We start from the raw sequence: 143,748 nt of genomic DNA, 5'->3' as shown, positions 1-143,748 counted from the left end.
TAGGGATAAGAGGGTCGGAGGGTGTGTCCTCGGTCGTGGGGATTCCAGTGGCCACCGCCACGTGCCGAACCTGGCCGAGGAGGCTTAATTGAGTCTCCAGGTCAGTCCCGACGAGGATGGCTCCCGAAAAGAATTTTGCGCTATAATTGGGGTGAATTCGAATTTTGGGGCCATGATTTTCACTCGCATCTCACACGGGGCAAGGATGGCCTCCGCCCCGCACCAGAGACGTTGACTGGCATATCTGGTTGGCCATATGGCACGTCACAGCCCCAGATGTGGATGGGTGTCTGTCTGCATTTTTATGCGAAGCATATTAACGTAGGTTTCGGGCCTTCGCGCGACGCCCGGCGGTGGCCACCATTGACCCTGAAGTGGGGTCACGTGACATGACGTCACGTGATGACGTCACACAGGCTGCAGATGGGGCCTCATATTGCGCCGTCGGTCGCCTCCCGGCGGTGGCCACCATTGACCTTCAAGTGACCTTCAAATAGGTCACGTGACATGACGTCACGTGATGACGTCACACCGGCTGCAGATGGGGCCTCATATCGCGCCGTCGGTCGCCTCCCGGCGGTGGCCACCATTGACACTGAAGTGAGATCACATAATGTGACGTCACGTGATGACGTCACACCGGCTGCAGATGGGGCCTCATATCGCGCCGTCGGACGTCGCCCGGCGGAGGCCTCCACGCTTCGGTTCGCGCCGTAGCGCGCGACGCGGCGGCGGCGCCACCATCGCTGCATCACGTGATATGTGACGTCACGCCAGGGATGAAGCGGCGCGCGCCCGCCGTCGCGTCAGTCTCTGTGCCCACAACCGCGCCAGCGTCTTTGCGCCGGGCGTGTATGCGGTCAAGATGCCTCCAAACGCTAAGGATACGCTAAGGTTAAGCCCAGTGGATGCTTCGCATCCACTGGGCTTAACCTTGATAAGCCTCCAATTTTTATGTATAGCCGAACCTCCTCCGATGTTATTTGCGGCTTTGGCACGGCGAGTTCTTGGCGTGAACGATCTTGATGTTGTGAGACGTCTCACGCTAGTGCTTGAATGATCTTTTTTCGATCGGCGGGGGGGGGGGCAGGGGTGTCTTCCCTTCTTCAGATTGACGTCTGGCGAGCAAGAGCTTCTGCCCTTGTGTTGCCAGTGACACCAACATGGCCCGGACACGATACGACATGATGTTCTTATCTTAGTTGATCACCCAAGATGTTAAGGGCGATCCTGGGATTTCTTCTGTGGAAGAGAAGTCGGCAGGCTGCCTGGGAGTTCGTGACGGCGTAGGCGGGCCTGTCTGCTCCCTCCCATGTCGGTTAAGAGCGAACTGCAGCCAGGATACTAGGGATAGCGGAGGTATGCTACGGAGCTTTAACTGGAGTGAAGCGATTACAATATGTACTGCGTCGTGGTATCATGCGGAATAGTGGGTGGCAACGAGATTTCCCCTTCGTGTGTCTACTGACGTGCCAACAAGACCTCGTGATCCACAGACGACATGCGGATACGATGATTATCATAATAGTCAAGGTGACAAGTAAAACGTACCCACAATTATGCAGCCACACACCCATAATAGTATATTTTCTTTTTCAAGTTCAGTGTGGGGTGCGTTCCTACACAAGTGCTACCCTTATCCGAGAGTATACAGTATAAAAATAAGCGTCAGTTTTTTATCGGCTACCTCAGAAGCGAGTTTCGAGTCAAGGAGTTCATGTTGTGCTGGACGAAACCACAGCTGCCGTGGCAGTCTCATTTCATTACACACAATTGGCTAATAGACGCTTCCTCAATTACGGCAGCAACAAAGCAGTTGGCGTAATTCCAATTTTTTTTTTAACCGGAGAACATCTTTTTCTGCATGGGCTCCCTTCACCCCACTCGCTTTACCCCTACCTTTACTCGCGGAATTTGTTCATACCGAGTGGTGCCTTGCAGCCCTAACGAAGATGTGTCAAGGGCAGAACATTTCACGATGATGCTGATGATAGTTGTTTTTGATCACGAGGAGGAGGTGCGAATGACCTTCTTTTTTTTTTTTTAAGGCTTCGCGTCGACTTTCATTAAACGAGCAGAAACAAAATGGCGAGTGTGTGTGCGTGTGTGTGTGAGTATGTGAAGCATACCATAAACGCTAAAGAAAGCACGAGCAAACATTCTTGTCGTGCTATCATATGCGAAAAAAGAAAAAATCCGAAAATACAAGGCATTCCGAAAAAAACGGGTAAAGAAAGCAAAATGGCGAGTATGTGTGTGTGTGTATGAGAAGCATACCATAAACGCAAAAGAAAGCACGAGCAAACATTCTTGTCGTGCTATCATATGCGAAAAAAGAAAATCCGAAAATACAAGGCATTCCGAAAAAAACGGGTAAAGTAAGGAACGCTGCCACGCGCATCGTCGAAGAGGCGACGCGGGCGGCGGCTTGCTACGTGGTCCCGTTGACGAGCAGGCGCTGCAGCCTGCGCAGCACGGGCGCTGGGCCGTTGCCGCAAGACTGCCGGCGATCGTCCAGCTCGACGTGGTACACGGCCACGCACATGCGCGGACCCTGCCGCTGCCGGGCGAGCAAGGCCTGCACGCGGCAACGTTTGCTCAACGGTTCGTCGATCGACCGAGGGGCTCCGTTATGGCGCAAACGAAACATTCTTTACCCGCCGTGGTTGCGTGGTGGCTATACGGTGTTGCGCTGCCAAGCGCGAGGTCGAGGCATCGAATCCCGGCCACGGCGGCCGCATTTCGACGGTAGGCGAAATGCGAAAACGCCCGTGTACTTAGATTTAGGTGCACGTTAAAGAACCCCGGGTGGTCCGAACTTCCGGAGCGCCCCCCCCTTACGGCGTGCCTCGTAATCAGATCGGGGTTTTGGCACGTAAAACCCCCATAATGTAATTTTTTTCAAACATTCTTTTTTTATGTGTTGTCATGAAACCGAAGGATGCGGCATTGGCGACTTATTCCGTCAACACCGTTTAGCCAGTCCTCTCACGCGCGGTATCGTCCGACTGTGGCTCAGTTATAAGGCAGCCGACAAGTACAGAGCATTAGTACTTTGTTGTCACAACACTTAAAGGGACACTAAAGGTTACCAGAAACTCAAGTTAAAGTGGTAGAGCAATGTTCTAGAACGTCTAAGGCGTCAATATAATCGCGAACAGAGCTTTAGTAACCGAGAAATTGAGGTAAATGCATGACACGATTTGAGACCCCCCAGCGACATTCCGGTACTAGCCCGATGACGAAAGGTCTCCTCATAATTTGTGTTACTAATACTCAACTACTCGTATTACAAATATCATTTCATTCGATTATAAGACGGAAAAAATGCTACTTGGCTACGTCTATTCGATTCTAGGAAAAAATAACATTTTGACGTTACCCTTCAGTAATATGGGTGTTCGAAAGGTTTCGTTTTCGCTCGACTCTGCGCCGCGCACGCTTTGGAGTTTCAGTAGTTTCGTTATCGCGTCGTGCTGTGAGGGTTCTGCTCGCGAAACTTTCATTTGGAACAAGCAGCGAGAATGCCACGTCCATGTGATGTCGTGGGAAGCCCTCGTTGCTTTCCCGCTCCGGAGAGCCGGTGTCGAGGCCGCCGTCGTAGTACGCAACGACGCCGGCAGTGCGAGCCCTCAGAAGCAGGTCGCGCTCGTCGGTGCTCAAATCGCTGAAGTTGAGCCCACCATCGCGAGCCAATCTGTCGGTGTCAGGGTCCATTGCGACGAGCGTCGAAGTTAGCGTCATAGAATGAAGCACCAGCTTATGGGCGTCTTGCGCTGGAGTGTGAGGTATAGTAGCGGCGCCTGGTGGCGGTGCGGGAAACGACATCTGGGTCGTGCCAGCTTGGGTCGTATTGAGCCCTGGCTGTGGCGAAGCACGTTTCTAGGCCGAGTTTTGCGTCGATTCGCACATTTTTATGCCCTGTTGCGAGTGCGAAAAGGCTCGTCGCTTCTCATAGACCACGCCGACCACGCTGCGAGCTCGCTGCAGCCTATAGTTTAACGAAAACGGACTCTCCGTGTGCCGTGGGACGTAACGTGGGACGTAATTCGTTTCTCCTTCCGCTAGCCACCATACTCCCGCTTTCGCTCTGCTGTCGGCTCTGTCTTGGCTCTGTTTCTGGCCGCGCGTTCGCGTTTTGCGCAGAAAAGCCGTAGCGCCGTCTGCGGACGCCGTTCTACTCACCGATGGCGCAACGTCACTATGAGACCATGATGTCAGTTCTCCTCGATCGGAGGGCGGGCGATTTGAACTGCGCTAGAGGTACGCGGACGCTTCAGAACGCATTTTCTCTTAAAATAAGTCTCTCCTTGGCACGAAACAAGCGTTTCAAGGTTTCTGGGATGGTATTTCAACAGTCCACGTTGACTTAATAGTAACCTTTAGTGTCCCTTTAACCTTTCTGGCCCCCATCCCGTGCTTCAGACAAAGAAGGGTGGGCCCGAAGTGGCGCCGATTAAAAAATTAATTTGAAAAAACGTTCTTTACTCCATCGTCCCCCGCCCCCCCGAAAAAATAAAGAAATAGAAGAAGAAAAAAAATATAGTACAGCCTCGCCACGTCATTACCGTGCCAACACTTATGCTACATTCGATTGGTCGCCTTATAGCGCTCCAGAGCGCTCTCATAGTGCTGAGCGGAACACATTCGGCTGGTTCGTTTAGCGCACCGTACTCCAGCTCGAAGCGCTCAGAGGTGCTTTCACATTCGAGCTGGGAGGGCGAACGAAACCTGTCAAGATCTGGATCACGTGGCTAGTCCGATTGCCCTAGGAGCAGCTGAGAACGCTCAACTGGGGTAGGCTTTCTACGGCCCCAATCTCGAGAAGGCTTTGCATCGCTGCAAACCGATTTGGAGCGCGGTAGGAACCAGTCGAATGTACCATTAGTATGTTATGCGCCAGTCGCTAAAAGTGTTCGAAGTCGCAGGTTGGTCTCAAGTCGGACCGCGCTTGGTCCCGAAGCCGAAGCGAACAATAAATGCTCCCAAATTATTCTTTTTTAACGCGTATACACACAGTGTATACGCGCCGTGATCGTGTAGGCACAACCTTCGAATGGGTAAACAGATGACATATTTTATTTATGTATTCAATGGACTCTAAGTAAAATTGCTTTGTTAATTTCTATCACACGCTGGACTTCACTTTCAGCGCATGCGAACAGCACGACACCGGCCCACGCCCACGGAGTTTAGTTTTTGTGGTGTGTAGTATAAAACGCGGTATGACCAAGCGCATGCATGACCGAGAAATCGTATAAGCTCAGCCAAGCTCACGAAAATTCCAAGTGATCACCGTCGTCAGGCTCAGACAGGAAGCATTTTCTACATTGATACCCCGCAGGAAAGTAGTGGCGTCATCGTCTATGCGAGTTTCGTAAAGGGCGCTGCTGTACCGCGAAAATTAGCGAGCCTTCACGCAGGGTGAGGGTGTCTGACGGCTATGCGATGAGAGTGGCCAGGTTATGTAGAGTTCAGCCTGCATGCCTTGAGCACGGCATTGGCCGAAAAACTGCGATGGCTGCGAAAACAAAAGCTTTCGTGGAATGGCGCCAGGAGCTACCGTCCGCCCGCCCGCCGCGCCACCTGCTGTCGTACGTTCTGGCTTGCTAGGGGCGCGTGATGCACCCGCTGAAGAGGTATTCTGCGAGAGCCCACCAAGGGGACATGGACATTTCGTCTGCTGTTGAAGTTTTGATTTGCTTGGCTGGGCTGCGTACCAGCAGCAGCCAGGCGCCACAGCCAATCAGCACTTCAGCAGCAGACGAAACGGACATGTCCGCTAGGTGGACTCCTAGGGAATACCTCCTCTGGAGTGTTCCAGCTCATACCGGCGCGCAGTGTGTGGGGGGGAATGCCTGCCGAGCGCACTCGCCTTGCGCGTCAGGGACCAGTCGTCGTCGAAGGCGACCCAGGTGTGCTTCGTGTGTTCCATGGCGTAGAACGACAGCGTGCGGAGGTCCTCGAAGCGCCGCACCGAGAAGCGCTCGCACACCTGCGCGGAGGCGAAATTCGTAGACTGCTTTAGAATGACGTCACGTGCGGTTGCGTGGACTTAAAAAGTGAAACCAGTGTTAAAATACAAGAGACCAGAGGGAGGGGAATTTTGCGAAGCGAGGAACAACGGAATGTTTATCAAGGAAATCATGTCACACGTGCGTGTCAGAAGAACTCCCGGAAAATGACAAGCGCTACACGACACCCTCAATATTGATGCACGCCGCCGCCTTCTAACATGTCATCCCAGGAATACAGTTTGGCTATACAGACTGCTGCACGGAAACGTGGATTATGATAAAAACTCCCAGCGGCCTTCGCCGATGGACCATTCGCTGTTCTTGACACACTCGCAGAAGTCCAGTGGCGAAGACAGAAATCTTTTTTTTCTGGGGTATGTGGGGTAGGGGGAGGAACACACTAGACCGGGGGCGCGAAGCAGAAGTGGGGAGGAGGGGCTGGGCAGGCCTGCAGATTACTTTTGCAGTCTACGCCATGACAAAAGTCATCAGTATTATCGATCGTCTCACAACAAGTGGTGGGCGATCTGTCAAGACCCAAGCGGTGTACGTCGCCCAGTTGAATCCGTTCACTCCAGGACATACCGGTAAACTCACCCGGTGGGCTTCCGTCCGGGACGGGAGGAGTGTTGCGATCTATGAGCCAGAAATACAACCACTAAAGGCCGTGCTGCAGTGTACTAGACGATGTCCTAGTACACAGTAGAACACTGTAGTACAGTGTACTACAGTACTCTAGTACACTGTAGTCATGCGAGAAGTAAAATACAAGACGCCAACATCAACCACTTGGCTTACCGCTCTCGAGCTCGACTTCGTGACCAAAATAATAGGCGTCTCTCGTGCTAGCAAGAAAAATAACAGTCATCTACAGTCAGGCACGTATCACTAGAATACACGGACGTGCACTTTTCTATCGTGTCGTTGCCTCCTCTTGGCGCTCTGTACGTTCAGTATTAACGGAAACCAACTCGCCCGACTTGCTGCACCACTGCAATCGAGGCTGCCAACAAGGTCGATGACCCCTTACCTCGGAGAGGGAGATCTCCTGCGGCCCCGTCTGGGCGTCGTCTCCGAAGCTGAGCCCCAGGTGGTAGCGGAAGAGGAGGCCGCCCAGCGCGAAGCTCAGGCACCACTCCTGACCGTCCAGGGGCTTGCGCAGCAGGGAGATCTTGTCCAGCTCCTGTTGCTGCGTTTTAGTGGAACGTGACACCTCAGTCTTTGAGAGCTGCGTGCGTACCAGCGACCATACCTTCGTATCGAGTCTTATTTTCCCGCTGTTCGCCTCGAGAATGGAATATATACCAACTTTACCGGCAAACCGTCTTTCTGAAGCAAGTGCAGCAAACCGCAACGCTGTATGCGAAGGCGTCATCGCTTTTGAGCACCTTTATTGATGCGGTACTTGTCGCGTGCGAAAACATTTCCCGCTGGCACGTGACAAGACGCAGAGAGAAAAGGACAAAGCGCTGTCCGTGCTTTTTGCGGTCATTTTTTTTTTTTTGCGCATTGTTCTCTTCGCGAAACCACATTTGGGCAAAGGACTCGCGCGGCTGCATTTTTTTTTTACTTGCAGGAAAGTGTGGGCCAATGTTTCGGCTTAATTGACCCACGCGTAGCATTCTGTGATGGACCACTCTCGCATAAAGGGCACTGGAAGTATATGCAGGGGTGATTTTCCTCTCAGTACCACTGCCGGTATTGCTTCATTAAGGGAACACAAAATAAAAGCACTATACACTGATAAAGTATACTACGAAAACTGTATTTTCGTTAATTAGGCAGTACTTCGTTGATTATTAGGAGATAAAATAAGTGGTCAAAGTCTCGCCTTTATAACTTGGCGCCAAAATCCAAGTGCTGGTACGTCAGTGTGACGTCACGAATTCGAAGGTGTGCCTGTGCGTATGTGTGCGTGCGTGTATGTGTATGTGCTCGAGCCGTTCTTGAGTCGGCAAATGTTATTAAAATTTGTTATGTTCTGTCTTCCGCTCTTTTATAACACAATGTAGTCCATCACCTACTCAAAGAATGTACTATGGGCCCGAGCAGACGCTTTCAATATTTATGACGTCACAGTGGATAGCGCGCGAAGACAGCGTCGCCACCTGTTCTTCTGTTATTGAATTTTTTTCTGACTTACCAAAAAGCCTCTTCCCATGGCAAAACTAGCTCCTATTGTATTCTACAAGGGTTAATTTACTAATAAATCAAATAATTTTTGCTGTAGTGTCCCTTAATATCTTTTCTTACTACGAAGAATCTATCATAACATGCGATAAAACGAAGATGTTCGCAATTATTTAAAGTATGTTGTGAAACGAGTACTTTTTAAGGCGAAAACCTTAGATCTCTATTTCAAGGTCGAGTTGTGAGGTACAGAAAATATCATGTGACCGAAGGAAGGCCAGAAGCGAACCAAAGAATGTCCAGTCGTGTAAAGAGACGATTATGATGAGCAAAGTTAATTAATGAACGATGAGGGATTGGATCAAGGTCTATTAAGGTGGATTAAGGTCAATTAAGATGGATGAAGGAGGATTAAGGTGGCTTAGGGTGAATTAAGGTGGGTTAAGGTGTGCTAAGGAGGATTAAGATGAATTAGGGTGAATTTAGGTGGATTATTGTCTATTAAGGTGGATGAAGTATGATTATGGTGAATTAGAACTGGCTAAGAGAGATTATAGTGGATTAACAAGTACTAAGCTTGATTGAGGTGAATTACAGCAGGCTTTCAAAGGCTTTCGCGTTCGCGTCTCTTAGGCGACAGCCAAGGACACCTTTGACCTTTCTTTTTCCGCAGCCAGAGTGGCCGCTCCCTACCAGAAACAGTTCGGCCATGTCGGCGCCGATGTAGCGCCGGTACGGGTTGGGCGCCCGCAGCACCCTGGTGCTCAGCTCGTGGTTCTCGGTGCGGAACACCACCAGGTCTGGGCAGCTGCGCAAGTCGGACGAGACTCACACTCTGTGTTTCAAGCGTGATTTATTCACGCCGCAGTTTGAATCTAAACATAGTATGCACGTGACGTCACATCCGCTGTTGTCGTCTGCTTCCGCTACATTCCGCCATCTTGGGGAATCTTATCAACAGGCGCGCGCATAGGCCTATAGGTTCCCCAAGATGGCGCCGCCGTAAACCGGAAGTCGCGGAGTATCCTTGAATGACGTACGTGCATACTATGTATACGAGCCGAGCTCTCTCTCGAGACTAAGCAGACGACGCTCTGTTGGCTTCGTCTCTGCTTCGGCGCGAACGGACGAATATACGGAGTCGGTGTGACACCCACAGAGCAGCGCACTTAACCCAGTTTCCATCGTAACGTAAGAGCAGGCGCGTTCGTCTGATGACATACGCAGAAATTCAAAGCAATCTGTAAAAATCCGCTGCGTCTGCCACGCCACGAAATTGAGGTACAGCATACGAGGACTTATGGGCCAGTTGCCTTCCCGTGCTGCGTAACATCTGCGGTTTAATAACTCGCAGCCATGAATGAATGTTTTACAGTCGCTACCACATGCGCTGGCTAAACACTCCCGTGAACTCTCCCAGACGCGGACGCGCTGGAAGAGAGGATGGTGTTTGGCTGAGCTCATACGTTGAACATAATAAAGGTTTCGAGCAGAAAGCACTGACGTGCACCGATCACATGGCTACTCACGTGGATCACGTGGGACAAACGGGCAGGTGTCCCAATGACAGGACAACACGCAGCGTCTTTGCAAGCAGCGTGTCGCTTTTTGTCGACGTCACTTCCATTGCTCCGCACTGTTTCACGACACGAAGTTTATAGAAAAGAAGAAAAATTCAAGAGAAATTGACGCAGGTCATCTTTTATTCTGTGTACGCCACTGCTTTCTGTTATAAACCTATGTCTTGATAGAAGGACGGGTGACCGGTAGTGTTGCGTCCGCAAAAGAGCTGCAAGTTCGACTCCATCGAATATTTCACACTGAATGCACTTGTTTGTCGGGAGCGTACGTATTACTCACTACCCTGTTTCCATTTCACCACTAGCTAAAACGGCTCTCGGTAAACGAATAAGCGCAAGAGCGGGCACGTATACGCACTCGACTAGCTTCTCCATGTTGTTGTTTGTGGCCAACAAGGCGTCGTAGCGGAGCCGCAGGAACATTATAGCATCCGGGTCGCTCGTCTTGAATTCCTAGAGAAAAAGGAAAAAAAATAAAGGAGAGTGAGAGACGGTGCTTGCTAATCACAGATGGTAGGCGGAACTCAGTGCCACGGTAATGCTCATTCATGTATCGGTGCTGCTCACGCGCTCGGCAGTGCCCGCCTCCCCTTTACTCGACGCCACGCGTTCTCCTCTCCCCGTGACTTAATTTCTTTCCTTTCGTCTCTCTCCACGCTATTTTCTACAGCAACCGCACAACGTCTCATATGATACCTGTGTGAACCCATGGAAAACACCGGGGGAAGGCGGGAGATGGAAATTCGAAACGACGAGCAAAACGAGAACAAGTTGAAAGCCGTAGGCAACTCGTTTCGACAAGTGGACTTGTAGTTCTTTCAAGGCAAGTCGTCACTTGACGAAAAAAAAAAGACAAGTCCTCTTGTCGAGACGGTGGCTCCGGCTTTCATCTTGTTCTCGCTTTGCTCATGATACGTATGAGGCACATAAAGACAGCGGCAGTAAAATCTCCACAACTGGCCGGCCATCTGTAATGCGAGCTTCGCAGACAGGGTCGCTATAACGTCGTCGTCGTCGTCGTCGTCGTCCTCATGTTTTACGTCCACTGCAGGACGAAGGCCTCTCCCTGCGATCTCCAATTACCCCTGTAACGCTATTGCGCTATAGTTACCGCTATAACGTAACACTATTCTAAGATGTTTCTATTCCATTTCCGTCGTTAGCCCTCCCCCATTGGTCAAAGATTTGGGGGCCAAGCGCCGAATTAGTTTGTCTCGTGACGCCACTTACGAAATCCGTGAGAACCCCCCATCTCAATATGACGTGTGCACGCCGAGTACGCGCGATGAGGCTGAACAGGAGAAAAAAAAAATATTTATTTCCGAATCTGCGTCTTTCTAATCATTAGCCCTACTTTATCAGGTAAACGTTTCCATGCCGCGTCCACTTCGCTCGCCTGTCATGCGACATCAGAAAAACGCGAAAAATCACCACGTCAAAATGACGCGTACGCACCAAAGATGCATTAATAATAATCATTAGCAGCAAGGTATTTTCACGTTTGCTGCATGACGACGGCCTCTCCCTGCGATCTCCAATTACCGCTGTCTTGCGCCAGCTGATTCAAACTTGCGCCTGCAAAGTTACTAATTTCATCACCCCGTCCAACTTTCTGCCGTCCTCCAGTGCGCTTCCATTCCCTTGGCACCATTTCTGTAGCACCCGCCGTGGTTGCGCAGTGGCCATGGTGTTCGGCTGCTGAGCACGAGGTCGCGGGATCGAATCCTGGCCACGGCGGCCGCATTTCGATGGGGGCGAAATGCGAAAACACCCGTGCACTTAGATTTAGGCGCACGTTAAAGAACCCCAGATGGTGGAAATTTCCGGAGTCCTTCACTACGGCGTGCCTCATAATCAGAAAGTGGTTTCGGCACGTAAAACCCCATAATTTAATTTTAATTTCTGTAACTCTAATGGTCCGCATGTTATCTGACCTACGCATTACATGGCCCCCCCCAGATCCATTTTTTTTCTCTTTATGTCAACTAGAATATCGGCTCTCTCCGTTTGGTATCGTATCCACAAGGTGCATTAATACGTCGAACCAAACAGAATGTTTTTTTAATAGCTGGAGACTGCCCCGTTCCGAAAGGAATAAGATGGCTGCCCGCCGATTGCTATGCCACTGGCTGCTCGGAGCTGCCAGTGAGCATTTATATTTTAGCTTATAATAAAAAATTTTGCGAGGCCGTATATCGTTGTAGAGCCATTTCGGCGCGTATGTGACATCGCTCTGCCAACTGTAATTTACTAATGCCTCGTTTTGGCAGCATCTTTAACGCCCCGTTGCATGTCGTCGCGATTGTCGACGTACCAGCGCAAGCTAAGCAAGGGGAAGCGGACCAATCGGAGATGCCACCACTATACCCCCTCTCCCTTTTAACTACTTTCACTGCGGTAGCTCGGCCCCTCGAAAGCCCTCTCGCCTTCTGCATGCTCCGCTCATCTCGTCAGTCAGTTAGATAAGAAAAAACCCATCACTGTAGGCAACGCTATTCCCTTTCAAACCAAACAATAGTCACCGCCTAGAAACAATGAAGAGCTTTCGATTGGGCTGTTCAAACAACGTTGCGCGTCGACACCCACGCTTTCGTCGGCGATTATGTAAATGCGACGTCAGGAGATTGGAATGACATCAGAACAGACTATAGGGCTTTGCGTTATAGCTCCACAGATGCATACGGATGGCGCCATTTGTCGGCAAAGGCCAGCTCTGCCTTTATTCAAGTTGCTCGTTTTGCTTATCTGACGTCCACAGACTTTGCCACAAAAAATACTCGAGGAAGCCTTGGCGCTAGTCTCTACGCGAGCTTCAAGTATATATCGCGGTTCAACTAGCGCGGGAGAGTTATGGCCAGTGCGTGGATTCGCTTGAACTGCGCCCTTCTTGCTTCAAACGGCTTTGAGACTTCGCGAAATGATCATTTTCTGCGTAACATTGCGATACGAATGCAACAATTTGTAGCGATAACGACTGCGCAGAGACTAATTGCCCTGCTGCGTTTAGCAAACAATGAGTACTTTGACATCTTGTAAAATGAAGCGTAGCAAATAACGCCGGAACAGCCTATCAAGCCACATGCATGAACGCTACGTATCTCCATGGTGGTGAAACGATCGCAGCGCCAGAGTTGCCTATAGCGATTTTATAGGAAACTCTACTTTTAGGCTCGCTCCAATATTTAGCCTATTTAGACACATTTGTCATCATATCCCGCCGCCACTTGAGCCTTTACAAATTAAAGTGTCTCTTACACTCTTAGAACTTGTACTCTGTGTTCTCGGCGTAGGACCGAGCATTTATAGCAATCGCTTCTACGGCAACTAGGAGCAACCGGTGTTCCTCCAGGCCGCTGTCCTGAATTGCAACGTTGGATATATAGGCCGGTTCACGGGTGCTTGTTAAGCCTTAATGCCCGAAACAAACGTGTTCGTGCACGTGTGACACGCTTTTCGTGTTTGTGTTGCAACGCGTTATGCCTGAGGACAACTTTTCGAATAATAACGAGAAACGCTCACGAGTGTCATATTGCCCCCCTCTCTACTTAACTCTACAATGGTAGAGTTTAGAAGCAGCTTTATACTTTTATTCAAGAGGACGCCTAACTTGACTCTGGGAAGGTCCTCGCTACTTGACTCTACAATCGTAGAGTTTGGAATCGGTGGTATATTTTTATTTAAGAGGACGCCTTACTTGACTTTGGCAAGGTTCTCGGACAGGCAAGCTTAAACACTGCTGACGGGCAGGCTACAGATGAGCTAGAGAACAACGTATAGCCTAGTCTAAGCGGAAGCACGCTGCCATTATATTCAGCTAAGAAAGAAAATTAGAAGGGACATATTTACAAGCTCTACTGGTCTTAACTTTCTTGAAGGCAGCGGCAAAACTAATTTTGCGGTTCGTGTAAATAAAATTTACTGGGTTTTGCGTGACGAAACAAAGGTACGATTACGAGGTGCGCCGTGGTGGGGAACTCCTGTTTAATTTTGGCCACCTGAGGTTCTTTAAATTGCGCCCACTGCACGGTACACGGGCGTTTTTTTTTTTTTTTTTTAATTTCGCCTCCGACGAAACGCGGCCGCCGCGGCAGGGATTCGATCCCGTGCCCTCGGGGTTAGCATCGCAACGCCATAGCCACTATACACCATCATGGTGTGTCGGTTGAGTGCAAGTTCCGTATTGTCAGGCAGCTTGAGCTTTCTTCACGTAGAGTAGGAGCGCTCTGCGCTTCGTGCAAAAAAAAAAAAAAAAAGAGAAGGTGAATCTTTTGGACGGTATACACTACCGCTAATAACGTCAATTTAATCGGCGCGCTTCATTATCAGAAAATCCGCACTATCCACGCTAATGCAGAGATTCGGCTACTTGTATGTTGATCTCGCTCTGAATATCATCCGTAAGACGAAGAGACTTGGATCGCATGCAACGCGAAGCGAGTGCAACGGCAGGCTCTTTCGCAACACTTATCTTAGTGCGGAGAAGCCAGCTTTGAAGGCGCTTTTGAAAGGGCTTTGTCAACACCACCGACATTCCGCAATTATTGTGGCACTGGTATGTAAGCTATAAAGCTTACATACCAGCTATGAGGCAATCTTGACCGTACGATCACGCAAGTGCGCGTTTTCATGTGCCACGTGTGCCTGCGGGTCAGAGCGTCGTCTGCCCATTCTCGAAATTATTCAAGGGTTCACGCCCAACTCAGGTCACGTCCGTCCAGGTCAAGTCACGCCAGTTCAGATACCAGAACAAGATTCGTGTGAAACTGGGTATGCACTCGAATAAGACAATGGCTTCACAGAAAACTAAGTGATCAAACGGCGGTCAAAACAGGGAAGTCACAATAGAACACGCTGATGGGCTTCTTGGTTCATAAGTCCAGGTTTAACAAGCGCTCACCTTAGACGGGACACAAATATTGACAGTCACTTTAGCACACGCCATTGAGGGTGAAGGCGAAAGCCTGCACGCTCAAGAAACATTCATTAAATTACTTGACATTCTCATTCGAATACGTTGTTACTTCTTACTTCTCTTCTCCCATGAAAGGTCGTGGGTTGGAGTGCCTCAATTGACGCTAACTTAACTGTGCCTTAATTAACTTCACCCTGATCAACGCCAAAGGCCGAGGGTTCGACTCCTACCGAAGGTCGTGGGTTCGAGTGCCTGAATTACCTCTATCTTAATTCACTTTGTCTTTTTTTTTTCATGATGAGTGACGATAGAGCCACCTGTGGAAGACGACCACGACGAACGCGCGAGCAGTGGGACGAGCGCGCGTCTGCACGAGGCGAGGTCACGTGACTTTTCTGTACCTCACGCCGCGTTCTCCAGACTATCGGGGGTACGAGCCACTCAGGGCCTTCGCCTTCACAAAAAAAAAAGGAGGCACTTCCTTCATTTGTCCAGACTAATATGAGCTCTTGTTATAAGCCTGCAGGGATGCCCGAGATCGGACGTAACGTTTCGACACGGGGAACGTTCCGACACGGGGACTAGTCTTCGACGCGGCGAGGCACACTCGCCTGGCAGGACACTTGCAGCCTGTATAGGATGTCCTCGTTGAGCGCGAGGGAGGGCGACAGGCGCACCTCGATGCCGTGTAAGCTGGCGTTGTTAATCAAGCGCGCCATGCTGCGACCGAAGCGGTGCCAGCGCACGTGGTCCGGCAGCCGCTCCCACAGGGGTGCCAGCGGAACGGAGGCCAGCAGCTGAGGCACCAGCGAACCGGGGCTGCCCAGCTTGCGGAAGGCCTCGAAATTCGCCGCGTCTGCGTCGTCGAAAAGAGTGGCACATTGGTTAGCGGAGATTAGCGTCCCAAAGCGACCCTGCGGCTGTAAATATGCTATAATGGAGGGGCTCCGGATTAATTTTAACCACCTGGACTTATTTAACCTGCACCTAAATCTAAGCACGCGTACAATACGTGTCGCCGGCATCGAAACGCGGCCGACGCGATCGGGCATCGAGCTCGTGCTATGCAGAACAGCACCGCAGCCACTGAGTCACGTGTGAGCGGGTGGCTTTAAAGCAGCAGTAACGTCTGTGAAAATTTTGTGTCTGCATTTTTATTCCATTACATGGACACTCCAGGCACATTTTTGCCGTCGGCGTCACTAGGAGTTTCGTATGTTGTATGTGCAACTGAAAGCGTGCGAAGGGAGCCAACGATCGCGGCTCAATCTTGCGCGTGTAAGGGAGGAAAGCGGGAAGGAAGCGCGCCGTCTTCCGTCGCGCGCTCGGTTCCGGGGGGAGGGGAGGGAGGGGGCGGCGTTTTACTGCGTATTCCATGGCTGCGCGTGTCATATTGAAGGCGATCTGCGTTGAGGGCAGTTTCTAGGCGCTTCGATGGCTCATACATGCGTTTAGGTCGCTAAGTTTACGTTGAAGCGATAGGCAGCACGAAGGTCACTTAGCTCGCTGCTGCGTAGCAGAGACTAGGTGCGCCGACGACTCATACCTTTGTGCATGCTTGGTTCTCGCCACTCATTTAGTGTTGGAGCGTTGACGCGATAGACAGCCAGAAGGTCATTTCGGTCCATGGTGTGCGGCAGAGTCTAGGTGCGCCGACGACTCATACATTCGCATGCGCTGTGTTCTCGCCGCTCAGTTGCGTTTGAAGCGATAGAGAGCACGAAGGCCACATCTTAGACATGCAGGGGGATCCTTTCACCCCCGTTATCCCGTCGAAAGCTGAATCTCATTTAACATTTGACTCTGCGTGATTGACCTGTCCCTGACAAGAGTGACCGCGTGCAGCACAGCGAGATAACTTTAAGCGTTGGCAGCCCAGAACGTTCATTCAAGATGGCCACATCTAGACAACAAAGAGTGAAACGAAGGAAAGCTTAGGGGAGGTTATTCGCCACTTTTAATTGAAATGGAGAAATGATAAGCTAAATGATAATGAAAGTAGACGAAAAAGAAACTTGCCGTTGGTTGGAACCGAACCCTCATTTCGTATGCACTTCAATTAAAAACTACAAATAAGTTCTTCTCCTATGCGTTCCTTTGTTTCGTTATCCGCTGGCTTCGTATAGTCTTGATTAACCCAAAATCGGGCCCCTCGGTTTCCACTCTCCTCGCTCAATTCAAGATGGCCGGCTTATATATTCATCGCCTTCTTCCATGCGCGCGTACCGGCAGGCAGGAGCGTGTACTCGACGCCGTCGCTGAATATGTCCATGTCGCCCGTGTAGATGATGTGCGAGCAGATACCGGACAGCTCCGCCATGCCGGACAGGCGGGACACGCCGCACACCAAGGTCGGGGGAGCGACTGCGTGTCGCGAAATGCTTCTATTTCTCGTCGCAATGTCACTGAAATATCAGCGAGGTGGTTAACTCAAATCGTTAAACGCCTAAATATGAAACTGGAGAGCAATAAATGGTAAACATTGTACACTCATGGATATTGCAACAGGCAAATATTTTAGAAATAAATAGAGAGGTAAATTATTGCTCGAACCGCGTTGTGTTGCCATTGTATTGGCGCCAAATTATCCTCTTCTTTGTTATAATTGCGCGCCAATACTGCGGCGCAAGCGTGTAAGTGCGACGTCACGGACGTCAAAGTAATATTTCTCGTGTATTCGCACCGTTTTGGCGGATAAAGAAACCTGTCAAAAGTTGCTACGTGGAGTCTTTGGCTCCTTTAGAATGCAGTGTCGTTCTTCACCGAAAAAGCATTAACTAGGCCCGAATATAGGCTTCATCGAAATCTGATGACGTCACGACCAGATAGTGCGGGGACTTGAAGGCGGCGTCACCATTGGTCTTTCGGTCGTGCGCTATTTTCGGCTTACCAGACCTCCCACCGCAATGTGAGTGGACGTTTTTCGATTGTAGAAACCTAATTCAACGATATATGCAGGTTAGCTTAATGACCCTCCGCAGTGCCCTTTTAACAGCGCACAGAACAGGTGCTGGACGTCAAGTTGCTTTAGCTCATATTACACGATTACATTACTTGATTCCTTCAAGCAGGCAGTCATTCTTATTGTGAAGTCAGTGGATGTCCTCCGCCCGTCCTGGGCGGCTCAGGTTACCTGTACAGCCTTCCTGGCATTATTTTCTGTCGTTCGTAATGTTGTTGCTGTTATCCTTGCTGTTATAGCTGTTGTCGTCGTCGTCACCGCCACCATTGTTGTTGTTGTTGTTGTTTATCCCAGCCCAGGTAAATTACATGCACGCTTATGCTGAGTCACGCTACTGGTCGTATCGCTCTGATGTTCAAGCGCATACTTACAGCTGTCAGCATTGAGCCTCCCTGAAATCGAGAAAGAGTTTGTTGAGGAAAGAAACGACCTATCGATAATTATTGCAAGAAATAAGAAAGCTCGGCGTACTTGATAAGAGCCGAACTATAGGTTAGTTGGAACGCCTTCTTTTTTTTTTTTCTTTCGCCTTCCGTTTATTAAGTCGACATCCGCTAACCCGTCTTGGGGCCTAAGTCCGAATCATCTGGCATTTGAGAGATTACGTCTCGCAGTAACAAGTACTTCCTTTTTTCTGTATTGAAAGATTGGTAATGGATGTTATAGTTTGCTTACGGTGCCAGTATAGTTCGCTCTCGCTTATTAGAATTTTCGTAATTGGAATACATTCGGGAGCAAAGAGAACACTCACCCTGTTGGTTGATTCTATGGAGGTGAACGACTAACTGGCCTGAAAAGAAAGGGGAGGAAATATATTGTGATGTCGCGAGAACAGGGCGCTGCGTGAAAAAAAAAATCATGCAGCTCACTGCCATAACCTTGAGGTTTTCGCTGGCAAGGAGGAGGAGGAGGAAAAACATTAAAAAATAAGAAAGGACAAGCAGGTTTCTTTCTGCTTGTGCGGGAGGGGCCCTTAGTCCTCGTAAGTGCTCGGCTGTCCGTCGCAGCAGCTTTCGCGGAGCTATAGTACAGCCAAAATAACAGGGCTTGTTCACGAACATACTTCACTAAGTACAAAGGCTTTTGAACCCCGTCTGGGAGGTATGCGCACTGACGTCCTTCCGGCTTTCATTACGTTACGTAGTTAGTATATGTTGTCAATTTGTGATGTTACCCTCATTTGGCTATCTGCAGCCATGTGTAGCAGTACTGCGGTAGAAGCACTAAACATGACAACATGGAGTCCGGGACGCTACTAGAACGCTCCCTGTAAGAGATGTGCATTGACGTCATCGCACCTGCCATTGTATTGTGCAGCTAACTCGGTGAAGCAGTACGCGCTATCTCGACCGATCTCCAGCAGCATTCTGGAAGCTGCAAATAAAACTGGGGGGAGGGGGTGAGGTCACGTGACCGCTCCCTTTATCGCACGCCATCTGGAGGCAAGCGCACTCACTCTTCTGCTTGAACAGGTGCCGCGTCGAGGCGGCCAGTCCGGTGAGCACGACGAGCGTGATGACGAACCCGCACAGGACGACCAGCACGTCGGCGACCGACGGTGCCGGAGGCCGTCCGCGACGGCGGGTACGCCGCCTGCGGCAACGGTCAGTTGTCCGTTGACCTGAGTGGACAGTGACCTGAGCCGATAGTGACCTGAGCGGACAGTGACCTGAGCGGACAGTGGCCCTCTTTGTGACAATAACACGTTGTCCGCGTCCTACAATTATACTTGCCGTTTTTAAGCCGATAAACGGACTGATCCGCCTGGGCCTCAATCAGTGGTACTCTGCTGGCATGTAAGCACTGTTTCTCGTTTAAAGAAAAAGAATAGAACAAAATGGGAAAACGCATGCAACTTGCGTAACAGCAAGTTTTCTTTTTTTTTTCACTCAGCGTATCAGCGTAGCACTTGGTTTGAACGAACCTCAGTTATTCGCAAATACAGGGACGATCGTATCCGCATTTTACTTGACGCAGCACGTATGGCGCGGGAACAATGCGCATGCGTCAGCAAGCCATCCGTGGCCCACCGGAAGAACTTAATTTCTTAGAGCGCAGCTCTTAGGCGCCTGTTCCTGGGTCGGTGTAAGGTCGGTGTGCTGGGCCTAACCGAGCGAACGAGCACAGCGAAGGATGGAAGAGTGGGCGCGGAGCACAAGGGGGGATGAAAGACGGCAATACGGAAGAGAGCGCGAGAAGGAAAGCGGAGAGGGAGTGGGTATCGGAACCGTGAGGCGAGGTTACTGTAGCGTCCCCGACCGCCTTCGCGTCCTTTCCGTTTGTGCTTCGACGCCGCAGTGCTCGCTGTGCATGTTCGCGGCCTCTCTCTCTCGCTCTCTCTCTTTGCTATAATAAGGTGCTATAATGTTGCGGTGAATGTTGTGGTGACCATCATGCTGCGGCGAATTGTTATGTCTCTAATAGTTTACTTGTTTTTTGTAGGTGTTTCATGCAAGTTACGCTTGATGTTGCGAACTCGACCCCATAGCATACTTAGGTTGAAGTCGCTTCAACATTATGTTACTTATTATGGCACTTTTGCTTATATGCGATCTGCATTCTCTTCGCGTGTAACTGTGTTGATGTACACCCCATGTCCCCATATAGGGGGGGGGGCGGAGTGGGGGGTGCTGTGGAATCATCAAGCTGCCGAACCACAGGTTTAATCCGTCGCTCCTGTGCTCGTCTGCCTGTAGAAATATAGAAAAGTAAATTGACTCATAATGCCTTTATTTCGCTGCTCTTCCTCGTCCACCCTTACTATACGGACTACCTCTAAAGGGTGCGGTATACTCCCCGAAGGGCGCAATAGACGCTTCGAATGATGTAAGAGACGCCTCACATGGTGTAATATACGTCCCGAAGGGTGTAATATACGGCTCAAAGGGTGTAAAATTTTTCTACTGTTATTTAGATACGCGACTTCGACATGGCGGCCACCACAGACCTTTGCTTCGCGCTGCCCTTGCCCTTTTCGTGTCCCACGGCTGCTTCGTCGATCAACACGCGCTTGTGGGGGCCGTCGCCGGCGGCCTGGCCCGCCCTCTGGCGGTGGTGGTGGTGCCTGTGGTGGCCGTGCTTCCTGGCGTGTGGCCTGCCGCCGACGGTGATGATGCTGCTGTTGCTGGTGCTGCCGCCGGACGAGGCGTAGCCCGGCGCTGGAGACGCGACCAAGGACGCGGACGCCGTTGCGGCCACGGCGGCAACGTCGACCTCAGCCGGCGACTCATCCACCGGAGGCGGAGAAGGCAACGCTGGTTCCGGGCTCGACTCGGCCGGGGACTCGACCGTCGGCGCCGCGGGGGACGACGGTGCCTCCGACGGCGAAGGCAGCTCCGACGCTGGGATCGACTCGGGTCTTTCGTCGGCTTGCAGGTCGTGCGCTGCGTTAGCCAGTCCAATTGCACAGTTGGAGCCAAATCCGCAAAGCCTTTCTTTTGGCGAGACACGTTTACCACTGGCCCTACATGCCGCTTTCGCCGATAAAATTGTCGCGATGCACCAACTGTAGGAACTGCGAAAACAGAACGGGTCGCTTTAATAAGGTAAACTGGAATGATTGAGGGTGGACCCCGTCTTCTCTGCTATAGCCGCGCGAGATCTTCGTCTATCTATGCATGCCGCATATATTGTGCGGTGATGTGTCCAATTTCTCGATTGGCTCGCACCTCCTCTCACGAATACTTCTATAGAATTTTATTGCAAATATGGGCTCTGTGGCCGAATGCGCAAATCGTTTCGTTTGCTGTGGCAACGCTGTCGCAGCTAATAATACGTCCGTCATCATACCCGGCTGACATATGCGCCGAAATTACAGACAGTTCTAGCGTGCGAACTTTTCGTGGACATGCAGGCACATCCATTTGAATGCAGTCCACCAGATGGCGCCGCAGAATATATCGCGTTGATAAAACGGGACGCTCTGCTATACCGCAGGCCCCTTACCCGACGTCATCGTCTGTCGCGGGTCGTAAAGGTTCAGAAGTGCGAGAACGCTATGAACATGTCCTGCATGGTTTATCCCAGTGTAGTTGTAACGAACGACGCAACTGTGGCGCCGCCTATACTGTGTAGCGCAGGACTCCTCTACAAGCTGGTACGTTCGTCCTACGCCAAGGACAGGCTCCGGAGCGTGACGTCACGAAGATGAGGCAGCGCTGCCGTCTCATTTCGTCGGATACAACAAAAAGAAGAGGAAGGAAAAATAATAAAAAGAAAACTATCGAGCTTCTACTGGCGTTTACTGGCGTCCGAGTTTACCGGAATCACTTCCATAGTGTCAACTGTGTATTTTCTTTTGCTCGTACTATGCTTGTTTGCTTACAGACTTGCAACTCGTTTAAATTAGCGACAATTCGAACGGCATTGCGTTCGATGGCAGCAGTTAGGCCCCGCAGGTCTTCTCTGTTTCAGCGAACGCGCACCTCCTACAACAACGGCCCAGAGGGGTGACGATTGGTACAGATCAAGTGCAAACGCAGCCCTCGTAATGTGCGTACCGCAACCTAAAAGGTCATAAATAGGCGCTCTGAAAAGTAAAGTAATCCATCGGTGGGGATTCGTACCGACGAGCGGTGTAACGGCGGCTGCAGGCGTCTCATCGGGCTGCTGCTGCTGCTGCTGCTGCTGCTGCTGCGGATGCGGCTGCTGCTGCGGATGCGGCTGCGGCTGCGGCTGCAGGGTGTGCTTGACTGTTTCGCCTGTGTCCGGACTCGTCTCCACGACTTCCGCCGAGTATTCCTGTCCGTCGTGGTGGAAGGGTCCTTCCCTCGCGCGGCGTAGCGCTTCCTCCCGTTCGGCCTCCGACACCACCGCCACCATGTGGCCAACTTCTGCGGCTTTTTTAAGATAGCGAGCTCTATAGGCTGGGCGGTAACGTGTTTGTATATATATATATATACGTGGATTAACGTCCGCGGTGCAATTGAATAGTACAGTCGCAGCATTAATTGCTTCGCGGTTTTGACCGAGTTTTTGGTTTCGAGGTCCCAGTTGTGAACCCATCCCCCTAGCGGTAACGGTCGGGTGACGTAAGTTCCCCTACGACATGTGACCATTACCGCTTGTCGTGGTTTTTAACTCGGGGTGCTTTCCTGGTCATTTACTAAATTCGTCACATCGTTGAAATTTCTTGCCACTCGTCGCTGGGCGCCAGCACCATTTCCTTGCCGGTTGGTTTCACCGCCGGCCGCGTCTGCGACACTACATTTTAGTTACAGGGTTACTGCAACATTTTTTTTACATTGGTAAGAAAACTTGCGCAATCTGTACACAATACTCCCATGAAAGTACAAGCCAAAGGTTACTCCTCTGCGAGGAACAGAGATCGCACAATCTCGTATTGCAGATTGCTTGCTCTCTCTCTCCTGCCGCTTTTGAGGTGTCACTCTCTTTTCCAGCCGTTCATAACGTCATAGCCAACGCGACAGCCCATAGATGCCTGCCATTGCGCAACTGTTCATGACCACGTGTTACCTGCCAGCACGCTCACGCGCGCGCCTCCGACATTCTAGCAAACTGCATCGCACTTATTTCAGCTTGACCGCAGGCTTGAAGAAAAGGTTTTCGCAGGGCCCCTTGAATATAGTAACTGTGCTTGATGCTATGTTAACTACGCTGAGTACATGTTGAGCAAGCAGAATAAATTGCACTCTCCGGCAATGTTCTCTCCATACTTCGCTGCTATAGTGCAAACGCGTCGGCAGCTGCGTGTACATAATGCCGTATGAAAATATCTTGGCATTTTCTTCTTTAAATCCCAGCACCGTGGCGATTCTAAGACCTTACCGTTGAACATTTCCCCTCAAGATGCCGCCACCATCGCCATTGTTCCCAACTACGTCATTAGTGAGCCGGTATTGCGTTAATGGTAAATCGCATAGTCAACTACGACGTACGAGATCTCCACACAATGGAGTTAGGGTATGATGCCAATAGCGTTAGTGCGACCAAAATAGTTTCCACGTACTTCCTTTCATCTCCGGTTGTACGCTTCTCTATTAAATAACAGGGTATGTAAAGAACTGTCACCATAACGGGGTGATCAGTGGCGACCGTGCCCCTAATAAGCTTCGGCCATGTATGTAGCGAGGGCAATCGCTGAAGATGGCAATCCAGACAATATCTGCGCCCTTCGTGAAAAGGATCGGTATCACCTAACGATTCCTTTCGCTAGATTCTTTTCCTTTGTTATCCACCGTTCGGCGACCGGCCTATCCTGGCGATGACGTAGGTGGAACGCCGCTTGTTAATAAAAAATAGAAATCCTGACGAATGTCTAAAACGTGGGGGTCGGGGCTTGTTTCTGGGGTCACGATGCCTTCCAGGTGCATGCGGAGCCCGCAAAACCGCAGCCTTCGACGTCGGGCTCTGTTATTCAGAGGCAACCGTTGGTGGGACGTGTCGATTTGGACACGCCACCTCTGTAAGAACCGAATCGCTGCGTTCTCCCGGCCCATCGTCGCCCGTTAACTTGCCGGGGCCTACGCAGACGTCGCTCACCCATAGCCGCCGATTCCGGGGGCGTCGGGATGCCGTCCTGCTCCATGGCGTACGTCGTCAAAAAACCGATCGAGCTCCGCAATGAAGCGGCCGGCACGGACACGAAAAAAAATAAAACAGTGCGTGAGCTCGTGAGCGCTCTTCTTTCCTTCTTCAGTTGTCCGGGCCCACGCCCACTAGTGTTAAATTGGACGAAACCTGTCCAGACCTTTTCGCATCATCGTCAGCGCCGTTAACGTACTCAAGTTGCTGCGTAAAGTCCACTGTAGGACGACGACCTCCCCAAATATGTCTTTAGCAAGAACTGTCCTCCGTGACTTTGGAACAGGTTCCTACGTAGATGGTTCTCCTCTGAGGAAAGCCTCCTGAAGGGTCGGAAAACGCCTATTTTAAAACGAATATTCTTTTTTTTTTGCCTCTTCTTTCCACTATGCCCGCACCGCACTACCGAATAGGAAACAACCTGGACCACTTCGTATGTTCGACTGCACATGTGACTATGCATACATGTGCCATACCGGACAAGTATAACGAAAGGCAAATAGAGAAGTCGGCAACAGAAAATTCGGCTGCGGAGAGAGAGAGAGAGAAAATAACGGCTTATTGTTAGTCCCAGATGTCCTGAACTTGAGTTCGTCGTCTCCTTCTTTTTTAACTTTAAGAATTTCCCAGGATGAACCCTACCACGAAATTGAAGAGCCTTAGCTCGGAACCGCTTCGAAGGGCCATCCACTTTTCCAATAAAGTTGATCGGACGGGTGCAGGTTATCTTGTTCATATATTGACCCATAAAGGAGTGAAGAGGGAGTCGGTAGCAGAAGCAGCCGAGTGCAGAGGGAAAAAGTGGGCATGTTGTTGTCGCTGTTTACTCGTGAAATGGGGTGCAACCCACCCTAAGAGATCGGCCGTGAATCGGGCGCTGCAAATATCGTCATCGTTATCAATTTTAGGAGAAAAAAATGACTTCGAACGAAATTCATAAATGGTTACGCAATACCCCATACCTGGCTTTTCTTCACAAACGGAAGAATGAGTCGCTGTCGCGGTCTGCCTTTCTATAGGCGCGCAAAGTGGTCTTCCAGAATACCATTTAGGTATTGATTGGGCAAGTGTTTCGCCAATCTTTGCAAAAAAAAAAAAAGTCCTTCAATTCAATTTTCCCGATTGGAACAGCGGAGTTTAATACGACCACCTCGCTTAGGTGGCCTTTAAATAGAACCAAGGGCTTTTGTACAAAAACGACAAAGAAGCCTTAAAGGCAACGTGAGCGCGCGACCACTCCTGGTTAGAAAAAAAAAAAACGAGGCCGATGCAATAATTAATCAAAACACGTTGCGACTTCTAAAGTCCCTTCGTCAGCTTACGCGGTATGCTAGTAGTAGGGCGTGGCTTTAGTCACCTGCTTTGCGGGGATATGCATAGATATCTGGAAAAATTTGTACTCTTAGGACATGAAATCGCGCGAGAAGAAAAGGCAGGCGCTTCTTGGTGTAACATACGGCTCCCGACAACTTTCGGAAGCCCAAAACATAAGCGTAATGCCTGTCGCTTTAGTAGTGCCAGGGGTCGAGTTCTGTAAGGAGGTCAGCTGTAGAGGCAAACGCCGCTGAACTCTAATAATGGGCGATCGTGCATACAAGTAATTATGGCGAGGGAATGCCGGCGCAGTGCAGCTCGACTTTTTGCGAAGTCGCATGACGAATGTCACGTGTTTAAATGTCGCAGACCTAAACTTAGAGTATCTCCTATATTACTAAGGTGCTGGTTTTAAAGTAACTATTCTTCCAACGCCGCTTGACCTGTAATCAGGCGAGCACTCCGCATTCTACCAATGGCTAGAAGACCCACTCTTGGAGTGCGCACAATGAATTAAGATTTATTTACAGAGTTTTTAAAACAGAAAATAAATGTATGGTCCTTTGTTCATTATTATTCTCTATCTGATTATATAAAGCCATGTGTAATATCTTTTTTAACGTACTGTAATTAACAAAAGTATACGAATGCGTATTAACTGAAGTCCACTGGCTCAAGAAATATAGGAGTGTGATCATTACTTGGGCCCGAGTTTAGAGCAGACCACGAGGAGATAAAACTAAAGAAAGTAAAGTTTATCATGGAAACTGACTGGCTACAGATAAAAGTGGTTATTTATTTATTTATTTATTTATTTATTTATTTATTTATTTATTTATTTATTTATTTATTGGTCTTACCTACAGCGCAAGGAAGGCATTACTGTGGGGAGGTTACATTGCTTGCCAAATTGAAAGAAAGTGACAAACAGTTCAATATATATGAAATAGTCGATACTATAAACAAATAACACTGCTGCAGGAGGTAAGGAAAGCAGCAGTAAACAAGCACTGCTAAAACATGGAATACAACGAATTATCAAGGGACATAAGAAAAATACATGTTGTCAAAGCATATTTTGAACTCTGGTCAGAAAATTGAATTGGGGGCATCAACATATTCCCGAGGTAAAACATTCCATTCGTCAATCGTGTGTGGAAATATATATATATATATATATATATATATATATATATATATATATATATATATATATATATATATATATATATATATATATATGTGTGTGTGTGTGTGTGTGTGTGTGTGTGTGTGTGTGTGTGTGTGTGTGTGTGTGTGTGTGTGTGTGTGTGTGTGGCACTTTATCACACATGAGTGAGGGGGAAAAATGCGCCTGGAGTGTCCACATAACTGATATCGCAATAAAATGGCGTCTGGTGCCAACGCGCCCAAGACGCTCATTGCGTTTCCTTCGGTGCGCTACCGACAGGCGTCATTTAAATCAAGTCAAACGTGGGCTTCCAGCTAAGAGCCATTCCTGAATACGGGGTATAGTGGCGTGCGCACAACCCCCGTGTCAGTAGCGGAACATTGCCCTATAGATCGAGTAACCAAGGCGATTTAACATATGGCGTTGGCGGTGCGTCGACTTCGCTTCGTCGTTTTCACAGCGGAGCTGTATGTATACGTCTACCCTCCCACAGATTTTTCGACGTCCGTGCCTCAAAACGTCCTCTATGAGGAGGCAAAACAAACTAGTAATGCATGTGCTGACACCCGGCGTAGCAAGATGGAAGCTAAGAAACCAAGAGAAACGCTGAGGAACCGTCTAACCTAACGGTCTTAGGGATGTGTAAGATCGTTGGTTTGAGCCTCCACGCACGAACTGTGCATGTGCCGGGAGTAGGACAGCACGGCAAAGACTGCAAAGTTTTTTTTTTTTTTGTGCCTCGAGCGTCCGCATAAACGATATTGCAGTGAAATTGCGGACGAGTCCTTCTCGCGATCACTGTCAACCTTAACGCGATTAGCATTTAAGCGATGTAGGGACACGTCGCATTGCTAAATACAACTTTGTTTACTATCTGTAGCGTGGAAAGAGGGCTAGAATTCGAATCGCACTTGGTCCGCCGGTGGCGCCAACGGGCCAAAAGTTACTGAACATAGCGTTTAGGGCGCCGGCGTAAATTTTGAAGACAGTTTGACCACGGTTACCGTGTTGCAGGTCAGATTGATAGTCTCTTTACCTTCGGGCAAGCCAGTTTACACAAAATGTTTGCCTGCAGGCTTCACCGCAAAACTCAAAGCGTAACCAGGGGCAAAATAATGCTTCGACTCTTGGACACTTCCTCGGGGCAGTGGTATGCAGTTGATGAGTTATAATTTTAGCACGTCTTACAAAGCTTGCGCACCTGCCCGTATACATGCGAGGCGTATATTAACAGATGTGATGCTTTTTTTGAGCGTACCTCTTTGAACTTGGCTACACCGACGAGAATTGACGAGTATTGGGCTACACTGACGAGCGCACAACATACTTTTCTAAACAACATACTCTAGACCACAGGCTGGCAGAATAAGTAGGTTTCCCATTCAACACTTTCAACTGTAACATTCCTGAACCTTGGACACTCGTCTACCTTGGGGGGTGTTCCCGCTGCAGCTCAAAGCGACGAGTGGCAGCAATACATTCCCTCTCGGTAGACATGTGCGGTGTGCGGAGGAAATATTGGGAGATGAAATTTGCGAAATGTGTTCGTTCTTACGTTTCCTTCTAGAGCGGAAGGTGAGAAGCCAGAGACATGGAGTGGGAGGAGGGAGGTCACATAGGACAAAACTTAGAGGGTATAGCCGTACAGCTTGTGCACGAGACTCGTTGAAAAACTACATTCTTGCAAGATAGCCGACTTGCACGTTTCTGCAAACATATTTTGCCGAATACGCGCCTCCGTGAGAAGCAAGTCATGTGCACTAAGCCCCGTATCAAGAAAATCCCTCCGCTCAACACTCCACCTCGAAAACAACAGAAGTGATCACTGCGCTTCAGTGATATTCTGCGTCAGCTTTCTTTGTTTTTTTCCTTTTTTTTAAAGAAGTTTTGGGTAATCTTGAGTTAAGGGTGGCGCTGTGCTTAACTCGGTGGTGCGGAGGAAGAACTTCCAGTCGATCATGGTTTGAGAATACGGGGGTAAATCTTCGTCAGTCACCGACGGGCCGAAGCCGCGTAACTGAGGCAAGCGAGCGTACGCTCGAACGACGCTTTGAACGCACGATTTGTCTCGGCACCGCTTAGCGCTTCTACTGCAGGGAACCCACGGCGACCCCGAATGCGACCCCTCCAGTGGCAGCGTCTGTCACGGCGGTGCTTAGGGGAAAACGAATGCGCTGAACAGACTTCATATCTCGTCGAAAACGCCTCTTTTCGGGCCGCACTAAGAATATTTTCAAGCAGTAACCGTAGGTCATAATGTGTGATTAGGGTATTTGTTTGATTCTAACGGGCACCTTAAAAAAAATCCGCTGACTCTTATTATAAGCTTTAATGCGAAAGCATTAATGTCCAATTGAACGCCGATGGGCGGGCCTTCGAGTTTAGCACTACGAGTAATGTACCATAGCGGTACGTGCTGCCCAAGCCAGTAAGCAGCAGCAAGCAGCAGCCGCAGCAGCAGCCTTTGGTGCCAACGTCGCATGCCACCGACGTCCGGCGCGACGAGAGAGCGAGGAACCAGCGGCTGCCACCGAGGCCAGCAGGCGCGCACAGCAGTTAAGCCCAGTGGGGGTGAGAGAGAGATACGGACTGCGAGCCAGCTTCTGACAGCGGAATCGAGGGTGACGTGGCGTCGCGGCGACGCCCACTCCCCTCACGTAACACTTGGCACGCTAGGGCGGCGCAGCAGGTGTTGCCTTCCGCCCGCTCTGCTCTGTCGAGGTGCGCTTGTGACATTGCGCCGTAGCTAGTGGAAATTTAGGTGCTGTTTCGCTGTTTCAGACGACAGGCGCTGGCTTCCTCGCTCAATGGGCGATTTGCTACATTCGCATCAAAAGAAAATTGCGCCATAAGATTGACTACGCAGTGCGATCGGGCGCAAAATTAAAACCACCTTCGCAACGGTTGTATGTTTTACCCCACAACCAAGATGTAGTGCGACGGAGCTGACAAAAACACCTTGTGGCGAAGCTGACAACAACGTCTAGATTTCTACTTCGGTTTGCAGCTTTAATGTCATTCCTAGATTAATGTAGGAATGACATTAATCTTAATCTTAATGTAATGTCGTGTTCATTAGGTATTTTATATCACATGTGCTTTCATTTGTTTTTTTTTCTTTTTCTTGTTTGGTTTCTTGTTTACTCAGATTCTTCCTTGTTATAGTATATTGTACCCAAATATTGCATTTGTGACGAACTACTTAATTCTTTTGTTTAGTGAAACCAAAACCTTTGCAATACCACACTTATGATTATATAATCTGTTTATATTCTTTGTTCTCAAATACTATACCATATGTACTTGCCCTTCCTGTTATAATCCCATGAGGGATTGACAGTATGTGAAAATAAATAAGAACGTGGGCGCGCGTTTGACTCGAGGGCTTGTTAGAATAGGCCAAATAGTGCCAAATTAGCTGCGTGAACTGTTTTTTTTTTATCATCTTGGTCAATCCGACCCACCTGATAATTCGATCAACTTCTACTGTCCCCTCAGAGTCTAACGGAAGTGGACTGTAATAACTTCTCATGAATGACGAGCAACGCGAACTCTCGGTTGCCATTTATTATAGTGTAACTGTTTCGCCTTCTTTGTGTTACTGGCTACAAACAGCGTTCTCTTTGCTAAAGTCATAGTACGGAATCTCTAACGAAATATTTGTTGGCTGACACTTTCAGCTTCCGGGGCTGCATGCTTCCCTTACATCAGCGTCCATTCCTCAGTCTATGGTTGCGGATAAAATGGTAAAAAGCAAAACATAGGAGCAAGGTGATTGGCATGCGGTAAGCGCTTGCGGAAGACGAAGCACGCGCAAGTGGGTGCTGAAAGCGGCCCACAACACGTGACCAGATTTAGCTATAGAAGAGGGTAGCTCACGATGCTCACATTACCCGAGAAGCGAAATGCTTGGCTTAGGGCGCGTCTGACACACTTCCTGGCCGTGGATTTGTGTCTACGGCTGGATGTGCTTGGCTGAGTTTCTACGCATAAACTAGAAGAATTAAAAAGAAACGTATGTGCGATGTTTAGTGCATACATGGAGTGTACACCCAGCGACAACTTTCTGTGGCAGCGCAGCCAATCCTGCGGAACCGAAGCCAACATATTTAATTTGCTTAGTCGCAGCCAAGGTCAAACGCGAGGCCGTCCGAGGTCGCAGAGTTTGTCGTCGACGCACGCGGACCCCCATGGCGTCCGTTCGCTGGCCCGCTAGTGGCTCGCCTCTTGCTCCACGCGCATGCGCGCTCTTGCGTTATGACATTGGTGAAAAGCATTTCACATGTTTGGACACGCAGTACAGGAGCGCGCGGCTTAGCGTAATGTAAGAAGCCACCTCGAGGTAATGTGTTTTCGAAAACGGCTCAGCCACGTGTTCCCCGAGTGTGGCATTCATAAATTATAGCATGTACGCTCTTGGAAAACGATACACACATCCCATTTACCTTGTCACTATTTCACGGACAGTAATTATACACCACGCAAACTTACATGAACACACCTAAATAAAAAGAAAGTCGCAGTTTCTCCCGACAGGCGAAGCATCGATTGCGATAGTAAATTAGTGGCAGCTATGCGAAGATACTATTTTTATCGGATACTAGCTTAAGGATACTATTTTTATGCTAGTATATTCGATACTCGTTTGACTTGTAAACATATGCGCACTCACTAAATTAGCAAGTATGGTGTAACGTGCGCACGAGCAAACATGAACAGCTCTCGCTCGATGACCGCGAAACTCGCTGTCAGAACGCTGGAGCGAGGAAGCGCGGCAGCTGCAGCGAGCGAATCGACCTTCGTGCTGCGTCTCGCACCAACGCGAACTAAGCCGCATAAACAAAGTGCGCGGCGGACTCAGTCCCCGTCGCAGATGGCTTTCAAGATACAAAGGTTCGGGTGGGAACGCGCAGCCGCCCGCCATGGCCAACGTTGTCATGCCATCGTCATCACGACGTCATCTTCAGACAGTCGTTATAATGCATCCGTTGTCAAAGCGTCGTGCCACCCTCGCCATGCCATTGTTGTCGCTCCAGCTTCGTCATCCCACTGTCGCAATACCGTCGTCGTCAAGCCACATGCGTCAAACACTAGTCAATTAATTGTCCTCATGTCGGCATCCTCACGCTGCCGTCGTTATACCAACGTAACTATTTTAGGTCATCTCTGTCATCATGCCGTTGTCGTCATACCTACTTTGTCATTCTATATGGTTAGTGCGTCGGCGTCGTAAAGCCTTCGTCATGCAGTCAAGCTCAAGCGTTACTGTGGCAAGCGAGTGCCTTAGCAACATGGGAGGATACCGGGTTCTGCTAGAGATAACCAAAGAAACGGAAATCTCAGAATGACAAGTACAGATGTTAAGCAAACTTGGCTTGAGAAATATGCTGTGTCGCTAAGTTTCTTGAACGCTAATCGCGTTAACATCAACGTTCTTCGTGAGATCAGTCCTGGGGTAATTTTTTTATTACGAACTCCCTCTGCATGGCCTCCGAGATCTGGCAGCGCGCGCAATGAAAATGTCGGCGGCCAGTGTCTCGGATGAGCGACGAACTTCAGCACGTTTGAGATTGCGGCTGATATAAACAGTATAGCGGCGGAAATTCTTCATAATAACTCGTTTCGAAACATCAAAAAATATAATGCTACAAGAATCAGTGATATACAGCAAGAGCAGCGATATACAAAAGAAACAAAGAAAAAGGAAAGAGGGAGGTGGCAGCAAAAGAAGCAGCGCAAAAATATATACAGCGTTCGTACGCCTGCGATTGGCGCTGTGCCCGGCATCTCCGGTTCTGATCGTCCTTCTTCACTTGGACGCCGCTTTGACGCCGTCGAAAACGTTCCAGTGAAGCGGCGCAAACGTTCTGGGGAAACCGGTTCAGCGCATTGCGAAAAATAACAGGATGAGCGGGCGCTTTAAACAGCACGCTCGGTCGGTGCGCGTGTCACGGTGGCGTTCTTGTCCGTTGCCGCCCCCACGGGCAAGCTGCGCAGACCGAACACCAGGGGGCCCAGCGTGTGTATGGCCACCAGCTCGACGACGACGCACACAATGTTCATCACGAACCCGGGAGCCGCCTGAAAGCACAGCAGCCGATTGAAGAAGAAGATGATGTTTATTTGCAAGAACAATAAAGTTTTTTTTTCTTGCGGGAGGCAAAGACTAAAGGCGAAAATGCCTGACGAGGTCTTGGCCCCCTGATTAAGAATAGTCTGCAACAGCTAACACGATATAATATATTTCATCAGGCGCATAGCGTATGTATCTTTCTTTTTCTTCTTTCATGTGATTGCATGCGTTTTTTATGCATGTGCATTGAACATGCTATACATAAATTATGCATCGAAAAAAACACATTGGAATGGAATTTCACAGTAAAGCGCGCAGGCAACCACGAAAGTAAAAAAGCTGTCATCCGCTTGACTGTAGCGCGAAGCTGAACGCGAAGCTACGACGAGGACAATTTCTTTTTTTTCTTCAACCGCGACGCATTTCTTTGAGAAACCCGTACGGGATTCTTTCTTTGTAGCTTCGTGGCTACAGTCGGATGGATGAGAACTTTCCTTTCGTGAACTCTTGCTCAGATTTGCGGGCTTCCGCAAAACTGACTTACCAAATTTTGTGTCACCCTGCTTAGAGCTGTCGATTAATTCGGCCTCGTTGGACCATCTGCTAGCCTCCTGGTTTGCTCAGATGGCAGAGCAACCATCGCAAAAAAGGCGCTGGTCCCGGCTTCGATAATGGGTCTAGGCTGGATATTTGTTCAACGGCGAGACTTCCTTTATGAGCAACTTGCACGGGGTTTCCGTTTGTAGCTTCGTGCTATACAGTTAGGCGGACGACAAGTTTTCCTTTCGTGAACCTTACTTACACTTTGCTAGCTTTCGCAGAAACGATTCGACAAATTACTTTGCGAACGAAAAGGGGAAACCGAATGACTCGATTGTGCTGCTATAGACACAATATCCCTTTATCCATGGCTTATAGGCGCTGACACCATCCGACAATACCGTTAACCAAGCCGAGAGATAAAACTGCAACCGGCAATGACACCGTCAAGAGCTCTAACTCTTCGTCAAGACGAGGCTTTGTGTATACACACCATGTCGGCGATGCGGAAGTTGGCCATCTGGTAGACGATGGCGTTGGGTGGCGTCGCCGCGGGCAGCATGAAGGAGAACGAGCAGGCCACCACCACGGGGATGGCGAAGTACAGCGGGTGCACCTCCAGAGCCACGGCCTGCATGCGGCCGGCGTATCCACGGTGTATGTACGTGCGTGGCCTCCGCGATCAGCTCCGTTGCTCGCCACCGGAGCTGATCGCGGAGCCCACGGTACTCGGCTCTCCTTACTGCATAGCTGCACCACATTATCGAAATTTGCACGTTTCAGATAGCACAGTTCCAATCCTTGAGAGAGAGAGAAAACATTTATTTGGACCGTCGAGGTCGCTATTCTTGAGGTCGAGTGGGTGGTGTCTTCATTCCAGGACTCCACTGGCCACGGCTGCTCGACGTACTTGCTGGACGAGAGCTTCTTGTCCCGCCAGGGTATCGCCGGTCAGCTGTACCTCCCACCGCACAAATGACGTGCCGGGCGTCTTTAAGTGTTGAGGTTTGCCCCCCCTCCCCCCCGAGATGTGAAAGAGTGTAGGGCCTGCGTCGCCGCACCAGGGGCAGATGCCGCGGTATGTTTGTGGGTGCATAATACTTGAGCTAATTACTCGATTAGGTGGCTATTACTTCCAACGAGAAATCCAATTGCATAATTGAATAACCAACGCGAATTCGCTTTCTTAATTGATTGCTTGACAGCCAATTATTTCGATCTATGAATTGTAACCGGCGAGTTTCGGAGGCATATGTCGACTTGCGACGAATTCTGAGGATGGCACCGCTTTGTAGATGTGCGCCATCAAACTTGCGGTGAAAATGCACTGTTGTTCCACTTATTTTTTTTTTTTTAAGAAAAGCGCCGTTTTATGCCCCGAAGCACAAAAGTAACGAACACCGTCGCATTTCAACGGACACATTGAAGATGAATAGCTTGAAAATGGTGTAGCCCTCAGAATTCGTTCAATATCTACACGCCTATAGTGAACTTACCGGCTGCAATTCGTAGATTGAAATATGCCCCATAAAGTAATTAACTAAAAAGTTCATTAGCGTAATTGCGTTATTTACTCAATTAAGCATATTGATTTCTCGTAGAAGTAATGGCCGCCTCATCGCGTAATTTAGCTTAAAGGTTAGATTGTACTGTCTACCGCAGACAATTTTTTTTAATTTGGTGCAGCTAAAAAAATAAAGAAAAGAACACCTGCTTTACGCTACACACTAGATCGGCCCACTAGAACAAGCACTTCATGATGTCCGGGCCTAAACCTCCCATTAGGGGACATCGAGCAGGGCGGTGATTATTTTTTTCTACTCTATCTCGTTGCTCGTTAGCGCGCATAACACAATATTTGTCACTCTAAATGGTAGCCAAGAGGCATTAGAATGTTTAAGGATAACGAATGAATAATCAAAATCCACTTCGCAGATTCATGTAATCTTTAGAAAGACGAGCTTTACGTTACGGTTTTGTTTCCTTCCCCCGTTTCAACGTACACACCGATGTTGCGTTACCCGTCAACAGTGGTGGCTGTCCAGTTGGCACTGTTCGTATATACCGGTACGATCCACGCGTGCGCAATTAGCAACGATAAACGTTGGCTGCGCATAGCTCCAAGCGAAGAGGGCCCACAACAGCTCTGGCCGCAGATCGCCTTTGTGCCTAAAAAAAATTGGAGGCTTATCAAGCGGCTTAGCGTATCCTAGCGGCTTGGAGGCTTAGCGTATCCTCAGCGTTTGGAGGCATCTTGACCGCATACACGCCCGGCGCAAAGACGCTGGCGCGGTTGCGGGCACAGAGACTGACGCGACGGCGGACGCGCGCCGCTTCATCCCTGGCGTGACGTCACATATCACGTGATGCAGCGATGGTGGCGACGGCGCGAACCGAAGCGTGGAGGCCTCCGCCGGGCGACGTCCGACGGCGCGATATGAGGCCCCATGTGCAGCCGGTGTGACGTCATCACGTGACGTCACATAATGTGATCTCACTTCAGGGTCAATGGTGGCCACCGCCGGGAGGCGACCGACGGCGCGATATGAAGCCCCATCTGCAGCCCGTGTGACGTCATCACGTGACGTCATGTCACGTGACCTACTTGAAGGTCACTTGAAGGTCAATGGTGGCCACCGCCGGGAGGCGACCGACGGCGCGATATGAGGCCCCATCTGCAGCCTGTGTGACGTCATCACGTGACGTCATGTCACGTGACCGCACTTCAGGGTCAATGGTGGCCACCGCCGGGCGTCGCGCGAAGGCCCGAAACCTACGTTAATATGCTTCGCATAAAAAACTGCCACAATACGTAAGGCTGTCGGCACGTTTCTGGATATCGCGTCCAGAAAACGGCGGCGGGGCTACCACAGAACGGGCACACAAAGAAGAGGCGCGTGTACAAGTGAAGGCGCTCGACGCGGGCGTTCGACTGACCATCTCGAAGATGATGGGCAGCATGATGGCCGCGATGGCCGTGTTGCTGGTCACCTTGGTCAGCATGGAGGCGAAGAAGCAGAGCACGCCGACCACCAGGTAGCTGGGCATCACGTTCAGGCCGCGCGTATGGAGCACCAGCATGGCCGACAGGCCCGAATCCTGAAAAAACGGTAAAGATAATTAGGCCGGGAATGGAACGCGATTGCCGTTTCGAGCATCGCGCGCGGAACGAAGGCTCTCATTCTCGTCACCTCGTTCGATAAGGGCGTGGGAACAGCGTTGCAGTTCTTGAGCTTGGCCGATACAGCGTACGGAAATTCCTGAACGCTGTAGACGACTGTAGCTAAAGGCAAAGCAGACATATGTGTGAAGGAAAGTATAGGGAAGGGTTGTGGCAGATTGAAGAACTAAAAAATAAAGAAGGAAGTTGAGTCATAAAAACTATATTCAAAATAAACTCTATTTCCGGTTAATTCCGTGGTAATAGGTTACTACAAGAGAAAAGTGAAGTCGACGTTCCAGTTTATGAATTTCGCGTCAAAACTTGAGAGCCATTATTGTCGATGTGACGTCACGGTTTTCGAACTTTATTTATTTATTTATTTATTTATTTAGGCAGTTGTGAACCAGTAATGTTCTTGAAACTTATTAAGTTCCGTTTTTGGCTCTTTCAAAATACAATGCAGTCCATCTTTGCCATTAAAAAATTAACTAGGCCCGCGCAGCCGTTGTAGAAATTCGTGACATCAAGGGTTCGGTGAAAATGGCGTCGCCACTTGCTCTTCGTTTTCGCGTCTTTTCAAAGTTATGAACCCTATGCATTCACAGTAAGAGCGGCCTTTTCTTTAACTATTTAATAGAAGGATAATTTACAAACACAGCCCTTTAAAAGCGATATAACTGTTATTGGCTCGGCGATAGATGTTATACTTGCTGACTATACCGTCGCCTATATCGCCAAATGCTTGCAGCTTAGGTAGTGTGGAGATGCAGTTCACCGTTGTCGCAGGGCTTGCAGACATTAATCGCGAGACAAGCCACAAACTCATCACAAGGTCATCACAGGCTCACCACTGACTCCGGCTATTCTCCGTGACGTCACCTAACATCAAGCTCTAACGCCTCGACAGTACGGTTTTGACTGTTTCGACGGACCACCTTCAAGAAAACATCGCAAAACAAGAAATGTACCTTCTTTCGTGATTGAAATCAAATCTGAACACCACGGTTAAACGAACGAAAGTGCAATGCGCTTGCGGTTTACTAGCGCCACCAAGCGGAGCGTGCAGGAGAGAAACAGCCAATTGTGTGGCCTCCAAGATGCACGGCGGTGCGCTCCAAGCAAGGTGCGTCGTCGCGGGCGTGCCGCCGACGATGCCGCGTAGACTTAAGCATACTATAAGGAACACAGACAGTGCGCCTCCGTTCAAGTCGAAGTTCCCAGACGAAGGGCCGGGACAGGCGCTACATTTGTTCCACGTTGCGTTATCGACGCCCACGTTATCGTCGCCCGCGAGGTGTGCGACACAACGGCTGCGCCAAGAGCTCCGATGACTCGAGCCTACGCGGAGTCTGTGCGTGGAGTCTTCGAGCTATCTTTAAAGCGAAGCTGCCTCTGCCAACTGTCCCCGACTTTGCTGACCGTGGCTGCTGCTCTGTTGCTGAATAGCTCTCGCACGCAAATAAGGTAATTGCGTGGCCAGCGGTGCGTAAGATCAATCCTGCAGGGATCGAGCTGACCGCGCCACAGACCAATGCTCTAACCGTTAGGCCGCAATCGCACGCACGCTTTTCTCGCGTGGTAACTCTTCGAGACGGTTAGCACGTGCTTCAGGTCAAGCAGCACACGCGTGTTCACGCGTGTTCACGCGTGCTCGAGAGCACGGACACAAAAGAGCACGTGCGCACCGTATTAAGATTTTATTTTTGCAGCATTCATGAAAGCATTACTTCACTTGCGTTCCAACATGCAAAATTTTAAAAATATATATATATTTCTTCCAGTTACCAAGCAGCACATGCTAGCGGATGCACGCGTGCTCGAGAGCACGTGCACACAAGAGCACGTGCGCCCCTCGCATTTATTTTGTATCGGCATTTAATCAACCGTTGCGTGAAAGCATTACGCCACTTACGTTCCAACATGCGCGTTTTTCTTTTTTCTGCTACCCTTCAAATTTTAAAGAAGGTGGAAGGTAACATACGCGTCCAGTGTGCACCAAACCCAAGACGGAAATCATGCAGCTTGCCTTGGAGGCCTCGGCCAGCGTCATTCCGCCGCGGATGATGAAGATGGTGCCCCAGTGGATCTTGACGCTGGCCTCTTCCCAGGCGAGCAGCCCTTTGCTGCGCAGGCCCTGGTGGGGATCCTTGGGAACCACGAACAGCAGAATGCTGACCAGCACCGCCGGTACGGATGACAGGATTTGCCTGTAATGCGCGGCCGCTTGGGAACGCTGTGCGAACGTTTATGCTTACGGCGAGCTGGCGAGAGCTGCTATGTCACTTGCTGCATTCAATTTTATCCTCCTGGCTATTTATTTTGTTATTTGCTCTTTCTCTCCTTACCCGCCGTAGTTGCTCAGTGGTTATGGCGTTGGGCTGCTAAGCACGAGGTCGCCGGATCGAATCCCGGCCACGGCGGCCGCATTTCGATGGGGGGTGAAATGTGAAAACACCCGTGTACTTAGATTTAGGTGCACGTTAAAGAACCCCAGGTAGTACAAATTTCTGGAGTTGCCCGCTACGGAGTGCCTTGTAATCAGATCATGGTTTTAGCACGTAAAAGATCTTTTTGTTTCTCTTTACTATTGTTTTATGTGCGTATTCCTTTTTTCCTGTTATATTTCATCGACATGTAGTTCGTAAATCCTCATTCATTCATTCATTCATTCATGGATGCATGCATGCATATAGCTAGCTGGTTAGCTGGCTTGACGGGGCCTCCACTCATACGCTAGAAATACTGGTCAAGCCACACGCGCAGATGCAACGTAGCACAAATACGGGTCAATGATGGCGTGACCTTCTCGCGTCGTGAACATATAGGGCACATTCGCCGAACGTGCATAGTGAAAAAAAAAATTATGAGGAGCCAGTTCGGGTCGCTATGTAAGAATGTCTGTATAGCATGCTTCGCGGGTGTGCTTTTTTGTGGCACTATACTACGCTATGTGCAGAGGTTGACCCAGCGCACGTTCGTCGCACTTACTTGCCGTAGGGAAACAGGTTGGACCAGCCGGGGATCACGCGCGGGTTTTGCGTGAGCCAGAGGAATATCATGAACGTCATCAACGCCAGCACGGCTGCTTGGTGGAACCTGCGGCGCACCGCGCGTTCGTCGTGACCACCGAGAGAGAGAGAGAGAGATTCTAGTTGATGGGAAGGAAAGGTTGGGGTAAAGTGCAGCGCAGTAACTGTTTCTCAGCAGAGGACACCTCAACCGCGCAATGCAGTGCACAGAGCGCAAGTGCGGGGGAAGGGGGGGGGGCGCTCGTTCAGGCGTTCACCGTCGACGTTGGACCAGTCGGTGTTAATATGGAGCACTTTAGCGCAAAATTACCCGTGGCGTCGTCACTTATGTCGCCTGTCGGCTACAGCGCATGTGTAGCACGTATGCGCAGTTAAACAATTCAGTACATCGAAATGGAATGCCCAGATATTGACCCGGCGAAGAGGTTAGGTTAGATTAAATTAGGGTAGGTTAGGTAAGGTTAGGTTAGGTGAACAGCGATAACGCCAAGCTAAATTATCTATAGTGTTTCAATTGGGCGTAGCGACGTGTGCCGAAGATGACGGGTGCGAAAAGTCAAACCGTGAGCGACAGCCCCATGTGACGTGAATATATGCGCGTACTGAAGAATACACTACCCTCAGGAGAACTCCGTGAGAGTGGACCAATCAGGACTGTTACGTTTCGCCTACGACGCGCGGTTTAGCCGGCGCGACTGCAACAAAGCGGCAGACATTTTGGCCCGTTCGGCGTCGCCGCTACGCCTCCCCGCCAAGCGCGTCCAGGCATGTTCCGATGCCACGTGTCTTCATGTGCGTGTGTGAGTGTATGTGCATATTTGTGCCCGACCGGCGGCGACACGACAGTGTGAGCCACCTGCTCCTCCCCATTGTACCCGACCGGCGGCGACACGACAGTAGGAGTCACCTTCTCCTCCCCATTGTGCCCGACCGGCGGCGACACGACAGTAGGAGTCACCTGCTCCTCGCCATTGTGCCCGACCAGCGGCGACACGACAGTGTGAGCCACCTTCTCCTCCCCATTGTGCCCGACCGGCGGCGACACGACAGTATGCGTCACCTTATCCCATTGTACAGTCACGTGCTCGTCTATAGAGGGGTTCCTTCTTGCCCTCAACTGCGAGAGTATAAAAACAGCTGCCCCCGGACGCCAAAAGGAGGGCTCCGATTTCTTCTGTTGAGTAACGTGCACTCGCGTCTCTCTACTTCGGTCAACCTGACCGCCAACTCTTTGCGATGTTAGAATAAACAAGTTGTTTTGTTGTTACCAGTCGACTCATGCTTTGCCGGGACCTTCGGATGCTTCCAGTTGTACCCCAGGCCGCCAGGCCAACGCTACCCTTGGGGCTTGCGACCCAGGTGCAACAACGGGCGTCAGCGCCGAGTTCCCAACAAATCGTACCAGCGGTGCGATTACAACAGGACAGTGGGGGAAAACGCCTGCTATCGCCGGAGTTTCATATCGAACTGAACTCGCTCCAGACATTTGCTGAAGTCAATGCAATGACGAAAATCTTAGGGAGAGAACGTGGCAACACTGCTCAACATGCTCAAGTTTGTGTACACAATTTCGGCGACAGGCTTTTATTGAAAGGTGTACGTAAGAACACGTGAATGAAACGGCCACATTTATGCATTCTTACAGAGCTTCCATAGCTGGGAGCGACGTACGGATGCCAAGTGCTTGCACGGAGTCCGTAGAATTTTTTTTTTCGTTTCTTTAGAACGTTCCAACGTTTAAAGAAAAAAATGGCAAGATCGCACAAACAGATTTTTACTACAAATGTTCGGTTTAAAATGAAGGAATATTGGCACATGCTAACGTCATCGGCCCGAGCTGATGGTATCGGCGCAGGAGCTCCAACTTGACTCGCTCGCGGATCGCCTCTTCAGCGCCCATCGGTCTGCATGGAAGAACGGTGTCGTTTAGTGTAAGCACCGCTGTATAATTCCTACCTCGAATCTGCACAATTATGTTCCTAGCCGAGGCTTACGGCCCTTAATGCGTAAAATTCCAGCCTATAAGAACTAAGTCCGGCAAACCAAAAGCTTTCTGAAGAAGGCCGTGTCTTCGCCGAAACTAAGCCCCCATCCGGCCGTCCGGCCGTGTTCGTTCCGTCTTCGCCCGCACTATGTGAATACTGGCTGACGCCGTCCTTGCTGCGTTTAGTTCCCAAGAATGTCTCAGTGAATAGAGGCATCGCTTTTTTTTTTTTTGCAAGCAAACAGCGCTGATTGATGTGTGTTGTGATACAATAGGCTATCTATTGATTAAACGACACTGGTGAGATGCGGCACAAAAGATGAAGAGATGTGTGCGTGTTTACTTGCGTGCGATTGCTTCTGGCGCGCACTTGCCTATGTGCCTGTGTGCGCGTATGCGTAAGAATGACAGAAAAGTACAATTACCCGCGATTTGTGACTGCTTTTTTACAGGGAGCATGTCGCAACGAGTACTGCGCGTAAGTGAAAAGTGAAATCAAGGGCTGCAACGTGTGCGAGTCAACGCTTCTGCATTACGGTTCTTCCTTTTCCTTCCATCCATCCATCCATCTATCCATCCATCCATCCATCCATCCATCCATCCATCCATCCATCCATCCATCCATCCATCCACCCATCTATCTATCTATCTATCTATCTATCTATCTATCTATCTATCTATCTATCTATCTATCTATCTATCTATCTATCTATCTATCTATCTATCTATCTATCTATCTATCTATCTATCTATCTATCTATCTATCTATCTATCTATCTATCTATCTATCTATCTATCTATCTATCTATCTAATCTCGTTTATTTGCCTCTTTTTCTGCTCCTTTGTTAGTACGGGCCCATATGTGTTACTAAGGAAGCGCCCTGTGCATCGGACTTCCGGTTGTTCGACCTTTGTTACTCTCGCGGAGGTGGCAATTAACAGTGGCACACTCACGTTAGCCTGGCCACTTTCCACTGCACGTACAGCCACGCCAGCACGGTGCACAGCAGCATCGGCGGAACGTTGTACGCCATCCACGAGAGGAAGGTGACGTCGTCCTGGCCAAAGAGCCTGCGCGACCACAACGTAAGCGTTTGCTGCAATCTTCGAGGGCGTCGCTCGTTTGACGTCAACACTCGCGTGGCCGCACCTCCGTGATCCCCGACATAACCAGTCTGCCCATATATAGCCAGCCTGCACAATGTAACCAGTCCGCCTCGTAGGCAGCGTGCCACAAAAGGAAATCTCTGGTATTCGCAACTAAGGCTACTTTCATAAACAGCATCGATATAACAGCAACACTACAGCGACATATTCTGCTGCATGAGGGCGGCGGTAGTTACGCGGTGACACCGGTTTCTGAGCGAGCGCAGAAGGCAGATGATTTCCGCTCAATAATCTTTAGTCGCCGAAAAACAATGGCGTATCACGAATCTGCTGTCTCGATTTTTTGTTTGGCCAGTCTCAACGTGCTTGCATGCATCCCTTTAAAACAACGCGAGTTGATGTGTTCTCTCCTTCAACGAAGGCAACATTGTACGTAGATCTAGTGACGTGCTGTCTTCTTCTTTCGTTGGTGTCGTTGCCATGGTGCACCAGATTAACGAAATCAGGTGTTAATTGCTTACAAGCTCCTAATTTGTCTGGACGACCATCCGAGTTCTTTTCGGAAATGGTCATTACATGCGTGCATCAATGCATGGAAATTGTCTAATTACGTACACGCATAAATTAATGTTTACATAGGTATCGCGTGAGGTGGCGGTCGCAGCTTCTCGTAGCGCTACTACCAAAACATGGCGGCCGAGATGACGTCACTGCACCTCATCATCACGCGTACATCGTTGTGCTTGTTTTTTGTTTGTTTGTTTGTTTGTTTGTTACATCTAACTTTTTCAACGGTTCACATCACGGTTTTCGATGTCTCGCTCAATGCGAAACGGGCCTTTCGTGCTATCGTGCTGTCACGTTTCTCGTTTACGCAGCTCCTCGACGTGCTAGTACCCCGAGATGGCGGCTTCGATGACGTCGATGAAAACACTGCACGCGCATAAGCCTCGCGTTTAATTACCAAACGGACTCGTCGCAAACCCCCTATTTCACATTGTTTGCAGGCACGAGAAAAATTCGACCCGACATTCGGAGCTTCTTTGTCCTCGAATGTTTGAATATTCAAACTCGATTCGGAAACCTCATTAACTATTCGAGGAACAACCTAGTTGCCGGCCATTTATCTCATTAACTATTCGAGGAACAACGCTATTTTCCGGCCATTTGACGCGCCGACGCGCTCACTTGGCATACTCCGCCTGTAGGATGAGGTTGGGCGGCGTTCCGATGAGCGAACCCGTGCCTCCGATGTTTGCGGCGTAGGCAACGGCCAGCAGCATCGCTCGTCGCATCTTTCCGGCGCGCACGTCGTTCGGTGGCCTGCGCACCGCAACCCGTATAATTAATGCGTCGAAGTGCTTCCGTAATGAGATAGCATTAGTTATGAGTGAATAAATCAGCCGTAATACCCTCAAAGGTAAAGAAAGACATCAAGTCGAGGCACATTGAAAGATTGGAACCCGCCGTAGTTGCTCAGTGGCTATGGTGTTGGGCTGCTGAGCACGAGGTCGCGGGATCGAATCCAGGCCACGGTGGCCGCATTTCGGTGGGGGCGAAAACACCCGTGTACTTAGATTTAGGTGCACGTTAAGGAACCCCAGGTGGTCAAAGTTTCCGGAGTCCCCCGCTACGGCGTGCCTCATAATCAGAAAGTGATTTTGGCACGTAAAACCCCATAATTTAATTAAGGATTGGACTTCTGTAATGACGAATTTGCCATTCGTAGCGAGAACAGAACTTCTGTAAGCGAGAAAAGGAAAGAAAATAGAAAATCGGAGTCGCGCCACCTATTGTAGACTGCGGCACCTCTCGTGTGACGTCAGCGCTGGTCGGCGGTCATTTTCGACGCGGTAACGTGAGACATTGGCAAACAGAAATCGATGATAGACTTCTAGACGAATAAGCAATTGATGCGTCGTGACATCATACTTCCCTTTAGTTTCCATGTAATGTACGAGCTTATGGTTGATTCGTGTGTGCGAGGACATTTGCAATAAACGCGTTTCACTAGTGCTTTAGATCGGCATCGTTGCACGGTGATCGGAGGAAAAAAAATTATCGAGTACGTTACAGCCGAGGAGCTGAAAACATAGGTCCATCGGAGCAGTGCGCGAAGGAATCGATTGGTGGGGTTAGTCATTCCAAAGTAAGAAACCGGCCGTATGATTCGGCACGGCGAAGCGAGTGAGTGCCTTAGGGCCTTCATCGACGACGAAGGCAATGCGGCAGCGTACGTCTTGGTGCCACGTTCCACAGGTGATCCGCGAAAACAAGGCTAGGGGAAATGTCGGGGGAAACTGAGGATTGGTTACATAAATGAACCATTGAGGTCAAATCTCGTTTTGACGAAGGAACATGTAGCGGTACGGCGAAGCTTTCAAACAAAAAGGTGGGCTTGGCGGCTTTGCCACTGCGCAGGCCACTAATCCTTTCGTCTTCGTAATGCAGGTGCTCGGACCATTCATCGCGTGTCTTTTCCTTCCTGGACTGGCGACTACGCCACTGACTGCACCTTCATCTTTACCAACCCATCTCAGCGTGGATGTAACAGGCGCCCGTCAACGAACCACTGCCATCGCTTCACCCGTCTTTGGAACGACACACTCGTCCTTGGATTACCTGTCCCTCGCAGCAGAATGGGAAGCGCCATCGCATCCAGCATCACTACTAGGACCAGCTATAAAACAGGAGCAGCCACCAGTGGCACTTTGTGGGCTTGGCGGCTTTGCCACTGCGCAGGCCACTAATCCTTTCGTCTTCGTAATGCAGGTTGGTGAATGTTTCAGCCTCTTTGCCAAAAAGTCTAACAACTACTTCTTATTACAGCTGCCAAGCCCACAGTGCCTTAACGCTGTTCTTGCTGATTGTTTTCATCTCGTTCTTTCGCTGTTACTCCTACTTTCCGGTGATATAGAAACTAACCCCGGTCCGGATAATGCAGCTATCCTCGCAGAGCTAAAGAAGATATCTACTGGCCAGTCCAAGCTTATTTCTTAAGTTCAAGATCTAAAATCTCAGTTATTAGCGACAGACAGAAATGTATCTGACCTCGGCAAACGTATGGCCGAACTTGAGAGCCATTACGAAAGCCTTGTAACACTTACACAGAAGTTCTGCGCGCCGACACAACTAAAGCTACTCGCTTAATTTCAAAACTAGAGGCACGTTTTGATGAGGCGGAAAACCGAACGCGACGGAACAACTTAGTATTCTACGGACTCCCTGAAACTACACCTGAATCGTACGCACAATCAGAACAACTTATCATTAAACATTGCCGCGAGCATTTAGATATACACATCGACACAAAAGAGATAGAGCGCGCCCATCGTCTCGGACGTCATTCGAACGACAAACCCCGTCCAATAATAACAAAATTCACATTTTTCAAAACAAAAGAAACTGTCCTGTCGAGCGCCCGGAAACTAAAAGGTACCAATTATAGTATTGGCGAAGATTTTTCTCGTGCAGTTCGAATTGCTCGCAGCCAGCTCGTTGCATTTGCCACAAAAGCAATCTGCCCCATTTAATCTGCGCTACAAGACCCTGCACATCGGACCGAAGCGCTATGTGTTTGATAGCGTATCTGAAACTGTAAGAGAAGTGTTATAGCAATCGTCCGCCCGAAAAAATGTGATTACCCGCCCCCAAACCATGCCAAGAAATAATCTTTCATTGTCTGTCATATTCACAAATATTCGCAGTTTCCTACCTAAGCGTGAGCTCGTGTCTAACATCATGATTTCTTCAAACAGCAGCATACTTATACTAACCGAAACATGGCTTACCCCTGATGTCACTGATACAGAAGTACTTGCCGACTTGGCAGGTTTCGAAGTTTTTAGAAATGACCGCAGATGCACTCGAGGGGGCGGTGTCTTGATTGCTGTGGGCCCTAATTTATCGTGCACACCATTAGACATCGTCTCTGATCTGGAAATGTTATGGTTAATTTTTCGCTCACCGGCGCAATCCGTTTTGCTTGGTGTTTGCTACAGGGCACCGCATACTTCACCTAACTTTGCAAGTGAGCTGAACAGTATTCTGAGTGATCTCGGTACTGCACATCCAAATTCACATATATTGCTATTCGGAGATTTCAATTATCCCGGTATCGACTGGCAGAAACTAGCTCCCTCAGGTGCGAACCACAGAGAATTAAAGGATTTTTTAGAAGTATGTTTGAATGCTAATCTCACTCAGTTAGTAAGGGAACCAACGCGTGTTGCTGGCGTCAGTGCTAATATCTTGGATCTTATACTAACTACGAATCCTGAGAGCTTATCACATATAACTTACCTGCAAGAAATTAGTGATCACAAAGTTATCCACGCCGAGTTTTCGTTCTGCCTTGAACGGCGCGAAAAATGTAAGAAAACAATCCTTCTATATGAGAAAGGTAACTATGACGCAATTAACTACGAGCTTAGAAATTTTTTCCCGTTATTTGAAGCCCAATTTTACAGCATGCCTCTCCAGGAGAGCTGGGAGGTATTCAAATACAAAATACAGGACTTGGCCAACAAATTCATTCCTAAAATTACTTTCCGTGAAAATCGCCAAAAGCCATGGTACACTAAGGCACTTAAAACATTAGAAGGCAGAAAAAAGCGCTTCTTTCGTGCTGCTAAGACAAGAGCCTCGTCTAATGCGTGGCAGCGGTACTATACTGCCGAGAATGCCTACCTGATTGCTGTGAGAAATGCTAAGTTCAAATTTTTCAACAACGATTTGACAAAATTGTTAAATGATAACCCGAGAAAATTTTGGAAGGTCATCAACCCTATCGAATCGCGCGCTATCACTCTGACCAATGAATTGGGAGAAACCGTCGGGGACCTAGAATGCGCTAACACCAACATTGCTTTTAGCACAGTTTTCACAAAAGAACCCAGCACACCTCTGCTTACGACACCAGCTAAAACTCTGTCTACTATGCCTGCTATCACAATAACTCATGATGGAATTTTATCTTTGTTAGATAACATTAAGCTTTCTTCATCGACAGGCGTCGACGAAATCAATTCCAAGCTGTTAAGGAACACCAGACATACCATTACTGCGTATCTGTGTATTTTGTTTTCTCATTCACTCTCTGTAGGTCACTTGCCAAATGATTGGAAAGTGGGGAAGGTTGTTCCTGTCTACAAATCTGGTAAAAAAGATTCCCCGCTAAATTACCGCCCCATATCATTAACAAGCGTCCCGTGCAAAATCATGGAGCATGTCATTTATTCTAATATCATGGCATTTCTCGATAAAAATAACTTTTTTCATCCATCTCAGCATGGCTTTCGAAAGGGCTTCTCATGCGAGACCCAACTGGCCATTTTCATTCATGACTTGCATGTTAACCTCGACACCAACATACTAACTGATGCCATTTTCTTAGATTACGCAAAAGCGTTTGATAAAGTGCCGCATCAACGATTACTTTAAAACTAAACCAGTTAAACCTGGACCACAACATTCTGATTTGGATCAAGGAATTCTTGTCTAACCGGTCCCAACACGTCCTTGTTAATAATCATACCTCTGACCCTGTTCCTGTAACATCTGGTGTACCCCAAGGTTCTGTTCTCGGTCCTCTCCTATTTCTAATATATATTAACGACTTGCCTCAACACTTATCTTGCCAAATCCGTATGTTTGCTGACGACTGTGTAATTTACCGATCAGTTTCTAATCATTGCGACGCAGCAAAACTTCAGCATGATCTAGACCGTGTCCAGGAATGGTGCGACCGCTGGCTAATGACCCTTAATCCGACTAAATGTAAACTTCTTTCCATTACTCGCCAAAAGCACCCCGTTACATTCCCGTACATAATTGCTAACGAACCTATACAAGAAGTAACATCGTTCAAATACTTAGGCGTTACTTTGTCCAATGATCTCTCATGGCATGCACATACTACATACATCATATCATCGGCAAATAGAACTCTCGGTTTTCTGAAACGTCACCTTCGTAACGCTCCCCAACAAGTTAAATTACTAGCCTATAAGTCGCTTATCCGTTCAAAACTTGAGTATGCGTCAGCCATATGGTCCCCACATCAAGCATGCCTCGTAGATGACCTTGAAGCGGTACAAAATCGTGCCGCCAGATTCATTCACTCATCTTATTCTCACGAAATCAGTGTTACCGCCCTCAAAGCGGAATCTGGGCTGCAAGCTTTATCCCTCCGCCGACGCATAGCAACACTTTGTCTATTCTATAAGCTTTACCATTCATCACTTAACAGTGCCCCTTACATAACACCACCCACATACATATCTCCTCGCACTGGTCACCAACTGCAAGTTTCCCGTACACGTATGAGAACTGTTAATTTTTCAGCATCTTTTTTTCCTCGTGCAGCCAAAGACTGGAACAGCCTTCCTCGCAATATCGTCGTTCTCACCTGTCCATCATCTTTTTCTGCCAATGTGACTGAGTACCTGTCGTCACAAATTTGAGTGTTTTATTTTTTATGTACACCCACCCCTTATGTAATACCCCCTAGTGGGGTCCTTAAGGTAAATAAATGAAATGAAATGAAGGAATGTAACGCGGGCGGATTGTTTAGCACCTGTAGGGTAAATGATTCATAGCCTCATCCGCGCGTCGTGTGCGATCTATAGGCAACTCCGTAGCAGTATGTGAAAGGAGTATCTAGTGCTACGAGAAATCGCACTCACTGCAGAGCGGCCGCATCCTCGCCAGAAACCTTTCGGTGTTCCGCGGGTCCCGTGTCTGGATCAAAGAGGGTATCTGAAAGGGTCGCGCGGGAATGAGACACGTCGCATCAAAGCTTTCTAAACAACCCCCAGACTATTATTTTTAATCTTTATTCGAGAATGACTCCGCATTAACGTGAACGCACCGACCAGTCGGTTATTCATTTTGAGGCGAGAAGAGCGCAAGGACATGAACGAGGCGTGTGGTAATGTTGTGCATCCTCACTTCGCCCTCGCGTTTAACGCTCTTCGCGCCTAAAAAAACGCGTGCAGACTCAATCGATGCCGCCGTTCGAATGACACGCGGCTCCTTCGCGCGATATCTAACAGCCTCCACAGACTTCACGAACCTCCGAAAACGTTGGAGGTTTGTGCAGTCCGTCAATTTCGGAAGTTCGTGCAGTTGTGTCACTTGCAGTTGCATTTGCGTCATCTTTGACAACCACTGCGTTTCATCCCACATATACAAATTTGGTTTTACGGTTCAGACAAACTTCACACACATGGCAATGATATTAATTCATATGTTTCTTTCGCTTGTGATGCCTTCAATAAGCCCAGTTTGTCGTGTCGCTACCTCGCCTACAGAATGCTACAATCGCCAGCTTTCAGTACCTTGTCCTGAGTTCGTATAGCAGCGCTTCTATTTGTTCGTTACTCCTAATGACTCTTACAGCTCCCACGATAGTTTACTCGGTTACAAGCAGGCATAAACACTTTCGAGTTGTAGTAGACAGAAGCGTGCTTCACCACAAACTGTATCGTATGCGAAGAAGCCAGCTCTGGCGACGCTTTCTTGACGAGCTCGGCTATAACTCCCTTTTCTCAGATTCGCAATAATGTCGCTCTGGAGCGGAGGCTAAAGCTAACGTCAACACCAACGGGAGAGAGACCACGCGAACGTACGTGTCTCTGCGTTGCGTATACTTCCGCGTCAAAACCTCGTCCGCCCAGTTTCGAGCAATCTCAAACGCGATCTCCAGTGCGGTCTCAAGTGCGGTCTCAAGTGCGGTCTCAAGTGCGGTCTCAAGTGCAGTATCGAGGGCCACAGCTTGCCTCGTAGCTTCCGCTTCCTCCAGGGCCTGTGTTCACAAAGAACTTCGTAGGCCGTCACTTCGCAAGAACAAGCGCCCAATCGTGGTGTCGGACATATCTTTAGCGAAGGTGATCGCTCTATAGCAAACGGTTCTTACCAGCGAAAAATCTGCGAATTCGGCCTCTGATGTCTTGTAAAACTAGAGTGAAGTGATACGACTCATGCACAGGATCTCCCCCTCCCCCCCTTCTCTCCTCCACTGCGCATTTTCTTGATTCTCCGAAACGTCGCCCTATGCACAGCTCCACGTGCAGTGACGAACCTTCGGACGGGCTTCTCCTGTTTCCGTGAATTTGGTTGAGAGTGGCCACGACTATGGGCGCCATGATGGAGGCGGACGCGGTGTTTGGAATCCACATCGACATGAACATGGTCACAAGCATGAAACCCAGCAGGATTCTGAAAAGGTGAGCAAGCAGGTCGCAATCAAGAGAAGGGCTCCCTTAAACATCCGCATAAACGACCTTCGACAACAGCAACAGCGCAAGTCTATGGATGATGGCGATGAGCGTTGCATGTGCTGACTACGAGGCACAGTGAATATAAAATGCGCTGCTTTACATTAGCGGTCACAGAAAACGACACTGCGAACCGAAAAGGTGGCGTGACTTCTACAATCAAGCAATCTCCGCTGGCTCGAGTTCGCGTGATCAACAGAGCAGTAAAAAAAAAAAATGCTGGCTCTCCCGTAATCGAGAGTAGATGTAGGCATGAAATGGCTACTGGGGAAGCAGATTGATTGGACATGATACTAACCACAATCTTTAAAATGGGTGCAGTGCATGTTTGCAATGGCACACTACACCAGACAACAGCACGCCGCACCGCACCGCACCGCGCCATACTGTGATCTGGTCCACGTGTACGCAACCGTTTCCTGTCACCGTGACAGGAGACAATTGCGTCCATTTGGCGTCTTTTGCTTCCCGTGGTGCCGCCGCCTTCAAACCGCTTATCCTCTTCCAACAGTGCAGCGTGCTCAGCTTCTGTAGCTATACTTGTTTCTTCTTGTCGCGTCGTAGTGGTCGGCTGCAAATGGTAGCGTCTGGTCGCGGCGCGCCAGACGCTACCGGCTTGGTCGTGGAGCATATGGCGCCATCTCTCGAAGGAGGTGGCGCAAAACCGGTGCCGCGGAACTCACGGACCGCTGGCGTTCAAAAAGAGCACAGGCAACCCTGTCTCAGGGCCAAAAGATGACAATGAAGTGCAGGGTGCCCTGTATCTGCCTTTTGAACGTAGCTATGGGAAATGACAAGTTGAACTTCAGCGTACTAGAAGTTACAGCTCGAGTGGTATTGTGAATAAACATTAGGAAGAACTCGGAAGCAACATTTATTTTTAACTTGTTTGGGTAGTAACTAGCGTATGTAATGCGGTCTTGTAGAAAGAGGTCGGGGGCCAGAGACAGCGCATGTTAAGATTTGACTGGTTGCCCCGGAAGATCTCGTTTTCTTCTCGCAACGATGCCAGGATGTTCTCGCTCCGTTCTTGAGTGGCCGGATAACGGCTTTGGCTTTTGGCTCAAGGTTCCTTGAACGTCGCCGACAACGGGAGCTAAAAGCACTGCATGCTTAAAAAACAAAGAGAAAGGCGCACAGCGCTCACTCGAAACCTGTGTGCGCCTGCCCGAACTATTCGTTGCGTACTCTGCGAATTTGGGAAACTACAAGGTGCAAATTAAGTGCTTTGTATCGAGAAATAACTCACACTCGGTCAGTGCGGATATTTTTTTAAGAGGTATGTCCTGGGCGGCAAGATATTTATCCTGCAAGCAACGTGTGCCCATAGCACTCGTCAAGCTCGCGGGGATCACCTTCGATTGCTCGTCCCGATCCCCAGCAGCGAATTGAGGGCCAGTCGCTGATGCAGGCGACTCGTCTCCACGGCAGCCGCCACCGCCAGCGATCCGAACAGGACGAAGCCGATGTTCTGGAACGGGAGGCACTTCGATGACACCTCGTGACATGGGCTTAATAATCCGCACGTGTAATGTCGCAGAAGATTGATTGTTGAGTAATGTGGTGGAAAAGGGATGAGAAATATCTGTAGCAGAGGTGGAAAAGTGAAAAATTGTGTGGCCACTTGGGTACCGCAACGACCTCACTGTCTTGCGAGCACCTGAAATATATATATATATATATATATATATATATATATATATATATATATATATATATATATATATATATATATATATATATGTGTGTGTGTGTGTGTGTGTGTGTGTGTGTGTGTGTGTGTGTGTGTGTGTGTGTGTGGTTGTGGAGGTTATTAGGTACGGCAGAAAGAAAGGAGCTTTTTAGGCAAGCAGGAAAAGGAAGGAGGAAAGAAATCAGATTTTAGAGGTTCTTTGAATTTCTGAGCTCAATTACCGAACAAAAAAAAAAGATTATTCTGAAATTCGTAAGTAACGGAGTATTTATATATCTTTATATCCTTTCTCGTGGCAATATATATGGCCGTAGTCACCCGCTCTTATCCGAAACTTACACACTGTGAAAATTCATGCCGCCAAATGGCGCTGGTGCAGAAACATACAAGGTGGCTTCGGGGGCCATCCGTATTTCATGCTTACGTCTTTTCTGGCTTAACCGACGGCCCCTCATGATGGCAATGAGATATTACACAATCGTATAATTTACTAAAACAGGCTTAACTTAAAGGGACACGAAAGAGAAAATTTTGATTTGTACATAGCAGTAAATTGGCCTACTACAATAATAAATATGGCACTGTTCCCGTGAGAAGAGGCCCTATAAGAAAAAAAAAAAGACGCAAAAAGCGATAGGCGTGTGGTGACGTCATCGTGAGGCTCCCGCACCAGCCCGGCGTGACTGTCGTGGACATCGAAACCATCTTCTCGGGGCCTCGTCAGTTTTTATCGGTAAAGATTAACTACACTGGATTCTAACAGAGCCAAACACCGAATTTGGCATGTTTCAAAGGCTCTTACTTATAACCACTATGGTCCAACAACTGAAAAAAAAAATAGATGCAGAATCTCCGTGGGGAGTTTTCTTAATGATACGTAAGCATTTGCTACTAATCAACTGCTGTTTCGTCGTCGTACGCAGCTTTGCTTGGTATACAATTGCGAAAAACGCCGCGAAGGAATCGTGGAACGGAGAAGTGCGATGGGAACACCGAAATGTTAACCGAGAGCAACCAGCTTAAGACGACGAACAAGAGGCGAGCAGTAACAATGTTCGCTCGCATCATGCATCACGTGCGTTTGCAAACGCACGTGATGCAAACGCACGTGATGCAAACGCACGTGCGTTTGGATGATGCCGTTGCTTCGTGAAAGACGAGCACTGGCCGATGCGTGCTGTGAACGCAGTGTCACGTTTGCTAGACCTCACGTGTAGGCGTGGTCGATGACGTTGCCTCCTCTCCATGCAGACCACTACTATGTGTGATCAACGGCAATCCGGCGGCGGCTGCCTATGGCGCGGCCGCCATCTTGAAAGCGATCTGCGGTTGGGGGGCTGAGTGCGCCGGGTGCTGATAGCTTCGTGTGCGCTGTGTTCTCGCCGCTTAGTTCGCGTCGAAGCGAGAGGCAGCACGAAGGTCGATTCGCTCGCTGCTGCGGGCTTCATCTTGAAAGCGATCTTGTCTTACGTGAAGGACGGACGGACAGATGGGTTATTCCTCGTTGGGTAGGCATAGAAATGCTTACGCGTTTAACAAGAAATTTTAAAAAAGGACGCTTTGAAATTTGTGGCGTCCGAATGGCGTATCGGCGCTGGGGTTCCGGTGCAAAATTAAAGAAAGAAACAATATGGAAAGGTGGCCTTCATTTTCACTTCCCATAATCAACTTATTACAGCAACATAGAAAAATAGGGTTCTCAAAGAATATCAGTCTAAACTGATTTGGCGTTTGTCGTTATTGTCCCACTAAATTCCTCTTTAGTGTCCGTCCAGTAACGAAGGAATGGGCCTTCACCCGTTGCGGTATAGCCCAGTGGCCATGGCATGACGTTGCTGAGCTGGTGGTCGGGGGTTCGACACCGTCGCGCGGCGGTTACATTCCGATGGAGGCGGAACGCAAGGACGCGCGCATATTTAAGAATTATGTGCATCTATTTAAAAAATAAGAAGGTCCCGTTTGGTCAAAATTAATCCGCAATTCACTACGGCGTGCCTCATATTCAAATCGCGATTTCACGCGCACGTGAAACCCCCGCAATTTAATTTTCGGATTAGGAGCGGGCCTTAATTATCGCAAGCGCGCCGAGCGCTCACATTGAAGTACAGGGTGGTCGTCTTGGCGCTGCTCAGGACGCCGAACATCGGGAACAGCACCAGGGGCATGAGCGCCGTGACCGCCAGCGGGATCGGCTCGAGCGTCCAGTAAGCGGCCATCCAGATCATGGCGTAAGCGCTGAGACCAGCCTGCACGTGCGTGGTGTAATCGTAGGATGGCTATGCATCGCTCAACGAGAAAAGAAAACGTGACGGTGTTCGAAACCACCACACCCAGCACCTCTTATAAAAACAGAAAAAAGCCCGCGCCGTTTGCGCTCTTGAACTGCTCCCGGACGGTATAGCTTCGCCCGAAAGGCGAAGCATCGATTGCGATTGCAAATTAGTAGACAGCTATACGAAGTAAGGATATTAGCTTTATCGGCCGTATGAACTCGTAAACATTCGCTTGCTAACTAAATTCACAAGAATGCTGTCACGCACGCGCAAGCAAACATGAGCGCATCTCACTCGATGACCGCGCACACTCGCTGTCAGAACGCTGGCGTGAGGAATAGCGGCAGCAGCAGCGAGCGAATTGACCTTCGTGCTGCCTCTCGATTCAACGCGAACTAAGCGGCGAGAGCACAGCGCGCACGAAGATATCAGCACTTGGCGCACTCTGCTCCCATCGCAGGTCGCTTTCAAGATATATGGCCTGCGCGGCCCCGCCATACGCAGCAGCCGCCGAAGTAGAACGCCACCCAACCCCCAATCCCGCCCCCGCCCCTCTAGATTGAGTCGCCATCAACGGCTCACCAGCACACGCTTTCACTCGCACATACAGTATACGGAGCGCGGCGCCAGTGTTATCGCACTCTTCATACCGAATATCACGGCGACGACGGGAATTAACGCGCCTAGAGTGTCCATATAATTGCTACCGCAATATACGCGGGTGCGAATACAGGCGGACTCGACATATGCGCTAAAAGTTCTGGCACCCTTAAAAGCTAGGCTAAGAAAGGAAGCACTCGCTGCTTTTAAACTAAAAACTTAAAAGCAACGGATATTCTTTTCTGAGCACTAAGAAACGGGAAGCTTTAGGATTGGTGCGGCTTGCGAAGCAGTCGTTGAGACTGCTTTTTCTATTGCCAGTCTGTCCTTTTACCTAAGAGAACTGAAATAGATTCATTCATTCATTCATTCATTCATTCATTGGTTGATTGAGTTAGTGATGTTGCTCCCGATAGGAGTGTTTCCTGCATTTAAGAGAAGGGCCTCCTTCGCATACCGCTTTGCGGAACGATAGTTCCCCTCACAGTCTCTCACCTTGTTTCCCATGTATATAGGCAGCGGTAGAAGCAGCAAGGGCACCGCGAATATGTACCACAGCTTCCAGCCCATGAACGCCTTGTGAAACCTCGGACATAAAGGCATGCCGGTTCCTCACGGGGAAGCAAATCCTACGTGAGACATAAAACAAGGAAATTCGCTCTGCTGTCAAAACCCTACGCACCAAATGCGCATTTGTAAACAAAGGGTGCGCTGTCACGCGTAGTGTTCAGAAGCGCCGAGTTGCGGATGGGCACGAATAAAAAGTTTCATAGCTTGGTATTAAATTGGGTGGCAGCAGAAGTACGCAGCAAGAAAAGAGCAGACGACAATGTTGGTTTTACAAAGACATTGACTCGCCGCCAAAAGTTCTGCATCAGTGAAGTTTTGCGCAACAGCTCAGGGACGTCAGGCAAGGCTCAGGTGCAGTTCCCATTGGTACGTTCAGCTGGTTCCTACCGGCCTCCGACTAGGTATGCAGCGATCACGTGATCGATTTTCCGTGGGATTTCGGTAGTGCTCCCATAGGTTGGAGGGGTAGTGCCTACGAGAGCTCTGAATCGGAGCGCGGCACTTTAAATGAACGAGGCGAATGTGCCCAGAGTGTTGGATTTCGACCAGCCGAATGCAAGTCGCGCCGCGAGAGGGTTCTACATCGCTCGAAGACGACTTGTCGAACGTGCCATATCATTTTGTCGCTCACCCGGAAGCTTTAGCGCGGGGCTGACTCTTAGTTTCCCATATAAATTCAGGCCAAGTTTCCAGAAGAGACAAGGGTAAGTTCATCGCGTACGCGACGAATAGAGCCATTAATACGCTGTAGCTGCAGAGATTATAGGCGTACGTACGTTTGCTGGCCATTACAGCGTAATCGAAACTCCGCGTGGCAATCCAAGCGCAAAGTCATTCTCGCTAGCTGCTACTTGGATGAGAGAATGGAACATGGCTCAGGCATTACCGAATCCGCTGGCAAAAAGTTCCGACGCCGACCTGCACGGCTGAACTTGGAGAATGCCCGTACAGCGAGCTTCGCATCATCGGAGCACGATCTTCTTCTACGTTTCGCCTCGTTCACCACGCGCTTGCGGGGAACGCTTCTTCTACCTCGGCCCCCGCCCATAACTTTCGCCCAATAAATTTTTTTTAAGACAATGTCTTTGTTGGCGAGTTACCACCCGTTTTCCGTATCGGGTATGTCTCTTTCTAGCCTCTTTCGTGCAACCATCGAAAAAATAATGGCGTCTAAAAATGTGACAAACCTCATGATGATTACGACGAGGATGATGGTGATTAACCCTATGATAATGATGAAAACATTCTTTATCGGTCTTGAGAATTGGAGGTTGATCCCCTTCTTTCGGAAGTCCGTTATTGGAATCACATAATTTGTTCTGCAAAAGCCGCGTTGATGATGACTAGGTTACTAGGTTGTGGTGGTGGTGGTGGCGGTGTTGATGATGATGATGATGATGATGATGACGCCGACTACGACGACGACGACAAAAGTTGGAAGGCGATTCAACCTCTGGTTGACGCCGATCAAACGTCGCTTCAGCGCGGCTCTCACCAATAATCATGCGGTACAAAAACACGTTCTAGCTATCTGCCAACTCGCCCAGAAATACACCAACTTTCATCGGCTTCTACTAGACGTTGAATCGCCGGATAACTCTGATTTCTTTATTTATGAAAGTTGCCACAAGACCGCATGAAACACAACATTAAAAAAAGTCGAATGAAATCTTGCAACCTTATATTTATTTATATGTTTATTTATTTTGAAGTACTGCTATAACCAAAATGGTACTTTCACAAAACGAGGTTACAAAAGAAGGAAAAGAAGAAAGTGCAGGTTGTACCCCTTGCGACACAAAAAAGGAGTCTATCTAGCGCCCGTCATCGAGAGAACAAAGATACCGTGCCCCAGCTAACGCGGGTCAAACTGGTAAGAAAAAAAAAAACTTCGGGGACGCTAAATCATCGCCTTTAAGAGTGTAACGCGATAGCACTCAAAGACCTCTGACTGCTTCTTAAGCTTCCTGGCAACTGCAGCTTATGTAACGGTAACGTTTACCGGGAAGCGCTGTCGGCGAACGCTATGCACGAAGGCGGGCTTTCTGGTAGAAAGGCGGCCTCTTGCGTGGGCCGATTGTTGTGTCGGCAGCGGCAGGCAAGCGGGGGCCCGGCGCCCAGCGAACGCGCGGCGAGCGCCGACGCAGAGACGGAGACGCTATAGAGGCTAGAAGGTTATCTTCTAGCCTCTATAGAGACGCGGAGCCAACTGACCGGCTTCATGGACGTCTAGTATCGGAGCCAACTGCTCCTGATGAAAACCGGACAAGGATTGAGCCGCCTAGCGGCCGTTTATTACCAAAAAAGACTCCGCACGCCACATGGCACCTCCTGAGTGGTCCAAGCTCGTCACATGACAGAAGGGGGGTGCGCCATCTGGCCAGACTACTACGAAACATAAATGTATGATAACACGGAGATCTCGTAGGGGGAGACACTATACCACACCGATCACATGATTTTCAGGTTTCTGTTAGTGTTTCGCACTTTTAATATTTAAGCCTTACAAGATTTAACATAATATGCATGCGCCGTCCATGTTTTGTTTCGTGACATTTGTTTGTGGGCTGTCGGTCTCAAGATTCTGAGGAATAACTTCGCCACGAATGTAAGACAAGGTATGAGCAACTTTAGTGATAGAATGGTGGAGTAACATAACCCGCATTTACCGCAAGGCATATACAGCAAGGTGTGGCACATACATACACCTAAATATTTATGGATGGTTTTCTAACAGACGCTGACGCCGGATTTTCTGCTACACGATGCCCTTAATGCTATCGCGATGAATAGGCTGTAAGATGTGACAGTGTAACCAACGGTGTTTTATTAGCAGTCGCCTTGCGCACACTGGTGAACTTATAATTGATCGCATATTTGCGTAAGCTTGCACGTCAAATTTTGCATATCACGTTCAAGAGGTTCCAGCTCGCTACACTTCCCCGAGCTATATTCTCCGAGTTCCAAAGTAGCAACGCGAAATGCGAAATCAAAATGTGAGCGGCGGTTGAAAGGTAAATGCGAGAGTAATGCGTGAGCATTAGGTCGAACCTCATTGAAGTCGCGGGTCCATGATTAAAAACCGCGCTCACCGTGTTGCAAAGTGTTCTTCGGGAGCACACTCGACACACGTCCCGCCTGGGTCTTCGAGGAGCGATGTGCAATTGACGGTGGCTTAGATGGTGTGCGTGCACGTGTTTGTGCGTGTATACATACATACATACATACATACATACATACATACATACATACATACATACATACATACATACATACATACATACATACATACATACATACATACATACATACATACATACATACATACATACATACATACATACATACATACGCACGCACACTTATACATGCTCTTTTAAGCTCTCCCATTCCTTATTTACCTCTACCACCACGTGACCAGCTTCCCACGCTTCACACACAACACCTTTTTCAACTAAACCATTAAAAATATCGTGAGCCTTTCCACTCTGCGAAGGTGGATCACCAGCAAGGCTGTGTAGTACACGACAAGGAGGTGACACAAAATTTTGAACAAAGGTACTAACACAGTTATTGTCTTGATCAGTGGTCGTTGTGACGAAAGGTATCCACGCACATTTATTTTTCTACGTTCCCGTTCATTCGTGTTATCTCTTCGTTATGCACATTCGTGTTTTCGTTTCGCGATATATTGAGGCAAAGAACTTGAGACCGAAATCATCGCACCGACTGGCAGTGGGCCAGTGCCGTCAGCGCCTTCACAGCGGCAGTGTGGGAACGCTAGCATGACGAGGGGCAACGGAGCCAGCAGTGGAAGAAGAAGACGACGACGAAGGCGCGAGAAGTGGCACGAGCCGTTGTTGATGATGATAGTTTTTGATCGCACACATGATAATTTCATGAAACCCTAGTCGTAAACAGTTTCGCTCTAAAAAGAAAAAAAGAGGCAAGCCTCGGCTGTTTGCTAGCTGTAAGTCATAATATGCCGCACGGAAAACCGTGTGATCAAAAAAGATTTGCGCAGGTCTGACAACTGGCGCTGAAACCGTGAGAAAGCGAAGGCGAAGGTTTTTTGCCGTTTGCGCGGACGTGGTTGCCTGACGCTGATACCTGATGTTGTTTGCTGACGTTCCCTTCATGCTTTCCGATTCTTACTTTTTTTTCCGAGACCTTCCTATAGTGATCTCTGGTTGTTTCGTCTCACGGCCTCTAGGATTAATACCACGAGACTGCCTGTAAGCACTTGCACGTGAGCGCGTTGTTTGTCGTGGTCAGTGCGCTGACGCTCGAGTCTATTGCGTTTGACTTCGCGTTTTGTGCAATGTCAGCGCGTTGTGCGCGCCGTGCTCGAGAGACAGCAGACTTTGACGCCAGAGGCGAGACTTCCACATGAGCGCGTTTAATCACAGCACGTAATAAAAGACATTTCGACGCACTGACGCAGTGCAGTGTTTGTACAATCACACGAACTTGCATCACCGCGAACAATTGGGATAAAGCAAGAGTCAGACAGCGTAAACGAAAGCTCGCGCAAAACGAAATGTAAAAAGAGATACTAAATTTTCACGGCAATTACTGAATCATCATCATCCTAAAGGTAAACGAACGATCGGAGAACGGACATCAGATGAAAACGAACAAAACCAACAAAACCACCTTGAATCGAAGAACGCATACCGCGTACAATATTTCATCCTCCTCCGCATTCTTCCTCGGTGTTGTCCGTTTCCTGTTTTTCTATAATTAATGCTTCCTTCGTTTGCGACTTTCGCACTATCGTTTCGATGCTCTACTTCCTGGTTACACTCTTTCCCTTGCTGCGGTTAGGCTACCGTGTGACCGGTTTCTCTCATTCGTGTCTGTGACGCTGACCGCCGGTCTTTCGCCACCCGTGGCTAGCACAGATCCCATCGGCGGTTTAAACCAGGCCGACTTCTTTCTCACTCTGCCTCTCCACAATTGTTTTTTTGCTTTCCTCTCTCCGTGTAGTCGGCACGCTAAGGCTAATACCTGCGTCGCGTGTTCACAGTCCATGCCCTCCACGTGGTCGATTGACGCGCCCTTAAGAAACACAGTGAACGTATAAACCACGCCTCCTGGCTATTACCAGAGTCCTTCTGCTATTAGGATATACCAAGGACTCTGCTATTACTAACTTCTTCGACATTATTAGGTCAACCATCTTACATGTCCCACCGTCCGAACACCCCCCCCTCCGCCCATTCATATCCGCATCTTTCTTTCTTTTTCAACACCTTCCTTCCTGCACTTAGTTTCATTGTCGTACGTACGAGTGCAAGCCATGCACTCCACCTTCGGCCTGAGCAGACACCGATCTCTTCTCAAACTTGATGTCGCCCGAGTACATGTTCGTTCTGAGCACGTCCAGGCTTCGAGCGCCAATGTCTTGGCAGCCCAGCCTGATACCCGCGATGAGGTACGGCACGTAGCGATGGACCGATCCTCTGTCCTGAACGTTGCCCGTCACTCCCTGGGCCACGCGCACCACGGCCCGTTCGCTCTGGTGGTAGCGGCTGAGGCTGCCGCTGTCCTCGATGCTGGCCATCGCGTCGAGGGATCCCATGCCGCGGTACTTCTTGAGGCGCGCCCCGTTGGCGAAGAAGTACTCGCCGGGCGCCTCGGTCGTGCCCGCCAACATGGCGCCCATCATGACGGTGGAGGCACCCAGGGCCAGGGCCTTGACGAGGTGGCCCGGGCAGGAGGCGCCGCCGTCCGCCACCACGGGCACCCCGAACCTCCTCGCGTACTCGGCCACCGTGTACACCGCCGTCGCTTGCGACCTTCCGCACGCGAGCACCTCCTGGGTGATGCAGATGGAGCCGGAACCCATGCCGACGCGAAGTCCATCCACACCGGCGTCGATGAGGTTCTTCGCCTGAGCAGACGTGACAACGTTTCCGCCGATGACCTGCAGGCTCGGGTGTTTGTTCTTGATGTACTTCACCATGGTAACCTGGTAGACGGAGTTGCCCTGAGAGGAGTCCAACACGACGACGTCCACGCCAGCCTGGACCAGGAGCTCGAGGCGCTGCTTGTCGGCTTCCCGCGTGCCCAGGGCTGCCCCCACCAGCAACTGCTTGTTCTCGTCATCGGAGGCCAGCGGGTAGCTGCGACGCTTCTTCAAGTCCTCGCGAGAAATGAGCGACACCAACTCGCCCTGCGGGTTCACCAGAGGAAGCTTGCCTTTCTTGCTCTTTTGTAGCAGCGAGTTGGCCTCGGTCAGCGTGATCTCAGAGGGCGCCACGACCAGGTCCTCTAGCGGCGTCATCACCTCGGACAGGCGCTTGTTGTGGTCTTCCGGAGGAAGGAAGTCGATGTCCCTGGAGGCGACCAAGCCGAGCAGCTTGCCACCGAGCTTGCCGGTGTCGGTGATGGGAATGCCGGCGAAACCGCGCGTCCTCTTCACGTCGACCACGTCCGACACGCAGTTGTCGGGGCTTAGAACAACAGGGTCGTTGATGAAGCCGTTCTTGTATCTCTTCACTTTGTTCACCTCGCTGGCTTGGCACTCTGCAGTGCAGTTGTGGTGAATGATGCCGATGCCCCCGCAGAGAGCCATCGCGATGGCCATCTCTGACTCTGTGACCGTGTCCATGGGCGACGACACCAAGGGTACCTCGAGGGTGATCCTCTTGGTGAGCTTGGACGTGAGGTCGACACATTCCGCGGCGAAGTCGATGTAACCGGGAAGGATGAGGAAATCGTCGTAGGTGAGCCCGTCACCGGATCCGAGTAGCTGCTGGGCGGTGAGGCCATCCTCCTGAAACGTCGCCTTCTCCGACATGGTCTTGTTCTTACTCACCAGACAATGGCACTTACCCACTACGAGGCCTCGGCCAAGAAACGGGTGGTGTAAGGATTATTAAAAAATTTGTAGCTGCAATTTCGCAGTAAAGTACATTTTTTTTAGATCGTCAGAGCAAGGTGGTTCGTAGTTGAAAACATTTTCAGGCATTGAAAAAAATTATTATCAATAAATAATTTTGCGAAGTGATAATTTAAAAGATACAATAATGACTTTCGCGAACTTAACAAGGCAGGTATTTTGTGTAATGATGAAATGCCAGCAAAAGAAGCGTTCGTGTGGCTGTAGCCCAACGATGAGGCGTCAAAGTAATTGACAAAGTCGATGCTTGAACTTCTCACGTAATGGCGATGACCTTTCAATAGATTTCTTGTAGTTCGGTTTATAACGTTTATAACAACAGTGGGGAAACTTGTGCGAGATGCTGGAAGTTCATGTTTGACAAGCAGCAGCCCTAAAAGGATGAAGAGGTATCCTTGACGGGAAAATCAACGGAAAAAAAAATAAAACTTAACAGTAGGCGAGACAAGGTGGTACGCGGCGATGCGGTGGAGCGAGCCAGCATGACACGTAAAATTTATAATTTCTCTGTATGCGTAATTGATGCTCTAACAAACCCAAAGAACATAAGAAAGACATATTCGCGCGTTCACGTTCACCTCTGCTTGTGATATCGGCATACGAAGCCATACAGGCCTGAACAGAGTTTTCATGTCCACGTTTGCACGAGCTAGGAATGATGTTTACAACTAAAGCTCGTATAATGAACCCGCGCTGTAAGGATTCTCGTAAAAAAAAAAAAGATATACATTCATTCTTGGAACGGTTTTGACAATTTACCAACGCTCGTTCTTTTCCTCCGCGAAGCTGGAACTGATCATTGTCTCCTTTCCGACCACCCGCTTCTCCGCTATCTGCAAATCTTCTCATAATTTTCTTTAAGGCAGCTTAGTCAGCCTCTGTCAATCCTCGACGTCTTGCTGCCATTGCATGTTGTTTGTTCTCTTCAGATAATATCCTGAAGGAGTATATTTGACGTTTTACGTATACCGCTGACGCGGACGTGTCATTACTACTTCTCCTTACAACTACTTAAGGGGCAGCATCATATATAAATGAAAAATAATAATAATAATAATAGTCTGCCCTAAAAATTGCCTAACAGAAACATCAGAAACGCGCATGCGAGGTTGCTGGGGATTGCCCCGCTTCAACATGGCTCACGTGCCAGAGCGTCGCTAGTGAGTTATTTTTACGAAGGCCTGCGCTTGTCTGTGATACGATTTATATTTATTCGAGATCAATTGCTTAGGAATCTAACATTTTCCTCTGACTCTCTTTTGCCAGCGGGATTTCAATTTTCTTTCTATTTTGAACAGAACGGAAAGTAACATTATCCACATTAACAAATCTTGGCACATCCCTCAGCACGGCGTTGCGTCATGTAGAAAAAGAAGAATAATTAAGGTCGACTGGCGGACAGCCATATTTTTTACTTCTGTGGCACTTGTCGGCTTCAAACGTAATGTACGTTGTTCAACGACCCGAGTGGCCTGGGCAAGTCGATCAAATCCGCCTTTAGTACTCGCACGATACCCTCGATCACGGTACCGATATGATTAGAACACAAATGACGTGCAGAGCGTTCAAGAAGCGAGGCGCGTTAGGCAGCGCAAATGCTTATTCTGGTGTCGGTCCAGCGGTGATTTTTCTAGATTATCTAGTGCTAATCTGAAGAATACCGTGTGTATGCCGTCTTACTTTTTTTTTTCTGCTCATCTATCGTAGAGAGGAGTCGCAAAAATTTCCGAGTACTAGCAGCTGCTCCAACACTTGAAATCGTAGCAGGCTGTCGTTTCACGACGTCTCTCTCTTGCTTTTCTTCCTTGCTCCTATATAGGGCGGCTGTGTTGGAAGAAGGCGTACCGGAATACCAGCTTCGTCAGTCGGCAAGGGCTGGGTGAGTACGACTTCGCAAGTCAGTTAATCTAAATATTCTATCTTCTATAAATAAAAGAAAAGTATGCCGGTACTTCGTTCTTAGGCAATTGATTGATTGACTGTTTGATTCAGTCATTGATTGGTTGATTGATTGATTGATTGATTGATTGACTGTTTGATTCAGTCTTTGATTGATTGATTGATTGATTGATTTGTTCAAAGAAAGTGTTCCAGGTTATCTAGAATAACCAAATCTTCACATATTCCACCGTTGCGGCCGGCAGGTTTTGCATAAAGGAAGGGAGTAGGGCAAACAAGATGTCGTAAGGAAACAAAACTGGGTAAAACATCAGTAATAATACATAATACGTACATCGGTAGTAATGCAGATAGAACACACAGAGGCAAAAGTAACTTCGATGTAGATGCAATGAAAGTACAGGAGGCTCCCTTTAAGACGAACTCGAATGGGTCATGAAAATTTGTTCGTCTTGTCATCTTATCAGAAGAATAATTGGCAACATGACCAGAGGGGGGGGGGGGCGTATTCTGTAAGAGTCCACCTAGTTGACTGTTCATTTCAGCCGCTGCTGATTGGATGCAGCTGTACGAGAGAGGAGGAGACGAGCGGCCCTAGCCAATTAACAGCGGCCGAAATGGACAGTCCACTAGGTGGACTCTTGCAGAATACCCCCCAGGTGCATCGAAATATCTTACTTTAAAACGGTAAATGAAGTAAACTTAAAACGCGTCGGGCGGGGACGACATAAAAAGCATTTATTTAGCTGAACTTAATAAAAAAAAACTGTTTTCAAGTGGTACTCTTGCTTGGTTTCATCCAATCCGTTATGGATGTATGGTGCTTCTGCGCAAATCCGCGAGCAGCCACAAATGTCATCTCACCTAATGACCTTAAAAATCCTTCTGTATACCTCCGCGCTTCTGGAAAAAAGTTCGCTGGGGAGTTAAAGCAGGCATCTGCCGCCTCACTGGTCATCGGTGCAGGCTCCGAGCCAGTGAAAGTACGAAGGTGTGCGCTGAGGGCGCGACACAGCAACGCAACCTATAGAGGAAAGCCTAGGAGATGTTGAGCGAAGTGGGGAAGGAGAAACGTGGCGAATCGTTGCGGAGGAGGAAAGTAGACGGAGGCGCGCTGGGTTGAACTCGTCTGGCAGTTGCTACAGGTCTCGTTTGCGATATGGCCGTACCGGGTTCGTCTCGTTATAACATCGTACTCGCGCGCCGTGCGCTATGTGTGCGAGTGAAAGGGTGCGACGGTGAGCCGACGATGGCGACTGAATCTCGCGTGCGAAAAGAAGGTCGAAGCGCGCCGTCTTCCGTCGCGGGCATGGCACCGGGAAGGGGAGGGAGGGGGCTGTTGTACTGTGCCCGCGCTCGCTCGCGCGGGCTTTACCTTGAACGCTATCTGCTTTGGGGGCACACTCTAGGTAGACCGACGGCTCGTAGTTTTGCGTGCGCTGTGTTCTGGCCGCTCAGTGTGCGTTGAAGACATAGACAGCGCGAAGGTCACTTCGCTCGCTGCTGCTGCCGCGATTCCTCACGCCAGCGTTTTGACAGTGAGCATCCGCGGTCATCGAGTGTGATGTACTCATGTTTGGCTGTGCGTGCTGACACCGTACTTGTTAATTTAGTTAGTAAGCAAATGTTTACAAGGGGGCGTTCTACTCCGGCGGCTGCTGCGTATGGCACAGCCGCGCGAGCGGAGCCCTGTCTTTGAATACGATCTGTGATCCGGACAGTCTAGGCGCACCGAGGGCCGATAGCTTCGTATGCTCTATAGCACCCATACGCTTGCGCGTCACCCGCATTCACGAAGTGAAACGTTATTGTCGCTTTTTGTTTCCTCCTCTCGTTTTCACCTCTGTCAACACCGGGTGCGGCGCATCGAGGCACCCTAGCCTCCAGGATCGGTAGCGATGGCGGTCACTCTAAATGTTCGTTTTAACTGAAAAGCATGTCTGAGGCTTAAGCGGATTTTTTTATTGAGTCTATGGAGCATCGAACAAGCGTTCCCATGTTGTTCGTTATATGCGAGAATTCGGCTTAACCGAGTTCGTCTTAACGAGAGTTTACTGTACCTTTTTTTTGTTCCTGCAAACTAACTCGTGAGCATACCGGGTAACTTCTTTGTGGTCACGGCAAGACTATACTACGATGGAGCGAATCCCACTATGGGGGCTACTGCTTGAGGAAATAGATGGCTTTGAGCAGCTGGTGTCCGGCCGAGAGGGCGAGCTGTGAAATTCCTATGAAAATCCTATGAAAATCCTATGAAATAGTCGGGAGATTGTTCTTAGGGGACGGTTTAGGGATTGCGTATTGTAATTCTTGATAGATTTAATGCTAACGTGAACCGAAACCATTCGCTCTAGACGACTGAGAACAGCTCGCCTTCGCTGTGCAACAAATTGAGAACCGAAAAAACCCGCGTTCTTCAGAGTCTGGCCTTTCTTCTTTTTTTCTTTTCGCACATTGCAGCGCTGGCGGCAGCGTTGTCGACGGCGCCGGGAACTTCCGTCAGATGCCGACCGCCGCAAGCGCCAGCGGGCGCACCAGTTGGTCCGTGCTCTACTCGCTGGTCGTGGCCGGTGTGGTCGAGCTGAGCCTCATAGTAGCCGTGGTGTACGTGCGGCGGATGGCAAGCGGCGGCGAAGGCGACGACCTCGTGTTCCGCCTCTCGGACAGCGACCTGCGCGTTGTGATGCCCTACACCAACCACACCACCGTGGCCGACGTGCCCGCGCTGTGCGGAGCGATACCCAGGTGGAGCTCGCCTTACAGTATTTCGCATTACAGCGCCATCAGCGACGTAGCCACATATTATTTTTTTCTGAGGGGGGGGGGAGGCATCCGCTTCACCGGAGACCGGAGGGGGGAGGGGGAACTGCGTAGGCCGCATTATGCCACCGTAGCCGCGTACTAACAGGGAAACGGAGCTTTTCCACAACCATGGTGAAGTGGAAACCCTCGAACACATGATAGTGCGGTGCAGCGCTTTCAGGCACCGCGGGAGGGACTCCTGAGCCGCTACAGCTCACACGGGCTGCCGGCCGCACAGCGCCGAGGGGCTTTATTATGGTCACGTGGCCCCCCTCACGCACGGGAGGCAGCTCGCAAAACGCAGTGCTTACTTATTCCTCGAGCAGTCGGACCTCGCCACCCGGCTGCTCTACGTGACCCAACAGTGCCGGTGTTCCCTGGGCCGGCTGGCAAACTCTCTCGGGGAGGGCACTCCTGCAAACGAACTACGGATATTTTTTTTACCTAGTCATTATATTGCACATATGTAAATAGTTCTATCTTTTACTCTATCCACTTTGCCTGCTAGCTTATTAACCCTCCCCCCCTCGCCTCCCTCCTTTACTGCTGAGCGCAGTTCGGATGCCAGCAGACTGCCCTAGACGGTTACTGCAGTCAGTGCCAACATTCCTGCCCTTCCTTTATTTGTCTAGTTATTTCAATGAAGAATCAATTACTAATACTACTACCTAACAGTACAGACACGCGACCGACCAACCGTGTCACTCCGCAGGAAGGTGTACAGTCGTGGAGGCACGGTCGCCGACTGCGCAGTGGCCTTCGCGCTCTGCATGGCCGTAGTGGCTCCGCACCGGGTCGGCCTGGCCGGAGGATTCTTCGCAACTGTCTACGAAAGGTACGAAGCGTACGCGTCACACGAAGGGGACGACTCCGGACCACCCGGGGTTATTTAATGTACACCCAATGCACGACAGACGAGCATTTTAGGGCGCAGCTCTTTAGGCGCCCATTCCGGCGGCGAGCGCCGGCGTCCCTCGGCGTAACCGAGCGCAACGAAGGACGAAAGAGCGAACGAGGAACGCAGCGCGGGATGAAAGACAGCGGGGGCGAAGAGAATCGCGAGGAGGAATGCGGAGGAGGAGGGTGCAACGGGAATGTGAGGCGGAAAGCGGAGGAGGAGGGTATGGCGAAAGCATGAAAAGCGTAGTGCCGCGCAGGACGGGCGCTGCGGCGACGAGATCGCGCCAGAGTATAGCGCGTGTCGTCTATTCACCAATGACGTCACCGATACCATAGATGGAAACAAAGCGCTGCATGAGCGGAGGTCTGTCTGCGCCGGCTGCTGTGAATCGCGCCCACGCGTCGCCCACGCGCTGTCTCTCGCGATCCCCCGATTAGCGAGGCGGTCACGCCGCACTTCTCTCCGTTTGCAACGTGCCGCACGAGATTGTCCGCGCCAACCAATATATTGCGAAATAAAAACGCGTATAGAACTGCGCACAAATTTCGCATTAGGGAGTGTCGTAATCATTGGCAATTTTTTTTTTTGCATTGCGGCTTTGCTGGAATGCCGTCGCGGCGGCCCGAATCAAACTCGCGACCTCAGCAGCACGAGGCCACAACCGCAGGGCTACCGCGGCGGATCTCCGCGCTATTATGAATGACTATCGAGAGCCAAGTTTTCTACACTACTGCTGCTCTAGGCAACGTTTTTGTAGGTCGGCCCGAATGTCTGAAACATTTCGCGTTGTTTATCACGACTCGCATATCATAAATAATTATAAATTTATGTTATAAATAACGTTATAAAAATCTTTTTCTTGACAAAGGCTCTACGTCTCTTACACAGTACCTTTAAATGAACGTGGTCAACGACTTATTTGAAAAACGCGTGAAAATATAGCTGTAACTTAACTCGGGTACGACTCCCAGCAGTGTAGAGGCTCTATGCGCCTGCTGAAGGGTTGTGAAAAAAAAATACCCCTGTAATTTCTAGGCACGTTTCACAACCCGTACGAGAAATCCAAGACCCAGCATACAATACGGACCCTCAATATAAAGCTGCACTGTTAAAAGACAATGTCGTTGTAGTTACTACCTAGTCGTCACACCGTTTACTACCTTGGCACAATTGCGCTTGGTAACGATAGAGTTAGTAACGTTACTGACGCAGTTAAGTAGTATCCAGTAGGTACTACTTAATCTGGAGTCCACCACTGCAGAGTACCTCATGACAGCCCACTTGCGAATGCAGGGCGCTAAAGACGGTGTCCAAATTCACGCCTCAGCGACGGCTCTCTCCGAATACCAGAAACAGCTCTCGAAGGTCATGCTTCTCGTTACTGCATGCACCGGAAGCCACACCAGAGCCGGAAACACGTCATGGACGCCATGTTTCGAACATACTATTGACCAATCACAGCACCGTTTTCTTCGACGCAGGAAATCCAAGCAGGTGATCGTACTCGACGCGCACGCGATGGCTCCGAGGAACATGAGCGAGGCGGAGGACGTCAACGCTTCGAACCGTAAGCATCACGGCGACATATTGGGAGCTGGAAGAAAAAAAAGAAGTTCAAAAGCGAGCGGGTATACGCGTGCGAGTGCGAGAAATACAAGAGTCAGCATATAATACGGACCCTCAATATAATATAGCAATCTTAAAAGACAATGTCGTTGTAGTTACTACCTAGTCGTCATACCATTTACTACACTTGCACAAATGCGCTTGGTAACGATAGAGTTAGCAACATTACTGACTAAACAAGGTAGTCGCTGTTACTAACAGGTATCATTCACCAATTCCAAACGCAGATAGCACCACCGTATACAAATTTTCTTACCGCACTTATCGAACCTACTGGAATATGCGTTATAAGCTGGAAACTTTGTATCTCGTGGTGCTAACTGCGTTTTGAATTTGTAGATGATACCGATTAGCAACAGCGACTACCTTGCTTAGTGAGTAATGCTGCTAGCTCTACCGTCACCAAGTGCAGTTACACCAACAGTGCGTCGACTATACTCCGTTCCATACATAGCAGTCAACGCTGTGGAATCTAGAAAGACTTCTTGCAATGGCTTCGTTCGCACTTGGAAATAGTTCCACGTATGTTTTTTTTTTTTTTGTTTACCGCAATTGTGCACAACTGTTGTTCATATAGGCTCAGTATTGAATGAAACAAGCTTTAATCCTCCGAAACAAACACACTTTGGTGTGTGGCTGTTAATGCGTTGTTTTAGATCATTCATTTTTATTTTTATTTCCGGGTTTCTTTTTTTTTTTCGAAACCTGTCGCGAGGAGCCTCACGTGCATGCTCGCGCGAGCGAACGCTGTTGGCGCGCAGCGAAGCATGGACGGAACGCGCGGAGTGATATCTTTTCTTGGCCGAACTTCTTGCGTAGCTTCCACAGCGTTGACTACTATGTGTGGAACAGAGTACAGGTAGTAACTACAACGACATTTTTTTTTTTCAAGAGTGTGCGACGGATATGAAGGGGTAGGCGAAGACACATTTATCTATTATTTACATATTTCGGGGCAAGGCAAGATCGTTAAGGCCACGTGACCTCGAAGAGACGTGCACGCGCTAGCAAAATAGTCTTCGTCGCTGCTTCGAGCATCCTCTTAATCTTCGCTCTTCAAATTCTGGGGTTTTTGGAGCCATAACCAATAACCTGATTAGGACGCACGCTGTAGTGAGGGAGACTGCTGATTAATTTAACTAGACGCAAGTTTAAATACGCGAGCACTTTTGTATTTCGTCCCAATCAAATTACGACCGCCGGGATCGAATCCGCAACCACGAACTCAGCAGAGACATACGCTGCTGAGTAATATTTGCGCTCCGCCGTCCAGTAACAACACCATGGTCAATTAGGCAAGATGAATTTCAAGAGACTAACCAATTATATTTTTGAAGGAAGTAATTTTAATCATAAATGGTTACTTTTTTTTGCTGTAGCGTCTACAAACCTCAAGAGGTTAGAGAACACGTTTAAAGTTTGCGCGCTGTGCGTCTTTTTTAGTCGATGCACGCGTGTTGCTACACATGTCCAGAGTAAACGCTAAGCATCCCTACAGGCAGAACAGCAGCCCACGTGGTTTATTACTTCGCGCCAAACTGCGGCGTCATCTCGGGGACATCAGAGAGTATGCTGTGCGCACGTGCTACGTTGTACAGCCTTTCACAAGCCCGCTATATTGAACGTACGTTTTTGTGGCACAGTACTTATTCAAGGAAAGTAGAAATACGCAGATTCATAGACGACGTCAGTCTCAAAAGCTGCGCGAGCTGTCACTGTCGCAGCTTCGAACCTTTGAGAGAAAAAACGGAACGTTATGTTTTTTGTTCAGTTGCTTACCCGGACGCATTTTACGCGCCCGTTGCAGCTGCGTCGAGTGCTGGAGGTAAGTTTGTGGCCACTCCGGGTTACCTGCCGGGACTCGAGGCCCTGCATTCGCGGTTCGGTCGGCTCCCGTGGTCATCGCTGTTCGAGAGCGCCATCTCGCTGGCGCACTTCGGCTTCCCCGTCTACCCGGAGTTGGCGGCCATCTTGGCTCGCTTCCGAAACGCCATCTCGCGGAGGCGCTCTCTGAGGTAAGCCGAACCGCCGGCTGTGTTCACAATCCGCAGTAGGGTTAGTGATCTGCATTCTAAGAGCGAGAGAACGCGATGAGGGTTGAGAGCGTACGGAGGTTGGCAGCGAGGAGACCGCAACCACATTTGTCTATGAAGATCCCTCTGAGGCAAGGGCGGCAACGGACGACGTCGGCTCAGCCTCGGAGCCGGGAACGTTTCGAACTCGCGCTCTTTGTCATCGTTCTTGTCTTCCGACAGGGAGACACTGCTGCAGACGGCAACCTCACTACAAGCAGAAGGAGGATCCACTCCCGCGAATCCATTTTTACCACCTATATAGCGTTACTTAACGTGTACCTAGAGGCACGGTACGCGAATGATTTTGCAAGCTGGCCCCCATTTGAATGCCGTCGCCGCGACCCGCGACCTCGTGGTCAGGAGCAGAATAACAAGCAGAATGGCTTCAGCACGGCGGGTGCATCTTTCCTGGGATTGCGCAGCGCTCGATTTTTCATCTTACCCTTATCAAAGCGAAGCCTCCTTTCTTTTCGAGCCCTCCCCGGAGTTTCCTGACATTGGCTTCTGGGGTGCCGCTGCTGTCCTGCCGATAGACCGCACTTTCTTTTTTTTTTAACAAAAAAGAAAGTTGAATTACGTGTCCGATGCTGTAACCATTAGGCCACAATCGCACGCGTGCTTCTACCGTGGCAACGCGAACTAGCCCGTTTGAGGTGACCGCTGCGTGTGTCACACTGCATGGCACGGGTGCGCGACAGCGCATGCGCACGCACCCGGGCAGATGCCAAGGAGCTGCGTTCAGTCAGCCTGTAACGTGCACGATGAGGTTTGGGCGGAGGGTCTTCGGTACAACCTTGCACTGACATTTGCGGTGACGCGAAAAACTGACAAAGGTTTCAGCTCTCTCTATGCATTGGAACACAGCTGCATTTGTATGTCCATTCCAACAAGGTGCGTTGGATATGCCGCGATTTTTTTACAGCGAAGCTGTTTATGGCTAGAGTTTCGTGCACCCTTTTTTTTTTCTGCTTGTGCATAAATGTGACTCCATCCCAGAGGTGGTGCGATACCGGGCCGACCTGCGGCGGAAGTGAAGCAGGCTTCAAGGAATCCGGCAATAATAATAATAATAATAATAATAATAATAATAATAATAATAATAATAATAATAATAATAATAATAATAATAATAATAATGAAGTAAATCATGATGCATTGTTTGAAGTCGATGGGTATACTGGAATCGTTTGTGAACAGCAAATGGACTCACGAGCCGGAGACATTGACATATACGCAAAGGAAAAAAAAAATGTGCGTACAACACCCTTGACTCGCAAGAGGACAATGCCACCGAATGTGGCGATGCCTGTGCCGTACAAACGAAACATGGAATTGTGATATCCACTGTGTATATGTGTCCAGGAAGACCAAAGTGTGATATCGAGAAGTTTGTGACCACGTACTTTGCACGGGTTAGCCGTGATGACACTGCCCCTGCGATCACTGTTGGAGACATCAATGTGGTCATTTCACTCATTTTGCGGTAAAAGAGTTTGGTTTGAAGTGCCACAGCAATTCAAGTAACTCAACAACGGTCGCGTACGGATTTAACTTTGGCCAAGCATCTATCCAAAGTTGTAAGCGAACCAATCAGCGTATGTCACAGTAATCACAAAGCTATCGTCACTACCATTACCAAATGATGAAAATAAATGCGTGTATCCTTGTCTAACATTGGGAGATGCGCTAAAGCTTCGCTGATCATCCAGCTTGACAAGTGGCATGGCTCCCCATTTATTTATTTATTTTATTTATTTATTTATTCATTCATTTTCTTTCTTTCTTTCTTTCTTTCTTTCTTTCTTTCTTTCTTTCTTTCTTTCTTTCTATTTCTTCTTGAAGGGAACATAATTCTTCTTCCACCCAATGAAGAAAGACAAAGTTAAAAAAAAAAACGGCACCGCTTTGTAAACGCTGCTTACCCGCAATAACGATGTCAATGCAGTGAAGCACGCTTGGAAGAGATTAAGTGCTTCCGAGTTTCGGGCTAAGGAGGGCCCCTTTCGGGGCTGCGCGTGGGCTCGTGCAGGCACATCTTCTGGAACCGGCAAACCGACACGGTGTACGGCGTGAACGAGACGCTGCTGCAGCCGGAGCTCGCTGTCACGCTCCTCCGAGTGGCGCGCGAGGGCTCGAATGCGCTCAGCCAAGGAACGCTGGCGAGGCAGTTCGTCGGCGACCTCGAAGAGCTCGGTGCGTGCGTGTGCGCATGCGCTGACAGAAACACGAGGAAGACGCGTCGATCCAGCCGTCCATATAGTTTCTCACATAGAGTTTCTCACTACATTGAGAAACTCTATGGTTTCTCACTACAACACCTAGAGGGAAATCTGGCGCCACCGTCTATGGGAGCTTCTTAAGGGGTGCCGTGCCGTCATGGGAATGAGGGTATACGTGTCTGCGAGGCTCGTATTGGCTGGTGTTGTAAGAGGCTTCGTCTAAAACGCGGATATGGCTACACAAATAGCGCGTTCTTAAAGTGAAACCTTCATAAAATGTTTCCATTCACGCATGTTACATCTTCACTCACCTACAATGCATGACCAAGAGAAGAAAAGTAAGAACAGACGACAAACAGTTTCAAAGCGAACGCGAATCTTATCGTCTGTCCTGCAACTTTAGCGGCCCGCTGATACTTTTTACGTATCACATAATTGCACATGCGATAACAAGTTCTCATAGTTAAACAAAAAAAATATTTTTGTGTAATAATAAAGCTAAAGCGGCTTCTTACGTGCTGTTTTAGTAGAAAATGAATCATTGCGACAGACGCAACGGTGCTTACCAGGCGAGTCTTCAAGCAGTCCTGGCTCTCTGAGAACGATGCCAATCCGAAGTCCCAATACAACGGCATTCCCATGCATACCACAGCGCAGCAGCGCCAGATTTCCCTCTAGGTAATATAGTGAGAAACTCTATGTAGCCGTCAGAGTGACCAGTAAATCGGTCCAAAAAGTAAAAAATAGCCGGGAGGGAGGGTCGTACGAATAGCTGACGCTCCCCAGTGTGTGGCGCAACATTTATCCTCTTGACCGGACAGTTCGCCCCTCCGCCGCAGGATCTCTGGTGTCCCAGGAGGACCTGGTGCTCTACCGGCCCGCGTGGAAAGCTCCCGTGCGCAGCGCGCCCCTGGCCGGCGTCCGGTTGCACGCCCCGCCACCTCCGGGCGGAGGCGCCCTGCTGGCATTCGTGCTGACCACGATGGACATGTTCCGGCCCAGCAGGAAGGACGTGCTGAGCGACGGGCCACTCACCTACCACCGGCTGATCGAGGCGATCAAGTTCGCGCACCCGTTCCGGGAGGACCTCGGCGACGACGCGGTCGAGAACGTCGTCGACGTGAGCGTTAATTGTCTACTAAAGAAACCATCTACAACACTTTGAGCACATCTTAAACAGACGAGCGCATCGTGCGTAGAATACTGCGACGATACATCTTTGGTGAATGTGGCAGGCCGCAGATTCAAAAGACAACCCCGTGTTCCTCTCGGGTATTTTTTTTTTCGGACCCTTCTTCGCACGTCGTGACGTCAACAGGCGCATGACGTCGCCAGTGTAAAAGCTCTCGATTGGTCGGCCAACGAGGGACGACAGCGCCAACGTAGGGACAGTATGAACTGTATATTCCATAGAGTATATAAGGGGGCTGCTTGTCTCTTTTGCTCACGACTATTGTCAAATCAGTACTGCGGAGGCCTGCAAGAAGGAGAAAATTTCATTACAGGGAAAAGTTGGCATCCACCTGCCCGATGGCATGAAGCTACAGAGAAAACATTTGCAGGTTTCCTTTGTAGTTTTGTGCTGCAGTCCAATTGCTTGCTCATTTCTCCCTGTCACAGCTGCCTCTATTAACGCAAACTTTCGAGATCAAAGTATTTTAGGGGCCCTTTAGGCAGCACACGCTTGGTATGTACGACGCGGCTTCCGGTCTGAAATATGGCTGACGAAACCCAGATTGATAAATTTTAGCGTAAAACATGACTGAACTCGTTGAAGCTTCCTAGATGCAATCGTCGGTGCAAAGGTTCCTAGATGGGATCACACACGGAGTCGTACCACGCGTCTTCTTCCGCACGTATTCCTCGTTGGTATGCAAATGTTCTGGGGACAGCAAGGTGAAAGAACAAGATAATGGCACCCTGTCAGAATGATACTGTCCCTCGTCATCCTGGCAATGACACCCATACGTGGACCAAATATTCCCAACAACTACATTCGATCCTGCACGAGAGCATGAGCACATTCGATCGACAAGAAGGAAGGGTCGGGAGAGGATGATGCTTCCCGCTTATTTCAGTTCATGTTTGCGGGCAGCGATAAACAGCTTCAGGTGGGACACAGAAACAGCCTTGGAATTGAAGCCACACCTCGGAAATACTCTGGCATTTAAACGATCAAAGAGGTATCTAAATACGCCGACCTCGCAAGAAGATGGAGCTCTGAACAATAATGTGGCCGACAGAGCAGCACGAAGAGGCACGAAGTAGCACGAAGAACGAGTCGGCGACAGTCGAGTGAGTACATACTGTGTAGTGGGCAAAGCAACCGAAGTTTATTTAACGTCTCCAAGACGGAGCTGTCCAAAGGTTAGGCTGGTTAGGCTTCGACTAAGGACGACCCTGCGTTCTCTTATAATCAGACCTACGAAAGCAGCCCAGCTTTCCTCCGTCGTCCTTTTACCAACGGGCGAGGACACATCTAGCACCCCTTTCACACGGACAGTTCTCATCCAGTTTCGTTGAGAACGAGGCGTGTTGCGAGTGCGCGCTATCAAAGTCAAGCGTGATTGAGAACGACGCATGTGGCAGCGCTCGATATGCATTAAGTTCAATTCACGCTGACTCAAGTACACTCAATACCCGTGTGACAGTGTCACACGAGTGCATCTTAGCGTGCTTGGGTCGATGCAGATTGAGCTCGATGCGCATCGATTGCTGCTACGAGTCGTTTACAAGCTCAGCTTCAATTCTGCTTTACTCCTTCACGCTTCGCAATACGATCATGTGCGAAAACTTTCTATGCAGGTCGACCTAACGATCGCAAGTGCTCAAGTAACAGTGGTACAATACCAGTGTTATGTGGGCACTTTCCCGTCAGCGCCAGCAGCCGTCAGTCTCTACGTGTAACAAAGTTGAAAAAATATTTCTGTCCTACCGTGTCGATATTTACAACCAAAAAGGCGCCGTATATAGTTGTCTGACTCACATGGCTAGCGATACAAATAGAGGTACTGTGAACGATTAGGGGCTACAACAGAACTCGAATCACGACAAAAATGAAACCGCCATTTATGTTTATGATAATCCAACAGAACACATACGAAAACATACTGTTCAAACTAACTGTCAAGACATAAAATTAAACCTGATCTATTTACTGCTATCCACCAGAGAAGAAAACAACAAAAGTGGAGACATTTGGCCGTCCGCACTGGGTCAAGTCGGGGCGCGGCACATTTTCTCAAAAGTCGCGACTGTGCCGCTAAATTCAGGAACGTTGGTAACCCTGCTGGGGACCCAGCTGGGCTCCGAACGATGATTCCACTCTCTCGATCAGCAATGGAACTTTTCGAGCGCGATCGAAGGCACGAAACGCGTGGGAGTACACAGCAAGATAAAAGTCTAGTGTTCTTTGAAATGGACGTCTCTCGGGGCTCGCGACCTGCGTCGAACTCGGCTGGCATCGATACGCAAATACGCCCAAAAGTACTTACACTCTCCACCTGTACACCACACCGCCGTAAGAAATTTCTTTGCTGCGTCACCCTCGCCATTCCAGCACGACCTTGAATTGAATTCTGAGGTTTTACGTACGTGCCGAAGCCGCGACTTGATTATCGAGGCACTCCGTAGTGGGGGACTATACGGATTAAATTTGACCACCAGCTGCAGGGGATCTTTAACGTGTCCCCAATGCACTAGACGCGGGCGTTCTCTTTTTTTTTTTTTTTTTTTCATTTCGCCCTTTGCATTTCGCCTTTCGCATTTTGAAATGCGGTCGCGGCGGCCAAGATTTGGTCCCGCGATCTCTCGAGCTTAGCAGTGCAACACCGTATAGCCGCTAAGCCACAGCGATGGGTATAGCGTCACCTGGAGCTGTCCGGAGGCCAAGTGCGTTCGGTCGGACGAATTCCGCAGACGGTGGCCAACCTGGTGTCCCGTGGCCTAGCGCTCAAGACGAACGGGCTCATTAGCGACAGGTCCACCTTCTCGGACGCCATCTTCTACGTGTTCGACATGCAGCTGGTGCGCGAGGCCATTCGCGGCGTCTCCGAGAAGATGGCGCTCGAGCACTACTCCGACCTGCCGCGGGTCCCCGGCCACGACGGCAGCCGAGGCAGGCGCGACGGGGGCGTCCGATACGACCGTGCCACTAGGAAGGGCAGGCCACGGTAAGCATATATATCGCGCGTGCGCGGTAATCCACAGCCGTCGCGATTGAGGCCGCCTCGCTTCTCTTTATTGCCGGTCAACGAAAATAACCCGATATAGACCTGCGAATGAATAATCTGCCAGTTCAAACTGATGTAGAGTTCCTGCAAGACATAAAGAAGACTGCAGTGTGAAGTAGGGAGCAGTATTCTGGTTGGAGCTACACGGTGGAGCTGGGCAGGCCGTGTAACGCGTAGGGCAGACATCCTGTGGGCCATTAGAGGTACGGTATGAGTGCCGAGGGAAGGGAAGCGCAGTCGAGGACGGCAGGAAATCAGGTGGGCTGCTGAAATCGGGAAATTTGCAGGCGGAAGACAGGGACAGTTGGAGATCGCTTGGAGAGGCCTTCGTCATGCAATAGACATTTAAAAAACATAGGCTGATGATGGTTATAACAACGATGACGATTCTGGTTGGTTGCGCGTAGAGGATGTTGGCGGGCGAGAGTAATAGAAGTGGATGAGACCTGGTCGTGTCTTGGGTAAAGCATAACCGAATCGTTAATGCGAAGAGGGAGAGAATAATCGAAGAAACGCAGGACAGGAGTGATTAGAAACCTCTGAGAATTGCATTCTACCTGCAAGTGAGCCCGATGGTAACGAATATGACGTGCTACAACGACCACTGTTTGCACAAGTCGCATATATTGTAGGATCCTCGAGAAAACGAAAACTCGCTTTTCTGTTCCGAGAAGACATACCGAATAACCGTTACATACTGCCATCCCAAAATTCAAGCTTCGACGGCTGACAAAACCCGGACGCATATGCCTGTTGTACTTACTACAAAAGCTACAAAATGTTCTTCCATATACGGCTATCTTCTCACTAAATTTAGTCAGTAATGAAAGCTCTTTCAAGTGTAGGGCGAAAAAACGCTCCGAGCTTTTAGAGATAACTCGGGTTCATTAAGCTGCGTGCGAAAACGTATTGGGGGCGAGAACTTACGGAGTCGCCATCTGTCGGAAGCGCCTCGCTTGCGTAGTATGAGGGATAACGCGGCGCGCTTCTCATAGGTTTGGCTGTCGGCGCTCAATAAGAACACCACGCGGGGGCTCTCCTTGACATTTCTGCGAGTACTCTCGAAACGAAGGATGTGTTTTACTGTCAAAATAATAACCTTGGGCAAACAGAAAGCACAGTATGGTCTACAGACACTATCTCTATACCGAACACGTACAGTTAACGCTCGCTTCGGCGGTCGCCGCGGTGGAATCACCCGAACCAGCTTCTTGCGTGAAAGGTCGGCAGTCGCTGAGAGCGAACTATATGGAATATGTTCTTATATTGGGCTGTCGGTATCAGCAAATGGAGCATAACAGAACGAAGCCTCAATGCAGCGATCGCACGTGTTCGCGGTGACCGACTCAGTGTCTGCATTCACGTCCGCGCACGATGTTTCGCTTTCGCTGGGAGCGCGTTTTCGCACCGCGCCATGAGCTCTAGGACTCAGCATGTGAGCATTTGACATTACACAGGCAACGATTGCTGCATGGACGCCATCAGAGCTGCTTAAAAATAATTTCATCATAACTAGGGGCTTCGACGTCTGAGACGGTGACTTGATGTGTCGTCGCTACGATTCAATCTTTTTTTTTTTTCTAAAGTCTCGGACGTTTATATCATGATATCTCAAGTTTCGCCGCACTGTATATTTATCGGTGTTCTGAGCTAGCAATTACCATTTGCTTCTTTTTCCGATACCAGTACATTTCATTGTTTGGTGCTACACAAGCATGAGCATAAGCCATGCCATTTTTTTTTTCTTCTTTGATGTTCTTCTTACCGTTCCCTTTCCATTCCACTGAACTCGCCAGTATCTAGCATGAACAAGTTCGTAGACCAAAGCTTCACGACATTAGCCGGGCAGCGCGCGTGGGCGAGCGTCTCAGTGCGCGTTTTCTGCTACTCACCAAACATCGCGCACTCCCGGCGCCGTAGCAGAAATCTTCCTCGTGGAAGTGCTTGCTGCACACCCGAGTTGCAGCCGATGGCCGCTTGCCAGTTCTAAATTTCGCGATCCAAGCTTCACGTAGTTTATTGTCCCGCGGGTACGTGTGAGACTGACGCCGGGCTCCGTTGCGTATACGTCCGGCACTGCGGCACCGAGCAGTAGCCTACCGCGTCGGAGGCCTTCAAAAGCAGCCACTACCTATTGTAGGGCCTTCAAGTGTTGTCAAACACACAGCTGAAGCGGGAACAGCTCGCCACTTAATCAGAAACGCAGGGCAGGTGGGACTTCACACTTTCGTTTTTTCAGCCCGCTTCGGCGCTTCCGAAGCACGTGTCCACGTGATCCCTCATACCACGTCACGCCGACGGCGACGCCACCGTTTCCAGTGGTGGAGCTCGCCACTTTTATTTCGAAGTTTATTCTAGCTGCGCGAGTTGATTTCTAGGTCTGCTCGTGGTAAGCAACCACAGACTATGAAGGCTCATTTTTTATTATTTCTTCTTTCACTGCGTGTATGTGCGTGCGTGCGTGCGTGCGTGTTTTCATTCATGTGGCGGTGCTGTATTCCTCACGCCACCGTACACGTACGGCGCGTCCCCGCAGCTCTTCGAAAAACCGCACGGCGAAGCACTTCGATGTCAAGCACGCAGCGGCGAACGCGGTGTTCCTGGCACCTAACGGCGACGCCATCGCTTTCTCCGGCAGCCTTGGCACGCTGTAAGTGTGACGGTAGTCAGATTCCTCGAGAAGCTGCTTCCTGAAGTTTTCTCTCAACTCGTAACTTCGAACGGCCGGTTCCACAAAATGTCAACTGTATATAGCGTCCCTAGTAAATGCAAGTGTAAATACCGCTTTGAAGCATCGAACTCGTGGTAGCGTCTCCATCTCACACTCCGGAGACCCTGGTTCGATTCCCACCCAGCCCATCTTGCAAGTTGTTTTTTATTCATGAAGTGCCTGCCGGGATTTATCGCTCACGGCCAACGCCGCCGACGCCGACTTTTCTGCGACACGAGCTCCTTAACGCTGTCGCGTTAAAACGCTTGGCCATCGACACGAGTGCGCTGCAATTCCGGACGCAGCTTGTATCTCAACGCATTCCGTGACCTATACATGGAACCGCGCATCGCAAGTCTCCAGTAAAGTTCGAGAGCTGTGATGCGGTGGCGTCTTCGTCGTTTTTCTGCCTCTTGGCTGAAGCGGCCATGGCGCTTCGATGACGCTCGGGGGCGATTTCCGGTGAAAATACCGTATGACCAGGCAATCTCCAGTCTACTTGAACGCACTGAACTGAAGGTGTTTCTCGAGCATCTCCTCGTCATGTGAATGCCCGAGGAGCGTTATCGAAGCGCACTGTCCTCTCCGATCGAGGGCGGCGCTGTGTTTTATTCGGCAATGTAATAAGAGCTTGCCCACCACCCCGTTCCAAAGGGGACGTTGATATCATCCATCCATCCATCCGATGTGTTTCATTCGGATAACAAAAAGGGCACCGCCTTGGTATTTGAGGCTGGAGCCGGTTGGCTAAGGACCAAAACATACCGGAGCCAATATTCGCAATTATATGAGGCATGCGTATGCTGCAGAAAAAAAAAATCCGGAGACCACTCAGCACATCCTAATGAAATGCGAAGGAATTCAGCTTGTGAGAACCGTAGGTAACGTGCACCTTCCAGAAGCGCTTAGGTTTAAAGTAGACGGAACCATCAACCGCTCAGCAGCCGAGATAACCAAGAGACGTTTAGAGCATTGGTGGAAAAGAAGTCACAGTTTCAACCCTAAAGGCGAAGCACTGATTGTAATAGCAAATAAGCAGATAGCTATACGAAGTAAGGATAGTAGTTTTAACGGTCTTACAAACTTGTAAACATTCGCTTACTAACTAAATTAACGAAGATATAATGTGTAAGCGCGACTGAATGAGGACGTAGGAAGGTACCAACACATAGAGAGAGCGCTGTCTTTGTTTCTTTCTACGTCCTCGTTCAGTCGCGTTTACACATTCTATCATAGATTCAAGCCATCTAGCCCGCCAACGTGTATTTAACTAAGTTAATTATAAGCACGGTGTCACGCGCCCACAGTTAAACATGAACACATCTCGCTCGATGAACGCGTGAACTCGCTGTCAAAATGATGGCGCGAGGAATCGCGGTAGCAGCAGCGAGCGAATTCACCTTCGTGCATCTCTCGTTTCAACGCGAACGTCGAAAAAGCGCAGCGCATACGAAGCTACGGGCACTACGCGCACTCTGCAAACATCACCGATCACTTTCATGATACGGTGACCGCACGGCAGCGCCGTAAGCAGCAGCCGCCGGAAAAGTACGCCCCCCCCTCCCCCGCCCCCTCTCTTGCCTCATCCCCGTGCCTCGGCGCGACAGGAGAGGGCGCGCTTCCGTCCCGCCTTCCTCGCTCGCACACGCGAGATTGAGCCGCGTTCGCCGGCTCACCCTCGCACGCTTTCACTCGCACATAAAGCGTACGGCGCGCGACGATTTTATCGCCCTTGGACTTTATACGGAACCTCACGGCGACGGCGATGGCAGAAATGCGCCTGGAGCGTCCATATAATTGCTATCGCAATAAGAAGCAGGGAAGAGATTGATACGAGCGGATCTCTTACAGTCATAGGTAGCTACGGTAGAAGGCAAATCTTGAAGAGAAAAAAAAAGGTTAAAGAGTTGTATACAAAAATGCTGGATAAGAGACATCTCGAGCATACCTGATTAAATCAAGAAGGCTCGGTCACGATTTGTCAACGTCCCATTTCAATGAGGATGCCATTGAAGCATCATCATCGTCATCACCATCGTGATTAGTGCTGTCGGTATATGCAGAAAGTATCTTCAGTATAACTGCCCTTACTCGGTGTAGTCGAGGAAGAGTTTCTCGAGTCGAGGCCAGTTTCGGCGAATGCTGGTGCATTGCATCCTCGAAAGCATTCGGACGGCCGCACTGCGTGGCACGCAGGATGGGCTCTCACGAGGCCTCGTCGTCCACGGGCCTGTTGCTGAACGACGAGCTGCACGCGTTCACGCCGCGCCTGCCCGACCGGTACCTGGGCCACGCCGGCGTGTCGCTCAACTTGGCGCGAGCCGCCAAGCGGCCCCTGTCGCCGCTGGCGCCCACGCTGCTGTTGGACGCTGCCGGAGGACGGCTCGTCGCCGCTCTCGCCACCTCCGAAGACTTCGAGCTGCCGCAGTACGCCGCCTTGGTGAGCGTGCGCTGCTCGGCGGTAGCCAGGAATTCCTCTTTCTTTCTTCTTTTTTTTCGCGTGGGTCCCACACTTCAGTAAAACACGTTGTGGGGCTAGTTGGTGCATAGCTTTCAATAGGTGAAGCGCCAATAGTGACGGCACACAAGAAGAAATACAGACAGGACAAGGCGCTTCCTACAGACAGGAGCGCCTTGTCCTGTCTGTATTTCTTCTTGTGTGCCGTCACTATTGGCGCTTCACCTATTGAAAGTCCCACACTTGACCGAGGAGGAGGAGGAGGAGGAGGAGGGGGGCAAGCAAGGCAGGCAGGCGGGTGCTGTCGCGCGTCGTTTTGTGCCAGGTATCTCGGTGCACAGAAACTTCTCGTGGGCCCCAAGGTAAGTCATTATCGGACAACATTGTTCCAATATTGGCCCCGCTTACTTACGTGGCTACCCGAGTACAACACAAAAGCTTGGGCTCGTTGTACTACGTGGCAAGGTTATCTGGGCCTCACGGGAACACAGTGCCCTTCTTTGTCTTCCGCTCCCACACTGTGCAAACACTCGCAGCAGATCAGAACTCTGGACCATCAACTACAGCACGCCAAATCGTTAGCAGTATTGACCTTTTCGGTTTAATGACCGTTTTAAATTAGAAGTACTGATTTAGAAAACAAGCATTAGTAGGAACTTCTAAAATTCATTCATTCATTCATTCATTCATTCATTAACCCAACGCAACAACGGGGCTAGGAGAAACGCCACAGTGGAAAGCTCTGGAATAACTTAAATCACCTGAAGTTCTTTAATGTGCACTTAAATAAAAAGAATATGCGCCGCTACTTTTCATAGCACACCGCGGTTAGGGTGCCGAACTCACGGCCTCGAACCGAGTACCATAACGCCATAGCCGATGAATCACCGTGGCAGGTCAGAAAAGCAGATAATAAAGTACTTCTTTCATATTTTCCTGTCGTTAAAGTGTTGGCTCCCGCCCTCTTTAACGACAGCTTTTGAGCCATGAACGAAAAAAAAAATTTAGCTAGCATGATCCTTATTTGTCTGCATGACCCATCTGCATTGTGCTGCACTGCTACGTACAATAATGCACATTCAACTGAGCTGCACAGTGTTATCACATGCGTTGTATGCAGTGTTATGAAGCAGCCGCGGTGAAAAATATCTTAGTGCACCATTGTGAACCGCCCTAACCATGTACGACCAATCCGCCAATGGGAAAAATTATCCAACAGACACGTATGCTTGCGGCACTCAGAGGATGACCTAAAGCGTATCCTCAACATTTGGTCCGCGCTATACCTTCCCTGCACTAAAGATGACAACGCAGTGAAGTTACATTAAAGACCCAGTGCTGGCAAGGAGCGGAGACACATTCGCGCTTCATTTTTGCCCTTCAGAGAAATAATTGCCTATGCTCAGAAAGTTTTATTGTACGCTTCTGAGCAATTGGTAAGTTATCATGCATCTAAAGACCAGTTGAGCATGAAAATTGAAGAGAGAGACACGGAGCACGCTTGCCAATCCATTAATACTTGAGAAATTTCATTTCTCCTAAAACGAAAATCGTAACCATTAAAGCCACCCAAATAAGTTACCCTCTACACTGCTGATAAACCCACCGTGTTGAGTACTTTTACATGACATGATCCGTTGCGATATGTACTTAAAGGGACACTAAAGGCAAATATTAAGTCAACGTTGACTATTTAAATATCATTCCAGAAACCTCGCAACGCTTGTTTTTGGCCAAATGAAGACTTAGTTTACGAGCAAATTGCATCTGAAGGGCCCTGAATACCTAATACCCTGAATACAAATTGCATCTGAATACCTATTTCGAAATTCAAGTCTCCCGCCACCCAACCGGGGGAGTGGTGACGTTGCATACGCCATCACCACCCTTTGCTGGCGCCGGACAGACGGCGGCACCGAACCAAGACAGAGCGGTGGATTCGCCGCTGCAGCTTCTTTTTGGTCAAGTGCCGCAGATCGTTCGAGAATCCCGCGACATCAAGTGGAAGATGAATTCTCTGCTACTTGCAGTTTGTGCGAGCTTCGCGAGCCAGCAAAACCAGCGCAGCACTACGCGATAACGAAACTACTGAAACAAGAAAGCGTGGGCGGCGCAGAGTCGAGCGAAAACGAAACCTTTCGAACACCCGCGTCATTGTCGAAGACAATTTCAATCAGTTCTTTCTTTCTAAAAATTAAATAGAGCTGTACAAGTAGCATTTTATTTCGTCTTATAATGCAATAAACGGATGTTGTTGTTTTTTTCCATCGAGTTGTTGAGTACTAGTGACAGAATTTAACTGAGGAGTACTTTCGTCATCGGGCAAGTACTTGAATGTCCCGATCATGTCCGGCATTTACCCCAATTTCTCGATTATTAAAGGTCTGTTCGCGATAATATTGACGCCTTAGAGATTCTCGAGCATTAATCTATCACTTTAGCTTGACCTAATATTTGCCTTTCGTGTCCCTTTAACACTGGACATATGTCACAAATGAAAGCTTTCGAGTTCAAGTTTTCTTTTTCTCATATATTGTGCGTTACCTGTGTTCCGAAACATTTTAAACTAATTTTCTAGACTGTAAACAAGAATAGGCTAGCATTCAAAGCTAGAACAACCTGGAAAAGAGCTAACGTATATGATATAACACATTTCAAGTTGTTTTACGCTCTTTCTTGTATTACAGAAACGTGCAAGGAAAAGAAAGCTACGCCAGCTTGATATAACCGAGAGTAGATTCTTAGCCATATCATGAATTAAGCACCAATCTCGGTTTAGTCCTTTCATCTACAATGTGCCGTGTCCTCTATTGTGAAATTAGAATAACGCTTTGCCCGGTCAGGCTTTTCTTCTTCTTTTTTTTTTTTTTTAGAAAGCCATTTAGAAAACGCACGTGCCAACATGCGACAAGTGGCGCCCAGGGTTCTTAAAAAAAAATATGAGATCAGTTTAGCGTCCAGTGCAACTGGCATGGAATGGCACGTTGATAAAACAAGGCTCGGCGTTCCGAAAATGACAACGCCCGTTGTGGGGAACTCGGTATGTATATCTACAGACAATTTCGTGTGCGCCTGTTAAGTGTGCCTCTGCGCAGGTGCTGTGCCAGCTGTTGCTCATGAACAAGACCGCCGCGGATGCTGTGAGCGCGTCCAAAGTCCGCTATCGTGCCAGCCTCAAGGGTGTTTTCTACGACAGCAGCCTGCCACCGGTATGGGAACGCAAAAGTTAATCGCGTCTTTGAGTGGTTCTTTTGTTGCGTTATAAAGATCTTTATTTACTGGCAGTTTCGACAAAACGGTCAAGCATTGACAGCGATAGTAAGGCATATAGTGTAGCGCCCGAACTCCTCGCAGCATCCAACGCAATCCTTGTTCTGCAGAAGGAACTGCACCTTGGCAGCTATCATGCGTCTCACTATGGATGGATGGATGTATAGAAGGACGGACGGGTGGGTGGGTGGATGCTATTAGCGTCCCCTTTGACACGGGGTGGTGGGTTGCGCCATCTAGCTTTTTATTTTCTCTAACGTGCTACCTTATCTCAATGTTCTTTAAATTATATTGTTTCCCGACGATTCCCATATCGCTACAGTAAACACTCAAATAGCTTCAAGTAACCTCAACTCATTCTGTTAATCTTTGTGCAGCTAAAGAAAGCTACCAAGGCTGGCTTTAAATGCCAACTGCAAAGAAATCTTACTTTGGTTAATTTCGTTATAAATGAGCATGAAGGCGATCTTGGGCAAAGCTGCAGGACTGACAATTTTCTCATTTTCTTACTGGCAGCATTTAAATACCGGCTAAGCATACCACGCCAGTCCCAGCTCGGCGCCTCCTCCAGCACTCTCCCGATAATGCAGTGTACCAAGCGCTGTGTGCACTTACAGTAGCGTTCTTGCTGGGAGGCTATGTGCACAATCCACCATGGCCTCAACGCTGCGCAAGTAGTACCGTATATGTAACGTTTATACGGAATAACTACTTCATATATTACAACTGTTATAGACATAAGCTTGCGTCAGTCAAATCACATATTTAATGTGAACAACATTCTTTGTTCACGCGGATTTCCGCTCTGTACCCATTTGGGTACCTCACCCCTTTCCCCGACCTCTTCAATAATACAGGAAACCTTTGAAATTTCTCCCGTGCTAGGCCGAAAGAACTCGCGCCACACGAGTCTTGCAAGCACAGTAGCCCGGTGCTTTGGCGAGCTGCGCCACGAATGCGCTGGTATATTACCTCTACAATGAACCTCTTTCACTCCAGCTTGAGTCACATGACAGTATGCCAATAGGTATGTCGTAAAGCCCCTTAAACTTCGTAGAGCCACACTTCGAAGAATGCCGCCGCCTCCTCGCGCGCTCTGGCCGAGGCCGACGCCGCTATTGGCCTAATAGCATCACGTGGGCCCTCGCGCTGTGCATCAGCGCCATTTTTGCTCGCGAAGCGTCTACGGAGTGGCGATCGAGGAGCGCATGTTGGCGCCTTTGCTACGCTCGAGCAGTGTAGGCGGCGCCACGGTCGAGGAGGAAGCGTGAAAGAGAGAAGAAACGAGGAGTAAAGGCGGAGGAGGAGAGTGTGGCTACTTTACGAAGTTTAAAGGGCTTTAGGTATGTCGGCGTGCCACTCATCTCGGCGGCCATGCGCGGTCTTCTTCGCAGCACCGCTAGATGGCGAAGCATGCCCAGAGGAAAGCGCGAAAGGAACCCAGGTTCAGTACACTTATCATACATGGCGCGATTCTAATTGTTCGCATGTACCGGCACGCCATGCATTTCGGAGGCCACGCGCTGGCTTCGCGGCCTCGCCGCTGGATGGCGCAGTGTGTCTATAGGAAAGCGCGAGAGGTGCCTGGTGCAGTACATTGTTCAAATGTGTAATCTCGGAGGCCACGCGGGCTTCCCGTGGACTTTACGACGGCTCCACTAGATGGCGAAACGTGTCCAAAAGGAACCGTGAGAAGAGTGTCACTAAAGTACACACCCCATCCATGACGCGTCCTGGCGGTGGCAATACATTGTGTTGCTACATTGGCTTCGAGGCTAATTTTATTATTGTCAATAGCCATAGCGAAATGGGTCCTGCCAGAATTGTGAACCTTACTTATGCTTCCAGTATTCAACAAACTATGCTTTGGTCGCACATGTCGTTCCAGTTTCTCAGTGGTAAACAGGTTCAGATCTGCGACACCTTCATGTAATAACTACATGACATCTTGAGGCTTAATTTTACATTGAACTCTGATGTATATCTATCTTCTTAGAAATGACATTTCTTGGATGCAAAGGCAAGCAATGAGAAAGTGGTGGTGGTTGTTTCCAGTATTTCATGCCTTATGCGACAGACGGCTGGATTAGTGGCAAATATGATGCAGTGGTAGCGTTTGCACATCGCTACGTTACAATTTTAGATTTCGAAGGACCGAAAAATTCCTTTCTCAATTTTACAAACTTCCTGATTCACCAAAATAATTCGAGCGCAGTCATCACTTCACTAAATCAAGTTTCAACTGTGTTTGCTATTCTGAAAGGTTATCTCTGCTGATCTACCCTGATATTTCACCATTCGTATCTACTCGCAGCATGCAGCTGCTATCTCTTACTAATGGCAAGTTAGAATGTATCCATGACAAATGTCATTATCTCACCTATTGTACACAGGAGACTGTGCGGGAACTCCGGAGCAAGGGTCACCGCATGTTTCTACTAGAAGACAATGTCACCAATGCTGCGGCCCTTTTAAGCAATGAAGACCACCTTGTCTACGCTGCAGTCAACAACCACATTGGTGGTTATATCGATGGCAACTGAGTTCGAGCTGTGGCTACGTCATCTACGAACGGCACATACACCTAGCTGCAGAGCTGGAGGGTGCCACACATGAATCATTGAACAGTTCCGCATCTTCGAGCTAATATGTCATAGAGACTACAGCACGGCACAAATTCGGTGTTGCAAGTTTATTGAAAATAATGCAATGAACTCTAATGTGGAATCTTTCTAGCTGGTACCCATTGTTTATAAAGTGATAAATACGGAAAATGAATACATTATGAAAGCTCATATTGCGTGACTTGTGTTTCTTTGACAGGAGAGAGAAATATTTTCGTTACTATTATCGCATGCAGTAAGTGACATTGTGCATCTATCTAAACAACTTTAAAGCATGCTCCTGAGCTTAACAGTGAGTCATTACTACTCAAATACAGGTCATTTTTCATCAGTATACTTGACTTGTAGAAATGGAAGCTCACTTTGACTATATCCAAAACAGCTTTCAGTCAAGATGGCAGAATGTACTGCAAAGGAGACCCATCATCCGTGAACACAACTGGCCAAATTCAACCATTTGTTAATATATGAAAAAAAAAAGGTTGATCCAATGATTCCATGTGAGGTGGCCAAGCAAGCTAAGCCCATGACTTTTATGCATTTTCATTTTTATGCACATACAAATTTTTCGAAGGTGTGCACACTAATCCACCATGTTTTCTTTTTTTTAAATCATACCTTGAAAACCAACTGGTGATTCATCATTACACAACACAGAACAGCAACTATTTTGAAACATGCTGCCAGTTTATTTTTTGCCAAGAGGTATATGTATATATCGACCTATTTATACCATATAACGATTGAGATAGTCAATACACGATTCATGTAGTAAAATGCATAGTCAGACGCACATAGTTACATTTTATAGCGTAAAAACAAGATCATCAAGCCAAGCCACTTGGCCTATTATGCAACATCTCTTCCTTTCTTGATTCCACGGGCTCCTTTGTGCTTTTTGAATCCTGCTCTTCGCTCTCTTCAGGTTCGCTTGACTGGAAATGAGAGAGGTTTGTTCTTACTTTTTTCCAGAAGACAAATGATAAGACAGGAAAACAATGTTCTATACATAAATAATACTTCCATACATTAATTGCACACAGTCAATTGTGCCAGCTTTTCATTCCACAGAATATATGCATATAGTATCCAGGGGTTTTTGCAAGCCTAATGTGGACACCTTGCATTGTTCACATTTGGCACAGAAACACAGGAAAACCAAAGAAACTTTTCTTTCATGTAAAATGGTCTGCTACAGATTCAGAATCAAGCTCATAAATGCAACGGTATGTTGCAATATACATAATGATATGCTACAGGAGGGCCCAAAACCAGTCAATTTGAGAGAGAGAGGTTTAATGATACGAAATGCAGACAGGTCGGCCTGAGGTATATTCCTCTAGCCAACTACTGGGCGTTGGGGGAAGGGGAAGAGGGAAAGAAAGAGGGAAGAAAGAGGCGCATGATGGATAATGATGACGAGAGAAGGAAGATGTAGAACATATGGCAAGCAATTTGGGATGCTCAAAGTCTACAGTCCAGGCCCGTACTTGTAAGGAGCATACTTAAGATGCAAAGAGCCATTGTAATGCAACGTAAAATAAGCAAACATGCTATTAGTTGAAGAGTTGATTAATATAAACAATATGAGCTGAAGACAACAGAGCGCAATAAGTACCCAAAAACATGCAATACTATACAGACGCACAGTAAGAATTATAGGCACTATGTACAAGAAACTATAGCAGCAAAAATGTACAGTAGACTCCCATTATTTGGTTCTGGTTAATTCGATCCGGACTTCCCGGCCAGCGCCCATGCATATTTATGGACCCCAAAGTTTCATTATTTTGATCCTAAAAGTGGCCTTCACCAAATAATTTGAACTTGAGCAGCCCAAATGCACGTGCCCGACCTTTATCATTACACCAACAGCAACCCCTTTACTAGCAGCGTCTGTCTCGGTAGCGCCTGTCGGTGACCATGAATTCACTGAACACAGGTCATGTCCTATCAAAAACATCTATTTTCAGCCAGCCCCAGGAAGATTTTCAAACAATAACGGTAGCTTGCGATGTCTGATTACGGTATTTAGCCGATTCTAATCCGTGCCTCTTTTTTCCCCCAGAAAATTGAGCTGAAATCCATGTTCGCAATGTTTGCATGCTTTGCTGCACAGCATGCCTATACTGCAGCAAAGCTGACTATAAAGAAAATGTGCAGCAAACCTGACTGTACCATACTGGCCTCCACAATGCAACACATACAGGTAGTAGACCATTGCTCGTTTTTCTTGCTAAAGTATTGGGTGCGCGTTAGATTTCTACTTTGATGAGGAGCTTAAATGTTATCTCTACATTATTTTTCTAATTTGCACGCATAGAAGGCGGACACATGTTTGATTTGGGGGTGTGTTAGAATCGGGCGAATAGTACCAAGTGAATCAGCAGTGTGTTTTGACATATTTCCTATATCTTGTTTAAATCGACCCGCCGGATAATCCAATCAATTTCATCAGTTCCGTTGGGGTCGAATTAAGGAAATTCAACTGTATAAGCACATTTTAAAAGTACATGCAATATAAAGCCTAAGTAACAATTTTTATTCATACAACAGTACAATGAATGGAAGACAAATTACTGAGAAGAAAAAGGAACAGAACTACAGAACTAATGCAATTTTAAGAATGCACACGAGCTTATGATACCGATCAGCTTGTCACTATTGCCCACAATTTAAATACTGTCGCCATGCGGTCACTCACCTCAGAAGCAGTGCCGTTTTCTTTCCCGTCATCGCCATTGCTTGAGAGTTGCCACGTGGGAATGCTAGGTGCAGGCGGAGTCAATTTCGGTGCGCTCGGAAATTGATTCCTGTAAAGTAAACAGCACGGAGAGGAAAAAAAACTCCTCAAGAGTGGCTTCCCTGCACAACGCACAAATCGGCAACAGCAGACTTCTTCTAAACGAACATTATAGAGACATTAGAGGTCACTTCAGATTAGTAGTGCATTATCTCCAAACATTTACCTCCATTTCTGTGGTGGCAATCTGTTGATTATTAACAAAGGAAGTCAAACTTCCTTTGAAGACATTCACGTCCATACTGCAGTGCAGCACTTAGTAGCGTCAGCATGGTCTCGCTCATTGCACCGCATATTCATGTTTCTGGATCATTCTTACGCAGAGAGAGCTATCGAAAGTTGCCGAGCCGGATGGCAGTTCACTTTCGAAAGCAACGTAATCCACCTCCATTCAGAACAGTCACTCAGGCTTGACAAGATTTTTAATAATTGTTAACTATTTACACAAGCTGAGAAAAGGACACACAGGGTGGAACAAAGAGAAAGTCGAAGTGCAGAACTTTCTTCCTGTTCCTTCTTGTACATTTTCCTTTTCCCATTCTGTGCAATAAGCTAACCGTTAAAATGAAGCAACTTGCCCCTTGAGACGTTCTACTAGACAAGATTCTGCCAAAGTCCATATTACGAGGAGCCACTGCAGGAATGCAAAGGTGTCTTCACCACAGGACTCTTGTTTTCGCATCCTTTCAAGAACTGGCAAGCCTCCATGCATGATAAGATTGATCTATCTGTAATTCTGGCAGTGTTATCTTCCAATCCAGCTTTACCAAATATTTCTTGATGATGTCCCCCTAGCTTGCCTGTAGGAGAGCTTGCAAACACAGAAGCTCTGGCATCATGCTATGCATAAAGTGCCTAAGTAGCATGACAGAGGGCATTTAGGATAGAACATTCAGAGGAACTTCTGCTTCGCCAGGTGTCGCGAATGCTCCTGCCAACTAAAGCAGCCATAAGCGTATCAAGCAATTGCGTCATTTGCTGGCTCAAAAGGCAACTGCCCCACCACCTCAATTGGCACAACACCAAGCAGATAATGCAAGTTGCAAGCCTGCATACTGTGCCGTCACATGGTACCCCACCGTGAATGGGAGCAAGCAATGCAAAGCGATGAGATGTGAAACGACACAAAGCTGGCGCAAGCACTGACCTTTGTTGGTGCTTGTGCCAGCTTTGTATCGGTTTGCCCTCGCCCCTCTTCTCTCTACCCTTTCCCACTTTCCTACAAAGCCATCCCTTCCTAAATAAAATTTATTCATTCTTTCATGTCTCTTTTTGCTTTTCAGCCTAAGAAGCATATCTTCCCAATGCAAGTAACCAGCCACTCTATGCTGCACCAAAACCTTCTCTGGGCCTTTCCCCAAACATGAACCTGTTATTTCCATCTCCTTCTGCATTGCAATGCACCCAGGTTTCCCTCAGCGCAGGTTCCTTATGAAGTAGTGCCCAAGTGTGTGGTGTGTTGATCCTGTGAGCATTCAAAAGCTGCACTGCTCTCCTTAAGGCATGCAACACCACGAGCAACATGTCACGCGACATATCACAGAATTACACGCAGCACAAGATTTGAGTTCCAGACTCGTTTTAGCACAAACCATCTGCCACCAGCAAAGTACAGCACAGAGCCCTGTCCCAAAAGCTCCATCTGTCACCAGTCAGTAAGCCCCTCAATGCATGCTTGCTGCCTTCAGCACCCACCTGCTCAGAAGCAAAGCCTTGACCGACAAGACCTCGGATTTGAGCTCAGAGATGGTGCGGTCCTGTTTCGCAGAGTCCAGGGCCTCCTGAGATAATTGTGGGGCAGCGTCTTATTCGCAGTGAACTTGGAACCACTCATACAGTCTAGTGTACTGCCAGCATCGAAGGCTTAATAGTGGAGCAACCACCTAATGACATGGGCATGATTGGCACAATGGCTGGGAGTGACCTTGAGACTAAATATTCTGGGAAAGAAACCTCGCCTTATATTCAAATAAATACGGTACTATGAATAAAGCACATTATTAAAGTGAATAGGAAGGTAGATGGCCGAGTGTTGGCTCTCACCTTGTCACGTAGTGGCTTTACCTACCGTAAAAACCGGAATATAAGGCGAACTTTTTTCAAAAAACCATTGCGAGAAGTCGACCCTCGTTTTATATACCGGACATTGGCGGAAAAACTACGGAAGTCTTGCAACAATGGGCGGATGAAGTAAAGAGCCGCCATCGCCATCAGCAGTAGCGCGGCATGGCGACATTGTGGCAATAGCAATTTGCGTTTACATTGTCACAAACTTATATTGGTTAAAGGCTGCTTTTTCACATTTTGTTTCAAAATGAGCGGAAGTAGACTGCAATTCACCATCGCCTTCAAGAAAAAGGCAATTGAGTGCACGGAAGCCCACGGCAACCTCGCAGCACAGCACAAATTTGGAGTATCCGAAAAGAGCATTCGGTACTGGCGGAGGCAGAAGCAGCAAACCAACAGAAAACGTCATTCCGTGGGCGGACCGCAGAAGTGGAATACAAGGTTGCGGAGTTTGTCCGAGAGCTGCGTGTAAGATCGCGCACGCCTCTGGACTGGGCAGCGAGAAGCACTCGTCATCCGACTCTAGTTCGGACGACTCTGATGAAAGGCGTTGCTCCGATTCGGAGTAGCGCTTGCGCACTTCGTGCCCTTCTGTGTACTGTACACCCGGCCAATTTTTAACAGTATCGCGCGACCATCGACCCGCATGTTTGTCAGCACCTTATCATCACGGCACAGAGCGGAGAAATAGCAAAAGTAAGCGCACGTGTACACATGCGCGTATCTCGTTTGTTTCACCGCTCAGCACCATTAATAAGGTGCTGACAATCACGCAGGTCGATGGTCGCGCGATACTGTTAAAAATTGGCCGAGTGCGCATGCGAGCAGCATTTAAATAAATACTGTCACTATTGTGCATGAGTCGCATTTATTTCAAGGTAAGGGTGTCTTACGGTACTTTTGCCATTGAAAAAGATTTTTTTCATTTTTAGAATTCCTTAGTTGAGGGATTGACCTATATTCCGGTCCAACCTATAGTCCGGTTTTTACGGTAGTATTTCATTGTTCTTCAGAACGTTTTACATTGGGTACCATATTTTTCAAGTAGGTGAATGCATGCTAGCCTAATATGCCACCTGTATATTTGTCACCCACAGTCTAATGTCTCCGCCTCGGCAAGCCATGTGCCGCAATCATGGACTGCGTGGACAACCAGGAGCGGTGCAGGCACACAGAGACAGGCACTCGCGCAAACGTGTCTTCGAGTGTACCAGCAAAAAGGATAATGTACGCTTAGTAGGCTACATGCTGTAGACAATCGCATGGAATGATCGGCACCGTGCGGCAGCAGGTAACCACGTTTCAAAGAGCCGCTTCCATTCCTCACTTAGTAGATTGTTGTACAAACACACATACACACAGGGAAAGCTCAACAAGTCGATACATCGTCTACTCTGCTGCCGTGCTCCCCTATCCAAGTTTTGAAATGCTGCTTGATATTGCCTGTTGTTATAGCACCACTTTCGAAAGGGGGGATGACTTCCTTACTCCGCATACTTTAATGAACATTTATTTACTGTGCCGTTGCAGTTATTTCTCTGTTAGCAGCAGTGCCTGTAAAAAGACACAAATTCAAAGTTGGCCATTAGTGTGTACTTATGATATGTTGCCACCACGTACGCATGAACAAGGTTCCACTGTGCACTGCAGACAAGCAGCATTTCACCACTGGAATGGAATTCAGGGTGTGACAGAATCTCGTCGGGTTGGGATAGAGCATGGTGAAATAAAACGAAACGAAATCAAATGAAATAAAACAAAAGATTTAGTAAGGTTAGTGTTTCGGCTCAGACATGGGCGCTGAAACGTTAACCTTGTGGTAGGTGTCTCGTTTTCATTTCCCCACCAATGGTATGCTAACTGTGCATCATGGATACGCAACTCGCCCTGCATAGTCCGAGCAAGACAAGGATTGCTGATAGTACTCTTGAAGCATTTTTCACTGTCGGCACCACCACGTTTAAAGCTTTTCCACATTAACTTTCATGTTAACACTAATACCACAAAGTTCTGATGAAGAAAGTTAAATGGCAAGCCCGCCTTGCCAACAACAGACACCAGGCTGCAACCAAGGCCTAGGAAAGGAAGTTTTACATTCATGCCACCTAGAGTCAATTATTCATTTTTGCTAAACAGAATGGCTCCCCCCCCCCTCTATACTCACAGCTGGCTTTTGGAGCTTCCTGTCTTGAGCAACAGCCAACTCAAGAGACGCAACCGCCTCCCTCAGTTGCTGGATGGCTTGAGTGAGGGCACTGATTTGCTCCTGGACTTGGGACAGCCGGTCTGGCTTGGACTTTGGACCATCCCAGCCTCTCAGGTACGGCTCCATATACCGCTGCAGCAGGTAAGTGGCACAACGGCAAGTGCCTTTTCTGACAACTCCGCATTTTCCGCAGCATGCGCATAACGTGATAAAAAATGATGGCAGCGACATGGTGCCGTTTATAATCACCAAAATGGATTTCCAGGCATGGGCAAGCAATGCAATAATGAAATTAAAATGCCCTAAAATTACAACAGGTGTCAAGTGAATGGCTCTCAAAGCATGTTCACAGTAAAACCCAGCTGTAGAAGAAAGACTGCGACGCTGTTGTTGACCAAACTGTGCACAATTGTGTCGCTCATTGAAAGAAAGCTGACAACTTATCCATCAAATAAACGCTCAGTTCAGTATTTAAAAATTCCATCTCCATTTCCTCGGTGCGAAAACTGGTTGATAATTAGTAGAGAAAGCAAAACTGCGTAACTGATGACATCAGCAATATGTCACAGATTTCAAGTTTATTTAAGCCTCAGTTCTTCCCATGCAGAGGCAACCAACAAAAAGCATCTAGGTCGGCAACTTTCCTTGCTTTCTAATATGGCATAGTTTCTTCTTAAATGGCAAACGAGTAACACTTTTCTTTTTGCTGATACATACTATCTTAATTGCATTTCGTTTTTTCACCTTACAAAAGCTTTGTTCTTGGTAAAAATGGTCCTCTGGACATTTTGTAACACCGATCTGTTAATTCAGCATGACACTCTCTCTGCATACTACTGAAAGCACATCATAAAGAATGTGATTTAGGCACCTGCACAGGCTGCACACCTCCCTCCATGGCTTTAATATTTTTTCACAGAGAAGCTGTATATGACTATAATCCCGGAATTTCTTTGTCTCTGCATCAAAAAACTCAGCCAATCACAGCGTGAGGCGGGCACCTCATGCACCACTGGGTTCCCTGCAGCACCACCAGATGGCACATGCATCTGCGGTAGCAACGGATTTCATTTGTGTTCTGATAGCACTATGGAAAGGCCACACATAGGATTCCTGAAGAGCAGCGTGAACACAATGAGCGGTGATGGGAACAGTAATGTCAATATGCACAATGGTGCCGTGCTCTGGCTAGGCAGGACGCATCGGTTCCTGCCCAAAGCAAGAAATGCACAGTTAGGACACCTGAAGAGCAGTGCGAATGCGATAAGTGATGAAAGAAACAGCAACGTCAATATGCACAACGACGTCGTGCTAGGCTCGGCAGGACCCAGTTCAAGGCTACATCACATTGCTCTAATCGGATCAAGTAATACCACAGCTTCGCTGGCCAACTACCTTCACAGCATGGATTGGAGCCAATTATTTTATAGCGCCAGATACATTCTAAATTGTGTTCTTAACCAGTATGATACTATAAATTCAACTAGCAACAGAGAGTTCTTGAAAATGATTTCAAGGTTTTCTAATGAGTGCCAATAAACCTTCCATATTGTATAAGACACAGCTATTTACAATCACGAAAGTAGCATGAATTGATTAGTATCAAAACTGCTTTCAAAAACAGTAATTGCAGAAACCTCTACCAGAAAACCTTTAATACTTTGTCTCGATAATTCCGTGCAGCACTGTGGAACCTACGGGTGACTTGACCACTCATGAGTGAAAAAGAAGTTATAAAATAAATAAATAAATAAATAAATAAATAAATAAATAAATAAATAATAATAATAATAATAATAATAATAATAATAATAAATCAATTGTTTTAAATTCTAAAACCACAATCTTATTATGAGGCACGCTGTAGTGGGACACTCCAAATTTTGACCACCTGAGGTTAACGCGCTCCTAAATCTAGGAACACGAGCACTTTTGCATTCTGCATCCACTGAAAAACAGCCACAGCAGCCAGATTTGGAGAGCAAGCACATCTAAAGACATTTTGAGCTTTGTTACTATCCTATGCTTTGTTGCCCATGCAAGTATCTGCATTTGCCGACCCCTCAGACTTGGCCCTACTGCTCAGAACTATGGAGACAAAGTGTAGCACCACTATGCCCATTTTTTGCTGCAACTTCCACTTAAGGGGGACTGGCACATGCACTGAGCATTGCTACTAATGCAAAGAAAAAATAACGGAACCAAGACTACCTTCAAGGACAAAGTACACCAACTTACATGGCCACTGTACAAGCACAAACTAGGAATAAAAAGGAAAAACCTTCAAAATAGGTTTGGTTACCTTGTACATGTAGTAAGCGCCATAGCAGGCAACCCCAACTATCACCATCGATGAAGAGAAGTGGCTCAGTTGGGACCATATTGAGTATTCTGAAATCAGAAGCAACAACAGTTACATCAGGTATGCGTCATGTGCAAATGTATGAATGTATTGCATTTTTCACTAAACAGGCAGCAACAGCGGTCCAGATGTGCCCATTGTTGTAGTTTCACCTCAATAGGACAACAACACGCTCAGTGAAATTGAGCACAAAGCTGTGAAACTTTCTTCGGCACAGACATATGAAGGTGTTCCAAATGCAAGTGCTTGCTACAGGACATCGCCACAGCTATGCAGCTTGCGACTATACGTCACTGTTACAATTTTCGAAAATTCTAGAAAACTATGAAATTATAACACAGAAAACAAGAAAGATACCTAAGCGAACATAGCTATGTGTAGCTGCAGTTAATTCAGCCAATATTATGGCTGTCCATGCAGAAATAGTATAACACAGACAGACTAAAACAGAAAATTAGGCATGTTCCGAACAGCCAACAGTGTCACACAAAGACCAGATATTGGTGGCAAAGACCATGTGGCGTTGCACTTGGTCTTCATCTGTATGGCACTGCTAATTATGATTGGTATAACAGTACACTATGGCCAATACGATTGCTACAGCTTCAGGAACAAAGTATAAAATGAGCCCAATATGCCAGTCATACGAGGCACTTTCAATCACAATCAAGCCCAATCCAGATCAGATTTCTCACAATTGGCTCTCTTCCTCAGTATGTGCAAAAGATCCAATTACACTCAAGAATTTCAATCCTAATCAGGCTTGATCGCGATAGAAAGTTCCCTGTGTGACACCGATATTACTATTAAAACACTAGACACACAGAAGTAACTACTATTATTGCATCACAAGCTTCCCCTATTCTGCTGTTGTTGTCCATTCGGTCTTGCTCTTTCTAATGACATGTCTACAAAGTGAGCATGAAAAAATTGCAATGAGTTGCCATTTCTAACAATTTCTCCTGCCTGTTATCTAGGACAAACAGCCAGTGCATGGTATCTGAATGAGAAAAACAAAAAGAATGGAAACTACACAACTTCCACATTTTATACCACCTTAACAGTAAGCAATCCCAGAGAATTTAACAAAATTTTCCCACTTGTTGCATGCATTACTGCAGTTATTCAAATAGTGGCCCAACCTCTTTTTCTTTTTCTAAAAAATGTTACTCGAAATGAGCTATTGACTTATCTTTGTGAACAACACTACAAAAGTACCAAGCTAATGAAATTTATCGACCATGCCAGCCACAAAGCCAGCCCATGGGGGATTACCTCCTGGTGCAGAGGAGACTCCTTTAGCAAGTCCAGTGGGCGGCCAAGACCAGTGGAGCCCCAGACTAAGGAAGCCACCCAAATCTCTTTGACCCCTTTCCCCACTACCTACTTTTAATGAAGTTTACTGCTACTACTATACAGTCTGGCTTTAAGAAATGCTGCATATCCAACACACTTGACGGCACTGAGAACAACGTAGCTGGGGTGCTGAGTATGCTTGCGAAGCATCCAACGAGGACACCTTCTCTGGCAGTTCCTACGAAGATGCAGCTTGTGGCATTGACTATCAAAATTTAGTAGCTGAGCTCACAATAAATAAAGGTGTGTCATGTTCAAACTTTTTGTTTTTTCTAAAAAAAGATATGGGTCAACCTATACTCGAACAATAATTTTTTATTTCTCGGAAAGTTCAATATATAGGGGTCAACCTATATTCATGTTCAACCTTTCTTTCAAGTAAATACAGCAGGTCATTATTAACTGCCTCCTCAAAATGACGATTCTACAGCTTCTTGACGAGCTTGTACTCATTGCAACCACTTTGGCAAGCACGCAATCAACAGTAAAAGTTCACAGACCACATTACTACATGACAAATGGTCTCTCCACAACATTTCAGATCTGTCAGCTGCCGCTGAGAGCAGCGCTAGGATGTAAATGTGTCCTCTTGTTGGTTGCCGGCGCGTCAATTTTCTTGCTCAGTACCAGGCTTTTATATTTTTCACTTCCCTACACAATGCACTCTTTAGCAGCCAAGGCGATGCACTTGTCTTGGCAGTGGTATCATTAGAACTGCTATCAGGCACGTGTCACTGTGCTGATCATTGTGTGCCACTAGGCTGGGCACTTTGCATGAAAACGAGGAAGTAGAAAGAAAGCACCACGTGACACAAAAAAATTGACACCTCAGCGAGTAACAAGAGGACACATTTCCGGCCTAGCCCTGCTCTCAATGGCAGGTGTCGCACTGCTAGGTAGCATGGAGAGACAGTTTGGCACGACCTCGCACGGTCCGTAAACTCTTGCTGTCAACTGTGCAAGTCCAATGCAAAACGCTCGCGTTTTGCCAGAGCAAGGAAACAATGACACTATGAGCTGGCAGAAAAATGCAAACAAAATGCGCACAAATGAGAACTGGAGTTTCAAGGCTAAGTGCAAGTAATAGAAACCACAATTATTAAAAAAATTTTCAGCAACTTTGTTAGTTTGCATCAAATTCTACAATTCTGATAATGACTTACTTAGGCGCGAGATCACCTAGTATATTCAATGTGATGAGCCGCCTCTGCATCTACGCAAAGAACCCCATTTACATACAAGGACAGTTTAACTAGTCAACAGCTGCATGCGTTTCTCTGAGAAAAATTAAGATTCTTACATCCCTTAAAGGGAACACAGACACGACGTTTTCGACGTTACTTTATTTTGCATGAAATGAAGATCTCAGATAGACCTTGTAGCCCTAGACAAAACAGAGCCAATCCTCGGAGCACCCTAAATAAATTGCTGTAACAGCTTTCCTATCGAGCAGTTCCACTTTTGTTTCCCAGGAGGCGCATGCGTCATGATGCATAAAACCGTCACACGGGAGCACAACATTGCGACGGACTGCCGCCATAGCTTTATGGCATTGCGCTTCTGAAGTCGAGGTTGCGGGTTCAATCTTGGCTACGGTGGTTGCATTCAGACGGGGGTAGAATGCAAAAATGCTTGTGTACCGTGCACCGGATGCAAGTCAAAGAACGCCAGGTGGTCAAAATTAATCCGGAGTCCCCCACTACAGCGTTCCTCACAATCAGATCATCGTTTTTGGCAAGTAAAACCCCAGAATTTAACTGCGAAGTTTTGACACTAGCTCCACTGCACTCGGTCTGCTGTGCTGCTACGCCAGGCACCACAACGAGCAGCAGCTGCGTGAGTCAGAGCGAGTTTCAGAACATCATGCTGCTCAGCTGCCACCATGACCACCTTTCACATCATGACACACAAGCACTTCCTGGGAAGTGAAACTGTTAGGCAGAACTGTTGCCATGGTAATATATTTAGGGCACTCTGAGGGTCACCAGTATTTTTCGTGAGGACAAGGCCTATCTAGGACCCTCACTTAAAGCAAGAAATATGAAAAGCCATAACTATCGTGTCAGTACTCCTACAAACAGTGCGCAGTCATGTTTTGCACCAAACGAAAATGGAGATAAATAATGCGTCACCTGGCTGCAGCAAACGTGGTGGCAGAGGAGGGGGCAACTGGGGTGGTGACATTGGATAAGGGAGTCCATGCTCGGCTACTGTGTTCGGATTCCCAATCCTTGCCCTTTCAATGGCCACATCGATTTCCTCAGCTGTTAGGCCTGCATGTTGTGTCAAATGTCAGGCTCTAAAGCATAAAAGATGAATTTTAAAAGCACCCTTGCAATAACACGTGCCCATCATTATGTGGGACTTCATTGTTTCTTCATGACCGAGCACTTCTTTAAGTGAAAGAAAACAGCTAGCAAGCACCAACGTGTGTATCGCCCCAACGGCCTTTAATATTATTATGTCTGAAGTCAACACGATCTTACAGTAGTTCTACAAATTAGACAAATGTGCTGCTTTGTCGAAGACTCAAATAACAGATTTCAATACTTGGGTATTTAAACACACTAAAGTATTGAAATAACATATACGGCTCTATATATGTCTGCAACAATCGATAATACGTCAGTTGTAAGCAAGCATAACCGTGTTTTCAGTCGGAGAGTAATTAAATCGCCGCGCACCTTTCTTGAGCAAGAAAGCTCGTTTCTGCGAAAGCGGGCTGCCTTGAACGCGCGGGTTTTCAAGGAAGTTCACAGCAGTAGCTATCTGCAAAAGGAGGAAAAAAGGAGCACAGTCGTCGTTCAGACGCGGCGTTTTGTAAAATGCAAACGGGGTATCCGTTCAGCGTTTGTCACTCACAAGGTTCTCCCTAGGTAATTGAAAATCCGGTGTTTTGACCGCGCTTTTGTCCTCAGCAGTGCACACTTCCGACCCATCCTGCAAACAAAACAGAAACACGACGCATCACATTTGCGTGCGAACACAAGGGCCAGAGGATGCAAAAACACGACGTGAAATGGCTCTCACAGACGGTGGGCTGTTCACAACTTCCGTGACAGGTGTGTCCGTCGACGGATCCGTATCTTCCATTTCTCTCCTCGGCGGTCCAAAATGAATCAAAAGCTTGATGCACAAATGGGTACCGCCGGACCGTTCGGCGCGTTGGGAGGACGACGGCGCAGCAAATGGCGCACTTTAGTGAGCGCACATGTTCAAAAAATCAAGCGACGACAATTCGCAAAAACCCACACCAAAGGAAGAAGTCTAATGTCGCACAGCACCACCACTCAAGTACGCGAAGAACACAAAAATAAAGCAAAAAAAAAAAGCAGCTAAAGACGCAAAGACATGCGGGAATTGGTCTGCGACCGCCGTGCCTCCTACACGGATACCATGCGGATATTCCGGACACTTGATTTTTTTTTACGCATTAAGCAAGAATCGTTTATTCCGTGCCGTAAGATTGTTTCGTGACAAAAAACATTTTTGCTTGAGCTTTCTGGGCGACGACGTTGCGGTCTGAGAGTGCAAAAAGAGAGAGAGAGAGAGAGAGAGGTGAAACAATAACAACAAAAACGAAACAAAACAGTGCAGCAGGTTCACAAAGCAAACAAGCTAAGCCAGGCGGATGGTGTGGGAGTCAAAGGGCTGTGCATCTTTTTGCTGGAATATCTCGATTCACCGCGAAATGGCGAGGGATCGGCGTGAGGCGGGCGAACCTTGCGGCTGGAATTAGCCTGCGAGCAAGTCGACTATAATGACTACAGAGGTGAGTTGACCCGGTTTCTCTCCCGTGTGGCTCAACGGGCAGACCGAAAGCGCCAGGGGCACCCATAACATAAAACCGACAGATGTCAAACGGGACCACGTTAGGCTTCGTCTGGCCAGTTTCTGGTCGAAATAGAGAAATCACGAAAGCTTATAACGCCTATCCCACGACTGGCCGAGCTAGCACGATGCAGGGATGGGCCACGCGAAGTGGTCGATGAACGCTGGGGCCGCCCGATCCCAGTTGTCCTAGTTTGCCCTCTGGAGCCCACCTCTGCTTTTGATGAACGGTGTAACCGGCGTTGCAACGTACCAAAGTTCTGACTTTTCAGGGCTTTTTGTCTCTTGGATCGCAGCTACGCTCGGGTTTAGCGATAAACGCACGTGAGCGATCTCGTCGCGAGATCTGAGGCAGCCGATAAAACAAACCCTATACCATCGTGTCCGCAGTCGTGTCGCATAGTAACGTACAGCGTGTCGACTGAATGAAATTCCTGCGGGACTTAATCATATCGCGGTGTTCCGAACGATCGAATACGGTCAGGAATTAGGTACACAATGCTAAGTTTTAACTTAGTTCTCTTTTGTGCGTTCGATTGCAGGATTTGGCAGGCAAACCGCACAAAGTGTGGAGCTGTGACAGACAAACCAGAAAGTGTGTCGTCGCATCGTCTCTGGATGAACTTCGAACAAAAGGTTGGTTTTCCAGGGTTTGCGATCACGTATAACCGCATTTATATTTCATATTGTGGTTTGTGAAGCAAATATATCTCACCCGGTACAGCATTCGAAACTAGTTTCACCTTCATCTTTTTGGCACTGCTGCTTCACAAACATTTGAAATGAATGAAGAAATCTTGCAGTATTTTTGTTGATACCGTTCAGGAGAAAGCACGAGGCAATTCGTTTTAGCATTGTTCGGATTGGTGGATGCTGCAAATTTGTATCACAAACGTAACAATTAACTTGAGAGGAAGGTTGCTTCCATTCTTAACAACACCCTCTCCCTGCGCCCCTTCTTTTCACCTGTTTTTCATGATGAATAAAAGAAAGGGCCATGTACTGACACATTAAATATGCGGAAAAGAAACAAAGCTTAAATTTTTATATATATTTTAACCACATTTGCCATTCTAAGTCATTGTGTGAAAACTTTTGTGTCCATTTCTATCATTGTAGCCATATGACTGTCCTAAATGAATTCTAGTGAAGTATAATAAGTATCATCAGTAGAGGCTCACATCTGCATTTAATGTTTGTCACCCACTTTCGAGTTATTGGCTTTAGTCATAAAAGAATCGCTCCTGAATTGACTGTCATGTATTTTTGGTCTTTGTCATAAAATCAGGCAAATACAGTTATTATTGGTATTGAGTCAGGTCAGTTTTGGCATGCGCTTTCAAGAAGATTGTGTGGTTGGCATTTACTTTAATTTTTGTATCATTTGAAGAATAGTAATCGGCCGCTACTGCTGTCTGCTTTTTGCTGACCACTAGCTGAAGCGATAACTTCACGTTCTTCTCTTTTCCCCTTTAATTTGGTGATTACATGTTGCCTTAATTCGTAAGATGCACAATAAAATGAAGTAATGGATACGCATTTGAGCCTTCGAGGTTTGTATTCGCTGCTGGGTAGTGTTTCGACATTGATTGACTAGCACTGTATGTCAAATTCAGGTGATAGGAATGATTCACCAATCATGTTGAAAAACTGGATTCTTTGGAAACATTTCAGAATTTGGGAAGAGCAGTTAAATTAAAGACAGAAATCAGCACAGTACATCGCTAATACTCATTTGATGAGAAAGGGAGGCTTCCTCCCAGAGCCATCATTTCAACTACTGGACTTCTGTCATAGGGCCTATTAGGGCTTTGCCCAATAGCTATTAAAGTGTTACATGAATTCGTCCTATCGGAAGCCGCACAGAAACGTCATTTGGCATACCTCCATAGCATTGTGTTTTGCATAAATTTAGAATCTGTATTCACATACTTTACACCGTTCAAAAAAGAAAAACATTTTGATTATTCTAGTAGGCATGACAGCATGATGTAAATTGGTACAGTATTTGTGCCCTAGTAATTGACTTTTCATGCATACTGTATGAAACCTTTTTTTGGAAGCAGAAATACATTTTGGAAGCTTTCGGAAAATTCCAATTGCTAGGAACGCTTCATAAGCAGGAATAAACATAAATGCACAAAAGGCTACAGAAAATACCAACACTCAAAATTGTTGGCTGCTCACAAATGTTTGCTCGAATACCTGTGTGAAATTTTTGTTAACGTAAAAGGTCAGGTTCTTCACACCCCATCACAAACATTCCACGACCTTCCTTGACTTTTCAACTAATTTGCTATCACGAACGAATGAAATGCGAACGGTGAAGCACGCAGCTCTCGGAACCTGCTGTGCCATCTAACTGCACTCGCAGTAAACGGCTGCAGTTAAGTAGTAGGGTTCCAGGCTTCGCATCCTGCTCACATCTTGACTATCACTCACCAAATCAGAATTTTGGTATCATGCTGGTGGAGCGCCGCAAGCCTCTGCTTTCCTGCAGTGCTTGTCGGCAGTTGGATGCGCTGTATTGCGTGAGGGGCAGAAAATGCATCTGCTGTATCTGATTCAATGATAGCACAAGACAGTACAATAGTGACTTCCGAGAAGGATATGGTAGCCACTTCCCTGAACACTGCAAAAAGTCTGTATGTGTTCCTATGTTTTCCAGCTTGATTTTTTTAAGCAAAAAAGAAATACTAAGACAGAATGTGAAGTAGTTTAAGCATATTACAGAAAATAAGCAGGGGGTGAGTGCCTCAGCTGTCTGTCATTTGGCACTGCATAAAAAAGAGTTATTTCTTGCAAGGTGTCCATAGACACTTGAATTGATCGAATGTAGGCATGGGAATTGATTGAATTGCGCAATCTTTTAGATGATGATGTGTGGCTGATGTGCAGCCTGTATAAGATAGTCAGTCAATTGAAATAAATGCTGTACTCTGTTTCAGTAGTTATATGCAGCAGAGCCAAGGCTACACTACCTGTAAATGCAGATTCTTGCATAGCAAGGTGTAGTTCCACAGTTTCAAACCCGTTGGACGACTAAATGGTCTTGACAAGGGGTCTCGTTAGCAGGCGTTTACTTGGAAGCTTCTCTGCAGGCCATAGGGTCGTTTATTGCACCATTTTGCCTCTTTCTTAAAAAAAAGATATTTATTGAGGCTCTATGATACGGAAAATAGAGTTCTCCACTTGTTAGAATGAAAACTTACAGAGACCAAAAAAATTAATGTGATGCTGCCGTACAACAGACATTATTTTCATCTAAAGGGACACTAAAGGCAAATACTATGTCGACATGAACTGTTTAATTAACATTCCATAAACCTCGCAACTCTTGTTTCGTACCAAGAAAATACTTAGTTTATGAGAAAATTGCATCTGAAGGGTCCGAGTACCTTTTTCAAAATTCAAATCTCCCGCCACCCAACCGGGAGAGTGGTGTCATTGCATACGCCATCACCACTCTTTGCTGCAGTTGGTTAGTAAAACGGCGCCCAACAGACTGCGGTACCGAGCCAAGACAGAGCTGTGGATTCGCCACTGCAGGTGCTTTTTCGTTATGTGGCTTAGAACCATTCAGGCATCTCGTGGCATCACATGGAAGTTGAATTCTCTGCTACTTGAACTTTGTGCGAATTTTGAAAGCCAGAAAAACCACCGCAGCACTACGCGGTAACGAAACTACTCAAGCGCAAAAGCAGGGGTGGTTTGGAGTCGAGCAAAAACAAAACCGTTCGACCACCTGCGTCGTTGTCAAGGGTAATTTCAATTAGTTATTTTTTCTAAGAATGAAATATAACTGGACAAGTAGCATTTTATTTCATCTTATAATATTGTACAAGGATCTTCTTTGCAACGAGTGGTTGAGCACTAGTGACAGAATATAACAGGAGTGCTTTCATCATCGGACAAGGAATGTACCGGGGGAGTCTTTAATCATGTCCTGCATTTACCTCAATTTCTTGATTATTAAGGCTCTGTTCGTGATAATGCTCACGCCTTAGAGGTTCTGGAGCACTAATCTATTACTGTAGCTTGACTTAATATCTGCCTTTAGTGTCCCTTTAAAACGTACAAACAATTAATTGATTTGACAGTGGCTAAGTTTATATGTGTTGTCAGCACAGCCACAACACCATGGAGGGCTTCCTACCGGGTAATGCTTCATCCTTTGCACAAATGATGCCCACAGACTTGCTTGTATGTATTGTTCCAAGCTACTTTTTTACGCAACGTGAACAAATAAGTTGACGGTGAACATGCTTGGAACAGTGCGGAAGGAGTGCAGTAAACATGCATTCTGGTTAAGAAACTGGTTGCACTTACGAATGTCAGTGAGCACATCATGTACAAGTGGATGTTAGTAAGCAAGTAAGTAAGCGCCACTCTGCGTCTGTCTTAGTGCCGTGGTGTTTTGAATTTTGGCTGTATTTCGTGTCTAGGGATGTGTATTTCCGAATCCAAGCCATCTTGATGTTTTTGTATCTTAGGTGTAGGTACATTCTGCGACTGTAATTTGTGTTTGCCATGAATTTGAGTCTGCCGTCATATTATAATTTGGACCTCACCTCCCTTGCCTCGCATGAGGGCCAGCTCATTTCCCCGCTTACTGCTGCATTTGCAGTGGCTATGATGCCCCCTAGCAACCAACGGCCTAGTTCTGTTTGGTGACGCTCCAGGCATTTTATGGTTTCACTGGAGTAGGCCAGCACATCGTCTGCATATGTTGTCGCTGGTGCTGCTACGCCCTTCCACAGTGTGCGCCCGACAGTGTATGGGCTGTATGAATATTTGGCCAAGTGTCAAATGCGTCCTTTGAGGTGATAAGATTTCTTTACTAATTCATTTTGATGCGGATCCAGAAAGTTTCGTTGGTCGCTGAGAGTTATGCCAAGGTATTTGTATTCCGATGTTTTTTTGACAAGGTTCCCTTGGAGGTCCGAAGAGTGCGAAATATGGCAGTGGAACTGCCGCGGGTTCCGGCGTAAAATGGGACAACTGTCGCAGCTGGTGATGACACAAAAAAGGTCACCAGCTATCATTGCATTGCAAGAAGCCGGAACAAACCCAAAATTACAGGGATACGAAACCTTCAATACCGAAGGTGAAAACTGGAAGGTCGCAACATTGGTCGACAAGAAAATCACAGCAATATGTCACAAATCCATAGAAGGAACGGACATTCCGCATATAATAACAGAAATCACATATAAAGGCACCAGAGGAAAGAGTGCCTTCATAATTAATGTCTACAGCCCGCCGAGTCAGAAAAGAGCAACGTTCGACAAACTATTTCAAGAGACAGCAAAAATGGCGAAGGGGAGACCTCTAGTGATAGTTGGGGATTTTAATGCCAGGCACTCAAGCTGGGGGTATCCAACCCAGAACAATAAAGGCAAAAATATTATGGGACAAATAGAAGCACTCGGAATGACACTTCTAACAGACCCTGCAATGCCAACAAGAACAGGGAATAGTATCTCCGCAGACACAAGTCCGGACCTAACAATAACGAAAAATTGTCCAAATGCGGAGTGGTGCAACACCCTCGAAAATCTAGGAAGTGACCATTGCATTATAAGTACCACAATCCGCACAGCTCAAATCCGCAAACAAATAGGTACAGCTAAAATAACAGACTGGCGGGCGTACAGAGAATCGCTGAAAGAACAAACCACGGACATAAATGATTTAGATAATTGGTGCGAACGCATACGAAATATAAAGCAGAAACATACCAAAACTATCACCAGGACGGACAAAACACCTGAAGTGGACCCTCACCTATTGCATCTGTGGGATGCAAGACGAAGCCTGACCAAAAGATGGAAGCGACAGAAATGCAACCGCAAACTCAAAATGAAAATCAAAGAAATAACCCAGAAGGCCGAGGAATACGCTAATCAACTCACAACGGCCAACTGGGAACGCTTCTGCGGATCACTTCATGGAACCCTAGGGACGGCAAAAACGTGGAACATCCTCAGAGGAATGATTGACCCGCTCAAAACCAGACGCGAAGGACAAAAGAACTTGGAGAGATTGCTACACTCGTACCCAGGCACAAAAGAAGAACTCCTTCAGGCAGTCCATAGAAAATGCTTCGGTAACAAAGCCCCGATACCCCCATACCAAGCTGATTACACCGGACACCCAAACCCAGAAATGGATGAACTCTTCACGGTGGCAGAAGTTAGAGCAGCGATCGCCAGTACAAAACGGAACACAGCTGCAGGGGCGGACCAAATATCAAATACCATGATTAGAAACATGAATGATGAAGCCATAACAGCCCTTACGAACTTTATAAATGACCATTGGGTCAAAGGAACGATACCACAGCAATGGAAACACGCTGTGATAATCATGATTCCGAAACCAGGGAAGAAATTTACTTTAGACAACCTTAGGCCCATCTCTCTTACATCATGTCTAGGAAAGGTGTTCGAAAGATTAGTAAACACTAGACTCCAACGTCATCTTGAAGAAAACAACCTAATGCCTGACACCATGTTTGGCTTCAGACCACATCTGTCAACACAGGACATACTCCTGCTTTTAAAAGAGGAAGTATTGACGAACGTCCCCAAGGCAGGAGAACACATTGTCATGGCTGTCGACATAAAAGGGGCCTTCGACAACGTAAGTCACAAAGGGATACTGGATGGACTTGCAGAGACCAGCTGCGGTCAAAGGACGTACCAATACATCCGAAGCTTCCTCAACCAGAGAACAGCTGTTATCAAAGTAGGAAACGATCAATCTGAAGTCATCCATCCTCCTAACAAAGGAACGCCACAGGGTGCGGTGATTTCGCCTACACTCTTCAACATAGCCATGATTGGACTAGCTAAAAAACTCCAAGAAATCCCCGACGTCCGTCATTCCCTGTACGCGGATGATATAACGATATGGATAACCAAGGGCAACTTGGGAGAGAAGGAGGAAAAGCTCCAAAGGGCAGCCAATATAATAGAAAACTATACGCAACAAAGAGGACTTCAGTGCTCTGCGGAGAAGTCAGAACTCATTCGCCTCACAAAAACCAAAAAACAAAGAACTGACCCGAGACTCAAACTCGAGATCAGGCTGGAAGGGAAAATTATTCCTGAGAGGTCAATAGTAAGAGTGTTGGGGATGTGGCTGCAGTCTAATGTCAGATGTTTACACACTTTAAACACGATCAGAAAAACAACGCAACAAATTAACTGGATGATAGCCCGTGTGGCTCATAATCGGACAGGAATGGGGGAACAAGACACCCTCAGACTTGTGAAAAGCCTGGTCATTAGCAGACTAATGTACTCCCTACCTTACCATACCATGAACAGGGAGGAAGAAGAAAAGGCTGATAAAATAATAAGGATGGCATATAAGACAGCCCTGAGGTTGCCACGCAACACTTCAAATGAGAAACTTCTAGCCCTCGGCCTCCACAATACATTTGATGAGCTGGCTGAAGCCCAACTCATAGCGCAGAGGAGTCGATTGGCGCAAACGACAGTCGGCAGAGCTCTTCTTCAAAGAATCGGCCTTGGAGAATGCATACAAATATATCAAAACGCCAAAGGTCTACCCTGCCAGATTAGAGCTTTATATGGGGTATCACCAATACCACAAAACATGGATCCGACATTACACGCAGGAAGGAGAAAAGCTAGAGCAGAATACATAGACAAAACTACAAAATACTTGGACACTGCACGATTCACGGATGCTTCACCATATCAGGCCAACGCAAAGAACATGGTGGCAGTTGTCGTAAACCGTAAAGGGAAAATCACGGCCTGTGCTTCGGTTTCCCGAGCAACCATTTTAGAAGCCGAAGAGATAGCCATCGCCTTAGCTATAAGAGAAGGCATAGAGCGCAATGCTCCACTAACAATAGTCACGGATTCTCAGGCCGCATGTAGGAACTATCAGAGGGGACAAATCGGCGCGAAGGCACGCCGGATACTTACCGAAATCAACAGAGACCTTGACATCAGGTATACCCAAACGATAACATGGGCCCCGGGACACGAGGGTGTTACTGGGAACCTCCATGCAGATGAGGCGGCTCGAGGTTTCACTAATTGCCGAGCTGCCCATGGCAACATCGTAGAGGACCCGACACCCATCGATCCAAATTATAAAGCGATCTTGCAACACTACAGGGAATTCAGAAGGCTCTACCCAGCCCCGCATAGGAACCTTTCAGCCGTGGACTCAGCGACGTTACGCAGGCTCCAAACGGACACATACATAAACCTACATAAATTGCACATATACTACCCAACAGCATACAAGGACATATGCCCGTGGTGTGGGAGCACACCAACGCTCTACCACATCACATGGGAGTGCACAGCTCACACAGAAGAACAAGAAGATAATAACACGAGAGCAAGGTGGGAGGCATTGCTATCCAGCTCCGCCCTCGGGGATTAGCTCAGGCTCGTCCGGAGGGCAGAAAGGATGGCGAGGGCCAGCGGTGCCTTGGAATAGGGGCCCGACCACACGGCGTTACCCCGTTTTAGGGGCAACGAAGTTCTTTCTACTAATAAAGTTTTGTTCTTCTTCTTCCCTTGGAGGGTGAATTCATTGCTAGTGTTGCTTGTATTTATCCCCATCCACTGTGTTTTGTCAGTGTTAAACCTTAGCAGGTCGTTTCCTGTAACTTGGGAGCAGATGTCGAGCTGGTGTTGGAGGTCAGCTTCTGATTCTGCTAGCAGCACAATATCGTCAGCGAATACCAGACATGAAATTTTGATGTATTCTTGTTTGTCAGTTGTTATCGTGGACAGGTGGAGGCCTGGTCCCTCATTGTCTAATGTTTGGGGTAGTTGTGTGATGCATATGTTGAATAATGTCGGGGACAACGGGCATCCTTGTTTTAGTCCTATGTTTTGCTTGTTACACGAGCGATCAAGAGATGGCGCCACCATCTTGTGCAACACACTGGCCGAGTGCTTCTTCTGAACCGTCCGCTTCCGCCATCTCACCAACCCTCCTTTTGCTCAGTGTCTCGGAAATTTTATGGTGTCAGAGCAAATATGGAACGAATTTTATACCGCTGCTATCAAAACAGCTGTTCTCGCTGTGCAGTTGCAGTCTTAGCAGGTGCTGCTGCCTGCGCTGCAGTGCTCACCGCTAGCGCACGACAAGGCACAGAAGGGCACCTTTAAGATGGGTTTGGCCTCCCGATTAGTCAAAGAAGCCTGTAGCTTCCACAGTGCTGGGTGGTACTGAGACAGAGTATAGATGAAAGTTTAACGCCCATCCTATCATATGTGTTCCTTTTCATCCTTGTTCTTTGCATTGTTACAATACTGTCAAAAAAGAATGAAAATTCAGCATAGCCAATCTCACTATGACTGTAGACAGTAATGCATTCAGTATTGAATCGGTATAGCTACAGAATGTATTGTCACCGTTAAAAAGAGTTACGTATGAGACATGTACTGTAGTGGGACTCCTCTTTTGCGCTTCCCTAGGAACACTCGGCGCTATCTAGCACCTGCGTGTGGCCTTAGAAATGCACGACGTGCCAGTGTGTGCATACGCTTAGAAACGCATCATGCAGCAACCGGGTTCTTCTGTCACACTTCTTTCTGGACTCGCTGCACCATCTACTGCCGCTGCCGAGGAGTCAATGCGTGGCCTCTGAGATGAGAAACATGGCACACCGGTGCTTGCTAACACTGAGAATTGTTTCCTCACTTGTCGCACACCCGGTGACACATATTCAGTGACCCAAGTTAGTGAGATGTTCATTGAAGAGCAGCACATACCCAGAGCATTCATGGCGCAGCTCACTAAAGCATTGGCATGAAAGACATTCTTTGGAAAAAGGACACAGCACAAGAACGACACGCATTTTTTCCTCACTTGTCGCACACCCAGTGACACATATTCAGTGACCCAAGTTAGTGAGATGTTCATTGAAGAGCAGCACATACCCAGTGCATTCATGGCGCAGCTCACTAAAGCATTGGCGTGCAAGACATTCTTTGGAAAAAGGACACAGCACAAGAACGACACGCAGTGCTGACTTGCAACAGTTTATTCATGAAGCCAATGAATCGCCAACAAGCCCAAGCTTCCACGCTAAATCTTTGGGATACAGCACATGCCCGGTGCATCTTTGGCACCGCCTGCTAAAGCATCGGGTTGCTGCCCGTGAGGAACCCTTGTGACAAGGGTTCGATTCCACTCAGCATGAGAGAAATTTAAGGGATCTCTTTCGTCGTCGTAACGCGGCAAATTCCCAGTAGCACATACCTAGTTACCCAAGTTGGCGTCAAAGATGCTCATGGAAGAGTGGTGCATACCTACTGGCGCATACCTAGAGACCCAAGTTGGCATCAGAGATGTTTGTTGAAGACCAGCACCGGCCGAGTGTCACGTACGCAGTGCTCCAAGTTGGCGTCAAAGATGCTCTTCAAACAGCAGTTCCTACCCAGTCCCGCCTCTACCCTGACCCATGTTGGTATGAAAGAGGTTCATTGAAGAGGGGCGCATACACATTGCCACATACTAGGTGGCCCAAGTTGTTCCAACGGTTGGTTTCAAATCCCTTTCCCTCAGTACCACAGCTCAGTGTGCTGCCTATTTGATCACGGACTACCCAGTGACCCTGGTAGGCAGAAAATGATTAGATACATACTTACCCCCCCCCCCCCCCACAAAAAATGTGTGAAGTACCCTAATAATTCTAACGCATCGAAATTCCGGCAGAACCCATCTCGCGATGTATGTGGACGTTAATGAGATTAGCAATGTGATTAGCATTGAAGTAATGTAGCGACACACCGTATTTCCACTGCCAAAACTCGTCATGTTATAAGGCGTGTATGGGCTCCTCTCTTGCGTATCCTTCTCGACACACTGCACCATCTAGTAGTGCCACCTTGAAGTCCGCATGTGGCACATGTGTGAATATATCTTTAGACGAGATTGTCTGGATATATACAACGCATGTTAATTTCCTCCCAGCACAGGATAAATTTTAGAGGGTGTTTTTCTGTTTTGTCATTAGCAGGTGCTACATTCAGCAACTCAAATTGGCATCAGAGAGGTTCATCAAAGAGCGGCACATCCTCAATGCCATATAATCTTGTGATCCAAGTTGGTCCGACAGTTGCCTTCGAACACTGTTCCCTCAGCACAGCGGCCAATGTTTTGCTCTTTAGACCGTGGGCTACTCAGTAACTCATGTTGACAGTAAACAAGTTAGCCAAGAACATATGAACAAACAAACAGACTGCAAACTGCATGAAGTTCCCGTAGAATGCTAATTGTACTAAAAATATCTGTGCCCGCCTGTATCTATCGATGAGCATTGCATTAAAGCAGACACTTGCAATGTTCCACCAGCATGACATCAAAATTCTGAGAAAGTGAGCAACAGTTGAGAAGGTATTAGCAGGACATGAAGCCCAAGACCCTGTAACGTTACCGCGCCTGCGCAGCAGTTTACCATGGGCGTTGTTAGGTAGCACAGCATGCACCGAAAATCACGCACTTCGCTGTTTGTGTTTCAGTCCACTATGATAGTGCCCATCATTGCATCCCTCAGAAATATTTCTCTACACATTACACAAGTTTTCCAACAAATTTCAGGTGGATTCATATTTCTTCCTTTCAAAAAAAAAATTGCACATGAAATTTCACTGGTGCCTGCTGCAGTACAGCTTCTAACTCAATAAAACCGTTAAGTATTTTGCCCACGCAACCTCAGTATTATAATGTGGCACTAGTGGCTCTCAGCAGCTGCTGCTGGATACATAAACTCGTTGCTGGACTGCATAAACTCAGCTGCTGCTGGACTGCTGCTAGATACGTAAACTCGTTGCAGATTCTGTTTCATCAGCATTACAGTTAACCTGACTCCTGCCAGACATGTAGGATTAGTTCAAAATGCCCAGTGATTGAATTCAAATAAGCATCTAAAGGCATGTGCCTTTTTGGGATAATTTTAACTGCAGTCCAAATGAATTAAGGAAGGCTGAACTAATCGCTGTGAAGTTGACAGAAGTTGGCTGTATTTGCAAATGGAATGTAGTATCTGTATGTGCTCTGCATATTGTGACATACAACCATTTCAGAAAGAGCTAATTAAGTAAACTGAGCTCACAGAACTTCCAACGCTGCGCCATCAGCTTAGGAGGTCTGATATGCTCCAATAATGTGGAATTGCAAGTTGCTTACCCTGTTCAGCCTGCGAAAGGTCAGAGGATTTGGTGATACAGATTTCACATGCCACTTTAGTGAAGAAGGAAGTGAGTGAGTGAAAGAACTTTATTGGAGGTGCAAAGAAGACGCGAACTCGTTACGCACTCGGCTAGTCCCACGTCGGGACCAGCAGGTCTGGCCCACTGGCCTGTTCACGGGCATGCCGGACAGCAAGGATTTGCTTGTCTAGAATGGGGCTATGCAGAAGCAAGTCCCACTCCTCCTTGCTGAACTTGGAGTATCTTGACCCGCACTCCCAGAGCATGTGTGCTAGAGTGGAAGTCTGCCCACAGGATAGGCAGGCGTCATCATGACATACTTCGTGTAGAATGGCCAGACACGGATATGTGCCGGTCTTTAACAGTGTAAGAAAAACAGCTTGCGTCCTATTTAACTTGGGGTGAGGGGGTGGAAAGACCCTTCTAGACATATAGAAGAATTTCATAACTTCGTTGTGAGTAGCAGGAGCTTCCCTGTGGCTGTAGGGGGGAGGGGAGTCGGCGCTCCTTACAGAGGAAGCACGCTCGGTGAGGTCGCGCGGCCTTGTGAGCAGACTCATTGAGGTTCTGGGAAGAACCCTCGACGAACCCTACGTGAGCGGGAAACCAGTGAATCGAATGATGCATGAGAGCATACAGACTTGAGACGCTAAGAAGACAAGCAGCTTGCTCGTCAGTGCAACCCTTCTGAAAAGACCTAACTGCCGTTTTTGAATCGCTGTAGATCTCGGACCCACGTCCGTCTAGCAGGGTGGTAGCGATGGCAGCTTGTTCGACGACTTCGGGGTCTGAAGTGCAAATCAAGGTGCTGTTGGAAATCGTGCCACTGGAGTTGACCACGACAACGGCAAAGGTCTTCCCATCGCTGTACTCCGCGGCCTCAACGAAGCTCGCTGTGATGTCTAGTTGCTTGATCTGTTTGAGAATCGCTGCTGCTCTGGCCTTGCATCTGCCCTCGTTGTGAACAGGATGGGCATTTCAGGGCACGGGCCCACTTTGAACTTGTCTTGAATGCACCTAAGGATTGGGGTACTGAATATCAGGAATCTCGCTGGGTAGTAACCTAGCTCTTCGAGGATGCGTTTACCTGCCACTGTGGTGGTCAGGCGAGTGAGTTGCGCACATTCTTGGACGTCGACAATCCTCTCGGTGGTGTCATGTACCTTTAGCTTAAAGGAGACCCTCAATATGGGTCTTGACGGATAGCCCTAGAGCCCTTTTGACTACTTTGCGGATGAAAGCATTGAGCTTGTCTTGCTCTGCTCTGAGCCAATTGTGCATATAAATTGTGTACGTGAAGTGGCATAGTACAAAGGTGTTGATTAGCTTGAGGAGATTGTTTTCCTTCATGCCTCGGCGTCGGTTTGCGATTCTGCGAACGAGGCAGAAAGCATTGTTCGTCTGCAATAATCTTGCAAAGAGCCGTTCCGCTCCTGCCATCGAATTCGACAAACATGCCCAGGACCCGAATGGCATCATACAGATGTTAAACAGTGTGGGGGAGGTGATGACGCCCTGAGGAGTGCCCCGTCCTCCGAGGGGCACATCTTTGGAGCGAAAGTTTCCGATACGAAGCTTGGCCTTCCTGTTCGTTAGAAAAGAGCTAACATAGCTGTGTAATATGGAACTGAGACCCACGTCCAAAATGGTATATCTTATTTTGTTGTAGCGCAAGCTGAACAAGGACAACAGAAAGGCACATCTGACACACACAGCCCACATTAGCTCTGTGTGTGTTAGCGCTATGTGTTTGAGATGTGCCTTTCTGTTTTCCTTGTTCAGCTTGTGCTACAACAAAGTAAGATATGCCGTAACACAAGCCCCTTTAGCTATCCTCATCCGAAATGGTCTTAACGATGAAGGTGGGGAACACATTGTCTCATTGCCTTCTCAAGGTCCAGACCGAGCAGAGCCTTGACTCCTCTGGAATGGCCGTCCACAATCTGATGCTTGATTATTTTTATGGCATCCTGTGCCCAGAGTCCGGCTTGGAAGCCGATCGTGTTGTATGTGTAAACCTTGTTGTGTCCGAGGTACCCATTGAGCCTGTTTAGAACATGCCACTTCCTGCACAGGAATTTTCATAAATGGAGTGCACACAAAGCCCACTTATATCCATTGTAATCACTGCGAAAAGTTTAGACAAGACAAGCTGGATGACACAGGCAACGCGATGTTGAACTTGAACCAACCAGCCCATCTTCGTGTAGTTGTGCTATTCATAATTTTTTAATGCTGGTCATGAGCCTTTTTCAAAGCTGTTAAGTTGGCTTTTTCGCGTATGTGGGCGCCCAGCATAGGGCAATGACGTTTGTCACTAAAATGTGTGGGGACATTCTACTCTCTCGTCCCCTGACAATGTGACTATGGCATCTCCAGATGTTTGGTTTCCCTGCACCACATGCACATGCATTATGCATAGCAAATCACACAGGCAGCATACAAATTTTGCAGGTATATGATATGGTGACATCTTAGATGGCCACAAGGCATCACAGGCTTGTGCTACCTTGCTACTTGTTAACAGGTTCCACTATGTGTCAGATAAGACTTTTACACTGTGCATTCTTTGTTCAGTCTGTGCTTCGTTCCACACATAGCAAGCAATGCTATGAAGCTCAATGCCACTTCTCTCACTGCTTACACTTGAAACCAAAGAATAGTGAGTCGTATACTGGGAGCAAAAAGGTGCACAAATTATATGTGATTTGATGTAACCTTATACTCACAAGTTGTAATTATTTGAAGAATAGTTACTCCAGAGAGAGCATTGCAGATCAAAAAGAACTTCACTGTGAAGTGTGCAATGTGACACTTCTGCAACCACACTGTTTGCACAGCTTCTGCAGCATTACCTGCGAAGTATGAACCTACGTATGAAGTATGTTCACCTACGGTCGATTCTTAGTATAACCATCATGGATATAATGACTTATAAAATATAACAAAATCATTCAAAAATGTTTCTCTCCATTATCAGCATGTAACAAATATATGCTTATAACGAATATTGGGTATAGCAAATGTATTTTCATGTTGGATGTGACTTTGTTGTAACAAGGTTCAACTTTTATGCTATTCTAGGCTTATAGTTAATGGGCCCAACCTTTCGAGTAGCTTGTATCATTGTGCTAGAGGTTCCCACATTCCATACATCATGTTCTCTCCTCCAGGAGCTGCCAAGTTGGGATACAACAACCCATTCGACTTGAAGGTCGTGCTCGAAGCAGATGGCACCGAAGTGGAAGATGAGAACTATTTCCAGCGAACCGAGAGGGACACAATATTCCTAATGCTCCAGCCAAACGAAAAGTGGCTACCACCCGGAGTCGAGGCCCTCAGGGCAGGTGAGCATCTCGACAGAGAGAGAACACTTGACGTTCTTGCTTTGCCATACTCACCTGGGGAAACTTGGCCCACATTTGATGGGATTTGCAAATCCTTTCTTGGATTGCTTTCCTCTGCTCTCTCCCGATAAAGAAATTGTGGAGCAAGTCGCATTTTCATCGTGTGGATAAAGACTGGTGGTGTGGCACTAAATTTTTATAGCCTCATTTTCGACGTCAATTTACTGCTGTGGCATTCAAGGTACAGTTCTTCTTTCTTTTTTTTTTCTTTTTTTTCGCTGTCCATTTCATTTGCTATTCTTTCCTCATGTCATTGTCTTTAACATCCCTGCATTACTGTTATCTATTTATTTATTTTTATTTATTTAAAATACCCTTGGGGCCGTATGTCATTAAAGAGGGGAGTGGTTACAGAGTAGTAGTGCAAAGCAAACAAACAAGTGCAGTGAGTTCTCGTAACACAATGATTCTCCTGATCATGCAATGTTAGCTAATGTTTTGCGGAAAAGTTTGTTATCGGTGATGGCTACGACACTTCAGGGAAGGTGGTTCCATTCCTGAGATGTACGGGGGATGAGAGACTGAAAGAAAGGCTTCGTATGACATGAATCAATTCTTACCTTACTGCGATGATCAATGCGGTTTGAAATATACCGAGGCCGCAGGATGAAGTCATCGTAAAGTGTGGTGTGATTAAAAATTATGTAATAGCAAAAGTGGGGTAACCTTGCGGTGGTTAGCTAGTGGAATGAGTGTTAGGTTAGTTTTCATTAAAGTTATACTCATGCAAGAGTTATAATTGGAAAGAATGAAACAGGTAAAGTTATCTTGTACTAGTTCAAGTGAAGTAATGAGGTTAGCGTTAAATTGACTGCTCGATAAAATAAATAAGACAAAAATAAAATCAATTGTTACAAAAGGTAGTTCCAGGAAGACATTTCTAGGGCCTGGGAGTTAACTACTTTGTTTGAGCCACCTTTCATGGTTGAATGACAACTCCTTGTGTAGCCTTGTGTATACGGTCGCATTATATAAATATTTGATTTTTCCAGGACTGTTTAAAACTGCATAACTGATGGAAGCAATCAGTGAATACAGTAAAGAAATTGAAAAGTGTGAGGTTTCCTGCAGATTATGGCTGCCTGCATATTACCAAATAAATGAAGAAAAACATGGCGTGATAAGCAAAATAGAGAGTTATGAACACAGTTGCACAGCCCGAACATACACGCGAAGGTTTGATTTTTAAGACATTTCTTTATATCCTGGTTTCTAGTTCCGTGGTTGTTTCACCTTTTATTAGCAGTTGGTATTGTTTTCATCCCATCAATTTTCTTTCTGCCCTATCTCATGTTTTATTGCTTATCGTTGTTCCTGTCTCTCTCTGCTGTTATCACACGTCATGACACATACACAACATGATATGACATGACATGTCATATCGCATATCATGTTACAGCTCAGAGCCGTTTATAGTTTGAGTGCGGGCGGTTGCCACGCTTTTCTTTTTTCATTTGTTTTTTATTTCTGTGGTGCTAGTTGGTATCATTGAGGGATGCCAGTATCCCTGGTTATGTGCTTTAGCTTACAAGTGTCATTTTTCTCAATAGACCTCTAGCTCAAAAAAAAAATGCGGTGCTCGTTCTGTGCACTGTGCAAGGCTAGATAGCTAGTTATTCAAGGCAGAAAAAGCCTCGGGATGTTTGTGGTGCACTACTTTTGGTTAACTGCAAGAGAACATAGCATTTTGGTTTGCACATGTCATGCTGAGGGCACATGATCTGCCAAACAGGACACTATGCTTTTGTTTTTGTTTATACGCTACAGCATTGCTCATAGCATTAGTTTTGTTTTGCTGCTGCACGCACACTTGGTTAAGGACCACACTCGTATATGGAATGGTCCTTCAACTTGACAGCAAAAAAAATGTGGCAGAAAAAAAGAGGTCACTGCAGAGAAGTTACGCGTGACATTACATTTCTATGTGGCTTTTTCCACAGGTAGTAGGAAGCTACCATATACTAGTATAGGCTGTGCCACTGTTTATAGTGTGTGCAAGTTGTTTGCCAGCTTAAATGTCTTATTACTGCTTTGACTCTTATCACTACATCCATACAAGGCTGCATTGAATAATAATCATGAGAGAGAAAATGTGGTCCTTGCATGAGTTCGTAACGGTGCAGGGTTCAGATAAGTTCAGCCGGGCATGTTTGGTGACCATTTGTAATTTCGAACAGAAAAGTCTTGTTTTGCTGCTTGAGTGCCAAGACAGAAGAAATCAATCTTAGTTTTGTGAGAAGTAGATATCTCTTATCGGAAAAAATATACAAGCACCCAGTCAATCAGAAACATTTTCTGCTAACTTATCCAAATCCGCATTTTGGTTGGCTCTCAAACAAAAAGTGTTGTGGTTACGGCTCCTCTAAAAATATTTAGTGATAGAGTACGAGTCAGTAGCATCAATTCGAATGAAATATTACAGAGTATGACTGCTATGATGATGAGAAGAAGAAAAAAATCTGGAAAACGGAACATTGCACGGTATTGGTCAAAGTCGATATTTTTTTTTTTCTCTCCCTATCTGTAAAGAGCACGGTTTGAGAATTTTGTCAGCTGGTTGCCATGAAAGTCGTTGAAATTTGAGGTAAATCTCTTTGCCCTAGGCGGCTCTTAATATTCACAAATGCTCAAGTTTAGGCCCATCGATAAATTAGTGGTACTTTAAAAATCCTTTTAAAAAGAAGGCAATCCTCGATTTTCTTTAATGTTTCCCGAATTAAGTCTCTTAAGAATTTCCTGACTTGATCGAATGTAATCTGCCAAAACACGTTGCATCATTTCTTTTGTTTTGGAAAAATGGTCACTGGACTTGTAAAGCCGAATCTATGTGAACGTGCTCTATACTTGATATTCAGATCTTTGTGCTACCGCTGCTCTTGGCTTAGCATTGGTACACATCGCACCATGCAAGCCATTATGCCTAAACACATGCACATGTTGCATATTGAAATATCAGAAAAAAATAGAAAGGGCTAAAACACGTGAACTGTCTTTCCTCGGATTTCGCTTTTGACCTCTTCCATCTTTTGCCATGTCATTTCTGGCTACACTGTGTTATTGGTTATCAGTTATTGACCAACCTAGAAATGAATGAGCAGACATGTTTTCTCTGTTCAGCATTTGACTTATTTTTGTACCCACTTTACAAAACTTGGTCCAATTTCAATAACTGAATTACCTGTATACATAATTCAATGTTTGCTGCATTCCGCTACTTTGCCTGATTTTGATATTATATTTATGTCATAATTATTTGCCCATATTTTGTATGTGCATTTTCATTTTTAGTTTCCTCCGTATGAATTTGTTTGATGCATTTATTTTCTTGTTAAATTTTTTGAGCTGATGCCAATAAAGTTCTGTTTACTTTCTCGCTTTTTATTTGTTATTCTTTTTGAAACACATGCACTTGTGTAATAACCATTGTGAGAACATGACACCATGTCACTTTCCTTTTCAAAAACAGGAAAATTTTGGCAAGAGAGGCAGCTCATTGCACAGTTTTGAACACATTCTTTGAAATAGAACTGTTGAGTGCCTTGTTCATGCTTAGATCACAACTAGTTAACTGATTTAATGCAGTTTCCTCAGACATACTGTTGCTCAGTATGTCTGCATGACTCAAATTGTAGTATCACAACATCATAGGTGCTCATCACTGAACCCTTGCTTGTTTGAGTTTTGTATACAATACTAAGCACAGATACTAGGACCAACAAGATCCAAGAAGATGTGCAGGCATTAGGCTGTCTTGATCAGTACACTAGCTGCATCTTGCATCACTGTAATCCGTGCCCATGTGCAATGATGTTCCAATACCGAAATTCTCTTGGGTTGTTCTATCGACCCTCGTCCCTGCTTACCCCACTTCAGCCATCACAGCAATACCACGCATCGTGTGTGATGCCATTGCCAGCCTGGAACTCATGGACCTGCAGCCCTCGTGGAAGATCATGGACAACAAAGGGCGTGTCACAGTCGTACTCCACTGGGACCAGCACGAAAAGTGCCAAGGGCGCCGCGGACCCGGCTCCGAGCCTGGTGGGGTGCTCCGCGTAGAAGTCTCCTCGCAGGAGGCGCAAGCCGCCGGAGCCATGGACGGAGGCGCCGTCGGCACTGTTCCACGGACCCGGCTGACGCTAGAAGGCTTGGGACCCCGGCCCGAGTCGCGCACACTGCCTCCTCGGACGGGGTCACGCGACTCAACGACAGCTGCCGCCCCCTCCTCGAACGGCAACAACGGGACGGGAAGCCCCGACCACAACCACGCAGAGTGCGACTTTCACTGTGCTGCGCTGCACGGGTCGCACCAGATACAGGTGAACAAGTCGGTGGCGACGTCGCCCATTCAGGAGTTTCCTCCGCGTGGAGGCCCGTTTCCTGGCACCTCAGGCATGCAGAGGATGGCACCACCACAGCAACCGCAGCCGTCTACGTCGGGTAGCAAGGGGCAGCATGTTCGCTTTCTGGAGGTGACAGAAGAGGCACGAATCCCCGCCGTTGATGACTCGGAGTCGGACACAGAGAACACTGCTTGCGAGGAAGAGCAGCTGACGGAGCGCTACCTGCTCCTGGTAGACCAGCTCTCGCTAGAACAAGACCGGCACCTCACCATCCGGGACATTGGCGTCATCCTCGAGAGGCTTGGGTCGCGCATCGTCGACGTGGACCGGCTAGAGCGTGAGCGGGAGAGTGCTGACGTTCACAATTGGACTATCAAGGCAACGCTGCGCGGCGAGGTGCTCAGGGAAATCGGAGTCATCTACAACGGACAGTATTACGGCATTATGGAACACCCCGGGTACTTTTGATAAGAGGTGTCAGTGCTTTTTGGTGTTTGTGTTCCGTTTTCTTTTTTGACTCGTGTAGAGGCCATATGCCAAAGAATTGCCACTGCCACTTTTTTGGGGCACGGGAGAAGCCTTGCTTGCCCGGTTAAATGGCGGTGCTAAAAATCACTGCTCCTTTCTAGATGCCAGCCAACACCATGGCATTGTATCGGGATGCAGCAATGCGCCACTGGCTCCTTTGATGGGTCACGCAAGCACAACTAGGTCAACATATGTAGTAGCAAGTGCCACCAGTGTTTAACATCCCCCCATACTTTTTCCTACTCTGGATTGAAGTGTCAGCTCACATTCAAGTGATGTTATTCCTTCTCACCGCACTGTATCTTCTTCTTTTTTTTTTTTTTTTTTTTTTTTGCTTGGTACCTAAAATCTTTCTTTGAGGCTGCGATAGCGGGGTAGTATGCCTTTTCTCATTCAAGAGGAAGCCCTTTGTCTTGTTCAGTGTTATTTTTCTGTGCTCATTTACGTTGCCCGCTCTGTAAACCTGACACGTCCTCACGGGCCCCTTGTTTCCTTTTGCTTGGTGCTAACATCAGCCCTCTTTGCAGCTTTTTTTCAAAGGCTGTTTCACTTCATCTCATCAGTGGCGGCAGGCCGCCTCTTTTCCCGACCTGTGGACTGCATGAACTGACCCTCTCACTACACCCGGCCCTTGGAGGGCTTGTAAGTGGTTTAGGATCCAGGCCTTGCACTTTCCCTGCTCAAGACACTTTTTCTGCAGTCTCCCGTTGCCACAGTAACTTTTTCGGGCGACCCTCATTCTCCGAGCATGGCACTGCACTGGCCCCTCCCCCGTTCCCTCCTCCCGACTGGTGTGCAGTGTTTGTTGCCCAACGGCTTTGTTCGTCAGGTTCATTGTCCGCCTGTGGTGGGCGGCTCTGTTTTTCTGTTTGCCTTCTCTTTGAGTGCTCTGGACTTTGTGCCGACTCACTGCCACTGCCTCGCGACATATTGATGGGAGGCGTCGCTCCTATTTTGTCGGCTCATTCCTCTGAACGCGTCGGCAGAGTCCGTGCTGGCTTTGCTCGACTAGTGTGGCATGCCGGACTGTTCTTTGTGTTTGCCAGGCATGGCCACCTGTCGTTTCCTTGCATAACATTCCTTCTCAATTCCTTTTGTACTGTGCCCATTGTGGCCAAGCTGACGTCTTAACAAAGGCTAGCACTTTCAATGCATGAATTCATTGTATATATGTGTGTGTGTGTGCGTGTTTGTATATATGTGTGTGTATATGAGAAAAAAAAAAGAGAGAAGACAAATGATGAACATCACCTTTTGGACAGTACAACATTTTCACTGTTAACAACAAACATTTTACAATTCTTGGAGGTTTATCGCAAAAGCCTTCAAGTCGATGTCTGCCTGTCAATTCTTGGATGTTGCTGTTTTGATGGAACTTGGTTGGATGCAGGCATCATGTTATAAACTTAATTCTTTTTTTTTTTTTTGCAAGCATGCCACTCATGGGAGGTCAGTCTTAGTCGAGAATTACTTTTAAGTCTTCGCGTTGTGCATTACTCATTGTCTAGTTATTTGTCAACTAATTTTACACAGTAGAACACTCTACATTTGTCCCAGCTTGGCATGCTCTTGTGATACATTCGTTTGCTAATTTCAGTCATTCCCATTCTTGGCTTTAAATTTTTTCCAGCTTGTTGTTGCATGCGTGTCGACCAAGGTGTCAGTGCTCAAACCGGTGGCGTTAGGAGAGTGCGCCAGCGCGCATGGACACACACACACACAGACGTTACACACTTTGCTGGCTCTTCACAGTTTTTGCGAGAATCTAATCATCGAGCAGACATCTTTTTTCTTTAGCATTGTCTTCTTGCACGTCAGTTGTTTCCCGGCCTTCTCTGTCCGAGATCCGTGGCGTCGTTGAATGAAAGTTACATTGATTGTTGCAGAGTTGTCAAATAAGTGAAGCGGAAGATGAGTGCAAAAGTTTCCTAAAAATCGGAGGACAAGGGATTCTCATTTATTCTTTTTTTTTTTATTCTTCTTCTCATCACGCGTGTTGGTAGACATTGTTGACGTGCTGGCTGCAAAGACGTTTTCAAAGTGGGAGCACACTCGGTCGTCCCCGCTGACGAGATTGCGAGCTTTTTGGGTGAGCTCATAGATGGCACTCTAGGCCTCATCCCCTCCCCAACCAACCTCTTTTCCAAAAGCCTTGGATCTCTCTACGCGGAGAGCAGAAATGTGAGAGTCGTACATAGTGTGTAGGTGTGTCTAGGAACTGCTGCCCCCCATTTATTCTTGACCTCTCTTCACCTTCCCACTTAGCTGCCAAAATGGAAGTATAAGCCCGTTCCCTTTATAAGCTACTTTCAACACCCCCATTGTTGGAACTGCCATTAAGAGTAAGAAAAAAAAATGCTAAGTAATTATTGCCATAGTTTTGTAATGTACATAGGAGACAAATAAAAAACTATATATATATATATAACTGATATCTAACAAATCTACAAGTTATACATGTACATATACTATACACGCACTGTGGGAAGTAACATATTTCCTTCTGCTACAAGCCTCTATGTACCCAAGAGCCACCCTGTTCTCCACTCCTTGGCCACCACTTATGCAGACATGATGATGAGGGAGGCAGAAAATCTTGGCATTTTCAAGTATTCTTTAGGTCTTCCGTCGGGGGCAGTCTTCTTCTATCTGCCGTTGTGTTGTTCGTCGTTGGGGTACAACGGAGCTAAGTTTGATAGTAGGTCGGTAACTGACCTGTGGGCGTTATAGCAGATGGGGAGGGTTACTGGCTCTAAACCCTGACACCTTTCATACGCGTGAGCCAGTGAACCAGTGCTGCATTTCCCCTTCCCCCCATTTTGCTCCTCCTCACCTCTTCCACAGTTTGAACTCGTTGCCCGTTGGTTTGTTCACATTGGAGACTTTGGTCAAATGGAAGTTATTGAGTATGACAGGACTGCTTTGAGACTTACCACGAAAAAAAAAAAAATGTTTGGGCCATGAGAGAGCACGCAAGCTGCAGGGGGTTTCATGAAAGGCATGATTTTGAAGGCACATATATTGACTTTTATGATCCATTTTTTACTTTGATTTGTTTTTTTCTTTTTTTGTGTGTGTGTGTCTGTGATGCAACAATTTCTCGTGGCAACACGTGTGGTCCTTACAACTGCGAGCCCATTCTTGCGAGTAATAGGCAAGGAAATATGTCACTTCATTTGGAACTTAAGTTATTTCACTGAGCTTTACTGTTGGGGGATCAAAATAAAGCAACAGGTTTAACAATATGTTGTTTAACCGAAAATAGCATTATGTAATGTGCACTTTATTACACCGTTGTGTTCTGTAAGGCCAGTGATCATTTCAATTCATGATCTGAGAAATGGGAGATTTAGCTTAGCTTCAGAATCAGTGGCAGTTGTCTTCTTCCTCATATTTCTGACTGAAACGTTGCTGCAAGCACTATTGTGGTATTCTGTGTATACTAACTTGCAGATCCAGTCGCAATGAGACTCTCTAAAACTCAGCAGCTCGTTTATCTTGCTGCAAGGTCTAGGTGGTATCTTATGAAGGGGCAGTAGACCACTGTTGATGCATATTTTTCAGAACAATAGAAGAAAATGTACAGTTGAACTTCGATACAATGAATTATTGGTTGTAACGAAGTAAACATATGACGTGCCTCGCCAATATAAATGTGTAAGGAATATATGCTTATAAAAAATATCAGATATAATGAAGGCATTTTCATGTCGGATGTAACTTTGTTTTAATGAGGTTCAACTATAAAAATAATGGTTGCACAAACATGGGAGTCTTTGGGCATTTTACAAGCACCCAGTTAGTACATTGTAGCAACCAGGAAATCGTTATAGCTGAGGATGCATCAAAGGAATTTCACTTTACAGTGCCGAAGGTGAACCAACAGCTTCATAGCCCTTACATTAAAATTTTCGGACTAGTCGCGTTCTAGCTTTATAGCTACTACAACATAGTGTTAATCTCAAAGGAGGCCTGGTCACCTCCGCGTGTCAAGCCTAGTCTGTCTGTCAACATTACATTCGCAGGTCAGCTAGGTCTTGTCATTCTTTTCAAAAGTTGTTTGGTGAACGCATGCTTGCACTTAAGTGCTCTGTTACTGCTGAACTGTTTTGTTAAGACTGGTCAAACCTTGCCCTAATTACCTGCATTGCTCGTGGTTTGGCGGTAGTGCAGTTTGCTCATTTGCTCACTTTGTTAATGTTTGTATTAGTGGAAATGGGTATTACAAGGATGCGAGCAGTCTCCAAAAGTTGTTGCTGTACCATTATCTAGTGTACTGTGCAGTCTCAGGACAGTGGGGCTTTTGACGTTCGTCTAAAGAAACGAATTCACTCGGAGCGCAACTGTTGCTACATCCTGGCTGTGTCGGGCCATGGCCATGCAACTCCTGGCACTAGAAAGCTTTGAAAAGTGAGGATGACTCTTCGTCTTCCTCTTCAGAACTTTTGAGCTGTCTTAATACAACTGCAGGCCTATCAAAAGTCATGGCTGGTCATGTGACTAGTAGCGGCATTGTTTGTTTTGGTGAAGACTGTATGTGTACTTGCAGGCATACGTGTTCTCCCGTCCTTCCAAAATGTCATAACTGCTCTTAGATAGTCACTATAGTGACTTTTATGGGAACATCGCACAGTTATCTTAGGCATCACCCGCCTAGCAGACACCAATTAGCATGCCATCTACTAGGGCAACGTAATAGTTCTGCGGAAACCTGCAAGGTGGAGAGAAGTGATTAATAAAGGGAAAATCAGACATCCACCCGGTCGTAGCAACTGCTACAAAGAAAACCCATACGTGTTCCTCGAAAGAAAAGCCTCGCAGTTGAAGAAAAATTCGTCCTGGTCTGGGACTCGAACCCGGGACCACCGCCTTTCCGGTGCAGCCGCTCTACCATCTGAGCTAACCAGGCGGCTAGCAGATGGCAGGGCGAAGTCGAATTTGTCAACAACTCGAGGCAAAGGCAAGAGTTTGATGTAATAGTCCTGCGGAAACCCGCAAGATGGAGAGAAGTGATCAATAAAGGGAAAGTAAAGGGTTTCCTTTGTAGCAATTGCTACGAACAGGTGAATGTCTGATTTTCCCTTTATTACTGGAGCGACACACCAAGCCGGATTCCAAGGCCAGCACTGAGCTGCAAAAGGCAGGAGAATGCACCTGCCTGCAAGCATGTTAGAAGATATGCACCCCTTTGGTTGTTTAGAAAGCAGGCAGGTCTACATCAGGCGGATGGAACGGCAGTAGCAATGGCATACTGCTGCTTGTGCACTCTGAAGATTGTATTTGCAGCTGTTCTTTTCTGATAACATGTTTTTGTTTTTAGCCAGGCCTAAACGTTTTCAGCTCTGACATTGACATAGAAACTTTCTTGTGGTACTGGGCCTTTGTATTAGAGGAATTAATTTTTTTTTCTGCCTTGTAGCTCTCATTTTGTTGCAACAGCTGTCATATGCTGTAACATAGAAGGTCAAAGCTGTGTTTATTAAATTTAACTGCTGGAGTAAAATTAGCTGCTTCTCTCTAGTTCACATGCTTGCACAGCAGACAGCCACTATTTATTACTTAAGATTGTTGTACTTAATTTCATTATTAACAGCATTTTATTCCAGTTGACAAAGATGCTGCCAAGTGCCACATCGCAACTTTGGAAAGTTCTTAGTATACTAGGGTCTCACTGAAAGTAATGAAGCAAGCCAAAAGTGGGCGTAACTTTTTTTTTTTTCTTACTGATGTAGAGATTCCAAACTGGGCATATACGTATAGCAACTCTTACTTTAATGCAAAAATACTGCGTGATGTAGCACCCTGACATGCGGCATTAGTTCAGGCTGTTCAAGCTGTCAGATTGGCCTTAAAATTACGGTTTTCTGTAGTCGCTGTTGCACCTACCTCTTGATGGCCATTTTCACGCTTTCTTTAGTCTTCATCGATTTTTCGAATGTTGAAGGCCAACCAACCTGGTCTGTACAGTCAAAAGTTGACGATGATGGAAGCGAAGAGATCAGATAGTTGCAGCTCATTGGGAGAGACTTACATTGTCGTTTCCTTGAAATCTGAAGTCATGTTCAGGAATATCCTTTTTTTGCATTCACTTGTCTGTAGCTCGACTCTTTAACCAGCTTCTGCATAGCGTTGCCACTGCAGTCAAGTTGTGCAGAAAGCTTGCATAGGGCAAATAACGTCACCTCACTACTGCCGACTCATGTCCATGCTGAAGTTATTGCAGTCAATCTACAACTTATTGTGCTGTTTCTCCAAAATACAACTTTCAGAATTATTTCAACTTCTTCCTCAGCAGTTAGATGTTGCTTACATCTGGAGAGTGTGGCCGCCGTAATGATTCTGTCGTTTACTACGGCTGTTGGACAAACTACGCCCTTCTTTGTTGAAAATGCAGTTACTGTACTTTTTCGGAGGCGTGGCAAGGCTGAGCTAAAGAATTCTTAGCCTGGAGCTAACGTTTCGATCAGAGTCTTTGTCAAGATTGTCAGAATGTTAGCTCTAGGCTGTGGCTTTTCTTCTTTGGCCATTGTTGACCACTTAACCTGCTCTCTATCTTTGTGTTAAACCTTTGTTTATTTCGGTGGCAAACAAGAAAGTTGGGTTCTAGCCTACATCACATCACATCACTTTATTTTCCTTAAAGACCCCTTTTGGGGTGTTGCATAAGGGTGCAACTTCATCACATTATGACAAACAGTGCACAGATATTTGAAAAAGAAAAGATAACCCCACTGTTGCATTACTTTTCTTATGGCCCTCACATTTCAACTATGTACATTTGAACCCTTGTTTCACAGAAAACCACAACATGTTCTAAGCTCGCAGTTAACCTTACAAGACTGCTTATGATATGCAAAGCTTATGCTTCCCGTGTGACAGAGGTGGTTGAGAAATTTTTCCCTAGCAAGAAAGTTATTTGCTGCAGCAGCAAGTGGTGTGAGATATTTCACTCTAGTCACTCATCCGTGTTTTGACGATGACAAGTATCGTCTTATTCTGCGAAGCCGGTTATATGCCAGCATTGTTGCATTTGACACCTGTTGTTGATGTTTGCACTCATTTAATAAATTTCTCAATGTCTCACATGGCAGGGGGCATGCCTGCTGTGTGAATTGTTAACATTGTCCCAGGGTGTCTCTCCTTTTCATTTACCGTATGTGTATCTCACCAGTTATACAATGCCAGTATTTATGTAGTTTTCTTTCTTTCTTGTACATCATGTGCCAAAAATGACATCGTTCAGCGCAAAAATGCATTATCCAGCAGCTAAATGTCTCGCTTGCTCTCATTTGTGAAAGCAAGTTTGGCGCAGGTTGCCGGACGTTTCACTTTGTGTTCTGGTTGCAGGGTGACCAGTTCTGCTAATTATGAGCACACTTGTTCTTGTCACTTTTGTGGAGGCAAGTGTAAGATTCTCCACTCACTTGTTATGCGGCCTTTCCTGTTGTGTTGACATTCCAGCTTTACGATAATGTTTTTGTGAATGGCCATTTATTGTATGTTTTACCATTCACACACCATTTCTGGCCACAATATTTTCATACAGCCCAAACTGGAGCATTTGTAGGGATCCATATTTCGCAAATGAATGTAAGAGCAACTAAATCGACACAAGCTGCTTTTTTTCTTTTCTTTTCTTTCTTTGAAGGACATTGTTCAAGTGCTTTTTTTCTCTTTTCCCTGAATGTTTTTGGCAGTGTCAATCATCACTTGAATCTCGTAAAGAAGTATCGCATAACACTCTTTAATTCTTGTTATGACGCAACATTGTTTAGATGACATTGTCTGCTCATTTTGTACTTTTATCAGCCACAGCACTAATTTTAGCTTGTTTTTAGAGGGCTGTCTGCTCATTTACATAAGTTCCTCTGGTCACCCTTACTGAGTTCTTTGATGCATACGTGTGTGGAACCTGTGTGAAAATAAGTGGGGATTTCTGTTGAGAAAATTAGTTTTGTTGCTTCTCAAGCTCGTTTTATGAAATATATTTATGTGTGCTTTATACACTGTTCATTTGAATGTTGTGCAAATGTTCTGTCATTACTCAACGGCAAGGATTTTTCTCGTTCATTGCTTGTCATGTGAGCTCTGGGGAAAGATCTAATCCACAGAGAGTACCTGAATAATGCTTCTACCTGAATGTGGCAAAATTTTGTGTTCATTGTGCAGAAGTCAGTCTCATTTGAGTATGAATATGCACTATGTTGAAGTTTATAAAGTTGCTGCTATTTGCATGATTTCTTGCCCATTTGTTGTTGATGTTCATTGCACAGGACTGTTTGTTGAATACGCTGTTGTGTTTGGCACTCATCTCCGGCACCTGTTCTTTGAGCTTCTCATCAAGAGACCAGTGATCATGGCCCTGTTTATGCTTTGACAGGCTAAGCAGCAGCACAGATAGTTTTGTATCATTTTGAAATGTTCTTTCAGTGGTCTTTGCTTGGTTCAGCAGCAAAGGCTAAGCTTTAATCTACACGTAAGGAGATCAAGTTTTTCTTTAGGAAGGCTTTACTGGAATTTTTGTACACCTTTCCATTATCTGTTTGCCAAGGGATGCATATTGTGTCAGCAAAATTTATTTGCAGTGCATCAAGCGTGGTGAAAATATCCGCAACAATTCTCTGCATTGTTCAAGTACCATTCCCACATAGAGACACAGTAATTTACCCTCGAGAGCAGTGGCACATGGGACGCCTGATTATGCATTCATGAGGCCATAGTGACTTGGCATCTGTGTCAATATTTGGCAGGAAGATATTTAGCAGGAAAGCAGGTTGATACCTAATAAGTATGTCAGTCTTGAATTCACACACCGCAATTACAATGACTGCTTCAAGGCAAATTTAATCTTCCATGTCACGTTTGTCACAAGTGTACTACACCTTGTTCATGTCACCAGGCCTACAAATGTTCAGTTTGTGCATACTGTTGGATTTGCGTTTAAGGGGGGAAGATTTTTTCTTCTTTAAATCTCAATCGAATCTCGGCGATAGTGCCTATGTGGCGGTTCTTCTAGAAAACGGTAAATTAAATGTGCGCTGCTTCCCCACAATTAATTTAATTGCTGGACCTAATTCAAAGGTTAAGCTAGTCATTAAGGCCCTGTTGGGGTTTGTCACTGCTTGCCTCATTCGAATGGTCACTGCTCACCAATGTTCATCACAATGTCATCCAAGTTCTCTCAATGTATGCGCTGTTGCAGTATCTAAATATTTCATGCTGTCATTGTTTTATTATGTGTTAGTCATTTTACTTGGGCATTGCATGAGATGATGAATGGTTTAAATAAGCACTAAAACAGTGTAAATTTAAGGCACTTAAGAGAACTTGACGATATCCTTTATTTTTCTCCTCACCTAAGTTGAGCTTTGTGAAGAAGTTATTTTAAACATCTTTGATTCAGCTTATGTACATTTGTATTCTATAGTTGCCTCTTGGTGAAAAACTTTCTTACACCTTTTCATTAATCTTTATTTTACACCGTTTCTTTAATCCTAATGGAACCATGTGGCTGTCACTTGTTGCGGAGTCTTTGACCATTCAAAATAGCTCAGCATAATATACCATTCACTTTATAGCAATACAATAATTGGTGCGTGTTTCTTAGTTTTTTTTAACAAATATGCATTGTAATAAATGAAGCAAGCATTGTAAATCATTATTAGCACTCACAAACAACGCTATCATCCATTGACTCATCTATGTACATTTGCTGCGTAAGGATCTTTTCAGCTGTAATAACTGAACTGAATAGAAAAAAAATGGCACAGTTTGGCTCTAGGGCATTGCAGAGAAGTCGAAAAGTATTTGCCAAAGCAAGCAGCTTGCTTGAAGAATGCTCTTGAGGTAGCAGTAGTCCCAGTTTTTGCAAAGTCATTTTGATGATCTCGCACTTATATGCGAAATCAGTTCTAGTCACCGATGATAGAGTACAGGGCAAAGTTGCTAGTGGAAAGCATGGCAGTCATTGGCAAAGACAGGTTTGACACCATCACACTAATTGTTGTCTCGTTGTTGGAAGACACCTCCTTTTTCGCAAGCAGTGCAACGCAGTTTACAAGCTATACACGCTGCCAAATACAAGATATGCACAGGAAACCATGCACTTTATTTCTTTGTTGCCAGACTTCTTTTCTGCGTGCTGCCACTGCTGATACTATGCTGTTCTCAGGCTTCGTGCAGCGCAGACTTGGCGCACACATTCATTCCTTTTGGAAAAGTGTCTGGCAAACATGTTCTGAGGAAGAGGAGGAAGCCATTGTAAAAGCAAGCTCTCTCTCTGTCCGTCGTGGCACAATTAACACAGTCGTGACAGTCCCATCCTCTCTCAATGATGCTATTCGTTTTTATACTCCGCCCCGGAGCGGTCCTGTGTGGTGCACGGGGCCCGCCGGGCAGCACTCAGAGTTGCTCATTTCCGAAGACAGTGTCTTCGGTGTCGTGTGCCAAATTGATTGCCGGGTTCTTGCGTTCTTGCAAAAAGTGCCACTTTTTGGGGAGGTGCGGGGCAGGGCGAGGGAGGGAGTTCGTGACGGCCATTTTGTCGGCGTCTTTAGACTTCTAAGGACGTTGTTCCGCATCCCATAGCGAGTGTCTCAACCTCGTCCCGCCCTCCTCCTCCAACGGCATCGTTTCTGAGTGGCGATTTCTGTTTCTCAGTCGTGGCGTGTCAGTGTCATCTCGAAGCCAACTATTACCGCAAAGTGTGTGTTTCATGATGTCTGTTTTAAGTTCTTTTCCACGAGCAGTTTTTGGGTGTTGCCTTTGTTTCTATGACATTGTGTGTGTCCCTTTCTTGAGAAGGGAATCACTGCCACTTGTTAATGGGACCGTTGCCATTGCGCCGGCTCCCCTCTGTGCCAACTCGCACGGGGGCATTGGTCGAAGTGAAACCGTGGTCAGGGAGCAGCAAAGTTCTTTTTTTTTTTTTTTCTGCGCGAAAGTGTCCTCTCTTTCTCTCTGGGGCAAACACCAGTGAGAAGAGGGTTCTGTCTGAAGCGGCGAGCGAGTGTTACCGCGTGGTCTTTTTGACTGTGGACACAAGTCTCCGTGTGTGTGCAGTGTGTTGTCAAAGCCCGCTTGGGTGGCCCCCCACTGTTTGGGTGTGTTTTGTTGCAGCTGGTTGGCGCATTCTTCTGGGAGGAATGCAGGGTTGAGGTTATATATGAGATAATCTAATAAAAGTAAATAGAGTTGTGTTACTAAAAAAAAAAACACCAGTCTGCTGTGATGCTTTTTTGCTCCAGTACACTCACATCACACACGAGTTTGACACATTTGTTGATGGGAATTCCAAATGTGGAAGGATTGCCTCCCCCAGTGCATACAAAGCTACATGTTTTGTAAACAATCTTACACAGCCACATGTGGTGTCTTATTTTTTCAATTATCATTTGGGGTGATGCAGTCACTGTATCACAAAATCCCTCTCTGACATTGAATTCATATTACCCACGACGGTGACACCTTTGGTGACAGATTTTGAATGGGGAGAAATTGCCTCCACCATTGTGTCTGTAGCTCCCTGCTTCAAAGACGCTGTTCTAAAGCTTGCAGCCATGCCTGGGATATCATTGGGGAATCATCACACTAGGCAACGTGTTCACTTTCACCTGATGCAGCTCTTAGTACAATAGCTCCATGTAATGCAGAAGTGTTCTTAGATGCAGCAACGTTTCTGCTGTTCATCACATCAGTGAACAACTTTTTTGAACAACTCTGCATGGAAATGTCAAGGCGGTCACACTTGCTCTCGCTTAGTTAACCAACGAGCTCACTCCGAAAGTAACACCCTCCAGAAATGATCCACTGATTAAGTCAGACATAGCTTTAATATGGATCACCTTCCTTTGCCCAGTGTTTAAAGAAACACCAAGGAGAAAAGTTATCTGAGCTGTACTAGTAAGCGCAAGAATGAAAGATGAGCACTGATGTCTTGAAACTCCTGCGCGAGCTCATCGTGATTTCATGGATTTTGACAAGTCTGCTGGGCCCAGTCCACTTGCACTTACGCTTGCCTGAATACAGTGCAGGCAAAACACTATTGTGGTATATATAGTAATCCTTCAGCATGAACTGACGGCCACAAATGTGTAGATGCTGGTGTTGATGAGATACCGACAACCAGCTCTGCAGCCACTCCGCTCACATGTTTGCCTTGCAGAGGGACGTGTTGTCGCAGCTTGACATGTTGCCAATCGCTGCACTTGCAGTCCACAATGCAAGGGCAAACCATGGTGCTCGCTAAAAGACAGATCGCGACCAACACAGACCGCACAGCTCACATCAACATGGAGCACTTTATAACACAAGCAGACAACAGTTGTGTGCCGGAGGTGCTTGAGTGTAGTGATAAATTGTCCTTGTGCATTTTTTCTGTTACTTTCTTTTTTTATAGAAACAAATTAACTAAACATTCTAACTATTACAGACAACATTTGTCCACCATAAGGTTGGAGAAATGTATTGATGGCGCGCCATGGGCAGCCAATCGGATAGCCCGCCCTACCTTGCGGTAATATGGTCACCTTGCGTCACTTGGTCAGGGGCGGCTGAAAACTCGGGGGTGTAGTGTGCTGCGATCGGTAGCGATGTACATTTTTAAAACCTTATAATAAATTACACATGCTATGCGGAGCGCTTAAATGCATCAATGATCAGAAGGGCCGACCCTAACGACTCAATACGTTTATACAAAATCGTCAGCTTCGTTTCAGGGTCCCTTTTAAGGATGAGCATGGCTCACCCGCAGCATTCCATTCGCACTGAAGTCAAAAAGGCTGGGGTTTACCTTGCCAATATACTGCCACGTACTGCAACGTACTGCTCACGACCACCGGCTCCTTGGCCTTCTCAAGTGACTTCAACATGCATCACCAGCTATGGAGAAGCACCAAGATTAGCTTCAGACAGCAGAATGATGGCAGCCTAACGCATTGGCGGAGCACTTGCTTGGACTTGACTGATTTCAAGGCGCTTTGCTGCGTGCACACACAGTGTTTCCTCAATACCACTTTCCTCTTTCTGTTCCTCCTTTCCTTTCCCCAAGTGTAGGGTAGCAAACCAGACCCTCGTCTGGTTGACCTCCCTGCCTTTCCTCTCTTTGCTATCTCTCTCTCAAGGATGAGGCTGCAACTCTCTAATGAGTGTGTTAGGTGGTTCACTTAACGTTGCCAAGTCTGCACTAATTGACCTATGGTGCATGCATGTGCTGCTATGCATGCTGTAAGGATTGGGAGGTCAATCCCACCGCTCGTAACCAGTTGTCAAGATTGGAATCGGGCATGAATTAGATGGTAGCTGGCCCATGCCGTCGTCCAACTTATCCACGCTGAGGATGTTGTTGAAGGGAAAGACTGCTTCTCATCGAGAATGAGGAATATGGGTTTATTTACAGTATCTACATAAGGACGTTGCAGTTCATCAGTGTAGCATGACTGCGAGAGAAAGTACCCTGAGCAGCCACACATCAGCGGTTTATAAACACTCGGGCCTCCCTCGATCCCAAGGTGAGGGAAACGTTCGACCAGGCACCGTAGACGAGCCGCCCCTTTGCGCGAAGGCTTACACACACACACACTTCCGCACAGGTTCACGGTCTCCAACCGAGGTCAGACGGTCTTAGCAGAACTCGAGGCTGATGTCAGGAATGGTGCGTGGAAAGGGGCCTCGAACTACGCTCCCTCGGGGACTCCCTTGCTCACAGCAGACCAGATCGGCGGTGGCGTGTTCCGTCACAAAGCCTAGTTCGTCGAACTCATCTTGGCAATCCCGCGACGCAGAGTGGCGGATGTGGCGCATTGTCCTGTGGACACAGTAGGCTTAGTGACGCCATGTGGCTAGAGGTTTGCGGTGGCGTTCCAGGAAAAGTCGACGCCACTCTCGCACCTGACTGGCAGAACTTGCACCTCAGCAGGCCATGCTTAACAATGCTGCATATGCATATAAATGTGTAGTCAGCCTATGTGCTTTCATACCATAATATACAAGCAATTTTTGTTGGAATTGCCTGGAGTTTAATGAAATAGATATGCATTTATTTTGCGAACAAGATGTCCATGTATCCTTCTCATTACAGATACCAAAGGAAATAGAACACAGAGATAAAGCTAGTGAGTGCTTGTGAAAGGCAACTGTTCTTTTAGCAGTCTTCTCATAGTTTAAAATAATAATTGCATATATGAACTGATAAATGAACATGTGGGACTTTAGTACAAATTATTCAATGTTATACAAGGCAAGGAGCTTTTATTAGAGTCTTTATTGGCCATAAAACACCTTGGGCATATCCATCATCAGAAGTGATTTTTTTGTTAGCTGAGAACCTTGTTTTATACTGGTCATCACTGAGATGTGTTAAAAACAGCAGGATGGGCAAAATTTGACTTAAAAAACAATTTTAAAAAACTACTAAAATTTTGACTTTCACTACTTAGAATCTCCATTACAGTAATACTAAGATATACATGGCAACAGCAGCACTGGTAGCAACATCCTTTGATACTGTGTTCACACATTGTATTCATTATGAACAGGAACATTGTGTTGCTGCGCCCAAACTAAGTATATTATTGTTAACATTCAACTAATCATGCCTTAAGCTAAGTGAAATGTTCTGCAAGCTTTTGTTGAGCACAGTGTCAGTCTCATCTCTGATATTCTGGTTTCACATCAATGGTAAAGCTTATAAATCAGTATTTCTAACATTGCCATAGTACAGAGTGTGCCTAACTCTCCAGGACTGTGTTGCTCACATTAGTCAATTGTGAGCTTTTTAAACTTTGCCTAGCATCAATAGACATGGGTGTCCTTGCTCCCAAGTCATTGTCTAATCCAAGCATCATCAGCAGCAGCAGCATGGTTACGCCCACTGCAGGGCAAAGGCCTCTCCCATACTTCTCCAAGTACCCCGGTCATGTACTAATTGTGGCCATGTTGTCCCTGCAAACTTCTTAATCTCATCCGCCCGCCTAACTTTCTGCCGCCCCCTGCTACGCTTCCCTTCCCTCGGAATCCAGTCCGTAACCCTTAATGACCATCGGTTATCTTCCCTCCTCATTATATGTCCTGCCCATGCCCGTTTCTTTTTCTTGATTTCAACTAAGATGTCATTAACTCATGTTTGTTCCCTCACCCAATGTGGTCTTTTCTTATCGCTTAACGTTACACCCATCATTCTTCTTTCCATAGCTCGTTGCATCATCCAAATCCAAGCATACAAAAACTATAACATTGTGAAGGAAGCGAATAAGAATGTACATAAACTAATCAATTATCTTCAACTTTATATGTTTAATCCCATGATCTGCTGTAAATTTTTCTTTGGAAGATGCTTGGCCAACATAGGGAACTTTTTTTTTTTTTTTGCCACAGAAAGAAGACTTGGATTTGAAAGATAAGTTGGCAACGCATGCATGTTCAGATATGGGACTTGAATGTGCTCAGTTAGAACTACGAAAGTGTCGCATATGATAGTCAAGCTTTGTGTATGATCACCTGTGATATTAACTAGATGACATTGGTCGAAGAGTATGGAGCTCTGCACAGCACCATCGACCATATTTTATAACCACTTGATAAATATGTACATTCCTTATATTAACCACAGTTCCCTACACCCGTCTCTACTCGTGAAGGAATGGAACGTAAATGGCTAAAATATTGCAGCATTGGTACTCTAAAGTCACTACTTTCTTGTCTTCATTAACATATGCTAAGGAGAGGACATCATTGAGGTTTCACACAGTGAAATAAATTTTAGCTGTGCATGGCGTATTTGAAAGCTGAGCTTCAGCACTGCGACTGCGCAAAACTGGCGCACCTAGTATGACAAAAAAAGAATTGGAGTTGTAAGGTGAACAGGAGCACCTGCACATCAGATGCTAACAATGAGATTAATCTTGGGTAGTATGTTGAGTACATTCTGGGTGTCAGTAATGTCTGGATTTGTTAAAGGTCTCTATGCCTTGCAGAAAAGGTGGCAGGGCATTCCCTATGAGGTACGTTGTCAGAAAGTCTGCACATTTAGGACATGGCCCTATATTTGGCAACAACAGCCTCATGCTCACATTGTTCCTGGGTAATGAGGTAAGACAAGACGCTCAAGTCGGAAGAAAAAAAAAGTATATACTAATTGTCATGGAGTATGAAGTTCTTGGTGTGCTTCCTGACAGCCGAATATAACGTGTAGTCGTTTCTCATAAAGTGCTCCCGTCAGGCCGTTTTATCTGTTAGCGTGGAAGCTTATGAAGGGCAAATTGATCATTTGAAGCGCGCAGTTGTGTAGCATGCTATATGATTCTGTACCCTATCTTGAATTGTCCGTTTCTAGCATCTTGTCATTATGCCTCACCACAATTGTTTAAGCACGTCACAGTCAGACAAAATTAATAATCTGAAACCACCTCCCACTATGATGTTTGATAGCCCTGGTGTAAATTTGGGATTTAGAACACAATTAAGGGTTAACTGCGAAGGGGTAGCAAAATATTGCTCTCATGTGGCTTAGCCCACATGACAGAATAGCTCGGCAAAGTAAACATATCAATGTTAGCACAGCAGACACTGCAAGTTCTTAGTTGGTCCAGAAGTGCTGTCGCACATTGCATGCAGCAGATGTGAAGCACGCTGAACATTTCAGTTGTGGGACAACAGTAGTCGAGAACACTAGTCAACAACACTTTCATCTTCACTGATACTTTAAATTGAAATATCTTCAATGTGCATTTGCTCATTTCTTTTCAGGTTGTGATGTTGTAGACGCTAGTAAAGAAAACTCCTGCATCTTCAGCAGTGAGTGCTTGGATCCAGTCGTTCTTCTTAGACACTTGGAGATGGACATGGGGAAGCTAGCACTTTTAACAGAAGATCAGCTTGAGGTATGTGGTCACGACCTCTGCCATTCTGCTGTGCTTGCGGATTCCCCCGAAAATTATGCCACATTTATTCATGTAAGGCCCACACCTCCATCTATCGGTCCGTCCACCCCTATTTTTGCACACCACTCCCCCCACATAGGTTGGGCAGGGTGCTGATAATTCACGAGGTGCTGTCCACAGGTACCTTGTACTATGGTGCAACTGCTATGCAAAATATTCTACCCCTGACAGCCAACTTGCAAACTTTCTTTCAATATTTTGAGTCGCTGTCGTTAAAGTTAACCTGCTCTGGCACTTGACACAGTGATGGTAATGCCCCTGGTAAAACCAGTTTTCTAAGATTTTTAGCTCCAAAGTGGTGTGTCCAAGCCCTACCTTGATGAACTAAAGACATTTGCATTGTTGGCAAACGCTGTGAGGCCCCTCACACTGGCTGCTCTGTGAACTGCCTGTGGTGCAAGAACAGTGCTCAGTCTGAAGACTATAAATGACGGATTATATACAGCACATCTTATTAGTCACTGTTGCAGTATCTCTATGAAACGGGCCTGCATGCTTATGTTTAGTTTCATACTGACATTATGCCGCGTTGCAACCCAAGTGAATAAAGCAAAACAAAACACAAAACGGCTATCAGGGCTGGCCTGGCTTCACTGGAGAAAGATTAAACCTTGGCTGTTTGGGGTCTGAGTCTCTTTATTGTAGGCCATAGCTCAGTTTGGGAACTCACATCTTCACCATACTGAGTTAGACCACACCCGCCGTGGTTGCTCAGTGGCTATGGTGTTAGGCTGCTGAGCACGAGGTCGCGGGATCGAATCCCGGCCACGGCGGCCGCATTTCAATGGGGGCGAAATGCGAAAACACCCGTGTACTTAGATTTAGGTGCACGTTAAAGAACCCCAGGTGGTCGAAATTTCCGGAGTCCTCCACTACGGCGTGCCTCATAATCAGAAAGTGGTTTTGGCACGTAAAACCCCATAATTTATTTATTTATTTTTTTTTTTTGAGTTAGACCATACCATGGTTTAAGCTAGTCTTTTGAGCTGTCCAAATCATAAGAAGGACACAAAAGCTTGGAAGACCTCTGTTCACAACTCGTGCCCAATTTAATTAGAAAGCATGGAAGGCAGCCATCATTGGTCTTCCATAATGTGTAAACTTGTTCTTGTTCTTCACTAGGGTTGCAATATGGGCTTGTTGGTAATGCATATCCAAGGGGTGTATGGTAGCGCGATTAAAAGACGGGACAAAAGAAGACACACGGGAACACACACAGCGCTACACATCACGGGGACACACACAGCGCTATGTCCCTGTGTGTCTTCTTTTGTCCCGTCTTTTAATCGCGCTACCGTACACCCCTTGTTCAAGCGCTGTGCGTGTCCCCGTGTGTCTTCTTTTGTCCCGTCTTTTAATCGTGCTACCGTACACCCCTTGTTCTTCAGTTTATGTCTTCCTGTTCTGATGATTACGATAGTGCATCTTAAGTTTTATTGTACTTTTCTTTTTTGTTGTTGCTCATTCCTCTTGTTCATGAAGCCAAGAATGCTGATGTGAGAACGTTTGTAGTTGGGGGAGCGAATCTATGCAGAGAGCACACCACACCTGGCCATAAATCCAAACAAGACTCCCATTCATTGAACGACTGAGTGCCCTTTGGCTTAAAACATTGGCTCAAACCTGAGAGAAGCGTTCAACCACTGTCGATCAGTTTTTGCTGGTCTTTTTCTTGGTGATTTGTGTCCTATCTTTCAGCTGCTTCTGCTAATGGCTGCTTTGATCTTCAACAGGTGCTCGCGGACATGCCAATGGAATCCGTGGACCCTGCTCTGTTCAGTGGAACTTTTGTGGAAACTGTGATGGACACCTGTGGAAGGTTACTAGTGGAGAAGAGAGAGGCTCAAGAAGCCATCGAGCTCATTAAAGCTTTCTCGCAAAGCAGCCAGAGCGACGCCGATGATTGGTCACTTGGGTAAGCCAACAGTGAAGATTCAGTCATGCAACAATTTCTGTGGTTCTGGGGGTGCATTTGGGCACAACTCTAATAATGAAGGCAGCCAGGAAAAGGCACTGCGTGGAATGC

The 143,748-nt window shown here is 47.3% G+C and overlaps 6 protein-coding genes across 7 annotated transcripts; 2 read left to right on the top strand and 4 right to left on the bottom strand.

The window, feature by feature from the left end:
* Positions 1-20,511: 20,511 nt before the first annotated feature.
* Positions 20,512-22,422, bottom strand: LOC142574525 (uncharacterized). Its single transcript, XM_075683587.1, has 2 exons — positions 22,167-22,422; positions 20,512-20,984 (listed from the first exon to the last, which is right to left on the bottom strand). Exons 1-2 carry the CDS (start codon positions 22,420-22,422, stop codon positions 20,512-20,514), a joined length of 729 nt encoding a protein of 242 aa, XP_075539702.1.
* A 9,511-nt stretch (positions 22,423-31,933) lies between these two features.
* On the bottom strand, positions 31,934-55,974 carry LOC142574524 (Na(+)/citrate cotransporter-like). Its single transcript, XM_075683586.1, has 12 exons — positions 55,867-55,974; positions 54,595-54,744; positions 52,161-52,276; positions 50,610-50,746; positions 49,213-49,285; positions 43,715-43,849; positions 42,374-42,490; positions 41,230-41,338; positions 38,432-38,638; positions 36,180-36,341; positions 33,736-33,873; positions 31,934-32,710 (listed from the first exon to the last, which is right to left on the bottom strand). Exons 1-12 carry the CDS (start codon positions 55,972-55,974, stop codon positions 32,549-32,551), a joined length of 1,614 nt encoding a protein of 537 aa, XP_075539701.1. The 3' UTR covers positions 31,934-32,548.
* A 5,224-nt stretch (positions 55,975-61,198) lies between these two features.
* On the bottom strand, positions 61,199-62,746 carry LOC142573965 (inosine-5'-monophosphate dehydrogenase 1-like). The gene has a single exon (XM_075683164.1). The coding sequence runs from the start codon at positions 62,744-62,746 to the stop codon at positions 61,217-61,219; it is 1,530 nt and encodes a 509-aa protein (XP_075539279.1). The 3' UTR covers positions 61,199-61,216.
* Positions 62,747-69,874: 7,128 nt separating this feature from the next.
* LOC142575666 (scoloptoxin SSD14-like) lies at positions 69,875-89,835 on the top strand. 2 transcript variants are annotated; one of them, XM_075685200.1, is made up of 9 exons: positions 69,875-70,017; positions 71,884-72,091; positions 74,181-74,344; positions 75,210-75,490; positions 78,289-78,542; positions 81,139-81,252; positions 83,509-83,752; positions 86,866-86,979; positions 89,434-89,835. In XM_075685200.1, the coding sequence occupies exons 1-9, from the start codon at positions 69,969-69,971 to the stop codon at positions 89,581-89,583; spliced, it is 1,578 nt and encodes a 525-aa protein (XP_075541315.1). In that variant the 5' UTR covers positions 69,875-69,968; the 3' UTR covers positions 89,584-89,835. The 2 variants fall into 2 exon arrangements, with proteins under 2 accessions (XP_075541315.1, XP_075541316.1); XM_075685201.1 differs by lacking the exon at positions 81,139-81,252 and having other exon boundaries at positions 69,879-70,017.
* Positions 89,836-90,448: 613 nt separating this feature from the next.
* On the bottom strand, positions 90,449-103,827 carry Pex14 (peroxisomal biogenesis factor 14). The gene is made up of 9 exons (XM_075685203.1): positions 103,489-103,827; positions 103,321-103,398; positions 103,143-103,227; positions 102,591-102,731; positions 99,043-99,131; positions 96,699-96,872; positions 94,163-94,248; positions 92,369-92,477; positions 90,449-90,599 (listed from the first exon to the last, which is right to left on the bottom strand). The coding sequence occupies exons 1-9, from the start codon at positions 103,549-103,551 to the stop codon at positions 90,492-90,494; spliced, it is 933 nt and encodes a 310-aa protein (XP_075541318.1). The 5' UTR covers positions 103,552-103,827; the 3' UTR covers positions 90,449-90,491.
* Positions 103,828-104,026: 199 nt separating this feature from the next.
* On the top strand, positions 104,027-135,988 carry Drep2 (DNA fragmentation factor-related protein 2). Its single transcript, XM_075685202.1, has 4 exons — positions 104,027-104,230; positions 104,832-104,925; positions 119,681-119,854; positions 123,788-135,988. Exons 1-4 carry the CDS (start codon positions 104,219-104,221, stop codon positions 124,723-124,725), a joined length of 1,218 nt encoding a protein of 405 aa, XP_075541317.1. The 5' UTR covers positions 104,027-104,218; the 3' UTR covers positions 124,726-135,988.
* The last annotated feature ends 7,760 nt before the right edge of the window (positions 135,989-143,748 follow it).

Source organism: Dermacentor variabilis, chromosome 3 (genome assembly GCF_050947875.1).
Source record: "Dermacentor variabilis isolate Ectoservices chromosome 3, ASM5094787v1, whole genome shotgun sequence".
Taxonomy (NCBI): Eukaryota; Metazoa; Arthropoda; class Arachnida; order Ixodida; family Ixodidae; genus Dermacentor; species Dermacentor variabilis.
This window is presented reverse-complemented; position numbering and strand designations above follow the sequence as displayed.

Excerpts from the sequence above, each read along its gene's own strand:
- LOC142574525 (XM_075683587.1), bottom strand. The coding sequence starts at position 22,422 with ATGGTGGCGGTGGTGTCGGAGGCCGAACGGGAGGAAGCGCTACGCCGC. Across the intron at positions 20,985-22,166 it reads CGCCGTTACACCGCTCGTCG|CGCACGACCTGCAAGCCGAC; the intron begins GTACGAATCCCC and ends TGGCTAACGCAG.
- LOC142574524 (XM_075683586.1), bottom strand. The coding sequence starts at position 55,974 with ATGCCTTTATGTCCGAGGTTTCACAAGGCGTTCATGGGCTGGAAGCTG. Across the intron at positions 41,339-42,373 it reads TGGAAAGTGGCCAGGCTAAC|ACCGATGGGCGCTGAAGAGG; the intron begins GTGAGTGTGCCA and ends TCTTCCATGCAG. Across the intron at positions 32,711-33,735 it reads ACTTCCGCATCGCCGACATG|GCGGCTCCCGGGTTCGTGAT; the intron begins GTGTGTATACAC and ends CTGTGCTTTCAG.
- LOC142573965 (XM_075683164.1), bottom strand. The coding sequence starts at position 62,746 with ATGTCGGAGAAGGCGACGTTTCAGGAGGATGGCCTCACCGCCCAGCAG.
- LOC142575666 (XM_075685200.1), top strand. The coding sequence starts at position 69,969 with ATGGCTCCGAGGAACATGAGCGAGGCGGAGGACGTCAACGCTTCGAAC. Across the intron at positions 75,491-78,288 it reads CGGTCGAGAACGTCGTCGAC|ACGGTGGCCAACCTGGTGTC; the intron begins GTGAGCGTTAAT and ends CGAATTCCGCAG. Across the intron at positions 78,543-81,138 it reads ACTAGGAAGGGCAGGCCACG|CTCTTCGAAAAACCGCACGG; the intron begins GTAAGCATATAT and ends GCGTCCCCGCAG.
- Pex14 (XM_075685203.1), bottom strand. The coding sequence starts at position 103,551 with ATGGAAGATACGGATCCGTCGACGGACACACCTGTCACGGAAGTTGTG. Across the intron at positions 94,249-96,698 it reads GGAAGCTCCAAAAGCCAGCT|GAGGCCCTGGACTCTGCGAA; the intron begins GTGAGTATAGAG and ends CAATTATCTCAG. Across the intron at positions 92,478-94,162 it reads AAGGCTTTGCTTCTGAGCAG|GAATCAATTTCCGAGCGCAC; the intron begins GTGGGTGCTGAA and ends TTTACTTTACAG.
- Drep2 (XM_075685202.1), top strand. Across the intron at positions 104,926-119,680 it reads GGATGAACTTCGAACAAAAG|GAGCTGCCAAGTTGGGATAC; the intron begins GTTGGTTTTCCA and ends TCTCTCCTCCAG. Across the intron at positions 119,855-123,787 it reads AGTCGAGGCCCTCAGGGCAG|CCATCACAGCAATACCACGC; the intron begins GTGAGCATCTCG and ends ACCCCACTTCAG.